The following is a 125826-nucleotide window of genomic DNA, read 5'->3' as shown; positions in this document are numbered from 1 at the left end:
GACGGCCGCAGCTCCCGCCGGGATCACGGGCCCGAGTCGGGCGTTTTCCTCCGCCGGTCCGCACGACCGAGCCCTACCGAGACGAGATCGCGACCGAGCCTCGCCACCGTCACCTTTTCCGTTCCTCGGTTCCCCGTCGTCGGCGGCGGCTCTTGGTGCAAGGGCACCGACGGTATCATCCCCATCACCGAAGGATACCTGTTCACGCCTGTTCGACAAAGCTCCGATTTTGCTGCACGATTCCGAAGCAGATTCGCGGCCGCGACAAACCCAGAGAGTTCTCGAGTGTTCTTCTTTGGGGTGAAAAGGTTAGGGCTTCGATGTTTTTGTTGTTCTGGTATGCGTTCGATAGTGCGGATTGGCTGATTGTGTTATATGTGGATTATGATAGTCTTAGAGAATTGGAATGTGTTGAACGGAGTACCCTGCGTTGCTGTTGTTCTGTACTTGCTCAGTAAAAAAAGAAGAAGAAGAAACCGAAAACTAATCCGAACCGAACCGAACCGAACCAAACCGAACCAAATCGGTTTTTCGGTTCGGTTCCAATTCGGTTCAAGCAAGTTTCGGTTCGGTTCAGAGATGCTTCCTTAATGGTTCGGTTCGGTTCGGTTTTTCAAGAAAACCGAACCGAACCGAACCGTTTACAGCCCTACTTCAAAGGAGAAGTTATCAAGTGATTATCATATATCACTAAATCCGAAATAGAATACTTATATGTAAACGCTACGTACTTTATCGGTATAGCCTATAGTTTCCTTTATGCCTCTCCAACAAGGAGCTTAACAGTGATCACATGACTCAGTATAACCCACACGAGTCGACCACAGACTCGCGTCTTGGAGATTGACAAAATAAAAAATAGTGTCTTTCACCTCATACAATTAAAAAATTCCCGGCCAAAATCACAGCCAGGATCGCATATCAACTCACACTCACCTACTGGGATTATCAGCAAACCTGGTGGTAAGCGTAGTTCTATCGCCAAAACCAAAATCATTGCCACACATTGCTATTTTATTTTAAGTTAATTAGTAAATCAACTCTTTTGGCTACTGGGCATAATCAATGGTGAAATAATTTTTGTCCCATTCAATAATTGAAGTATAAATGATGAGAAAATTGCAACAACAATACGATTGAAACAAAAATTGCAATAACAATATGATTGGAATATAAACGAGTGAAAGATTACAAAATAGTGAAAGGTATTGAAAGATTGCAAATGGTTGTGAGAAACTTATAGTGCAGAAGGATATAACATTTGTGATCTCTAAAACACAATTATAAGTTCTGCCGATACAAGTGAGAGTCTGCACTACTTTATAACGCACGGGATTTCTACGGTATAACTGTTGACATAATTATCCTTTCAGTTATAGTGATGCTACAGCGTAGTACATGCGTTGCTACAGTGATGTTCCATTCTTTTCCGCTGATCGATGTGACCGCGTTTGGTGGAGGCTACCTTCCACCGACGTATGCATGTTTCGTTTGTCATCATTTGAGAGATTTACGGGAGACAGGAATACCATAAAGATTGTTTTCGTTGGTATTCCGGTTATGGTGTGATTGGCTGAAACACTCGTACGTGGAGCCTTTAAGGTCTGCTAGGAGTTGCTTCATTGTCGTGATATATTCATCCTGTGATTTCACAGTGGCAAGAGTAAACCTACTGCACTTTTTTTTCAATTTAATTATAAACATTTTAATTATACCAATTGAGTCATAAACCTTTACATATTTTATCAATTAAGTCCATCTGGCCAATTTTGATCGGAAATCGATAATGTGGACGTTGGCCGGCCATACCTCGGCCGTCCTATATGGCATGATCGGTGCATGCCAATTAATAATTAAAATATTATAAAAAAATTATCCACGTCAGCATTGGATGTGGCATGTAGGCCCGTCAGCGTCCACGTTCCAAAATTGATCGGATGGACTTAATTGACAAAACATGAAAAGGTTTAGGACTTAATTTGTACAATTAAAAAGTTTTGGACTGAATTGGCAAAAGTCCAATAGGTTTAGAACTTTTGGGACAATTTTCCCCCGTAACTACAGTGGCTTATAGCGGTTTTAAAGAAGTTGCTTATTCGCCCAACTTTGAGGCGGTACAACTTCAAAATATGTATTATCAAATATAAAAAGCGGCACAGTTACGACACAACACATTCTGCACAACCACAGTTCGGCTACAATCATCCCAAATGATCTCTAAAGCATGTTAAGAGTCATATAAATTGTCATGGTACTCATCAGGACATTCACTAGATCTTGATAGAGGGAGAGAGTTTCAATTTATTCCATAACGTAAATAGCGACAAATAAAAAGAATGCATACATTTATCATTTATTAATAAGCATAGGCCATATTGGCCGCTATGCCATATTGCAATAACATTGCCTGCTTATTGCATTCACTCACACTCACCTATCTAAGCATCATGCGTATCTAGCTAGCTGCCAGCTGTTCTATAATTGCAATCTTATTTTTTTTTCAAATCGTAACATGCAATAACCAGTTTCACCTGTCGATAAATCGATGAAACCTTCCTCTTTAAGCATAGCTACATAAACCATACGGGAAAAGTGCCAAAAAAGTCCTAAAACTTTTGCATTAGTGCCAATTTAGTCCTAAACCTTTTTTGGTGCCAATTCAGTCCTAAACCTTTTGCATTGGTGCCAATTTAGTCCTAAACCTTTTTGGTGCCAATTAAGTCCTAAACCTTTTAAATTGGTGCCAATTCAGTCCTAAACCTTTTATTTTTGTGCCAATTTAGTCCTTCCGGTCAACTTTGACCGGAATTTGCTACGTGGGCGCTGCCGGCGCGGCGGCAGTCACGCGCCGACGTGCGGCTAGACGTGGACAAATTAAATAATATTTTAATAATTTTTGAATTTTTATTTTTTCCTTTTTTTTTTTTTTTCCACTTTTTTTTTGGTTTCTTCTTCATCTGGCGGTCGCCGTCCGGCCTCAGCTCGAGGCCGGTGGCCGGCGAGCTCGACCTCGCCGGCCCTCGGGAGGAGCGGCCTCGCCCGGCGAGGCCGAGCCTCGCCTTGGTCGGCGAGGCTCGAGCCCTCGCCGGAGGCCGCGGCGAGGCGAGCCTCGCCATGGTCGGGCGAGGCCCGACCTCGCCGGATCTCGCGAGGTCGAGCCTCGCCAGCCGCCGCGAGGCTCGACCTCGCCAGATCCGGCGAGGTCGGGCCTCGCCCGACCATGGCGAGGCTCGCCCTCGCCGCGGCCTCCCCGGCGGGCTCGAGCCTCGCCATGGTCGGGCGAGGTCGGTCCTCGCCGGCCGGGGCGAGGCCCGAGCCTCGCCAGATCCGGCGAGGTCGAGCCTCGCCCGACCATGGCGAGGCTCGGCCTCGCCGGCGAGGCCGCCTCCCCGGTGGCGGCGAGGTCGAGCTCGCCGCCACCGCCTCCGGCCGGTCGGGACCGACCACTTCTGAGTTGGCCGGCCACGGACGCGACCGGCCAATGAAGAAGAAACCAAAAAAAAAAGTGGAAAAAAAAAAAAAAAAAAAAAGGAAAAAAAATAAAAATTCAAAAAATATTAAAATATTATTTAATTTGTCCACGTCAACACGTCAGCGCTGGTGATCGCCGCCGGCCGCAGCGCCACGCCAGAAATTCCGGTCAAAGTTGACCAAGACTAAATTAGCACAAAAATAAAAGGTTTAGGACTGAATTGGCACCAATTTAAAAGGTTTAGGACTTAATTGGCACTAAAAAGGTTTAGGACTAAATTGGCACAAATGCAAAAGGTTTAGGACTAAATTGACACCAAAAAAAGATTTAGGACTAAATTGGCACTTATGCAAAAGGTTTAGGACTTTTTTGGCACTTTTCCCTAAACCATACACACATGAACTCCCTCTCGAGCACTTGTTATTGCATCGCCCACAATGCTTCTCATCAACCGATGGATTCACGCAGCTCCCCCGGCAGCACGTTTCGCCATATCTGCACCTCTTCCCGCAAGCCCCGCAATTGAGTCGGTCCGTCGCCACGTCGACGCACTGCTTACCGCAGCAATCCGGGCCGGGACTGCCCGCCGCACGGCAAACCCTAGGGTACTTGTCGCACGTCATGGCCGCACGGACGCTCTCAGCAAGGAGATGGTTTCGCGAACGGAGAGGAAACGGAGCCTCAATGCCGGATCTGTCCTCGTGGCTCGAGGAGATGATGCTTGAACTTGTGACACTTGGTATCTCAGAACTTACAAGCGTAAAGCAAAGTAGAACTAACACGATACAAAATGAGTATGACAGCTTCATCGTTTTTGCGGATGAAGAGGATTTTAGGGTGCCTAGAGGAGGTTGGTACACATGCAAACATAGATGAGAATGAAGTGCCTATTTATAGAAAATTAGAGGAGGGAGGCATATGCCATTTATCGATAATGAAGATGTCTGCATCAATCATTTTATGCAAATTTCTAGTGAATGGAAGTTGGGATTCCAACCAGTGCCAAGAATTTCAAATGAGGAGAACAATGGGAAGTTGGAGAAAGGAGAAGAACCAAAGAGAATTGCGCACGTGTTCATGTGTTCTGATTGACTTATGCAAGCGATGCAACACCTCGATGAAATTTCCACTTAATTTCTTTCATTCATTTGTTTGGCTTTTTTTCTTTTCCATAATTAAGGGACATGGACGCGGAGACCCGGCTAAGTCCAGGCAAGCCCCATAAACCAGTTAAATCCAGGCAAATCATAAAAATTATGAATTTTCTTTTTCGTGAAATACAGGCACTCATAAATATCATTGGTCTAATTTAAGTTTTTTTGGTTATCATTTAAGATGGTTTGTTTCCGATAAGCTTGTTTGTTTTCTCTGAGAAAAGAAAACTAAGCTCGTTTTGGTGGCTAAGTTGTAAAGGACGATAGCTATACAAACGAGACTAATCATGCAGCCTGCAATTATTTACTTTCAACGTATAGTGTATTAGCATAAGAAGGGGGAAATTGTCCAATCAGCCCTAAACTTATTGTATGAATACCAATTCAATCATATACTCTTTAAATAAACCTTTGCGCTAAATTATAATATAATCCTTTCGGCTAATTTTCTCCATAGCGGTCTAGTCATTGCCGGCCGGACTGAATTGGCAAAATTGAAAAGTTTATGACTGAATTGGCAGCCATATAATATGTTTATGATTGCTTGGGTGATTTTTTCATATTTAAGGCAGAGACAATCTACCATATTCTGGGAGGCATCTTGTTAACACAATATGTATCGGTTTAACGTTGCATGATGATCCGTATGATATGTTTTACAGTAACTTATAAGTGATGATAAACCTAATAATACGTCATCCAAGGACTAACTCTATTCTTTTTCAATGTTGTATTTCTCCTTCAACTTCTTGAGATGAGCCGTCCTAGAAATTATGAACTCTTGACCTAAGAGTAAGGAGTGAAAAAGAGAGATTATGGGTGAGGTTAATAAATAATGATACCCTCTTTATAGCTTGCACCAAAACCCTAATTTTGGGCCCACAATTGTGAGGGTCCCGCACACATCAACCGAGAAATTTCTCAATTAGTTATAAATCTATTTTACAAATGCCAATTCGGTCTTCGACTTTTCAATTTAGTCTTAAATTTTTGTGCGAAATTCCAACATAACCTATCCGGTCAATTTTCACCGGAAATCATTGATGTGGCGATCCAGTCATCGTCGACCGTCCTATGTGGCATACCGCCACGCCAGCTATTGCTGATGAAAATTAGCCGGAATGACCACAATATAATTTCACGTAAAGGGTTATGGCTAAATTGATAAAATTGAAAAGTTTAAAACTGAATCGGCATCTGTACAAAAGTTTTAGAATCGATTAGACAATTTCCCCCACATCAAGCCAAGATGCATACTTGGAGCAACAAGTTTATCATCATTGGCACTTAATCTGTGTGAGGTTTATGTTTGCCAGTGCTAATCATGATGATTACGATGGTGGGATGATCAAATTAGCTGAGAATTGAAATAACATGAATCAAGAGTCTCAACGTGACCAAACTGACAAGCCCCCAAATCGCACGTTGTCAATTTGACGAAGCAAGACCGGTCTTCTTCTTCAAATCTAGGGTTCAAAATCAGTTAAACTTGCACCGTCTTTCTGAGTTCATGAATTTCCTTGGATGTGAAGTACACGTCTCAATTAGCCCATTTTGACTATATATTTGGGTTTTGGTCAAAATCCATGTCAATACACATGAATTGAAAACCGGGTCGATCGGGTATAAACATAGCGGCACACCTAAAAATTCCCTTTTTATTCTTTCTCTATGATTAATATTAAAGAGACGAAGGAAACATTGTTCATCCTTGTTTTCGTCGCTTGCTATGTTTTCAAATCGCATGTACTTATGTGAATCTATATGTGCTCTTTGTGTCCACGGTATCTTTATTAGGTCGACCCTTGTCAACTCAATTTTACATAGTAATCTCAAAAAATAACACACAATATTAAAAGTCTATGTGCATATACTGTCCCAAAGAAAATCTTTAGTAACTACGTTTTATATACCGAACTACCAAGGCTGCGTTTGGTACATGAAAATGGAAATTAATAATATTTTCGCAAACAAAATAGCATCACAGGTTACCTTATCGGATATTATTATTTTCTCGCTCCATTATATTTTATGTTATCATAAGTATTTTTTATTTTCTCGCCAAGTTAAAGATATTGATAGTGATCCTAAATTATTAAAGTTCTCCACATTATTTGAAATTGTTACAAATTGTAATCTTCCCATTGTTTTGAGAAGTTTGAGTCGTTTGACATTTTAAAAAGAAAAAGTTCGAAACGCATCAAATGAAAAGAAAATCATTCAAACTGGCAGTTTTGACGTAAAAACCAAGAACCGAGCAAGTTAAAAAGCGGTTCCCAAGTTTCAGGACCGAAAACCGAACTGCTTCCGGTTCTAAATCTGTTCGACCTTGAATTCGTCAGTTTTGACATAAAACCCGAAAATTGAGCCAAGAACCGGGCCAGGTTCTTCCCCGAACATGCTTTCAACAGATGGGGACGAGGCCGGTTGGGTCCACATCCCAGATCGAACCGGCCCGATTGCTTATCCCTACATTGTGGACAAAGACCACCAATGAATAAAGACATATGAAACCGAATATACCTTACACAACTTCAAATCTCTATGGACTGCTAGAGCTACATAACTTTGCTTCTCTTCCTTTTTGTCTCCGGGAGGGGTTTATGGAGGCAAATTATCCGGCGTGCATCCCAAAAAATACTAGCAATTTGACTTTACAGGTTCTGTGGGTAGCTATGATTCGATAGTGCAACGCAATTCATCACTACTTTCCTTTATTTCTGGACAACGCATAAGCTTTTGTTCCCTTCCTATGCGTGTAGTTACAAAAGTTGGTTTTGACACATAAATATACATTAATCACCAAATGAGTACATACGTCATGGGGAAAATATTAACTTTAGAACATGTAAAATAGTGCGCATTTGTTCATACTTATGGAACCCCAAATTTGTTTTCTTACTATGATAACGATATGTAGATGTAAAATTTCTGGGTACCCTTCGGCCATTTTGCACGTTCGTGTGCAAGACCATATCTATATTTATATCTAAATATTTAAGTCAAAAATGGATTTTCTCTCCCTTTTTAATTTTTCATTTAGCTCTCACCTACATACTACCTTAATATTGTAATGCATTTCGCATTAAAGAGAAAAAAAGAGTAAAATTTACCATATATGACGTCGGAAATTTGGCAAGCCAAAAAAGAGAAATAAAAGAATATATCCCGCTCAAGTAAAAAGTTAAAGCAAGACATATGATCCATATATGTATGTATGATACAATGAGGGGGTTATTGTATAAACCAATAGTTATCTGAGATAGATATGCTATCCCAAAACATCCGTCCTTTCCTCAGCCTTTCAAAGGGACTCCTAATTTTCAGAAAACCATTAATTTATACCATAAGGTTGTCAAGACTCAGAAACTTTCCTATCCATAGGATCCACAGAGTGGCAAGTGCAAAGTATACTTGTGGAATCAACTCATCATATTGAATTGACAATTTTACTCTAAGCTTATAATGACATTAGATTTTGCGGAAAAAAGGGAAAGGGTTTAGAAGGCCATGGGAGAATTGTATATAGAAGATATTTTCATAACACCGATTTTATTTCAATTTCTTACAAAAGTTATCCTTATATAGGCTGAGCCAAGGGTAATACAATAGTAGTATAAGCACACCCCAGCATCTTAAAGATGCGTTTCTAGGACAATAATACATAAATGACCACACTTGAAAGACTATGCGCGCACCTCGAAAGATGCTTTTTAGATGGAAGCACAAAAATAAAGCACTTTAGCCAAAAGCAACGATCCTTATTTCAGTATATATATTACACGTAATTGCTCATATAAAATAGTAATATATAAAAAGAGTTTGTTTGTCATTGTAGGTCTGTTTGACAAATAGTTGAATCAAAACCAAACCTAGTTTATATATGACACTTTTTTTTCCATATCTTCATCAAACTAATTAATAGACCGATAATACTCAAAATCTAAGTTTAGTTTGACTCGATTTGTATTATCGCTTGTCCCTTTTGCCAAACACCCCTAGGTTATCTAGCATCTCATGCATCTTGGTTTACTTAAAGTAATCTACATCTATATACCGTGTGTGAAGTCTCTTACCCTTTTTTTTCTTTCATCAAAAGAAATTTTCATTCATTACCAAAATGACACATGAATAAGACAAGCCCGTAGAGATATACCTACCATTAGGAGTGTAGGGAAATATACTTGGTTTTGTTCAGAGAAATTCGCAGTTTTTGCCACTTTGAACCATGTGATGAATGTTGATATAAATATTTGTTACCTGACGTTATAAATCATGTAATATATTGGGAAGTATCATATCAACAGAGCATTACTGAATTTCATCCTTTTGGTCCGTCCAAAAATTAACTCCATCTTATCTTTTGCAACAAAATCAATCTTTCGATGTTATGATTTCTATCCTCTTAACATGAAGGATTTTATTACATTGGTCATACTCACGTAATAACAGGGAGATTCTTATAAGATCTTACACGACGCTCCTTTCTTATTAGCATCATCAAGTGAAACACATAAGACCAAGACGACTCAGAATATATGTAAATAGCGTTTGCGTGGGTGTAATCTGCATAAACTATACATCAAACCAACAACTGAACCAAATGAAAGCTCAGTTTCACTTTCCATTGCTGTTCATTCATACCCATCAAGCGTAATCGCACATCCCATAGATACAGTAGCCCCCTTTCTTGCACTTTATATTGCATCCGTTGCAGTTCCTCTTGTCGAACATCGGGTTCACGCAATACCCTTTGCAGCAGATCTCGTAGACCCGGCACTTGTGCCCGCACATCCCGCAGTTCAGCCGATCGGTCTTTATGTTGGTGCACGCCTTCCTGCAGCAGTCCGGCCCAGGGCTGCTCTTCACTCGGCACAGTTGCGGGTACTTGTCGCACGTCGCGGTCGCCAGCACTCGGCTCTGCTCAGGGAGGAACCGCCGCGACAGAGTGTCCAGTCCAAAGTCTTCATCGCTGCCATCGCTAGGATCTGTTGTTGCAGAAGTATTGACAACAGCAGCCACAGCGAAGAGGATGAAGAGGAAGTGTAGGAGCGGACTCATGCTTGAGGGCATGCGTGTTCCTTAGCTTCAAGCCAATGTGGAACTTCTTGCTGTGAGAATTAGGGTTCTTATACAGAAAACAGAGGGAGGGTTGACCCGGAGGGGATAAACGTGCGACGTAAGCCACGCGTGCATGCTTTTCTCTGTATGGTCTCGATGCATGAGACTGCTTGCGTTGCAATGAAAATCTTTCGAGAAGGTAAAATGGCAGTGATTTGATCAAGAGAATCTAGTTGCGATTCCGAATCTCTCCCCACCATGATTTCTGGGAGTATGGTGAACGTTAATTGCAGTCGCCTCCTCTTTGCTTAGTGTTTGAATTGCGTCGGAAGGTCGAAAAGAGAAACTTTGAACATTCGAAGGTAAGAATTTGTCATTAATGTTGTATCAACTTGTTGTCAAAGTTAAAACGATCGAGTCCAGCTATGCTCGCCCAGGCCAACTGTAAAGCACAAAAGTAAATAAGAGATTCCCCGTTACTCAAGATTCTCCATATTTATGAGATTTGAGTACATATGTTCTTTGATTGTGCATGTCCCTAGTTGATTATAATCGATGCTGTAATATCTAGTTACCTTAAATAATCATTTCATAAAGCTTATAAATATCTCACGTACTCAGACACAAGAACTATACATTCTCTCTTCTGCATATTCTTATCTTTCTGGGTGATACTGAGGAAACTTTTAGTGCACCGGGTGTGTGCTCACATTGTTCGTCCTGCCCGATGGATGTTCGTCTAGCCTCACGGTGACATCCGAAACATGTATGTGCCATGTCAGTCTGTTGTCGCGTAGCATGCAAATGTCAAATTCAAATGCATATCTGCAATGTCAGATTGCTGTCGTGTAGTCTGCACAAATACTCAATTGTGTATCTGCCACTATCATGTTAGCACTTTGTCACGTATGGTTTGCTGAACTTGTTCTCTACATGGGTTGATTAGACTATTGACATCTTCATTAAAGCACATCCACCCGGGCTTTTTGATCTGTTTTTATCTTTTCTCTAGAACTCCCCACTTCTTCCACTTCACTTGAGTTTGAGAGCAGATGTTTCTATTATATTTAGACGATTCTTCGTATCGCTTTTGATTTTTCATATCTCTCGTGATTGTACATATATCAGACTTGCTAGTGTACATCTATAATTGATTAAAATTAATATTGTAAAATATCTTGTTACCTTAATAATCATTTTCTAAAGTCTATAAAAAGTTCATGTACTATAAATACTATATAGATTTTACAAGATGGGTTTTTTAAGTTAACATATAGTAATCAGTCGGGGACATGTACAATTCTCAGAGATATGAAGAATCAAGGGAGATATGGAGAATCTCCTAAATATATGTCCAACAGGCACTCAAACTTAAGGTAACAATTGATGTTTGGAGAAAAGAAAAGAAAAAACAAGGCGCGAGTTAATCTGATCAAGTGATGATAGGGAAGCCAATCTAGGTTAACTGAGTCAGTCCACTAAACAGTGAATAGGTAGGCTCGCGTCGACTTTTTAATGTGGTATATACACTTTTGGATTTGATGTGCAGGCTACGCGACAATAGGCTGATGTGATTGAGTCTTGCACATACAAGTCACACGAACGTGGGCAAATAATTGAAAAGGCGATAATCGAAAAAATGAATGACACAACATGCATTTATATATTTTATAAGATGACTATCAATCTACGGTATCAAGTATTTCGTGCCAACTTAAAATCAAAGTGTGAGCATAGCAAAACGTACAAAAATTTCCAAATCTAAAAGTCAAAATCATTACACATAAAAAGAAAAAAAAAATAGCTGAGTAAAATACGCACGCCCCCACCGACCGTGGCGAGAAGAGTGCGAATCGGACGGAGGAGAACCGACCGGAGATGGCCACGTCCGCCTCGCCCTCCGCCGTCACGGAGTTGCTCCGGGCGGCGCTCCACCGGGTCGGCCAGGCGGCGGAGAGGTGCGGCCGCGGCTCGAGCCGCGTCCGGGTGGTGGCCGTGAGCAAGACGAAGCCCGTCGCCCTCATCCGCCAGCTCTACGACGCCGGCCACCGCTGCTTCGGCGAGAACTACGTCCAGGAGATCGTCGACAAGGCCCCTCAGGTTCCGGACTCAACCTGCTCGGAGCTTTGATTTGGCCGCGTTGCTGTAATGGTAGCTGTGAATCTGTCGAGTGCGTGGGAGGGGAAACTGAAGAATCTGAGATGGGTTTCTTCTACTGTGTTTTTGTTCTGGACAGAGCTTGCAGTGACAAGTTCAAAGCGAAGAACTTTAGTGGCTAAAGATGATCAAATTCATTGTTTTTTGGGGGATTTGCTTCTAATTAGCTTTGGCTACATGCGGATAGTATCGAGTTCTTGCGAAAAAAGTAGGCTCTTTTGTCCGATTATATTTGATTCGATTATTGAATTTGCAAGTGCAGCTTCCGGAGGACATCGAGTGGCATTTCATTGGGAATTTGCAGAGTAATAAAGTGAAGCCTCTTCTCGGTACGTCTCGATTGGATCCAATTCTGGTCGTTTCGCCGCCTTCTGAATTGAGAAGAGCATTATCGGGCACCTTTGTATCTGTGTTTAGTTCTTCCTGCCTCATTTTGCCCATTAACTCTTAGGCTTCTCAATATATAGTGCATTTTGTGCTCTTGAATCTGGATTCCTAGGCTGCATACTATGGGATAGGATATGAAGTCGCTCAGGTTTCCTATATCTTGTTTGGTGAGTGACAGGATGCAACAGTGGTTATAAACATATCAGGTCTGATGAAGTGGTTGTTATTCATAAGATAGACCAGATTGCAGATAAAAAGATTGTAATAAAACTATGTTTTAAACAAAGTGATCAGACTAAGAAAAAGAAAAAGAAAAGTGGGTCAATACACGATCCACTGTGACTGTTGCACAGTGATCGCCATCCTCACACAGCCCAAAAACCAAATTTACGCATGAGTTGATCTTACAGACCAAATTGTTGAGACGCCTTTTGGTTTGAGATTCCAAGGTTGTGGGTAGTGATCAGTGGAGGCAACAAGCTACATCCATGGTAGCAGTACTCCTCTTTCTCCTTGATCTCTAGCTTTAGCCCTAGTCTTATATTTTTCACTTTCTGCTTTTGTTTTTTTATTTTACTTTCATATCCTATTCCTTTCTGGCTTGTATAAAATTATGTTACATCCTAAGTGAATATTGGGCTATATCTGGGTTTGTTCAGACCTATCCCATCCCGACGACTGGCCCATATGCCATATTGGATAACTTATATCCTATCTGGGTTCACACTGTATCCCACCCATCAAATGCAGCCTAGGTTTCTAATCTGATTTTTTGTGTGGAAATTGTTCACAGAAAGGTTAGTGATTTCCGTCTGTCTTTCTGCCACCCCAATTCTGTTTTTTTCTGGCAACCTTCCACCTTGATGTTCAGAGGGGATACTTTAGCTAGGATTGAAGTCAACAGTCTATAGGTGCTACATTACAAAGCATTAGCAGTAATTGAATCTTATGAATTTTACTGATCCTCCGGAGAGACATTCAAGTTCAGCTCTGAGAGTAAGAAATGATAATGTAGACATGCTTGCCCTAGGATATTAGTAGGTTACATTAATTTTTTTTCTAAAATTTGGATGGATCAGGTTGTTTTATATAGTTGTAACAACTAAACTGCAATTATCTTTTGGTTATGAAAGGCAGTTCCTAATATGGCAATCCAATACTATATCGTGTAAGGATCCTTTTAACTGTAAATTGCTATTTGTGGGCTTCCTTCTATCATGTTAGAAGCTTCATAAATTTTTAAGGTCGCCAATCCTTAGTTCTCTTTTAATTGTTCAAAATGTCGTCCCGCTCCCTCTTCCATCTTGATTGTAATGTCTATGTAACATGTCTGATCTTTGCAGCTGGTGTTCCTAATCTTGCAGTTTTAGAGAGTGTAGATGATGAGAAGGTTCTTAAATTCACTCCTTGTTATTTCTTTGAGGAATCTGAAGTTTGTGAATCCGCATCTGTATCTAGAAGGCTCTAACATAATTTTCATTTGCCTACTACTCTGGAACTTTCAGATTGCCAATCGCCTTGATAGTGTTGTGGCAAGTGCTGGAAGAAATCCATTGAAAGTCTTTATCCAAGTGAATACCAGTGGAGAAGAATGTAAGCTATTCAATTTTCTGAATCATTATTGAATTGATAGTCCATATAATTCTTGTCCCTCATGCTAGGATGATATCTTCATGACTGCTTATGGATTAGGATAGAAAACATATCTTTGTTTTGGGCAATGGATATTTTAAATGTTATCTCTTAACTGTTTCATCATATGGAAAACTGCCGTTTCTGATGTTTTGTCAGCAATACTTCATGAGTATCTGCTTTGCCCTTTGTAATGATTATCTCACGAGAACTATTCAGCTATCGTTATCAATCCACTGATAGTCATTTCCTTTTGAGAGTCTGGACCATAGATCCAAGCTGCTTCATTTTTCATATGTATATATCTATGTCGAACTTCTCTGTTTTGGATATCTTGCATCGTATCTTCTGTTTTCTAATTCCTAGAGGCAAAACACTTTGAAATGCTTGAGCTCGGTGTAGAAATCATTTCCTGGACTGTATCCTGTCTTTTTAGCGTCTAAAGTTAAGAGTATAAGTGTGCAGAGAATGTATTCAGCTATTCTTTCTTCGACTAGGAAGTTTCTCGGCTACCCGATTTAAATGGGAATAAAATGAAGGATGAAGCATGCTATGAGAGAAAAATAGCATTTGAACATGTTTAGATATGTTGTGGCCAAAAAACATGTTAAGATATTGGGGATAATTACGTTTAGTATGCTATATTGGCTTAGTCTCACTTTACATCCCTAATTTCAAATTTAACACTTTACATCCTTGAACCTGTTCTAGATATCTTACTTTAAGTCGTCTAATTATTTTCGTCAACCAACTGTAAGAATAAGTTGCCAATTCTTTACAAGAGTGTCTTTATAATGTATGGAAACTACAGAATACCTTTAAGATATTTTCCTTATAAATAAGAGATAATTTAGCTAAATCAACTCACTAAGTCAATACTTTTCTCTCTATATTAGTTGCGCGTTCTCTTCACCCCAACTCTCTCTTTTGTTGATTCTCTCTCTCATCTAAATATCATCAACTCTCACTTAATTAGAACAGTTATTCCTGTGGATGTTTAAAATATTTTCTTACTTTCTTTTTTTTTTTGGTAAGGTTCTTACTTTCTTTTGTGTTGGCTTAAATTTCCGAATCTTTCTGAATGGATAGACTTGTTCTTTTATCTCAATGTTGTGCATATAGATCTTAATCATAGACAATTTTGCAGCAAAATCTGGCGTCGAGCCCTCAGGCTGTGTGGAGCTTGCAAAACATGTGAGCCAGAGCTGCTCAAACCTGGAGTTTTGTGGTCTAATGACAATTGGGAACCTGGATTATACATCAACGCCAGAGAACTTTAAGGTGATTACACATAATCTCTAAATTGGTTTCTGATGATTTGCTATATGAGAAGCTGGTTATTTACTGCCGCTTAATAGTAACATTTTTTGGTAATTCTAGACATTAGCAAACTGCAGAAGCGAAGTGTGCAAGGCACTTGAAATACCAGAAGAAAAATGTGAGCTGTCCATGGGAATGTCTGGTGATTTCGAACAAGCTGTAAGGAACCTTGCAATTCCGGATTTTCTTGCTACCACTATTTTGCATATTGGGTAGACAAAACATGTGCATCTAAGAGATTTGTCAACGCCAGTTGCACCTGTGTACATAAACTTCTTCTGAATTCTTATCTACTAATTCCTGTCTAGCAAGCGGTTATGCTAGGTTTTCCTTATTGTTTGCTAATTTATGCAGGTTGAAATGGGAAGCACAAATGTAAGGATTGGATCCATCATATTTGGTCCAAGGGAATATCCTAAGAAATCATCAAATTAGTGTCCTCCCAGCATCCTGAAGATTTTGATCACTTGTATGTGTTTAAAAGCCTCGAAAAGTCACTTCTTCAGCATGGATGATCAGAATTACAGATCCAATCGTGAGAAAAGAGTTCTTTTGGTGCAATTCATAATTCCCCGTCCAAAGCTTAGCAACCCTTCTTGATCTAGGAATGGAAGATGCTCTTGGAGCATCCTTATAAACATCAGCTTTTCCAGCATTGATCTCTGAAACCTGGAAGCAAATAGAAGTTCATTTTGCCAGATTAGATGTCTCTGTGTCCATAGTTCTTTTCAGCGTGTGAATTTGAAGAACGCTAATCATAAAGGAAGTGAAACTAGAATCTGTCTTGGTTTATGTGAAAGACAGATATCTGCTGACTCGACCCGATTTTGATCTATTATTGTCATCATCAGGACCTTGAGATGAATAATCATGCCAAGCCAGACCTCTTGATGAACTTGTTGTCGCAGTGCCCAAGGCAGCGTAACAGAGGTTTTCTTAAGAATTTTGTTCTCGTGCTCTGCATCGGTTTTTTCACTTGCTGAAACATTTCCTTCATTCGCTGCACCATATGTTTACCCGAAGTTTATTCTTTGAACTTAGTTTTTAGTTAAAACCCTTTGGTTGCTCCGATTTACGTCGTAGAACCGGTGCGGTATTTCACAGCTTCAGTTCTCAAAGTGTCAATGGAACCGGTGGTTCCTTTGTTCAATCACTTGTATATGTGGCAACTGTGGAAAACAGTCTTAAAAACACATGGGTTCTCCTTCTTCTTCTTGTTGCTGTAACCACCATTTGTGGCACATACAAAGCATTCATGGCCACCTAAATCGCCACCAATCAACTAATTCATAATCCATATCATTAAGTAGAGAGCTCCAGTTTTCCACCTCCAGATTTGGAGTTTTAATGAATAAATTTTCCACTGTTCACAGCAACTTCGGCGTCAAATATGTGCCGGTTCAATGTGTTTTAGTTACAAGCTTTGGTGCATCGCATTAGCTACAGAGCTTGCTCTCACAGGTATTAGATATGAGTATTTTTAACATGTTTATGTTGTTTCCGTATGGTGATGGTAATGGGAACGCTGAACCTAGGCGCATACCTCTGAAAGGCAAAACCGTATTTACAAATGGAGATCTCAGCGTGTACTTATTATTGATGATGCTTTGTGAATCAGTGATCGGCCGTCGATCATTTCACTTGGATGCAGTCACAAATCTGTTCTTAAAGGACGAGCGTGTGGTTATCTCTACTATCTATGCTCCGATGATGTATCTTGATTTATGATTTTTTGTTTGTTTTGGAGTTTTGTGGGCTTGGTTTGTGACGGTAACTTTTGAGATTTCCTATCACTTTATCGTTTTGGTAATGATTGCAAATTTGTTTTGACCAAAAATTAAAAGTAGAGAGCGACAGGACGTTTGCACAAACGTGGGGTATATCATCATCCATCTTGAAGGACTTCTTAATGTGCTGACCGACCCCATTGAAACAGCCATTTAAGTACGACCCAAACCCACATAGACCAATGCCGACCCATGTATATAAATATATAAATTTCGTGTGCCATCTTGAATTATTGGCATGCGAAACACTCGAAAAAAAAAATTAAAGTCAGGGACTCTGAATTGGCCAAAGGGGCAATTGAGCTTTGCTTAATCGGTCTTGCTTACATGATTTGGAAAGCATTCAACCTTTCTAAAGTAAATCTAGTACTCAAACATGTGTTAGCAACTGAAGCTGAAATGCATTGTTACCATTTATACCAAGCAATGGCATGGTGTGAGGTCCAATTTCCCTATCACGCAACTTGTTTTAGGTCCTCTCATCGCTTATGTGACTGATCGCGAGAAGGTCGTACGAATTAAACTCTCGATTTCTACTATCAGTTTTGGGCATGAGTTGAAGATTACTAGCTAAATGTAAATTTCTGCATAATCTCAATAGCTTTAGCTTGCGATATTAGTATCGCGTGCCAACGAATTCAAAAGCGACTTGAACCATGGCGTCTAGCTAGTGATTTGAAAAGTAAGTTGAAACAACGAAGTTATAGTGAGAATTTTCCGTATTAAAAGGAATAATAATTCTAGTCAAATGACTATATGAAATAGAGTAAATAGTCTATGTGGCCCGTGACGTGACTCATGGTGCATAGATGCTGAACCATGGCATACTCCACCACTTGGTAAAATCACAATTTTTTTTTTTGTAATCGAGGTGTCCGTGCCAGCTTGCGCGCACCTCGACTATTCTTCGGGGGAGACTAGCACAGCAACCCACCGCCATGGCTCCCCACTTAAATCACAAGTGCTCAGCTGGGGAATCGAACCTGGGACCAGTGCGCCTAACCACACAATCCCAAGTACGCCCTAATCAACTGAGCTACCCATGGGTGGGTTGGTAAAATCACAATTCGTATTAACTTTTTTGCAAAATTTTGTGAGATCACTGACAATTATTCTAAAAATTGTCGTTGCATGCGGACACGGTCAAGTAAATGAATGCTCTAATGCTCGCCCTTGTCGTAGGAAGAGATGAGGCCCAAGATTGTAGTGTGAAATTGAATAGGTGGGGAGGCAAAGAAGGGGGCGCATTGAGATTTTCGAACACGAAAGCGTAACTGCTAAGCCTCAGAACATGAATCCAACTTGAAGTAAATCAAAGTTTTAAGAGTGATAGAAGCATGTACTGGTGGAGATCACAGCGAGCTTTCTGCATCGGTGGCCAACAATGGTAACTCTGCTACTAGAGGTGAACGATAAGGCGGTCACGAAATTATAGTGCATGCCTAGTAATGGGAATAAACACCATGGGTGTGCATTAACTCCTACTTCAGACCCCACGTACTCTCAACCACAGAAACCATCCTCGACTGTTAATTTCACAAAGGAAGAGAGGAACATGTTAGCAGAAGATCGTGACGATGGCGATCAAGAAACGTCGTTCACATGGAGCATGCGTATTTTCGATCAACCCGTTGCTATCAGACTGTTAAGATCTAGGGAAGTTCACACAGAGCAGAACCATTTGCATCATGAATGAAGCTAGATTCGTTTTATAATGTGTTTTACACCCCCCTCTAGTTGGGGACACTGTGGACCAGATGATGAGATTTTCTTGTCCCAGTGCCAACTCTTCCCTCTCACTTGTGCCTCGTCAACCCCATTAATAATATGATCTCCCTCTCTTTTTAAATCCTCATCTTCATTTATTTCCTGCAACCGTAATTCACCGTCGTTCCCCTATATAATTCATAGGTTGGAGAGAGAGAGAGAGAGAGTGAGAGAGATGGGGAGGTCTCAGTGCATGGCAATAGCAGCATTATTGATGGTTGTGTGGGTTGGGGTGAGCGATGGTCAACTGGCTTATGATTACTACAGAACGACCTGTCCTAATGCTGAAGACATTGTCAGGAGGGAGATGCTGAGCTTTGCTTTCTTGGATGCAACTGCACCCGCTGCCTGTCTCAGGCTCATGTTCCATGACTGCCAAGTTCAGGTAATCATCACTTCATGTACATTAACCACTCCTCATTTTCTTGATTATGCATGTTGTCATGTTGTGTCTGTGTATGCTGAAAGAGAGAGAGAGAGAGAGAGAGAGATGTACATAAATGCATGTAGGCTAAGAGTGTATGTATCCCTTATGTACAACTTACATTGTCAGAATGTTAAAAGTTATTGTAGAACACTGTTGAATACATGGTTTACTAGTTGGCATTGTATTAAGAGTTCTTTTTTTTTTTTTTATCTGGGGTGATACTGAGAGCTTGTTATCCTTCGTTTAATCTGATAATATCTCGAGTTTGTCGCTTTCTTCCATAACTCCACGATAACGATGCTTCTCCTCTAATGAGGGATGCGACGCTTCGATACTTCTCGACCCGATCGGCTTGAAGTCGGAGATGAAATCGTCGAGGAACTTCGGCATCAGGAAACTCGAAGCGATCGAGCACGTCAAGGCGGCGTTGGAAGCTGAATGCCCGGGCCAGGTCTCTTGTGCAGACATAATCGCATTAGCTGCAAGGGAATCGGTGGCTCTGAGTGGAGGACCACACATTGCCATTCCTCTTGGAAGGAAAGACTCGAGAGCTAGCAATCACCAGCAAGCCGATGCCCATCTCCCTTCTCCAAGTATTTCTGTCGATGCATTCCTTCAGACCTTCATGGCCAAAGGGTTGAATCTCGAGGAATCGGTCGCGATCGTGGGTAAGCATCACATGTCATCAATCTTGATAGCGATCGACTAGACACCTAAGTAGAACTTGTCCTAATGAGTGGCATTAATGCATCTATATGTGGATAGGCTAAGCTAATAGACACTTTAAAAGGAGATTCTTGCGATCTCGGCTAGCCCGGTGTCGGGGTACGGTTTTCGCGTTAGCTCATGTGATACCAGCATACCTGTTCCCAGGACCATTTCTACTTCATTCTACAAGTCTGCCTATTATCAGGCATATTTTCATGTGCTAGGATTTATACAATAGCATATGAGGAAGTCCCATAGAAGTAAAACTCGCATATTGGGTGTATGTAGATAGTAGTTTGCACATCGAAGATTGACCGACCCTTTTGTGTTTGTGACATGAATTCAAGCTGCTATTAACCATTTTATGAGAGCGAATCCTCTCACGACAACATGAAAAACGGAAGTTAAGAATCCTGCAGGACTTGCAGCGATCCGTACGAACAGCCGAAGCTTCTCAATCGAGCCCTGATGTGATCCGAAGTATTCCATGTTATTGTGAGCTCAATGTGAACCGCTCTTTGCAGGTGCTCATACGCTAGGCACCGGACACTGCCTGAACATCGTCGACAGATTGCACAACCTGAAACCCGACGATCAAATGAACCCGGTGTTCGAAGCTCAGCTCAGACTACAATGCCCGACCTCAGTTCCCCTGACAAATCTCACGACCGTATCCAACGACATAACCCCGACAATATTCGATAACCAGTACTACAGGGACCTACTGTTGGGCAAGGGCTTGTTTCTCATTGACTCAAGCATCTCGACAGATCCCCGCACTTCTGATATGGTCAGGCAATTCGCCATCGATCTAGACTACTTCTTTCGCGCATTTTCCTCGGCGTTCGTCAAGCTCTCTTCGACCAACGTTCTTGGCAAGATGAAGGGCGAAGTGCGGAAACATTGCAGTCGGGCGAACTAAGCGTGCACACAGAACCGAAGCATTTCCATTTCTTACCACAGTTAACGACTTATATTTATCACAAAATTATTGTATGTGTGAATACCGGAGGGTGATTCTTAGCATTACTGCTGGTCGCGTGTGATGTAATAAAGTCAAGAGGCTATAAATGAAGTCACATGCGATTGCTTCTTCACAACTACGGCCACCGAGTGCTTCGCTTGCAATGTACCCTACCCATTTAGTAGTCGGCTACCTCAGCCATAACTCGTGCTATGAAAATTTAGACATCCTAGTCTGCAACTGCCAAAATGACCTCGTCATGGTGTACTATGAACCTGTGTGGAAGCACAGATAGCTTATTTAAAAGGTATTAACGACACTATATCACTATATAGAAGGAAATTATCATAGAATGCATTCAGAGAATTCAGAATTTTGTTGGTCATACTTTTCAGAAAATTTCAATGACAGCCTAAATTGTACAAGTAGTAACCCTGAGAAAGAATAGTACATAATATAGACCCTTAGCAGAACCAACAGACATAAGGTTGAGAACTTGAATAATGAACTGTCGGGGGGAAAATATAAAAATAAGAAAGGTGTGTGTGTGTGTGAACTCAAATTCCGTGATTCTCGTGTCGTTTTCTCGATATCCACGAGTTATCGCCGCTGTCACAAAATTTTGGTGGTTAATAATGTAATGCTATCGTCCAACTATATTACCTCGCGGCTTATCTGCATAACTTTTAGCAGGATGCTCCACTTCCTCTCCAAATTGTCTTGAAGTAGTCAGTTGTTACTTGTTAGGGTATCCCAGAGCCTTTGAAAATAACTAGTGTAGCCGATCAAGGGGTTGAATCTAACAAGAAGGAAGCATCAAACCGACCGACCACCCCCTCACTCAAAAGGCGCATGGCTGCTCCTCGTGAAAACTTCCTCGCAAACAAAAAGCACGGAACAGATGACGAATTTGCACGGCACCACTCTGTCCGAAACTCGGTCTCATAATACACATGATTGATTTTCTGAAAAATCGATGATAAAAGCAATGGATTAGAGAATAAGATATAAATGAAAAAGAACAGGAAATTAGGTGGAAGAACGCAAATAAGTACCATACGCAGTTTTAATTGAAAGGACCAAAAGGGTTAAGAAGTTAAACCAAGAGATTTGTTGGTTCACGGGAGGTTTTCTTTATTCTTTAGAATTAGTTACCCAAATACCTATGTAGTAGCAATCAAATTAAGCGGAAGCTTATGAAGTTAACAAATTTATCACTTTGTTATTTGCTTCGCAAAAAACTACAATTTCTGCTGCAGGGAAGTCGACCAAAGAAATAAACAAAAAGTTTAAGCAGCAAAAGTTGGCAACTAAAGCACTAAGCCAGATTTGCTGTAGAACAAAGAGAAACATAATTTTCTCAGCCTGTCATCAACTTAATCTTAGAGAAAGCACCTTCATTTTCAGAGGATGAAAACTAAATGGGAAATGTGCTCAGGACCGACCTTTATTCCCTGGATTTGTCGCGGACTGGCGTTTGCATAATCAAATGTAACAGGATGCCAACCTTTAGTATCCATCTTTGTAGCCGACTGGTTCCATGAGGTATATGTTACCGTTCTTCGTTCAAGTTCAGTTTCAAGCTCATTCAACTAGCAGAACATACACGGTAAAAGACTTATGAGCCACGTGGTATCAGAGTCCAGTAAAAAGGTATTTGCAATGTGAGCTTTAAAAAAGTAAGCGTTGTCTATTAGCAACAATTGAAGTAGAGGTCGGCCAGGTATAAGATGCTTAAAATGACCCATGTAGCATTAATGGGATGTAAACACAAAAGAAGGCGAGTGAGTAATGATGAATATGTTTCTTACTGCAAGTAACGTCTGCACATAATGTTCATCTGGAATACAGTTGTGCTGCTTCTGAAGTTTCTGCAGTTGGCAATAGATCTCATATTAGAATAACTAGCAGATCAATCTGACCATTTTAAACAATCCATGAATGGCTTCGTAACCTACAGATGTCCCTTTTAGAAGCAATTGTGAACATCACGCATCAACTTCATGAGGTCTCATGAAACATTGAAATCACTTATTTAGCCATATTTAGATCCTTCAAACATTGAAAACTTTCGAACACTTCCAGCTATATGCTATTAGACAGCATGAACAGTATGAAGTATCCAATCGATAGCAACCACTTTTCCTGTGGGATTTGTGTGTGAGAATTGCCAGTTCCTTTAAGAACTCACACTGGTTTGTAGATTAATAATTTTAAACATTTCACGATTCCCTGTGATACGTAATTTGGCATTTAGAATATGATCCTAATGTTAAATTGAAACTGGCTATGCACAGAGAAAGCAATCCAGACAAATACTAGGGGGCGCAGCTTCAGAAAACTCAAGGCTTCAAACATATATCAAATGTATTCATAATTCCCAAACTTGGAATTCTTAAAAAAGTGGAACATGAGAAGAGTTAAGCCTACAGAACAAAAGTCCCAGTTTCGAAAGGGTAATAAAAAAAAAATGCACAGAAAAGTTAAGCCTCTAAACAATGAAAGCAGCAACATTTCTGTGTCTTAAAGAATACTGACAGTTATCAGGACAACACCCGCAGTTGGTTGATCATGCGAACCTTTAGCATTTAATCAGTGTGACAGCTGGGAAAAAATTATGTCATCCAATTGTCAACATGGCGAGGGTTGGGGGCAGGGAGGGATCTCAATAACAAACCAAGCAATCAAAAGATTGAAAATTTCACATTACATCATAACATGTCAGAAAGTACGGAAATTGATATTATCTGTATGAGGGGTCAAAAGACTCAAAAGTCACTCACAGTGTTCAGCTTTCCTTTACTGGCATCTACAGGTGGTCTTCGCTGGTGGGCAAGCAGTAGTAGACCGAGTAAGAAGCAGAAAACTTCATAAGAGCGCGCGTAAACAAATTACGTGTTACATCATCTACCTTGCAAAATTTCTTGAATGCTGGATAAACAACCTCATCATCTACAACCACTTCTGCATGCCTACGAACTAAGGCAATCCACTGCAATCATAGTAGCAATAAGAACATTAATACAACGAAGGCCACGGAAAATACTGATCTCCATCAGCACAAAATATCAGCTCAATGGACGCATCATCATCACAATCACAAAAAAACAAACACAAATGGAACATGGAAAATCAAGGTGCAATTTGCAGACCAAAGAGAGGGTGATCCAGGTGGCCCGGAAATACGAAACACAATGATCGCTCTGAATAACATGATAAATTTAGAGAAAACATCGACACAACAAAAGCTCCAGCATGTAGGTTTAAAAGAAAAAACATACATCAATGAAAGCTTTGGCGTGTAGATGGAAGCCCCATTTACTTATCTATGTTTCCATATTACAAATAACAAAAAATTTCAGAATAGATGTGAACAGAGGTAAGTCTAATTTATCTGGGGCATGCAATAGCTACAACAAATTCTCATTGAAACATCAGCTGATACATCTTTCGGGGACAGAAGACAAAAGAATAAGACAGAAACCTGTGACCCTTTTCGCCATCTCTCTTTTAGAATAACTGGAAACATTTTAAGGTTGTACCGGCCTTCCTTTGCATCAAGAAAGCTACAAATTGTAAGGAAATGCATCAATTGACGGATGCAATGTATCAATCAAAGCATGAAATCACCATACACAGAAACAATGCTAAGCACCTCAACTATCAAAGGCCTCCATCTACCTGTCCACAAAACTCCTCGAAGAAGCCATTAGATAGCTGTATATGTAGCTGAAGTTGTACAAAGGAACACAACTGCAGCACCAGCAAAAGAGAAACTTCATAATATGATCAAGTTTTGTGAAAAAATGGACAAAAGAATCCTATTTGACTTGATAACGACCTTGAAGAACCAGTTCAAGCCACTGTATAGATCAACACTAAGCACATGTCTTTCTATAAAAGAAAGAAAGACCAAAGGATATCTAGCAATGACAACCTTACGCCCACATTTTAGTACAAATAGATAACAAACTGAAAGCTAAAACTCTCTGATCATATTGGAACAGATCAAATTCAAAATTACATCAAAGGAGCAAACCATTAATAAGCAGCAGCTAGAATGGCTTGGATTGAAACTCATTAACGATATGTGGAAATTTGGAAATAGAAGGATGCTTTCTGGAAATTCAAGTTTAAAATTAGATGCTTATTAGAAACATAGAAGGACAGTTACTTATCCTCAGAAGAAAATGGCACAATGGGATTAGTTTGACCTCTTCATTGAATAGGCATTTATTTATTTAGTAACCGTGTTGCTTGTAGCAGAGACAGCATACCGCTAAATGCTGCTGCTTCAAGAAAATGATTGTTTGCTCACCCAAAAAGAGAAGGATCAAATTCGAAGTTACTTGTCCTTAATGCAGAAGAAACTCTAAGCTTACAATGCACATGAGATAAAAATAAATTTATGCAAATACAAAGGACATCAACCTATCGGAAAGGAGAACAAATCTTTGATTTGCTGGATCCTCGAGTGCTGCAGCAAACAACAATCTCTCTGCTTTGATCATGCTTGACTCTCCCCATTCCACCTGTTAAATTGCATGACATTCAAAAAAAGATTCAACTTATCATGGCGGACGAGTCACCAACAGTAACAAAGGAGGACAACAGCTTGTTGGGTTCAAGAATTGGCCTATTGTAGATCCACCTAGCGGCTAAAAACATCAAAATAAGGAAGGCCGGTGCTGCAGTTGTGTTCCTTTGTACAACTTCAGCTGTGTAAACATAGTTGACATCATTTACAAGCCCAGTAAACATAGTTTCATTGACGCGGCAGACACTCCCATTCGATTTTGTTCCATTCTTCTCGTCTCGGCAACAAGATGGACAGTTAAAAAATAAGGACTTTTTCATTGCGACGACGAAAATCCCATCAAACGAACTATAGATTCAACCTCAGCGAAGATAAACTGATCGAGAAACAACCGAAAATCACGCATTTCCCTCTGAATTCCATGAATCACACCTGAATGCTATCGCTCAACTGGCGACCGTAGAAGAAACGCGACCTCGTCGTCGATTCGTCGAACACGAACCCCGGCTCCGAGTGTACGTATATCGAGAAATTCGCCACGTCAGCACTCTGCGGCAGAAAAAACACACAACAACAGAAGAGAACTCGTCGGTTCCTAGGCCGCACAGATAAAGGGACCGAGAAATCCCGTCACAAGAGCACGAAAGAGATCATTCCGGAAACCTCGAAGAAGCTTCCCCAGAGGAAATCGAGCGGGATATCGCGGCGAGCGAGGTAGAGGAAGGCGAGCTTGGGATTGCCGACGAAGCCGCCGCCGCCGCCGCCGCCGCGGAGGGAGCGCGATCGCGAGCGGTACACATCGAGATGCTGAGACGACGAGGAGGAGGAGGAGGAAGGAAGCTTAGGCCGGTGGTGGAGCCGGAAGAGGCCGAGGAGGCAGAGGGAGATCGAGAGGAGGACGACGAGCTTCCAGCCGAGCCAGAGCACGCGCCGGGTCGGAGCTTGCGCGGACTTCTTCATCGCCGCCGCCGTCCTTCCTGCAAGCAGCGACGACGTGAATACCACCGCACGCGCACGCGCGCAGAAGAGAGAGAAAGAGAGAGTTAGAGAGAGAGAGAGAGAGAGAGATTACATTTGATTGCGGAGAGCCGGAGGAGGGAGGAGAGCATTTGAAGCTTCGAAGGGGAACCTCGCGGCGGAGCTGGAAGAAGCCTCGGTCGCGTCGCCGTCGCCTTCGTCGCCGTCGTCGTCTTGCGCGAGTTCGGAAAGCTACGTGCAGTCGCGTAGGGGGGGAGCGTTTTTCAAGAAGAAGAAGAAGAAGACGACGACGCGGGTCGGGACCACAAAAACGACGCCGCGGATTGAGGGAAAGAAAAACCTTCTACTTTTCAATAAATAAATAAAAATCTAGACCAAAAAAATAAAAATAAAAAAAGAAATTTATACATTCTCTGCGAAATATTAGTTATTTAATATAACATTAAACATTCTAGGGGGGGAGACATAAGCAACCTTAAACACGGTCTAATCTTTAATTAATTATTTCTTTCTCCTTCTTTTCTTCCTTCCCTCGTACGTGCGTGTGCAGTGTCGGACGGTTTCTTTGGTGGCGTATCCCATAATTCCTTTTCGGTTATCAGCAATCACGCAATTCCTAACGGAGCTATTACCGCCTAAAAATGATTCCAAATTGATATGACCCGTGCCACGTGTACCGTAAACTAATTTTTGTGTCATAACAACTACCGAACCAGCACGCTGGTACCACATTTTGACCAAACCGATGTACTCTCCCCACATTTAATTTTTGCATGAAATGAAAAATCCCAAATTGGTGCGTTTGCGCCACTTTTACCCCTAATAATTCCTGGACTGACCACGATTTAAGGTCAATGTGGTATAAATATATCGGTTTAGGTTTTTTTGTGACGATGTGGTATGGGTGTACCGATTTGAATTTTTTGGTGGAATTAGCTTTTCATAATAAGACAAGCATTGCAAGAGTTTTCAATTGTCAACTTTCTTTGTACCACAAGGACCGTGACTTTCATTTTGTGCGCTTTTTTTTAGTAATAATATATATAAGGGAAAATTGCACGAACGGTTTTTAAACTTTAGTTTAATGTGCAATGTGGTCCATAAACTTTTAGTTTATTCAATGTAGTACTTAAACTTTTAATTTGTTCAATATACTCCCAAATATTTTAGTGCATGTTCAATTTAGTCTCTAAAATTGAATTGATTGAATAATAATATTGAACATTTGCATATAATTTAGAGATTAAATTGAAGATGTACCAAAAATTCAAGAACTATAATGAATAAATTAAAAGTTCATGGACCATATTGCCTATTATTAGGGTAAAGTTTAGAAACCACATTGAACAGAATTAAAAATCAAAGATCACATTATATATTGAATCAAAGTTTAAGTATCATCTGTGACATTATTTCTGTATATAATCATGGAGGCTTTCGGAACGTACAAAATTGTCTACAAAAGTTGCCATTCCTTCTACACGTGTCACTCTCTCTCTCTCTCTTTGCTTATTCGGGGTGGTAAAATAATGACTAGACGGCACCGTCCAAGCATGACAAAGGGACATGCCAACAAGTAGGTGAGGCTCAAACATGGGGGTGTTCCTTAACAGAAAGTGGGAAAAGCATCAATGTCGAGAAGGTGTGACCTCAAAGTTTGAAAGTTGGTGTCTTTCTTGTGGAATTTGATTTGGGAATCAGAAAGGAAATGATGCAGGAGAGCGTCTGGTGAGTGGTCAACCCTACTGCTGTCTTTGATTTTTTTGCCTTTCTTGGAGATCAAATCACCTCCAGATCTTTGACCATCTCCATCTCCATCTCCATCTCCATCTCTCTCTGTCACCACCTAATTGCTGCTCAGGACAAGACCCTTTGGAAGGTCAAGAACTTTGAGTGAACCAGCGACCCCCATCTGTATTCCTATACACAGCATGCTTACCGCACAAAATCTGACGTTGCCAGATGATGATGCATTAAGATAGAAACAGCAGGTGATTAAGAGACAAAGCACAGATATGGAGTTAACTGCTGAAGGAGAGAATTCTGCTGGATAAGCTAAGCACTTCATACAAACTGTCAATTCAGTAGAATATACAGTAGATACATCCCAACCACCTGATGGCAGCATCTCACAGACTGAAGGATACAATACAGGAGATAACGGTCTTTGCTTCACCTAATCTGCAAACATCTTACTTCTCATCGCTGAGGAGTGCATTCCCACTTTCTGGATTTAAACATTGGAATCAAGACTGACGGCTACGTGTCTGCATTCCCAAGTTAAACACCTACCACAACACAATGCAATGCCTCTTTTTTTGTGATGAAGTAATAGCACGGGAACCACTCTGTGAGATAATATATGTTGACGGCGACTTAGCTGATCATAACTGGTCTATATCTTCTTCTTCATTGTTCGGTCTTACGAAAGAATCTGGAATATTAAGAGTTAGGTTTATCAGCACAACAGAAAGTTCAAGATAAAACTTGAGTCTTTTTAATGGAACGTGACTCTCTCCTGACACTGGAAAATGACCAACTTTAGGTGCAAAACACACCTTGTCATTTACATCTATTGGCGCGAGGTAACCGGGGACCAACTCCATAATGCGCAGTCAAAAGTGACTATTGAGCTCCGACCTTAACATTTTGGCGGTCCAAGATGACATTTAGGATCTTGCCAGGGACAAAGATCCTTTTCTTGATGGACTTTCCATCCAGATACTTGGAAAGTTTCTCGTCTTTCGAAGCTAATCTGAAAGCATCCTCCTCAGAGCACCCTTCTTCGACCTGGATAGTACCCCTCATCTTGCCGTTGATCTGAACTGGTAGCATTATAGTCGGCTCCTTCAAGTAATCGGGATTAGCCTGCCATTCAAAATCAGAACTAGGAAATGAGTAATTGAGCCCAAATATCCATGTGGGATCATGAAGAGAACACAAGAGAAGTCAGTCAGAGATATGCTCATCTATAATTACTTTACATCTTAATTCCGCCTAGTCTACTCAGGGCTCTCACTACCATATAAGAATTATGGAATTTACATGTTGTGAGATCTATTTAAGCGAAAAAAAAAGGGGGGAAAAATGAAGAGGACTCGTTAAATAAGTTGATAGGCTCGATATTAGCAGAATCTGACTTCTGAGTATTGTCATCTCGCACTTTGTAGACGGCAGAGCATAAAGCAATCACAAGCATGCGGGATAAGAAAGAGCCACAAAAAAAAAAAAACAATGCATACCTTTGGAAAAGTTTCATACGCCAATGAATTTGAGTGCCCTAGGCGGGACCAAAGCTCCTCCGCCATATGAGGAGCATATGGAGCAAGCAACAAAACAAATGCTTCTGCGACTGACCTTGGCAGTTTATCCCACTGAATGAAAGAGAAAAAAGAAAATAGAGCACTGATCTCACAAAGAATAAATGCTATACTAGACAAAGCTGAGAAAAAGGACTAAGTAAATAGAGCAACATTAATAAGATACTAAGGGCATTTCATTCAACAGAAGAAAAACAACCTTATAAGCAGCATTAATGAACTCCATCATTGCAGAAATTCCAGTGTTGAACCGTGTCCCTTCTATCTCCTCTGTCACCTGTAAATGGTAGAGAACTTAAACTGACAGCTCCATCATTCTTATGCTGTGTCATCATTTACATGTCCATGCCGTGGTCAAATTCCCACAGGTCCTCGTAAAGAAATTTAACCACTTCTAGTAATCTATTTGTCATTCCAAAACCATATTCACGTGTGAATTAGCAAGAACATGGCTAACAAACCAGAAACCAATACGGCATTCTAAAGAAACGACAGATGATGCAACAGAAGTAAGACCTTAGCAATACATTTATGAAGAGAACGAAGCTGTTCCAGACTCGGTTCTACATCGGTTGCCACCGTTCCCCCCTTAAATGTACCACTAGGTGATGGTGAACCGATAAGCAGCCTCCACGATCTCGCCAGAAACCGATGAACACCCTCAATCCCACTGGTGGTCCAAGTTTTTGAGTCTCTGGAAGCCAAAGGAAACAGTAGAAACTTGAGAACGGCTCATAATGATAGTAAGAGCCTAGATAATATGATCTAGGTGGGAAACAGAAAACTGATGGTATATGAATACCTAAACGGTCCCATGAACATCTCGTACAAGCGAAGAGAATCCGCACCATACTCAAAAACAACATCATCGGGATTGACAACATTTCCCCTGCTCTTACTCATTTTGTAAGCACGTGCTGTTAGACGAACATTAGGATTGTCCTTCAGTATGAAAAATTCCCCAGATTTTGTGACCTAAGCAAAGGAGGTGGTAATGCTTAATGCACAAGATAATGTTGTGATTTCTACCTGAAACGCCAAAGTTGATGCATGAAAGTAACTTACTTTTTCTTCAGTTACTACTTCTTGAGTATATTCACCCAATGAATCTGCAGCTTCTGCAGATACATAATTTCCATCAGCATCTCTGTATGCTGTATATTGAACCTGCCACACACGCCATTTAACGATTATGCAACTTGGCCCCTTCAACTACTCAGGCGCGGGATAGAATGCATTGATGGAAGAAAATATGGACAAACAATTATTACTTACCTCGCCAAGAATGATTCCCTGGTTTATAACACACTTGAAAGGCTCTTTCGTGGAAACAATACCAATATCGTATAGAACCTAAAACATATCCAGCAGATAAGTATGAGACTGAATTAAATAACATCAGCATGACACCACAGGCAGCCACACTCTGCCTAATAATAGTGCACATGTTCCACAGCCTAAAAGCCCTTCCATACCAACTTTAACCAGCACAACTACCCAAGAGAGCTTGGACCCATGTAGATCTAAGCTAATAAGACCCACTCAATTCCAGATATCTTTAGTTTTGATCTCTAAACTTTCATCTTATGCTCTCTGTATAAAGCCCAAGACTGCCCTAAGAACCACTTCCTATAAAAAAGAACAACTGACAATCATGATACAACGCTTTGGGTCAAGGTAATTTGGGATACTAAAAGGCGTAACCACATAAGCACATGTTTTTGGTATAATCCTGTCTCTTACCCATCGTTTCTTCCGTTTGTTAGTTAGTTAGCATGAGACAACCTAAGCCAGAGACAAAGGCAAGAGAAGTCCAAATCACAAACCTTGTGCCAGAACCTAGAATAAAGTAAATGGAGTACAGCATGTTCAGCACCACCGACATACACATCAACTGGGCTCCAGTACCTGAGACAAGCTAATAATATGAAATTTAACATGGTAAAGCAAACATAAGATGCATGATCACTGCATTAGACCAATCAAAGAATATTAAACTGGTGGAAGAATATGAAGTTTAGAGGTTGATCTTACTTTTCTTTCTCCTTAGAGACTAATTCTTTGGAATTTTTGGGATCCATAAATCTCAGATAATACCTGGTTGAAGACGGAAATGCACAAAGTCAAATCCCAAACCCTTTTTAAGACCATTTAATACCTGTACTTTACAAGTTCAAAAAGTTGCTGCAGACCACACCAAAATCATTACCAGCAAGAACCAGCCCACTGTGGCATGGTGCTTGTTTCTCTTCTACCAATTTTTCTGGATGATTGATCCAAGGTTCGAACCTAACAAGAAACTAAATTCAGCAGAACCCTAGCAGAAGAAGCTGGAAAAAAATGTTTCATAAGCGAAATAAGTGGACTAGGTGACAGAAAACATACCCACGCCTCTGCCTTCGACAATGGTGGTTTCCCCGTCCCCGTGGGTGTAAAGTCATCTAACTCAGGAAGCAAAAGAGGCAGGTCTGTTTCGCTGAGTGGGACACTCTCACCGGTTTCATCAAAGAAAATGATGGGTATAGGTTCCCCCCAGTACCGTTGTCTAGCAAAGAGCCAATCCCGCAACTTGTAGTTCACCTGTAAAGTTAAAATTTTAAGCAAATACAGGTACTCCAATCATTTCACTGTGAATTTGAACCACCCCTAGCCCAACCCTTTTAATCACATGGAAAATGTATTAAATAAAGAGAACATTGAACCTTCTTCTTCCCATTGCCAGTCTTCTCAGCCCATTCAGTGACTCTGGAAGCAGCTTCGCCGCTCAGCAAACCATTGATGTCAAGCCTAGACGTCGAGTCCGAGGAATTAATAATTATCCCTTCACCAGAGTAAGCCACCTTGGAATCAGGGCTGCTTTCCCCATCAGGAGTCACTACCCAATGAATGGGGATGTCATACTTTAGAGCAAACTCGTGATCCCGCGTGTCATGTGCTGGTACAGCCATTATCGCTCCTGTACCATAACTGCCAGGAGCAGAAAGTGTAGGTGATGCACATATTTTATGATGTGCTATCTGGAAAGAGAACCAACTTGAAAATACAAGAAAACATGTGGACGAGAAGTAACGGGGAATAAAAGTCATAGAGACCATTTGCTAAGAAAATGCTTCCAATGTTTTACTTTGGCAATGAGACTTACTCTAAATCTTTCAAAGAGGTGAAATTATACAATCAGCTAGCGATACATACCTCCCCAATACATAATCCGCAACCCATATAGGGATTGCTTCACCATTAGCTGGGTTGACGGCGAAGCGACCACTAAAGACACCAAATTTTTCCTTCTGGAGCTCAGTTCTCTCGAGGTCACTCTTTCTCGATGCTATGTCCTTGTATTCCTCCACCTATTGCAGCAGAATACAAAGTTAAAAGTCTGCTTACCATTAAAAAGAAACAAATACGAATTCAAAATAAGAAGACAATGAACATACATCACCACATTGGGCTTCAGAGACAAATGCCGACAACAAAGGATGCTCAGGTGCAACAACTAAGTACCTGAAAGAAAAAGGCATGGATGAATGCATGCAATAATCCAACCAAATTCGGTATGGAAGGGTTCCTGTGCAGCTAATATGAGGAAGAAGAAGTTTTACGTTACTCCAAAGATTGTGTCAGGCCTGGTAGTGAAAACAGTTAGCTCTAGATTTCTTTCCATTTTATCACCATCAACAACACGGAACTTTAATTCAGCACCTTCTGATCTCCCTATCCAATTTCTTTGCATTTCTTTGACGCTTTCAGGCCAATCGAGGTCATCTAGATCTTCAAGAAGACGGTCAGCATATTCAGTAATCTTGAGCATCCATTGCCGCATTGGCTGCTTGTAATAAACAATGACACTGTAAAATTATGAAACCATTCAAAATGATGAAATCAAGATTGTAACCAAGCTTAAAAAGGTCTTATTGTTTCCTATATCCCAGTATATCATTGTTTACCTTTCTTATAACTGGATGGCTGCCACGCTCACTCACACCATCTATCACCTCCTCATTAGCCAATACAGTACCAAGAGCAGGGCACCAATTTACTGGCACTTCAGCCTGAACAAGTAAACACTTGGACAATGAACATTTCAAACAAATACTGAATATTCAGACAGAAGCAAGTGGTTTTAAGTACCTGATATGCCAATCCTCTCTTGAAAAGCTGAAGAAAAATCCATTGGGTCCACTTGTAATATTCTGGTTCTACTGTGCAAATTTCACGATCCCAATCATAGGAGAAACCCAGTGATTTAAGCTGCAATTCCAATTACAGTGCAAGTGCCCGAATTTAAGACCATAGCTTGCCACATAACAGAAGCTTAGAAACTGCTTTAAACAGTGTCAATGATGAAACCATAAAGTAGTAGCCACAAAATTTTTTCCTGCATCAGAAGTAAACAGAGTATATATATGAAGAAGCATCTGTGAATGCTCTTACTTTCATTAATTGGATGCTCCATAAGAACCTCCTTAAAAGGTTTTACTTTGTTGAGTCCTTCTCGGATATTCTTTTGGATTGATTGAGGCTATTTTAGCTTTTCTGACTACCGCTAATAGTACCCTAGAAATATCCAAACCACTTTCTAAGCTATGAATCACAATCAAACAGCTAACACACCTCTCAGATGATCAAACCCCTCTTTGCAGTTTACTAGTACATGTGACCAAGAAGCCAAAACAAAGTGTCTCCAAGTGAGAAAAGAGGTCACAAAAAAATTTCAATGGCAAGTCTAGACCCCAGATTCTTTCCCACACAATTCAAAGCAAGACCAAGCTAATGCAGCTTTATGATAATGCCCTACACTAAACGAGGAAAGTAGGTCACCTGGGTGCGAAATCGGTTAATGTTCCTCAAAGTTGTCATTTTCGGATGGGTTCCGGTCTGCCAAACACATAAACAAAGTCCTGTTACAAACCATTACATAACCGCAGCAGAATTTTTCAAAAATGCACGTAATCACCAAGCCAAAATCGAAAAGAAAACCTCAATCGCATACTGCTCTGCAGGCAATCCAAACGCATCCCATCCCATTGGGTGCAAAACATTGAAGCCTTGCATTCTCTTGAATCTAGCAAGAATATCAGTGGCAGTGTATCCCAGGGGATGCCCAACGTGTAATCCCGCTCCACTGAATTGAAAACAATCAATTAGCAAAAAAAAAACATATCTCACTTCCAAGAACACAACATGAAAACCAAGCAAAAGGATGAATTCAGTCCGAATGGATAAACCTAAAATTATTGAACTGATCACAACCAACCCCAGTTGCTCAAGACACTCAATCGAATCATGCTTCCCAATTCCCATCCTTGGCCTAGTGAAGCTACCAACTTTGACATCACAATTACTCACTAACGATGACGACAAGAAACTAGAGAGAGAAACCTGGGATAAGGGAACATGTCGAGGACATAGAACTTGGGCTTAGACGTGTCAATCTCATCTGGGGTTCTGAAAGTTTTGTTCTTTTCCCAGTATTCTTGCCACTTCGGCTCAATCTCATGAAAAGGGTATGCTCTTTTCACCAAAGGCTCTTGCTCTTGCTTCTGCTGCTGCTCTTCAACCTCGGTCAATTCACCACTTACCCGACTCCTGATTCTTGCTCTACCATAAGCATTCCCTCTGCAGGTCGTACCGTCGAAGTGAATACCCAAGAATCTGTTCTTGACGGCGTGTCTGGGGACTAACTTTCTGGGAAAGATTGGTCTGTGGCCCTGAGCGAAGGAGGAGAAAGAAAGAGGCTGATAAGGAGACTGGCAAAGCAGCTGGCTGTGCAAATGCTGAGAGCTTGTAATCATCTTTCTTGAAGGAGTGTGTTGAGAGCGGAGGAGAGGAGATGAGAGAGAGAGAGGATGGGACGAAAGAATCAAGATAACGCAGGAAACCCAATCGTTAATGGCGGGTAAAAAGCCTCGGTGTTTTCTTTCATCTGTCGTCGTGGGTTTGCTTCCCACCGTCCCACGTTTCAAGGCCTTCGCTCCAGCTTCGGGCATCTGGGCTTTTGGGCTGTGGTTGTTTTGCGCTCGACCAGACGAGGGACAAATTGCTTCCATTGGAGAGATGGAAGTGACCTTTTGGTGTCTCCTCCGCTTAGACCGCGGTCAATGATTGGGCCGTGTATCGAACCTAAAAGTCCTCATTTAGGCTCACCCTTGATACGAGAAAATATCGTGTTTTTCTTGATTAGATGAACGGGTCTAGGCGTACCCGACCGGGTCTATATGGTTGGAGTCGGGTTCGAGAGAGAGAACACGCTTGCCTAGGCCCGCCCAAATGTGCTTCGGGCTTGATGGGCCCTAGTGGGCCCTACCTCAGTCAAGAATTGAGGCCTTCTAATCTTATCAAATATGTTTTTGGGATAATGACACAAATAATTCATGAACTTTGAGTAATGTGTAATGTAGTTCCTGAACTTTTGATTTTTTCAATGTAATCTCTGAACTTCTGGTACATATTCAACCTAGTATCTGGATTATATGAAAATGTTCAATGTTGTCCCTAAAATTAAATTAATGAAATGATAACATTGAACATTTTCATATAGTCTAGAGATTAGTTTAAACATGTACCAAAAGTTCAGGAACCACATTTAACAAATTAAAAGTTTATAGACTACATTGCACATTTAGCTAAAATTCAGGGATCACATTACATATTGGGGCCAAAGTTCTGGGACTATATGTGTTATTTTCCCTATATTTTTCTCTAATGCTGACTTACCATCATTTTTTTTTGTCTGTCTCCATCAAATCCTGCACATTGGTCTGTTTTCTTCTCGTTTTGGTTCTTTAACTTGTCCTTCCTTCTTTTCCCCCTCTTTTCCTGATCCTGTTTGTTTGTTTATAGAGAGAGTTCTACTTCCGGCTTACTCCATCTTATAAACTTGGCCCCTTTTTTTTTCACAATAGCTGAAGTCCACAACATTGGTGACTTGTGGAACAAAGTTCACAAAGAATAGGCAAAACCAAACGTTTTTAGCCGTTTTACATTGGTTTTATTGATTCTTTTTGGCCAAATATCAGTTTCATCGACTGATAGAGAACACGAAGAAATAATCTTATTTCAAGAGAAAATTTGCAGTACATGATTTTCCTGACGACTAACAATTAAAATGCGAGAAGCTTACAATAAAACTGCTGAGTGCCAAGATGAATAAAGTAGAGCAATCATATATTCTGCTACCTTTCTACTGCATAAACACCTATTGACAGATATATGGAAACATTATTGACCTTTAGTCTCTTCAGGCCAAGCCAATATCATCCTACTTAATATAGTCTGTGATCCTGATCTGAGCAATATAGCTTATGCTTCTCTAAGTTGCATCTCGAACTTCCGCTTTTTGAGCTACATTTGATCCGGAGACAAAGATAAAGGCAGGAAAAGGGACTTAGCCTATGCTGCTCGATACGATGCCCACAGAGGACAGTTCATTCCAACAGCACGCCAAGTTGGGGCTTGTGTTTATGAAGCATGTTTTTCTTTAAGATGCCTCTCTAGCTACTACCTTCCTGACATTAGACTGACGGAGGAATGGGCTTCACAGAAGGAACCAATGTCCCAGAAGAAAGTGTCGTCAGCGCCACCACTACCGACCTCATGGTCGGTCGAAGTTGAGGATTTTCTTGGGTGCATGCCTTAGCAAGGGTGGCCATCTGCAATGCAAACACTTGAGAAAGCTTTTTGAGTATGTGGACCATCATTCTATTGATATAGTTGAGTCCTCCAACTAAGCCTATGTCAAATTCCATAGAATACCTTTCTCCATTATCATCAGCTAAAGAACTGTTTAGGAATTAGCTAACAGCCCGTTTCCTAACAATTTAACCTTTTGGGAAAAACGCTTTGTCTAACGCTACCATAGTACCTTATAAACAGAGTCCAGTGGGTAATTGTCACCCAGCCTGGGGTCGACGAGTTTACAGAGGCTATCTTTTGGATTAGGCTGATTTAGAACATCCTCAAACTGCAAGACATTAGTTACATTCAGTGCAAGAAAAGCTGTTATGATGGTTAGGACGTTACTCCTGTTAGAATATAAGAGAGAAATGAGGGCGCGAGTTAAAGAGGACCAACCAAAGCAACAAGTCCTTTTGCTTCACTTGCAGATCCATTCATCTTTACAACAGCTTGTTTGGCAGATATGAGTTCATAGAGCACAACGCCAAAAGCATATACATCTACTTTGGGGGAGACATCACCATATTGAGCATACCTGCACAAAAGCATTGCCGGTGAAATCCACTCTAACCTCAGAATCACAGAAATTTCAGCCAGCAATAACGTTAGCAAATCTGGCGTCATCAATCTTTGGCCCTCTCAAATGATGAAATTTGCGAATGTTTCTAATAAACATGAATAACTTGAAAGTAAGTCTTACTCTGGCGGCATATATCCAAAGGTACCCACAAGATGAGTGTGTAAAGAAGCGCTTCCGTACTCGGTCAGTTTTGATAAACCGAAATCGGCAACCTGTAGACATGGTAATGCTTCAACGGTAGAGAGAATTTCATGTTACAAATACACTTGGAGTAGGGAAATTTTAAAACCTTCCCCCGAAAGTCTCTGTCTATCAGAATGTTCGCCGATTTGATGTCCCTATGTATGTAAACCGGGACAGTGTTCTCGTGGATATACTCAAGTCCTCTCGCAGAATCCAAGGCAATGTTCATTCTAGCCGACCACAGCAATGGCTTATTCTCTGTTGAAGAGAAGGAGGTTATAAGAAGAAAATAAAAAGTAGAAGATGTCCGATCCAAATGAATCTGGAGGATCATCTCACTTGAGCTTCGCAAATGTTGACATAAGCTCCCATTTTCGAGGAACTCGTAGACCAAGAACAAGGAACCTTCAATACAGTACCCTATTAAGCGTACCTGTAAAATATTTTGAGTGCATATATATAAGCATGTTACTTAGTAATGACTAAACATTCTGCTTCATAGAGCATCATCATTCGACGTCAAGCAGACCGGGAGCTTTCTGTATTTTCCTCATCACGGGCTAAGTAATTTTACTACTATTCACTGACTACGACGATTGAACTCTTGAAGTAACTATTCTTAATGTTCATATGGTGATGTCAAGTTCGTGTCGATTTTTATAGTTGAAAGTCCACCTCCCGGTAGCTAGAACAGGATATACACAGACGAGAGTGAAATCTCTCTACCAGATAATCACTGCATGAATTCCAAGGATTAATCCCATTTACTGACATTAGATCTGCTTCAACCGGTGCAGTAGTTGCTATCTTAATCATGGAACTACTCGAATACATTTAAGGAGAAAGTGAGTGAGCGCCCACGCTCCTCCCCCACCCCACCCCCCCACCCCTTACCATTTAGCAGACGAATTTCGAAGTACCGAGTTCATGAAATGATCAATTGAAGGAAAAGCTCATACCAAGTTCAAGTGATGAACACGGGTCAGAACCTTCAATTCCGCAAGGAATTCCTTTGATGCATGCATATCCATCTTCTTGATAGCAGTTTTCTGCATTTCAGCTTCACAAAATCAGCCTTTTCTCTTGTCAAAGAAACACAGGCAATCAGTCTCACATTCAAAATCCCCCTAGAAGAATTGAAAAATAAGTGATGGTAAAGTCTCATGGGTGATTCACGAAAACCATCACGTATAACTAGTCACAAAGGATTGTAACTTCATCAAATGAGACCAGAAGCGTAACTAAAATCAGAAAGAGAGGAAGGGAAATAACCCATCCAGCACTTTAGTAGAGTTAAGAAACACAAATTTCGCTTAACGTTCTATCTGTATTTACTCTCACGTCTAACATCAGTGCTATCATCACCAGCTTTCATTAAAGTGTTCAGTCTCACGACTCTCGCCACTCTCAACTTGCTGTTCCTTAATTTCTGGTTTCCTATTGTTGCTGAATATTTTATGTTTTTCAGAACGCTTTTCACATTTTGGGTCAGCTTTTTCCCTGCTACTTAATTTGTGAGAATGATTTGGGAGCGAGCAACAAACCTCGCCTCTCAGTTCGGCATAGTAGACAGATCCGAAGCCACCTCTCCCTATCACAGTAGCCCCACTAAAGCCATTTGTAGCCCGGGCTAGTTCCTCATATGAGAACTCTACAGATCGGTATACCGTGATACCTGGGAGCTTACGAGAAGCACCAGCAACAAGTTCCGATTCCAAAGGTTTTCCTTCTGAACCTAGATCCACATGTTATTGAGAATACATAGTCAAGGATCACACAAAACTCGGCGCTTACAGATAAGAAAGCCGTGACAAATATGATCTAATTAGTGACGTAGCATTTGCTGTTTCTAGTGAGATGATCAATTGGAACCAGAATTAAGACCTTGTCCGTGCTCGAAGTAACTCTCATCAGATGCTTTCAAAAGAGTCAATGCCTCCACCACCTTCTTCTTTCGGTAAAAACCGGTGCAGAAACAAAAATCGGCCAATGCAAACGCAGCTACCCCTGCAATTACTATGCCAGCGATGGCTTTGCTCGAGATTCCTGATCAAAATTAGACCCAGTGTTACTTGCAGGATGAACTAAGGCCTATCCTGACATTTGACCTCAAGCAATTAGAGATCAAGGCTACAATAAGGGAAGCAATGCTCATAAAAGATCCAACAACCTCGTCTGCAAAAGAGAGAACGGGAACTTCAGATTATCTATGAGAAACTAAGAAAACATCGTAATGAAGCTCTATATTCATTCTCTCAGACTGTGATACTGGGACTCACCTTAACTTCAATGGAGGGTAGTTCCCACTTGGATCTGCAAAATTCATGCGAAATAGTGTCAGGTACAACTTAATGAGAAACTGAGGATGAAAACCAAAACCTTAATAAAGAAGAGAGTGCACTCTCCTTATAGTCATACGATCATATCATACCACAACACTATAGGAGATCCTATAATCTCTAAGCCTTTTTCTCGCTTCGAGTTCAATCAGTATCAGCAATCGAACATTCTTCACTTCCCAACATCATTTTCGTTTTGGTGAATTATATACTCAGCATAGGCTACATTTCACAAATGTTAAAAGTCTTCCATTTATTTGTCATGTGACCCAGAACGCGACCGAAATGGAAAATGCAGAGACTTGTTTTCTAGGACTTATTGCTGAGAGACATGTTAATGGGTTCGGCTGAGCTTTTCCAATGTCAAACACAAATAAGTCCCAAGCTTTTCTCAGTCAGCTTATAATATGGATATTCATGGCCGTGCATTTCAGTCAACATATGTGGAAAAGGAGATATTGCAGACGAAATGGCATGTCACGATGAGAATTTTTGTCAGGAATTCATGAGACTTAAACCGCGTTGCTTTTCTGGGGCGCTTCGGATGCATGTAAACTCGGTTTTTACCCACACTATTCGATTGCGTGGACACCACATGAGACACACATGGCCTCACGGCTAGGACGAATTCGGCACATATGTACTCGGTCCACTCGACACTCTCCAATCTATTAGATGTTACCTGTTTTCCATCCATTGAACAATATCGCCTTTTACAGCAACTGTCAAGTCATTTCATGGGAAATGGTTATCATCTTGATTAAAATGAATTTTACCGTAGTCCATGAATAATACGAATATTTTCATAATTCAAAAGATCAAATAAAGGTACAACCTTTAGCCGGCACAAACACCAGCCCCGTCCCTCCACTAAAGTCTGAACCCGGGTTGTACAGCTCCAGCAACCGGGTGGGCAGGCCCGACTCCACCGCCAACCCCGCCAAGTTGTCCCCCGGCCGGAGCGGGTATGTCACAAACGCTCCGTAGCTCCTGGACACACGAGGTTCCCCGCACGTGCAGTTCACCGTCACGTTTATCACGGCACCGTCCGGTATATGGGAGGGGTCATACCCGTTGACCCGGAGCATCCACTCCACGGTCGTCAAATTGGAGTACTTGAACATGGCGACCCCATAGTACGTGTCGTCCGACTGGGTCACGTACGTGAAGGTGTGGCCGAGGAAGTCGCCGTTCAGGCAGTCGCAGGCGAAGGGCACGTTGACCCGCGTCCTGGCGGCGACGGCGTCCCCGCCGGAGACGCTGGGGTTGTAGCGCCAGACCTCGGCGACTGGCCTGTTGAAGAGGTTGCTGATGTAAGTGAGGTTCGACGCCTCCCACACGTAGTACGACGCGACGGCCAGCTCGCAGCCATGCCTGCACTTGGCCTCAGCTCCGAAACAGAGGATCAAAACGAGTTGGAAGGCTAGTATCACGAACCGGGTCGGTGTCGTTTTCGCCGACGATCGTGCTCCGATCATCTTAGCGGAGCGAGGGAAGCTTTGAGCTCGGGGAGCACTAGCATCTGAGTGGGGGTGAGTCCACCGAGTTGGGATGAGTTGACCCGTGAGGAATGAAGGTCTAGATACAGAGGAAAGAGAAGGTGGTCAAGGGTCAGCAGGTTCAGGTGATGTTTGTCGTCACCTTGGTCGATGATTCGCTCTGAAATCTGATGTTTCAACCGCACACACACTCTCCTCGGATTTGATAAAATATAATTCAAGGAATCATGGGACTTTCCAATGATTGATACCGTCCAAGACGATGCATCTATATTATTCTAATAATCTTCTTGGCCATGCATCATGTAAGAATGACCTGTTCTCGTATGATAGTTCAAACGTTATGGTGGCCCGGAAGATTTTTCAAGTTATGTCATGTAGGCCACTGCATTTTTTGAATTGTGATTAATTCTGTTTATCACATTTTTTTAATTGTGTTAAGGATCTAATAAAACAATCCTTCTATCAATAGGATGGGATTATGAAAAATGCATTACAGTTTTAGTCGACGGTCGAACCGTTGAATGTTCGAGAAAATCAGGATTTACCCATCGGGTGAGCGCCTGGTTTTTGTTTTTTCAGTTTAATGCCTCACGTGATTTGCGAAATGAACTATTCTGCTCATGTTCAACTCCACCAAGTGATGTTTTGCTTATTAAAGCATGACAAGAACGAATCTAAAATCTTTGTACCGATTGATGAAGAACAAATCTTGGGTTTGATACCTAACCATGAGGAATAAAAAACTGGAAGAACGATGTGCTCAAGATCGTAGAGAGTGAATGGGAATCAAGTTTCATCTTGTCAAGAGTCCTGCAGTCAATCGCCCAGAAACTAATGGATGAAGAAGACGAAGCTGAGCTGCGAATGGCATTACGTTTATGGCTGGTGTGGTATCAAAGGACAAATTGAAGGAATGTAGACCCACTCTCTTTGGTTAACTTCCAAGCTTTCCAAAACACCATGAGGAAAGGTTGGAGAATTGAAAATGTAGCATTCACCCAAATGGAAACCAGGTGTGTTTGCTTTTACCTTCGATTCTGAGGCTGCCAAAAAAAACAAGGGTGGTGGAGTTTGGGCCTTGGTCCTTTGCTAATCATCTGTTATAGCTGAAGTCATGAGAACCAAACACCCTTCCTTATGGCTATGAGTTTAACTCCTGCACTTTTTGGGTTCAAATCCATGGGCTCTCTCCTCAAATGGATTTCAGAGGAAGCGGTTCGCCGAGCTGCGTATAATATTGGCTTTGTTTCCGAAGTGAAGGTTGAAGCTAAGGGTTTTGCCTCCATTAAAATCGGAGAGGGCGAGAGTTACTCTAGATCTATCATCCCCATTAAAATGCGGAATCATAACTAGCAATGAAGGGAAGAAACCATGACTAGATTGTAAGTGCGAGAGACTTCCCCGTTAATGCTATTCCTGCGGAAATATGGGACACTATACCAAATACTTTTAAGAGGTGGCTTATAATGAGGATAGTTTTTCCTCAGAAAATGAATGCCTTTTTGGCCAGTTGCTCAAGTCAGAGGTTCGTGAATATAGTCCCTACTGGAAGTTGTTTCATGTAAGAAAGGATGAAGAAAATATTGAAAATGAATTCATCTCGAAAACTCCAGTGCATTCGGGACAAATTGTGCCTTATGACAGAGGTGAATCCAGCCCACAAAAGCAGCCAAACAACAGTCAGAAAGAAAAGGAAAATGGTATAGTTCTTGAGGAAATCTACTCAGTAATGCATGACAGGCAAATGACTCAGATCCTTCCACTCATATTTCAACCCCTGTCCAAATCAGGGTGCTTCACTCGACCCATGGCCCAGAAGAGTTTCAAAAGAAAGAATTCAGAGGGCAAAAAAATTCCAGACAGCAAGAAGGTTAGAAGATATAACCCTTATGAACCTCAGATTTCTAGTTAGTCATTACTTGATTAAATTTAATTGCTGAAAACTCGTGTTCCAAATGGTAGCAGTGGACTAAAGACGGGCTCTGGTGGCTGGCCCTAATAAGTCACGGGATTACAAATGAAGCTTATATGCTGGAATTGCACACCCCTGACAATCCAAGCCATTAAAGCCCTCATGGCTCAAGAGTGTGCTATTCTTAATGGATACTAAAAATCAAGAACAAGAACACTTTCAGAAAAGTTTTGCGGTGAACCCCAATAGGCATAGCAGGGGGCATGGCAGTCTTATGGAATGAGTAGGCTTTTATTGCTATTGAGTCAACACCAGCAGGTCCTCCTGGCACGTGAGGAACACCGCTCAAGCCCTTCCACGTGTGCACTCGAAGATATGTTCCGCAAAGGCCACTGCAGATATTTGCATTGGCAGCTTCATTACAAAATCACACGCCAAGATAACGAAAGGCTCCAAGCTTTTTTGAGCTCCAGACCAGCCATGGAGTCCTGCACGATCCTGCCGTTTTCTCGGAGCCTCTCCCTGCTTTCTCGGAGACCCGACAGACACGAAGCCCGTCCCGCTTCGTCGCTCTTCAAGCGTCGGAGCTCTCACCCCGCTCGCATCCGTTGCCACAAGATGTACGTCCCCGGTAAGTACCGTTTCGCATGCTCTCTCCATCTCTCTGCCTTTTCTCTCTCTCTCGATCAGTCGTTTGATCAGTATATTGATGAATTCGCATTGCAGGGTTTGGAGAAGCATCGCCGGAGAAGAAAGCGGCAAACCATCTGCACAAGTTCTTCACTTATATCGCCGTCAGGATCGTCAGCGCGCAGCTTGAGGTTCTTTTGCTTTCTATTTGCTTTACCACCTTGAGGCGTGAGAATTTTGACTGATGCCGGATGGTCTTATCAGTGAACCGTGCTTGTTCTAATTTTTCGATAGATTAACAATGGTGTCGGCTCAACTCGAGGGCTGTAACAACTACCAAGTGTGTGTGCATGGATAAGTGGTTGCTTGGATCTATCCAGGTTCATGTTTTTAAGGCAATTATGAACTTTCAAGAGCTTTAAAACTATCAGAACTGCTGAATTATGTGCAAGGGTGTGCACTTTGAACAAAAATCCGGCGTCTGTTGCTGTCTTGTGGCACAAAACATAGGCTGACACGAATGAACATAGCCACTACTACACAGCACTGTAGCAATTTTGTGAAGTGCCATGTATGTTTGGGCCAATTTTATCTGTTACTGTTGATTTCCCAGAGCAGACCTATAACCGCGAAGCGTACGAGGAGCTGGCAGAGTTTTTGAGCCGGCACTCTTTGAACGACGGGGACAAATTCTGCGCCGACTTGATGAGAGAATCCTCAAGGCACCAGAGCTTAGGTTAGTTTCTTCCTTATATCCCTCTGGATTAATCTGTTATGGAAATTTATCTTCTCGCCGACGTTATTTAACTCGAACTCTAAGGAAGCCGATGATTCTAACATCGAATGTAATGTAAGACTGTGTTTTGTCTTTCCTGCTAATGATATTGAACTTGACTTGAGCTTTGGTTCTGGTGAATCATGGTTTGTCTTCCAAACTGCGAAGCTTTGCGCATTTTAGAGGTAAGCCGATGCTCTCTTCTTTCCTTTCCTTCTTCCTATTTCATTGTTTACAACATCTATTTACTTAATCGACTTGCGCGATGTTCCAGGTTCGATCGGCATATTGCAAGCAAGATTTCGAGTGGGATAACCTGAGACGAGTAGCTTCTAAGGTAAAAGGCGATGTTCTTCTTATGTACAACTTTCCCATTTCGGAGGCCTGTTTGATTTCGATGATTCATGGGGGTGGTGATTGTTCAATTGGCAGGTGATGGATGAAGCTAACACAAGGCTCATGAGGGAGTACGTGTTGGAAACTAGTCATGCGGAAACAGAGAGAGGGAAGTGATCGGTTTTCTGGTCCGTTTCATGTGTGCTTTTAGGCCATACACGCAGTTCGGTTCGTTGCCATCGTACTATATTGTATAGCGATTTCAACTTTGCATAGAAGGAGATCAATAGATGAAGATTCATATGTGAGAACTTTCCTTTCTCCTACGATAAAGTCCGACAGAGCTTGTATCATGGAGGGATATCGATCCCGCCATCTCTCTGCATATGTGGTTGAAAGTGAGCTACTTCTGCTTCCAAGAAAGTAACCGGCGCAAGTTCTTTCGAGACGATTTGATGTATTAATTGAATTAGTGCCATAAGAGTTTCCGAAGCTTGGGAGATCAGTGTCTTCATCAAACCCATAATGGTACTTGTTAAGTACCTCAAACTTCTCTGAATCTAACAACGCATCTACTACCTAATAAAGCAATATGAATATTTTGGAAGAGCAGCCTTGGGATCGGCGGCTTCGCTCGCCTCCTCAGAGACTACCTATGCACCATCTTCAAGATAGAGTTGGGGCGGGGTCTACGATGTGAGAACTACAATGTACCATTTGAAAAGGAGTTTTCAAATGGTACATCGTAGAAACTCGAAGTTTCTGTCTCAATTTGAAAAGGAGATGCTTCTACTTTGAAGAACCATCCAAAGAAATGAAAGGGTGCAATCTGTCCAAAGTCGTAAAATATCGGACGACGAAAATGACATTGTTTTCTCAAATGTAACAAGGCTACTTGGAAGAAGATTCTTCCCTGGATATTCCCAGATCTTTTTTCAGTCTCTTTTATCATGACATTCCTCTTTTAGAACGATAAATTGCTTTCTCGAGAAATTCTTCGATGCTCCCAAAGAATGTCATATCGTCCACTCAAGTCAACTCAGTTGGATGAGATATTGTCTTTTCGTATGCAATTAATATGATGTATGGACTCCTCTCGTCCAATTGCTAGTTTCTCAAGGACAGGCAGGACATTCATGAGAAAATGAACATGCTTTAAAAGGTCATATCTTAAACCTCCATTAATGGTTTGAATACAATGAGAAATACCATAGAACACCTAAATTACGGTATTGCTTCCGGAGTTATATGTTGCTACCATCCCTGTGAGTTGATTGTGATGAGCAATGCTCTTGCATAACTAAGCTCGCTCATATTCTCCTTCGGATGCGCAAAAACAACTTACTTGGATTACTATGCAACCTTCCCAGCTGCATTATTCATACCTCCACCCCCTATAGACAAGCAGATCCACAAAATAAGCAGACGGGGAAGAGGAAAGCTTAGTGCCAACCTCGAGCTCTCAATGCTGATAAATGCATAGAATCATGATAGTCCAAGGAAAATGAATACTACCTTTACATATTCAAGGATGTCATCTGAGGAATGTATTTGCCCTGTACTGAAATATGACTGAGCATTTTCCTCAATGTTCTCCAGCCTGCAGTTGATAACTTCACATCATCTTCTTAAAATGAAGACCAAATAAAAAATACTGAACTCGACACATGACAACAAGTTGATATAAGCAAGTGTGACCCTTTTTTATGTGTTTCGCACTTTATACCGTTTCATCTAGATTGAGGAGTGCATCGAGTTGAGTGAAGCCGACATAGTGCCAGGCTCAAAGCTCAACTCAACTCAACTCATAATCTCAAAGCTCAACTTGAGCTTGATCGAGTACTTCTTGTCAAGCTTGAACTCGAGATAATCGAGCTCAACTCGGCTTGACTCAATTTTAAGTATATAAAACTCAACATTATTTTTCTGAGCTTGGTCAAACTTGACTTGGCTCAGAATACTAGCACTCACCCTTTTTATTTGTGCTTAAAATAATAATAAATGGTGAAAGGATAATTACATAGTAAAATTAATGGGCTACTCAATGAGGCTCGCGGCCCAATAAAGTCAAGTATCTTTAAGCTTGAACTCAGCTCGACAAGCTACTCAAGCTAGTTGAACTCGACGTGAGCTCGAAAAAAATGGAGCCAATCTTGAATAGGTGAAAAAGTCGAGCACGAGTAGCTCACAAGTAGCTTGACTTGCTTGCACCCCTTGGCATAGGCAAAATCTGGAGAGAAGCCTGGTTTTATTATTCAGGTGCCGAGACAATGTCTCAGCTACGCTTCCTCATCCTTGAACTGCTCATTTGACACAAAAACTTTCAGGGACATCGGTTTGAGACAATTACCTATACACATAGTTTACCATGATGCCAGCACTTTGTCGCTGTCCTTTCTCTGACCGATCTGCCATCCAATTTATTCTTTCAACCATCTGTTCCCCAATTGAGGAAAAAAATAGGAAAGAGCAAGTTAATAGAAAATTTTGAATGTTTATTTTTCTAGATCATTTAGAAATTTTAACTTTTAGAACGAAAGATTTAAGTTTGAACAGTTTACCGCTCCATTTTGCAAGTGAAAATTGGCCACAGAGTCTAATGCCTTGCCTCTCTTTTTCTCTTGCAAAAGGTACCTGCAGTCATTCAACCAACTTTCATATATTTTATATACATTGCCACTATCATCTGCACAGAAATTGAAATTGAATGGCAGGTAATAGCACTTCACCCAATACCAGAACTTGACTCACTGTTACATTTTGCAAATCAATATTGTTCAGCAATACTATGTGATACTTGTTTCCACCATAAAATTGATTTTACTAACACACCAGGCACATACTCGAGTTTGGAGAGAAAAAATTTTACCTGGCACAGAGCCGCATGAGTGGAGGCTTCAATACTGAAACCATTTCAGGTGAGTTGGCCCATGTGTAGTCATTTGTGGTCAGCAAATTAAACATCACTTCCATTCCATTTTTCATTGCTTTGTATTCCCTGCAACCCGACCCAAAGAGTTCACCTTGTGGCACACAACAATTTATATGAACATGGAGGAGAAACTGACCAAGAACAGCTATTTATTCTGAAAAGGACATTACCAATCACAATCTGTTGATTCAGGAAAAAGATCTCAGATAAGCAACTAAAATGCTCACAAAAAAGAAGACACTGAATAAGTTTTATCAGGGATGGACCGAGACTAGCAACAACTTTATCCAACAGAAAAAGAGATTTCCGTAGATCATATAAGGCCTCCAGAACATTCGTCCTTTAAATATAGCGCAGAGCTATGATTGACTAGTTAACTAAATATTTGCAATTAAGAGGCAGAAAGTAATTTAACCATGGAGGAACTCCAAGGTTTAAATCTTTCTATTATCTACTGTTGCATAACATGTCAAGTACTAAGTAGACGATGAGTCGAAATCTTAATCACAAGAAATGATACCACATCCTTGATCAATCCCTGCTCAACTGCACAGACAATTGGTCCATCTTCTAGTCTTAAATCTCAAGCTCTGGGTCAATTTACCATTGTATAAAATAGTACTTACGGGACATAAATCGTGAGATAAGCTCCTCCAAGCTGTTTTAAACATGAACAGTCTATACTTGGGACCAACCCATGTGTATGATCCATAATACAAAAAAAAAAAATTGATCGATCGAGCCCACACATCGTGCTTCGAAACAGTACTTAAGGTAACTAGGTGATGACAGACGCGTGGTGTTTCATCATACGCACAAAATGATCAGAGGAAGCTCAACAAGATTACTCTCAAAGTTTCATGAACCGGGAATTGAGCGCACCAAAAGCTTATGATATAATAGAAGAAAAGGCTTACTCAGACAATTTCAAGAGCGCCCTTTCCTCTTCTGGTTCAAGTATATTTTCGCAGAATGATGAGCCAGATTGATCAGATGATGTACGTGTGGCATCATCTGTTTCGGCCAGCTTTAATTGAGATGCCAACTTAGAGAGTAGCCATTGCATGTACCCTGGGATTGGGCTGAGAGTAGCAAATATCTACATGGGAAAAGTGACAAGCTTCACGAGGCAGTTGAAGAACATTTCAGGGGAAAAATCATAAAACTGAGCATCAGAGGGAGGCAAAAGCTTTCAAGAAATTTAAGTTCTAAAGAACATGGTTAAGAATCATGATCTTTCTTTTTTGCTATTTTGAGGTTCATTAATGGTGGCACTATTCAGAGAGAAATATAAAAAATGAAATATTAGGATTTGGAACTTATCTGATATGGACTGTCAGAAATTAGCATAAAACTGCTTTCCACAGGAATGTTTCTTTATTTGCCAGTCCATTGAAGATAAAAAAAATAACTGATGTTGGCTACTCTTGACTGTCTAAATTAGAAAGAAAAAAAATACTTTTGATTATGGAATGGAGATGGTTCCTGGGCTTGCATGAAAGTGCATCAAAACCCCTATGCCGTGAACTCTAATACTATCTCATATATTAATTAAAATGTGGCTCAAGCTCACTTAATGTCAGACTACTAACAAGTAACTCTACTCACGGCATTGTAACCCCTTTTTGAACTGTTGTGCCAATCATGAGTAAGAGATTCCTATCCAATGCCAGTGAAGGACCTTCATAAACTTCGTATCATAGTTTCTAACTATTACAGACTAAGGTGAATTGGTAAATGACTTCTCACACAAAAGATTGTAAAAGCCAGAAATTTATGAAGGCGAAACAAACCGAGCAATATCTTCATTTTGTCAGTAATGGGGCCAAAAAAGAACTTGATAGCAAGTCTAAAGTAGTCATGGAATTAATCGACTGAGCTTTCTTCTCTAAACCAATTAAACCCAAGTTAAAGAGTCTGAAAACTAGGTATCGCTTAACATATAACAAAACAGCAAACAAATAAGCAGCATAAAACATTGGTCACTCAACTTCTCAGTCCTACATATTGAAGAATAAGCAAACACTCTCTCATACAACACATGTATGCAAGTTCTAACTGATACTGGAAATACTCACAGAAATTTGAGGCATGTCTCGTTTCACCAGTGTGATGACTCGTTTAATAAGAAACTTTCCAAGGTTGATCCCTGTCAAACCAGGCTGCAACATTTCCATGTGTGCATACTATTAGGCATGTAAAAGCATCTTTTGAATTCGGCCATAAAAACAGTAGATACTAGTGTAGTCATTGAACCACCATAGGTGTATTTCATCATATGCATGACTCATGGCTGCTTGGACAATCCCCAGCACCAACAATTATACAACTGCTTGAGTTCAAAATTATCTATTTCCAAACTTTTCTCGTTTCGATAGCGCAAACTTGAAGCATGGTAGTTTACAGTTTAACTGAAAAGCCATAAACTCCCACTGGCAGATTCTAATTGCTAAATTCAGGCATCCAGATAGATCCAGATTACATGCTACAAAGGACAGTATTGAGGTAAACATGATCTAAAATTTGTAAGCAATCCAATAAATCCTGTTGATAAGTATAAATATTGACAATCACGTGCTTTATGATTTCTATATTTCATATAAGCGAAAACTAAGGAATGTATAAGCCAACCTGAGTTGACGATATAGAGTAAAACAATGCGCATGTTGCTTCATGCTCAAGTATGGGAGGATCATCCCACAAAACCTCCTGTCGTCCAATGAAAGAGTTAAATATAGAGATCTCTGACAATTAGAAAATTCACATCATGTACGACATGCCTGTATTGTCTGAGCCACAGTTTTCAAAAGTGCAACTTCAATGAATATGAGAGGTTCTCCTGCAAAAAGATTACATGCAGGAGCAATCACTCTAGTGTTCCTTACACCCGGAAACTCAAATTTCATGCATTTGTGGAAGTTATCTCATTTGGAGGTTGGAGATCATAAAAATGTAAGTACGTGATGCTAAAATGCTTGGGAATAGAACGGGGCTCAAGGAAGATGTGAATTGCAACCAACTTATTAAGAAACCAAGCCACCCAAAGAAATAAACATCATTTGATGGTCGAATTGACAACCTTTGACTCTTAGACACCCCGGCAAAACCAGCTGTGAAGGGAGCTGTATTGTAATTACATCAAAATGTAGTCCAGCAATGCACTTTCATATTCTGTACTGCCGATTGGGCATACTTAACAAGGAGATACCTTAAAAGGGCTAGCAAAGTAAATTCCAACTTATGAAATCATATGTACTGTTCAGTGCTAGCTATTATTTTGTAACGGCCAAGGAACATGAGAAAAAACACACAACTGGCAAATAAGTGCATAAAAAAGGATGAGCATTGATAGGAAGCATCGAAAGTTGAAGATCTAACCAGGTATTGCTGGATGTAAATATCCAAAACAACGACGTCCCACGCCCAACCTTCTCTTAAGATCTAGAAGATTGCTGATAGGATGCACAGCCTGTAGTGAAAAAAATAACTCAGAAAGGCCCTTAACCATCACACTCCAGAGGTAGGAAAAGAATAAGAGAACAAACCTCGTAGGCCACAATCTTTTCTAGCAAAGAAGCAGGATAATCCCATGTGATTTGATGAAGCTCTAAAGCAGCAGGACTAAGCCACGTGCCAAGTTTCTCCTTCAAATAGGAATCCAGTGCTCGCAGGGATGGTATATTTTCCTCTCTGTTTTTATGAAGATTATTCCAATCAAAATCAGATCCCCAATTAGGCCTGAAGCACTTGTCCTTTTTATATAAATGCATGTACTTCACAATTAATCACAAATTAGAAAATTTAAATAGTAAAAAGTGCTATTTTACTGCTCAATACAGTACGGACGTCCATAAACAATGTGAAAGAATCGACTTCACCAAAAGATTAGAAGCTGTCGTGGCCATATATAACCAAATCATTTATGTAATATGAACCATAACCTTACGCGAGAATCGACAGTATATCAGCTCGAAGGATAGACAAGAACTTCAACCCTCCAGGATGCGTGTTCAATCTCTCAAAAAGAACTTCATATGTTGGCTTAAGAGCATGTCTCAAGTTTCTCTCTATACGATAGAACGGAGAAAGCAAGCTTTCCTCCACAACATTACCCTCTTCAGCTGCATCAGCTAAAATGTCAAAGTTCCAAACAATCGCTAATTTCCCAACAAGAGCACATACAAGAATGATGATTACTGATAGACACATGCAAACCAAATTTCTAACCTTTTGGAAGCTCAAGTCCGAGATACTGCTTTATCAATTCCCGCACTTGTGCTCTATTGAGATCATACTCTTTGGCAAGCAAAAGCAACAACGCCTTACGGCTTTCTCCAGAAAGGCTAACATAACCCTACATTTTTCATTTTTGACACTGTGAGAACCCGAAAAGTATAACTGTATATTGCCTTGCAAATTTGATTAACAATCGGTCAAACCACTCATCCCACCTCCGTGAAATCATTGAGCACAGCATCCAAAACCTCTGTTTTGTTCATCGATATTGCCGAGTGCATCGACTCCTTCACAAGCTCAAACGCCCTGTCCGTAAAATTCACAACACTATCTCTTCAACCCAGGTTGAAGAACTCAACAACGACCTCGACAACCAAAAACTGAACCTCATCCCACCAAGTGGGGTCCAAAAAAGTAGACGCAAAACCATTTCTTTATTTTCTTTAACAAAGAGAATTATCAGAAAACCTTTTATTTTGGCATGAGAAGTTGGTCTGATCATTTCCTTTATCTGAAGCAGGTTCCATGTCACTTCCACCGGATTGATTTGCTTGACTATCAGGTGTCGCCCGGTTCAATTTCTCCTGTTGCGTAATCAATTCAAAAGAGAACAGCTTCATCATCTTCTCCAATCACTCCGAAACCAAAAAAGAAACAAAGGAAAAGAAAAAGATCAACTTTTCCCGACAAACTGAGAATTCCATGTCCAACAATCAAGAAATGCAGCATCGCCAGAGGTCGCTGCGACAATACTGAAATGGGAAATCCAGACACGTCCCAAGAAACATCAAAAGAACCTCAACATGAGAGAAAGACTGGGAAGTGATTACAGCGAGAGGGGAAAGAGAGATCTTGCTGCTGGAATCACTGGGCCTCATCCTGGCTCTCATCAAGATGGCCAACCCCTTCTTGTTCATGCTGTTGGGTGGTCTTGATTGCAACTGCTGCTACATGTGAAAAGGGTATTCTTGATGGGTATGCTTCAACAACGAGCGCAAAGGATTCGGACTTTCTTGGAACAGAGCATCTGTCTGTTCACACGTCGTCTCCTACAAATGCCATTGCGATCATCCGGTGATATGACTCTCTCTCTCTCTGTCTCTCTCTCTCTCTGCGTGGCAATGTTCTTCTTTCTTGGAAAGTTTGCATTTTTGCTCCCGAATTTTGAGAAATGTTGCACTTGACACCCTAAAATGTGAAGCGCAACTAGTCATTGCCGTTTATTAGTGGAATCGTACCACATTGAGTAATGACAATTGGTTTATTTTAACTATTCATGATTTTGTATTTCTGTAATTGCGACTACCGAATTTGTCGTGAATCACATGTTTTCCCTAAATTCATATGTTTAATTTGTAAAGTAGATCCATCTTTCTTTTTCTTTTCAAAAAGGATTGAACAAAAATAATACGGAAAAATGTCGGTTATCGCATCCGAGCACTGGCATGTAGTGATATACAATAGCATGAGACAAAGCTACATCTCAAATTCATGAAGAGCAAATCCAATCGCCTCACCAACTTCACCCTTTCTTGAGTATACTTAACCGGAAGTTAAGAGTAGTGGAAAGATCAACGTTAACAATATGAATTTTAATGATTTTGAATTCGCTTTTGAAATTCATTACCCATCAATGAGCCATGAGAAAACAAATTTTTTTCACTTGTCCTATAGTTGATTGATGGTAAAAATGCTTGCTCGCCTTTGCATTCTTAGCCACCAAATGGCGACCATGGCATGCGCCGTCGTGGTGCCATTACACTATCTACACATTGGTCAGCGTGATCTTTACTACGCATTCAATTGAGTGCTAAGTGACAGATTATTGAAACTCAAATGAACGTTTTTAAAAAATGACGACACTCGAATGAATGTCTTTTATAAACCATCAAGTTAAAGTGATAAAAAAAAAATTATGGCACTATTTATCGTGACATTTGTGCAAGACTCTAATAAGTTATATTGCTTCCCTACTTTTCGTTGCGAGTTCGTTGCCTTTGATGAGACTGTCTCAACTCTCCGTGCTCGCGTGTCTATTACCCTGCGTCACCAAGCAGACAATAAAGAACGCAGATTTTCAGACAACGAAAGAAAACCGATCAGACGTCCAGCTGAATCCAATTTCCAAAGAGACCCCCCACCTCCACTCAAGAAACCAAAAACGAAAGGAAAAATTCCTCGTTCGGCAATTTGCCATATTCTCAAATCACACACGCAGCATACTGATGATGTTGTTTTGAGACCAGATCCTTGTAACTCAAGACACCACCCCCATCTGTTGACCATCTTGTCCTAGATAAGAAGACCCAGTTCTCCGAAAAAGCCGAATCCTTCAAGTCTCGGCAAAGGACCCATTTGCTTCGATCATCCCAGATCCAAAAGTATGAGATGGAAAAGTCGAACGGGGTAATCAATGATAAACCCGGTGAAGAAAGCCAGCCCGGCTCGGCCGATTTCCGGGCCGGCTCGCTCCACCCCAGGTCCCCGAGGAGCGGCCCCGCCGAGCCGAGCGGGCCCCAGCCGAGCCGGTTCTCGAGCCCCGACCTCTCTTGCGGTAATGGGTCCTCGTTTTCTTGCGTAAAGATGGAAGCTTTGGAGTTCCTGTGGGGACGTGATAAGGAGCGCTCGAAAACTCAGCAGAGGGCGAAGAGGAAGATGGCGAGAAGGTGGTACCAGAGAAGGGGGGTTGTTTTCGTGATTGGGTTGATGGTTTGTTTTCTCTTGGTGAATTGGTTGATGTTCTTGAGCTTGCAAGATCACAAGGTTAGCATTCAAGGTGGAGTTGCAGGGAATTCGTCTTCTGCAGTTTCATTTCGTATCAAGGTATGCCTTCTGCTGCTGTTGTGATTCAATTCTTCGGAAGAATTTTGTTTGGTGGATTATATAAAATCATTCCATGGTTGTGAAGCTTTTCATTAGATGTGTCGCGCTAAAAGGGAAATGCTGGGAAGATTTGAATGGAACAGCTTTGACATCTTCCTAATGCCACGGATGGACGTGGACGAATCTTTTGTAGTGTTTAATGGATAAATTCTTCTTTAGACCTCGTAAGTGGGCTGGCATTAATTATTGAACCATTGAGGGAAGTAGTACCATGAACCTTGGTCGCTATATTAGTGTGATATTTGATTCTGTCAAGGTCCAGTGTTGTTGTCCAAGAATTTGCATTGCATTTGTGCTAACTGGCTCACAAGTGTGGTCTCTTGATACGTAAGGATAATTCACCAAAGTAAAAAGTTATTGTTGTTGGAGGGAAGCCAATACTCTGAAAGTGCCTGGGAGTTGACTCAATATTGAAAATCTTTTGTTTTGTTCAACGAAGAGGAAGCTTGCCTTAGTTTGGTAAAATATAACTTGTGCAGCTAAGATTTGCATCTAGATGGCAATATACAGAGATCAACGTTTTAGTCTATTGATCCTGTTCACTTTTATCAGAAGGGAGATGTGAAAAGTATCCGGAAACGAGTGAAACCTTGGAGGGGTGTGTATGGAAGGTTGTTGGCTTGGGCTGCCCATGCCTTGGCAGAGGTACAATTGCACTATCTTTATACTTTGTCAGTTTGGCCTTCGGAGAGGGGAGAGCTTAATCATCTGACGGTAGCTTTGTCACGTGTCCTCTTGGTTATGTCAAACAGGGTCATAACAAACCTGAGCCAAAAGACTTATGGCGGGAACCATTTGTTCCAGCTTCTGCATGGAAACCTTGTTCAGATCAACGTAACTGGAAACCGAGTGGTAAGCTGTGTGTGTGTGTGTGTGTGTGCAGATACATTGGTTGTGTGCACCGGAATGGAGAGGTTGTAAATGTGGATGATGGTGATGTCTTCTTCTTTGTGTACATGGAAACAATTAGCGTACCATCAAGAAAAATAAACTGTGAACAATGCTTGGGCCATCTACTAGAGGCATAATTACATATCTCTACTTCTACAGGTGGAAACAATGGATACATAATGGTCACTGCAAATGGTGGAATGAACCAGCAGAGAGTAGCTGTAAGTAATCCCTCTACTAAATTGTGACACTACTCTAATTCCAGTGATGGCCAAATTGTAGTAGCTTGTGTCTTTTGTTTACTAAATTCTCTAGTTGATTCTAAGCAGGTCTGTAATGCTGTTGTTATTGCAAGATTACTCAATGCAACTCTCGTTGTTCCACGATTTTTATACAGCAGTGTCTGGAAAGATGTTAGGTAACTTGCTACCATCTCTTTCATTCGTTGTCTGCAAGTTACTTTCCTTCAATCTACGCAGTCCTATGTGATCATTGTGGTTAATAACTAGCTGAAACTGATAGTTTGGTTAAGATATTGATTCGAAGCCTTTGCTATTTAGGTGACATTTCATTATCAGTTTCCGTCATCTTAGATTCTTCGATAGGAACTCATCACATTACCTGTTTCTTCTAGATGATGTTATTTCCCATCTTAGGAGATAACTTTGTTGAAGTGAAACTGTAGTGGAGGGTACACATTATACAGATCATCGTCTATTAGGGTGTCAAGATAGTATCCTTCTGGTGTTGATTTGTTGTTGATATCCATGGTGAATGTTGATCATCTATGCTGTTAAGTCTGAAAGTTTAGTAGGCTCAACATTTGCACAATATGCATTTCTTTGTCAGATATTTGCTTCTCAATCCTGTATCTTTCTCTTCGGAAAGTAACCCTTCAATTCCATTATAGTCAATTCAGCGATATCTATCAGGAGGAGCACTTTATTAACTACTTGACTCCTGATATTCGGATAGTGAAGGAGCTCCCTGAAGAGCTACGATCATTAGACTTGGAGGCAGTTGGCAGCCTTGTGAGTTTCTCGCTTTAAAACAATGCCAAGGGCTTTATAATTAGCATTGTGTGGCTTCATCTTTGGTGGTGCTAATTACGTGGGCATTTTTTCAGATTACAGATACTGATATCAGAAAGGAATCAAAACCAAGTTTTTATGTGAAGAATATTCTTCCTATTCTGATCCAGACTAGAGTTGTCCATTTCCTTGGATTTGGAAATCGTCTGGCATTTGACCCCATACCATTTCAATTGCAGGTAATAGTTTAAGCTTGGACATGGTTATCGTAGCATGACCCTAGGAGGGTTCTTTTTTAAAAGTTTTAGCATGCTGTGTGAAAGTCAATCTTTCTTTATTTTTTCTTGTTTCCTTCTTTATGCTTGCTCTTCCTAATTGAGGAAACTTCATCTAGAGACTTCGTTGCAGATGTAATTTTCACGCTCTCCAGTTTGTCCCAAAGATACAAGAAACCAGCGCTTTGCTTCTTCAGAGAGTACGACAGCGTCCACAACCTGGATTGCTAGATCACTATCTTGTCGGTCCTTATGCAGAGTCAATGCTGAAAGAAAAGGGAGGTCATTCTGGGAAAGCTTCTAAGTATCTTGCTCTGCACCTGAGGTTCGAAATCGACATGGTAGCTCATTCCCTGTGTGAATTTGGTGGTGGCGAAGAAGAGAGACAAGAATTGGAGGCATTCCGCGAAGTCCATTTCCCTGCATTGACTCTTCTAAAGAAGACCTCGAAGTATGAGTAATTTCGCATCCTGCAGTAAATTTTTATTTCCTTTAGTTTTTAGATGGCGCTTTCCTGGTTTTCTGTATGGGGAAAAAGTCTAGCATTTTCCTTTTGGTTAGAATGGCCATTCTCATTGACTGACTAAACTGTTTGTCGAGACAGGTTGCCTTCTCCTGCTGCTCTAAGGGAAGAAGGCTTGTGCCCTTTGACACCTGAAGAAGCGGTACTTATGCTAGCCGCTCTTGGTTTTAAAAGAAAAACATACGCATATGTCGCTGGAGCAAATATATATGGGGGGAGGTCCAGGTTGGTTGCTTTGAACAGCTTGTATCCTAATTTGGTCACCAAGGAGACTCTTCTTTCAGCAAGTGAACTGGAACCTTTCAAGAATTTTTCGTCTCAGGTATATAGTCTGCGTGAAGTAGTCACCTCTAGCTTGATTTCATTAGCTTTCTCTACATGTTCTTTCTCTTCTTTTCATTTTCATGGGACGGCTTGAGAAAAATGCACTGATTATGGACTAAGCTCTGTCGCATCTATTGTTTGTCCGATTGTTTGTTGCCTTTCCCTGTAATTATTCGAATTTCTGCAGTTAGCTGCTTTGGACTTCATAGTCTGCACCGCAGCGGATGCCTTTGCCATGACGGACTCAGGGAGTCAGCTATCATCCTTGGTCTCTGGTTACCGGATATATTACGGTGGAGGAAAGATGCCGACAATAAGGCCAAACAAGCGAAGACTCGCAGACATCTTTACGAAGAACAATACAATAGAATGGCGCGTGTTTGAACAAAGGGTGAGGAAAGCAGTGAGGCAAACTAAACATGTTCAAAAGAGGCCAGTGGCAAGGAGTATTTACCGGTTCCCGCGCTGCAAGGAGTGTATGTGCCTTATATGATAATATATTCAAGTAGGGTCTGTTGATTGTTAGCTGTTTATTGTTTTAACATTCTTTTTCACATGCTAATTTAATTGAATGTTGTAACAACCATAAGCAGTCATCAGATCAGCTGAGGATTGACAGCTGACGAGAAAGTTCCTTAGAGAGATCTTCAAACATTACATTTTTGGAGATGATAGCATTGTCATCATTCTTTCACCCCATAAAATCCAACTTCTTTTGCCCAATTCGTGCTATTATTTATGCAAACGAACCTCTTTTCTCTTTCTGGTTTTCGGCTTTATGCTTATTAAGGTATCAGCTCGTGTAACTTTAGAGATAGCCGTTCATCTCTTCATCTCTCCGAATATTTGATTGAAATCCAGGATCTGAGGCGAGCACACTTGTCTCTTGGCTCTTCTTTGTTAATAGACTTACTGATTCACGAAAAATCACGGTTTGTACCAAACATGAGGCGTTCACCCAAAGTATTCTAGTAAACTTAAGGTACTAAAATTGGTTGGAGACGGCACATTTTGAAGAAGAAAATATCCAATCCTGAAACATGATGGAAGGGTAGTATATAAATGGCTGAACGATCCACAGGATGCAAATGGAGATGGCTTTGCTCATTTAAGGTCAAGGATCATCAGATACATATTATTTGTACTTCAGCATGTACTTAAATGTGGAGAAGTTGAAGGTGAACCCAAAACGGTATAACTGAAATCCGGCAAGTTCACTTCATTGTGAGTCCGACTAGATGCAGAGGGTAGAGCTTTAATGACTATCGTCTGGTCAAGATCGGTCAGAACAGGATGGGATGGTTTATATTAGCAAAGTAGGAGATCTGCTATGCTTTCTATGGAATTCAAAGATTGGTGGTGAACACTAAACAATGATTTTACTACAGCAACAATGTCCTGAACAATCAACTTACTTTAATCGAGTCAGCGACTCACGTACACTTCGTTCATGAATGAAACGAGACTTGACTCTCACTCAGCACGTTCTCCAAAAGTTAAGGCGACAAGGAGCAACCCAATGCAGCTATAAGGAATTCCTGTGAACAGAGATCTCATGCTATAGCAAGCACAGTGAGATAGAAACCAGGAAGCAAAAGTACAAGATTTTATAATACACGGAAGGTTTGAGATTTATAGGAATGGACAGGAGTTGAGAACTAGAAGCCAATAGCCATGGATGCCCAAGACTCAGTTTTTGACACTTCTGTGATGGGTAAGTTCCTCGAGGATAGCTTGCATTATGGTGATGAAGTTGGTGAGAGAAGCCGAGATGACTGAGTTAAATGTCCATGATTGGGAAAGTAGGTGCACTTCAAGGTCGCCGAGTTGCTGTTGTGGTGGGATTCTATATTCCTGAACTGGTCGGAGAGATGACAATCATAAACATGTAACGTGGTTTTCTCCAGGAGTCTGCTTAAGCTATTGGCGACTAGCTGATCGTCTTGAGAAAACTGTCGTGATGATTCCATCTGAACAGAAAAGTTGACAGGTGTTGACACCTATAATTGATTAGTTTGTCGACAACCAAAATAAATAAAATAATAAACGTCAAAGGATGACGTAGCCCGTACGAAACGGTTCACAGCTAACAAACACTGAGAGATACCGGCGGGAAATTTGAAATTAAGAGAGGTTGAGAGCGAGTGCCGAAGTTGTCGACGAAAATTGTCATCGAGGAAGTCGACAAGGAAAAGGACATATGTCAAGCCAGGAAGAGCTCGACGACGGTTCCTGCCTCAGGAGGATAGATGTCAAGCCAGGAAGAGCTTGACAACGGTTCCTGCTTCAGGAGGACAAGTATCAAGCCAGGAGGAACTTGATGACGGTTATCATCCCGACAAAGACAGGTGTCAAGCTAGGAAGAGCTCAACGACGGTTCCTACTTCAGGAGGACAGGTGTCAAGCCAGGAAGAACTCGACGACCGTTATCATCCTGAAAAGGACGGGTGTCAAGACAATACGAGCTCGATGATGGTTACTGCCTCAAGAGGACAGGTGTCAAGACAATATGAGCTCGATGACGATTACTGCCTCGAGAAGGATAGGTGTCAAAATAATACGAGCTCAATGACGATTACCGCTTCAAGGAAGACAGGTGTCAGACGGGATGAATTTTACAACGATTATCCCTTCGGACAAAGGATAAAATCGATGGCAGTTGACGGACATGTGTCATTAGATGGACGGTGAAGATGAGATCAACGGTGGCCATCGAACGCAGTACGAAAGGCGGTTACCATGCTCACATTATAAATAGTACCCGACTGCCAGAAGAAAGACCCATGCGCATACAAACCAAAATGCTGGTTTTTTATTTTTACTTCCCAGTATCGACCGTAGCTATAGATGTTCACTTTCTAAGTCAGAAGCTTTGTAATATCACATCGATGAACTCCAGACACCGCCGGACGGACTCGTCTGAGTTGTTTATGAATATAAGTCAAACTTCGTCATTGTACGAAATTTGAGTTGTTAATCAATACAATCGAACTCTTTGTTCACGTTTGGATAACTCCTGTCCGGAATTAGACCCAGAACCCGGTCCCCTCTCAATAAAAAACCAAAGAACGACTTTCGGTCAGTTATATTTCGGCGCCGGAACATTTCCGGTGAAACACAGTGATAGAATTTCCAACAGACGATTTTGGAAACTTATCTCTAGGAAACTATCGGCTCTCTTTGGTTCAAGCTTGATTCCTGATGACCTAAGGTCTGTTAAAAGTGGCATGGATTGCTCTGGAGGAGAAGGGGGGAGTCCTACATTCGGTTGCAGTCAATCCCATCTGATGGGAGGAGACTCGGGTAGAACAAGTAATGTCCGTGCCCGACCTTCAGATTTTCGCATTTCTCGGTGATCTCTAAGGGTCCTGGGGTCCCTATCACCAATTGCGTGCTCGCCCAGAAGGCGCCGGATTTCAACCTCGAACCAACTCTATATCATCATTTCCCCAAAGCCAACATCAGACATTGGGACTGTACCCATGCAGCAATTCATGGTTCTTTTGAAGGAAGCTGCCATCACTAGGATGAGTGACTGAAAAGTTCGATTCATTTAATCTAGAAATTTGTGTAAGAACAGCCGTTTGTACACTTCAAATTCCTCTAAATGGTCTCCGCCCCTGTGATAAGGGCCTATGGACAAAACCTCAGGATGATTGGCCTTGTTATTGATCCCACAGAGAGCACAAGGAGTCTAAAGAACCAACGATCTGGGTTCAGATTCCTCGTTATCATTTGTTCTCCCATTCGTCAGATTTCATTCCTAACATAAGCTCGCCATTCGTTGATTATATCCTCTGAGTCACTAGAGTCTCTGATCTTGCATCAGCATCAAGACCAGCTCTCTCCATGCCGTTTTCTCCTTGTTCAACCGTGTGGGGTCAATGAGATGATTTTGCAACAGCAAACGCTTTCCCTTTGTCTGGTCCTGGTTCGTCGGGTGCTTACTCTCTCGCTTTGTTCACTGTAGATCAGTCCATCTCTCTCTGAGCTCGGCGTAAATGATCAAATGAACACTGGAAGTGGGATATGATACCAACACAGCATGGAGGAGCTAAAATGTGTGGTCATAATACCGCGATTGACTGCTTCCAAGGACTTGCCTAGATCACTAGGACTCTCTCTGACCAACCAGGTTGTCAGGTTTTACTGAGAAAGTCAACCTTAATGATCTATTGGAGTACCGTGTAGTGCCATTCTATATAACTTTGCCTTGATAAGTATACTTAAAGTTCTGGGTCTTCTAGGTTTCTGCCAGTCGGGCGTCCGTGCCCATTCAACAAGTCTTTTTTTCGAACTACTAGAAAAAAACGATTCCTCAATGGCAAATTGGAGACAGAATCAAGAAACGGTTCTGACGTCGACTGCCAACAGAGCCTCTTTTGATTTATTTCCTGCTTGGTTGATTGATGTTTTTACTGGAGCCTTCTAGTTTTGATCTCGCAAGTGAGATCTGATCTAACTTAATTATGTTAATGTAAGGAAGCGAGGAGCGATTACAGCGAGGAACTGAACCAACAGAATATGCAAATGACAACATACAATATATATGGCCATACTGGTAAGTTATTCTGAAATTCATCACAGCCTCAAAAGTGTATAGAGTCGATACAAGCAAGCCACAATAACGTAACTGACAACCAGCATGTTCACTTCCTTGGTACTCTCGTTAGAGGCAGGGTCTAGAACTTCTGGATGACAACTGAATTGATAAGGCCTGCCTGCTCTATTGTCTGGTCGAGTTCAGTCAGGAGCTTGGGAGGAAATCCCATCATCTGCAGTTGGTAAGTCCTGGAAACCCCAGATCTAGATGCATCAATGAAGGCACGGACGTCCCTGACCGTATGGCGGTGATTGAAACGTCCAATTATCCGGGTTCCATCTGCCAATCTAAGCTGGATCGAAGTTGATGGCATTGTCTCGTCCACAACGAGGCCCATCGATGGGGCAGGAGCACCGTTAAGAGAAGCAGAGGCAGTCTCAGGCGCTGCCATTGTAGGGGTAGAGCTATTTCCTAGCGTTCTTCCAACGCCCTGAAATGGAACGTGAAGCTTCTCTGGTTCCTGCAAGACGATGCATGTTAACTTGATAATTACAGAGTTTGAAAGGCCTAGATATAGTCTTGTAGTGGTGGTACCAAGGGGGTTGCTTAACGTGTACCAAAAGCAGATATACATGGACAAAAACACACGATTTCAAAGAAAAAGACTTGTTCGTGTACACTCCGGTATCAGCTAACTATATTCTTCTCTATTAATACGAGGAAGGGAGACACCGCAAGAAGAATGACGGTAAAGAAATTACTCACAGGGCACTTCTCGTCCCTTCTTATAAGATTCACATGAACAGAGGATCTTCTGTCGGCAGGCTCGAGCTCCTTTGGACACTCAGACTTCCTAATGCTCTGCATGGAGAGAAATAAGAGATGACCAAGGCAGCAGTTTAAATTAGCAACTAAAAAAAGAACTAGAAAAAGAAATGAAGTTCTAGCCAGGAGACAACTATCCGTAAGATTACCAACATAGTTGTAATCCAGATCCAGGAATAAAAATTCACAGGAATCATACCAAGGCCTTTTAATTTAAACCAAAAGTATATTAGATACTCATCGATTTAGAACAATGCTTAAGGCTGGAACTGTCAAAGAGTTGGATTGGATTCCAACACTAGCATCAACATCGAGAACGCAAATTTGCTCTATAGATTCTTTTACACCATTGCAGTCCATTATGTACCAAGTCTTCTGTAAAATCAAAGTACTCCATATGATTCCTTCACATCTCTTTCAATTGGAGGAAAGTAAAAGGTGCATACACACATGTCAATTAGTTTCATTGCTCACCTAAATATGTTAAATTGAAAATACATCATCGATATTCGAGCAATGAAATATCTCGAGAAAACAAATTTCGTTTTTGTTTTCAGTTCAAGTATAGTTATCAGGTCTTGTACCTCAAGGAAAGAAGCATTTTCAGGATCATCCAAGCTCCTTAGAGGGCCATCATTCACAGTGAACCCATTGCTCCAGAAAACAATATTGTGAATGACAGTCTCAGGTTGCTGAGGAGCTGACTGCACTGTTTCTCCTGAAAGTAGTCGTCCAGTGCCAGTAAAGCTCCTTGAACTTGAAGATGGAAGAAGGTTATCTATTGGACCTTCTACAGCACCCATTTGTCTAGCCTGATTAAAGATTGAATCCACATCATTGCCTTTTGTAGGATCTTGCACAAGCATCCCACTGCCAATTATACATCATATAGTGTCAGACTTCAGCCGTGACAGTCAATAACATTGTGTTCTGATACACACACAAGTGCCAAATATTTCTTCAGACAACGCACTTGATCAGTTATGAAAACTAGCTGCTCAGTCATCACACTGCAAACAAAATCTGATTTCTTTTTAAAAAATATTCATGTCCTTCCACAGGTGTAAGACCACCGCAGGATCATCAGTACATTACTATTGAATAAATAAATTCAAGATCAAAAGAGCAGTTGATCAACACATCAGCCCTTAAGTTTCCAGCTTGTTGCAGAGAAAAGTAGCCTGTACGTTCTCATGCATCCTCCATTTGTCCCTTAGCCAGCAGGAGCAAGCGCTGAAACTTTCAAGCAACTTCTCGTCAATGACAACCTATGATCCTGTCCTAAAATTTATATCACAAAGACACCTATTAAACACTGTGTAGAATCCCAACCTCATTTGGAGGCTTCACACTATATTTTCCTACAAGCCCAGCGCATTTGAGAATATAAAACCAGAATTAGCCCCCCAAATATAGGTGTGGACCAAAAATTAAAAACCCAGCACTTGTCACTTGGCATGAAAGTTCCCAATGAAACATGAAGTTCAGAATAATCACCCTTTTAATTTCAAAAACCAATGTAAAATAATTGTGAAATATATTAAATCTAATCATCCAACCTACATGAGACCTACCATTACAAATTTAAGTTAGTTCCACTAAGGTATCAAACAATTATCAGTCTTATGTTGCTGATGAGATGCCCGTTTTCTTTCATGGGACTGCTTAACAGACGACAGAACCACAGAACTTTAGCATGACGGTTTAGTTCCCAATGATTTAGCAAAATGACATAAAGAATCACCTCGCTACAGGTAGATCTCATCCGGTATCTATTTACATGTACACTCCCGATTGCCTTGATGCTACTCCCCTAAAAGTGCTCCACTCTACATACCTGGACCCTCTACGCATATAGCTTATTCAGATACTAATTCAAACTATCATTAGTCATTCTACTACGTTAACATCACTAAAACCTTTCAAATGGAGTTACTTCTATATATCTTCAAAATTCGACAGAATAACTACGATGAGTACATCCATGTATGCCGCATGCAAACCCCAAATGCCCAAATCACCTCAAGATCCAATATTTCTCCCTATGAACCAACCCATTGCCATCATTACCACGTCGTTATCGATTAGGGATCACAAGTCAATCTGTACAAGTCAATCTGTACATTCATTTTTTCTTTCTTTTTTCTCTTCACTAGCTTCTAATTCATTGCCTAGTGGACACAAACGAAGTTGGAACACCCAAAATTGACTCTTTTCTTAACAGAATAGCACGGGCAAAATGCATAACATACTTCATGGAATGTCTCAGAAACGGTGATGAATGCAAAAACTTTCAAAAACAACGAAATCCCAATCTTCATCCTCAGTCGGAGCAAGCAAAGACCATCAGCAAAACAACGATCACTTCCCCTCGGCCAAACACCTCGAGAAAGGAATCTAATCCAATCCAATCTAATCCAATCGGACAAACGGGGAGCGTCATCAAACAGAATCGAAACCGCGAGAGGAACGGGATTAGGGTTCCGTCGCGAGGGGGAGGGGAGGACCTCTTCTCGCCGCCGGTGTAGTACTCCTGGGGGCCGTCGGAGTCGCTGTCGGAGTCGGGCCCGGACCGGCGGTTCAGATCGGAGAGGGTGCGTATGCCGCCGGCCCGGCTGCCGGAGGGCTTGGCCGGTTTCTTGTCGCGCGACGCCATTTCCCTCCCTCCTCCTCCTCCCGGCGGTCGCTGTACGGTCCGATCGAATCAGCGAGTCGCAGAAGAGAGAGAGAGAGAGAGAGAGAGAGAAGAGAAAGGGAGAAAGAGACTGACGACTATTCTGATTCTTGTTAGCTTGCTGCTTCGGCATCTATTTTAATTATTTCATTCTTTTTTTTTTTGGTCGAAATTTTAATTATTTTATTCATATGGCCAAAAAATAATATCTACTACTACTACTATCATCATCATTATTATTATTATTATTATTATTATTATTATTATTATGTCATTGTTATTATATGTGATGTATTTAGAAGCTTGTGGGCTAATGTCAAAACAAATAATCCTCTCTAAAAAATCCACGTCGGCATGTTTCGAAGCTATGACGGTCTTTGCCACGTCAGCTTTTCGCAGGCTCTTGCGATCGTCCCTCTGTAGATTTTAAGATTCTAATGTCGATTAATATCGAGGCAATGGAGCGGGCATAAGCAATAAAAAGATTCGACTACCCAGCTATCTCTAAGTGCATATGTCGTTCATCCTATGTTAGATGGGTAGAAAGTTCATTACACCAACAATCAACGTGATAAGAATCTTTATATTCGAATACTTGTACATGTATTTGGGCATTGAAGAGTTGGGTCGAAGTATCGAGACTCTTCATTACACAGGGCTCGTTTTAACATATTAATCAATGATTAATTAGTGTAACCCATGTATCTAGAAAATTATCAAAAAGGTACTAAATTTATCGTACGAATTTCAATTCAGCTCCAAACATTTCAATTTGACCAATTTAGTCCTAAATCTTTTAACAATTTACCAACGTCGTCCTTCCGATCAATTTTTGTCAGAAATCGATGACGTGAAGACCAACTGTCCTACATGGCACAACAAGTACTGACGCGGATAATCTTTGCAATTTTTTAAAAGTTTTCTAAAATTTCTTGCATATCTTTTTATTTTTACTTTTTATTTTTATTTTCGACCAAAATTATCCGAATGATGGATTATCAAAAAAATTTAGTGCTAAATTGACCAAATTAAAAGATATAAAACTGAATTAGCCTTGTACAATAGGCTTGGAACTTTTTTGGATAATTATCTCCCGGATATCTCCAATTATTTTTTCGGTCGAAAGATATCTCCAATTTATCCGATTTGATTTCATTAATCTCGTACTTCCATATATATCCGAGCCATGATATTGGTACCCACTAAAGTAAAATCATTTTACAATTTGCACCCTACTTTAGTTTATACTCTTGCACTTCGATAGTCGATTTATAATAATCTACAAAGGTTTTAGGATTTTTGAGACGGTTTGCCCTTTTTAGGCCCAATTCCTTAAAAAACCCCCAATTTTAGCCTTTGTCCCAATTATATCCCAAACTTTTTTTTGTCTCATAAAAAACCCCAAACTTTACTTTTGTCCCAAATCTACCCCAGTTACTATTCGTCTAATTTTTAATATTATTTTTATTTTTCGAATTTTTTCTTTTCTTTTCTTTTTCCTTTCCTTTTCTTTTTTTTTATCATCTTCAACCTCGGCCTGGCCGCTGGTCCTCGGCGACCCGGCCGGCGAGCGAGGGCGGCCCTCGCCGGCCGCTAGCGAGGCTCGGCCCTCGCCGGTCGGCCTCGCCGTTGCCGGGCGAGGCCGAGCCCCGCCGGCGGCCGGCGAGGTCGGCCCTCGCCGTTGCCGGGCGAGGCCGAGCCCCGCCGGCGGCCGGCGCGGAGGCCGGCCGCTGCCTGGGCGAGGCCGAAGCCCGGCGCGGCCGGGCGAGGCCGCCTCGCCCGGGCGGGCGAGAGCCCCGCCGGCGGCCGGCGAGGTCGGCCGCTGTTGCCGGGCGAGGCCGAGCCCGCGGCGGCCGGCGAGGTCGGCCTCGCCGCTGCTGGGCGAGGCCGAGCCCCGCCGGCGGCCGGGCGCGAGGTCGGGCTCCCGCTCGCCGCACGGCTGGAAGACGAGGCCGACCTCGCCATCCGTCGGCCGGGGCCTCGGCGAGGTCGGCTCGCCAGTTGCCGGGCGAGGCCGAGCCTCGCTGCGGGCCGGGCGGCCGAGCCTCGCCAGATCTCGGGCGCGGCTAGGCCACGGGCGAGGCTCGACCTCGCCCAGGAATCGCCGAGGTTCGGCCTCGGCCGACCTCGCCAGTTCTTGGCAGGCCGACCCTGCGCCGCGGCGAGCCTCGCCATGCCGGCGGGCGAGCCTCGCCCGGTCGCGAGGCTCGGCCCGCCCGGCCGGCGAGGTCGGCCGAGGCCGAACCTGCTGCAACGACGAGGCCGACCATCGCCGCGGCCGAGCCGCCGCCGGCCGGGGCCGACCTCGCCGGCCCGCCTCGGCCGGTCGCCAGGTTGAAGGTGATAAAAAAAAAAGAAAAGGAAAGGAAAAGAAAAGAAAAAAATTCGAAAAATAAAAAATAATATTAAAAATTTGGATGAAAAAGTAAACGGGGTAGATTTGGGACAAAAGAAAGTTTGGGGTTTTTATGAGATAAAAAATTTGGGATATAATCTGAGACAAAGCTAAAGTTTTAGGATTTTTGAGACAGTTTTCTCTTTATCTATCTTAAATTTGTCGAGTCTCGGTCGCTGACGTGGCGCGCCAAAACGAAGTACGGACCAATTGGGAACGACGAAAGTGGAGAAACGCACCCTGGAAAAGGAGAAAGGCAAGAAGGAAAAAGCCTCGTCTTTTCAGTCCCGAAAGCAGCGTCGAACGGAGGACGCGCGGTACCTCCACTCCTCCTCCAATGGCGGATCCTTCCCCTAGGACCACACCGGACGGCGACCCCGGCGGCGGCGGCGGCGGCCTCAACCACGACGTCGATTTCGGGCTCTTCTCCGGCGCGCACACCCCGAGCGAGGGCGACCCCAGCGACTCGGCCAGGTCCGAGTCGGAGAGCTCCGAGGCGGCCGGCGACGGGGACGAGTCGCCCCGGCGGGCCGGCGCGGCGGCGAGCTTCCGGCTGTTCTCGGAGTCGATGCTGAGGATGGAGCTGGCCGAGGTGGAGATGGCGAAGGCCAGGGAGGCCCTGAGGCTGGAGGCGGAGCGGAGGCGGGCGGAGCTCGAGGGCGAGATGACCCGGATGCTGCTGCAGACGCAGATGCAGATCGCCACGGTCGTCGCAGGGAAAAGCCAGGGCGGCGGCGGCAGCAGCAGGAAGCGTAAGCGAGCCGAGGACGAGGACAGGCCATCGGCCTCCTCCGCCAGGTAACGCACTAGCTTTACCCGTTTGCTGCTCACTGCACGATTCCTCGATTTCGCAGAATCACTTCATCGATCTTCTGGGTGCGGTCGAAATGCAGGGAAGGAGCTCTCTTGCTCAGCTTGCTTCACTGCAATCTGTTCTTCTGAAGTTGGTAGAAGAAAAAAGGTCCGTCAACTTACTCCGGCGACCTCGATTTCTCTCCTAGGCATTGCGCGTGCGTTCTTGATTTGCTTCTTTCATTCTCGTGTATGATAATGTACAAGATTCACTTACAATGTGCGCAAAAAGGATGCAACTTCGAAGCTAGTTGCACGTACGTGTCGACTGTCTGCAAATCTACGCCTCAGTCGTTGATCTTATAAGAATTTTCCGAAGTGTGCATTCGCCGCCTCGGACCGGAATGACTGTAATTCCATTGTGGCCATGTGTAACTAGATGTGATGCATTTTACAGTAGAAAAGAGTCGGGATTAGAAAAGAGGTAGAAGGGACGCATCCCCACCGATCAGAGGCGATGACGCCTCTTTGATTTAACTTAAATCCAACTGAAATTTCTTCTTGCGAACTGTGGGATCTCCGGCCCTCTCTTCCGCGACGCTTAGCAACGCGTTCCGTCGGCTCGTGGCGCTCTCGACGTACTCTTGCAGAGGCGGGAGAATCCCATGCTCGTGCTTGTTCACCTGGCCGCGAATTATCTGCAAATTGTAACGAAATCAGAAACCCTGATGGAGTTCGTTTTGTTTCCCCCTCTATGGCCTAGGAAAAACTCGATGTCCGAAAGGGGCCACGCAGATTAATACCTTCGAAGCCCATAATCTCTCTGCTTGTTGACACACGTCTCTTATGTCCCTTCCAGACATCCTGGTTTAACAGAACATCCAGATAAGTTGAGCTTCACAGAAAAACATTTGAGAACGAATAAAAAGGGCAGAAAGTCATCTCCAGTACTACAGACCCGAATGCGAAAATTAAAAAACGATGAAAGAAGAAATGGAAGTTGCTATGGGATATTAACTTGAAGGGACTAACCCTTCAGTGACTTTGGCGAATTCAACCAATTCAGGTTCTGTCAAGTGCTTTGCATACTGAGCTGCTATTTCCTGGCGGTTCTGTTGATCGGGAAGGTCGAAGGTGATCATCGAATCAAATCGACTGGAAGAACACGAGTAGCGCGTGATTACAAAATGACTGAATCAACTCATAAGCAGTGCTTTGCAGACACATGCACCTGCTTTACCTGATTAATGCAGGATCCAGGTCTTGCTTCCTGTTTGTTGCGGCGATCACGACCACCTTCTTATCTTGTTCAAATCCATCAATCTGCAAGAAGGGAAAACAATTTACTGGGAGTCCCGCAATTGCTAGGAACACTAAAGGCAGCTGTTGAGAAAGCATGTGATAGAATAGCCCGGCAAAATGTATAAAGTGACAGAATAGAGAGATTGGACGTCCAAGGGTTACCAGTTTAAGGTAACCTGCAGAATTGACCACCTCATGGTCAAGTGGCCGGGGACCAAGATGTTCTAACATTAACGAAATTTAGCTAAACAAACATCTAATGAGAATGGTATTCTTGCAAATATAGGTTGATCTTGGCACTAACACAGATTTGTTTAGTCACATCTAGGTCATTGATCAAAAGTAAAATTTAGAAATGGAATTCACTTGAGTGATATTCTTTTCACTCTGGACAAAGATCAGATATCGCAGATGCAAGAGGTGGCCTTTCTTGAAAAGTGTAAATCTAGGGAAATACACTCTCGTACCTGTCGCAATAACACTGATAAGATCCTTCTTGTAGCTTCATGCATTTCACTATCACGAGCAACAGCAAAAGAATCGACCTTCAAGGTACAAAGTTATCGTAAGCAGGAGCTCGACATCTTCAACTGATACGACATAAACATGAAAACCAACTCAATTGTATAAGATGAAGAAATGGATGAAGCGTTGTGGTATGTTGGGCTCTATGATTTCTCTCTCTCTCTCTCTCTCCATGCTTGCTAGTTGTCTCTTTCTTATGAGGTATAGAAAAGTATGATGCAATATTACATGAACTCTCCCACAGAAATTTACTTCTGCAAGAAGAGCTTGCCTATCATCCAGACATACCTCATCTAGAAATATGATAGCACCATTTGGTAACTCATTGGCAAGTGAAAACACTTGTCCCAACAAGCGCTCGCTTTCACCGTAGTACTTTGACATGACAATCTCCAATGGTACATACAGTAATGGAACACCCTGCAAATACACGTAGTAAGCATTTATCGCTTTATTAATTCAATCAAAGCCAGTCCAAAGATCCTGCTGCTATCACTTGAAGGAAAACAAAATTCAATCCCCAACGTTCTATAGCCCCTACAAAGAGCAGCTAGAATTAGAGCAAAAGCAACTTCAGCAACATAACTTTAAGGAATCAGTATTAGACACAATAAAATAAAAAATCTCGCTTAACACTCCTCTTACGAGGTATACCACAACAAATGCACCCAACCATGCAGCACATAGTACTAACTAATTAGCATAGTCATCATAAGGAGAGAAAAATATCTTATCGCTTGAGGGCAGCATTAAATACAACAACCAATTAACTGAGAGCACGATGCAGAAAGCAAAAGCCATGTCACATAGACAAGATAGCAGCTATGAATGTCCTTATCAGCCGATGTAGTATCATACTGCTTGATTGGCGATAACACGAGCACATGATGTCTTTCCTGTACCTGGAATTGGACATGTACTATAATTAAGCTTTGCCAAACTAATTTGTCATATTAAGCAAGGACAGAGAAACCAGATACGCCAGTACACTTTTTAATGCAAGTAATTTGTTCCAATAGAAGCATCCTAAAATATTGGACAAAATAATTGATGCAATGTAAGGTGAATTTGCAACGACCCTCAAACTAAGGAACCTCCCTATATATAGGACTGTTACTAAGAATGTAGCAATAACTATTTAAATGAACAGAAAAAGCTTATTGCCACTCAAGCATAAAAAAGACACATACTTTATAAAGTGTTCGCTCTTCCTGCCAAATTTAGGAGAGCATAAAAAAGATACATGCTTTATAAATAGTTCACTCTTCCTGCCGAATTTAGGAGAGTTTCTATGTATTTTAATAACTCATGAAGCACTATTAGGAGAATTAACCCATTTGTTAGCCCAAGTGCTGACATTAAGAAGCATCATATGGTTCATTTAGGGGGGGATACAGTCTAAAAGGTGTCTTTAATATCAGCACTCGAGCTTATTTCCAATAAACTAAGGCAGCACCATTAAACGATCGGGAAACCACAGCAGCTTCTCTAGCTTTTCCATTCATAAGTGTCACTTAACCTCAACACTTGTCATATACAGAAGTCATCAATAGGAACTTGAGCACATTTAAAAAAATTTGCCAGGCTTCTACTATGGTCATGGTAGCAGACAGCAAAATACTATTGTGCCAATTGTGCACTCTAGCAAGATAACTACAAATTGCCAAACAAACCCATTTTTTATTAATTCAAAGTAAAGTATCATTAATGTGCACCACGAGTTGCCAGCCCACGCACAAAAAGAAGCTTATCGATTTAATAACTTTCCATGTAGTAGCAAAATCTACTCTTCAACTCAACCGAGAGTGTGCATTATACAATAATATCCAAAATCTTAGTAGAAGTTTATTCCTTGAAATGCTCTCTGCTCTTATCCTTTCAAGTGAAACCCTGGCCAAAAAATGTTCAAGAACAACTTCTCCAAGGCTCATACAGTAAAAACAAAATCAAGGATTCGGTCCCAGGAAAAAAAGAAGAAGAGATAAAGTCAGGCCTTAGATGGTGAGTCTCCAAAAAAGTACGACTAGAAAGTGGTTAGTCGTCTCTCAAATGTCAAATTATCTGATAATCAACTAGTTAAGTAATCCGACCAAAAAAAAGAACTAGTTCAGTAAAATTGTTGGCCATAAACACTAGTTCACTAAAATTCTTTTGACTAACTAAATCATGAATAGAAGACAAACCTGGCGGACCCTCGAAGAGCACTGCTCGAGGCCTGTTTGACTCGAACTTGCATCTCGTTCCACGAGCAATATCATCATACACCTCTGGACTATGTAAAGCCAGTAATATAGTGTCCTCTATCTCCCTTCACGACATGCATGTGAAAGATAGTGTACATGAGCAATACATGTGGCCGTGATGCTATCCAATCGAAAATGGAAATGATGCAATAAATTCTGATAATACAAAGATCAAAATAGAGTGCAGCCAGTATTCTTGCTGTGTAGTATAGAAGTCTTTTAGGTTACCAGATAATAAAACCCATGAATCAAGAAAATGCTGACAATCGACAAAAGCTGATACTACTTGACAGTAAAATGAATAAGCTGTCCTTGGCTTCACAAATCTGTATCCTCTACTATTACACTTGATCATTTTGCACATCCATTTTTACACAAGTAAAAGTAGGACTGTTCTAGAGAAGAGGTAAGTATAAGCAGCTAACTACATGGATTTTAATCCATCTTTTACATGTCACACATCCATTCTGTTGCTGTGGGCTAAAGCATAACAATTATCACACTAAATCACTGAAATTAATAAGGTGTCACATAAGCAAAGCATTATCCAATATGTACACAATAACCTAAACTGAAACTATATAAATGAGGAATTTAATTAATGTAATACTTCACATACCGTTTTTGCTTTTGATACCCAGCAATGTTGTCCCATGATAACTTCTTGTCTTCCACATCAACAGGAGCTTCATCAATCCCATAAATTCTCACTCCCATTGACTGAAGACTTGTAATCGTCTTTTCTGGGGTTGTTTTCCTTTCGGTACCTTCCCTTGGTCTACTTTCCGAAAACTTATCCCTCCCCAACTTTCTACCTGCCAATTGCAAGACAGAAACGAAAGCTTCCAGCTCTTTCAGATTCAAGCTTCCAGGCTTCATGAACTCAATTTCCTGCAACAGCTCATGAGATAGATATTTTACTAGTTTTTCAGCTCCGGTGCACAGTAATGAGACAACTACGAAATTACATCAATGAGAAATGACTACTCACCGCTTTATCTGAACTGATAAGAGAGCGAAATATGAGAATGCATAAATTATTCTCCTGTTTCTTTATATTTTCAGCACGATCCTCTTGTTCTGCTTCTCTTTGCCTTTCCGGAGGATTGATCATCAGCTGCCAAGCAACTGCACTGGAAACACATGCACATAACATTCTTAAGTAAACTCATTGCAGAACCATCAAACTCCCAAAAGAATACAAGAAATCGAAAGGAAACAATAAATGAACTGCAATCAGTGATGAGGATGAGAAAAGAAATTTGTCAACCCGTCAAAGGCAATCCGCTTACCTGTCCCAACCACGCAATTGCATAACTGAACCACCGCTGTGCTCCTCAGCCTTCACTCCAAGGTTGGAAACAAGGTTTGCAATTAGTTGGGATAGCTCACATGCAGGAGGGACCTGAAACTTCAAAGTTACCTGCAGTACACGATAAATTTTTCTTTAAGAACTTCAAACTATGCAACTACGTTAAGATGGAAACGGGTTCTATGTAAGCAATGGAGGTGAGGGCAGGACATCCCATAGAGCAACAAGAACATGTAGTCTGGTAATCATAAGTTGTGCCAAAGACACTAATTTTTTGTTTAATTAACGAACAATCTTGTATCTTAATATGTATTGGAATATACAACGACATTTTCAAATGACGATGCATGCTATAACCAGCTGAATCTCAAAACCATATTTTCAAATCATTTTCAATTAAAAAGTACATGGTTGAATATAACTTCAAAACAATTTCAAAGATGAGACAAAACCACGTATTCAAAGATAAGTTGAAATTATAGTCTTTAAGCTAGGAAATTCTAAATATGTGTTTTCTATTGTCAACATATGCTGAAAAAGTTCATATATCAGTCATAAATATGGATTGCTTATTGAGTCATTCTACACCTCACCCTACCTTCTCCAAATCATACAAGATTAAAAACATTGATCCAAAGTCAACCTTGAATCTTCTTCACAAGTATCAATTAGTTCTATAGCCAATGACAAAAATCCTGACACACTCCTTCAAGTCGGCCAGAATTTAATTCTTGAAACCACACTATAGAAGAGAACCATCACTGTTACGCCATGAATAAGAAAAAATTATTGTGAAGAAAATATCCTACTGAATTGACCTTTTGACCTTTAACACCAACGGAAAACCTGGGGTAGGAACCATAATGCATTCCTTTACTTCTGAGCGACTCTTCAACACGCTGTCGCTCTGTCCTGGCGATTTCCTCCAGCTTTGCACCACCTGAAGGTGACTCTGACAGCGATGGAGGACTCTCGACAGGCTGCACTATGCAAAATTAGGTTCTGTACAATACTAAATATAGACAATCATGTAACAAAACTTACACTATACTTTGACAATTACATCAGGAACCTGGAATTAACATGGCAACCAGGCCAACTCTGTATGTGTCGGCATAAGCAGGACAGACAGATCTCTCCTAGCTAACTTATTTGCAAATAAAAATTGCCCTTCCCATCAAAACATTTAAAGATCAAAGAATATAGTGCTTCAATTGAATTCGTAATCGCACCTTATCAGCATCTGCATATGCTACTTCCAGAGCTCCAGCTCCAAAGAGACCAGCTAAGACGGCTGGTAATAGAAATTGTGTTCCACGAACATTGGGAAGTAATTTGGTCTCCTGGATCTTATCCGTATTGAGATTAACAAGTCGCTCTAGCACCCCTGCATGCATCATTACTGGTGAATAGCAAGACAGACAGAGATATTCAATTCAATTCGCCGGTCGCAAAGACACAGAAAAAGGGAATTTATAGATCTTTCTATGTCATAAACCATGATATTTTACTGTTGGTTCCTGAATTACAAAGGTACGCTGTCTGCTGACTCGCATGCCAACAGACTAATTCATGCCCGACATGAATCCACTAAGGCAATGAGTATTCCTCACAACATAAGAAAATTAATTCAGATTCAAGCAAGTCCTCCAGGAGCAAGCACAGACACTACACTGAGAAAAGACCATCTTTTTTATAAGAATCTAAGTAACGTCATTCCGTGGCGCAAACACCAAACCGAAGCAACTCCAAGGCGATTTTGCGCTGCCGGCCAATAGAAAGTTAAGGACTCATAAAAATTTGAACTTTTAACATTCTGCTTAGAATGCGACCGATTCAAATTCTTCCTAAGCAAAAGTCGAGACATAAAAGCGCCGCTAACCACCAACACCACGCGTGAAATTCAGCAGTTCAGCAAGCTTCAGCAACGAAGCTAACGACAAGGACAACGAGACCAAGTCTCGAGCAGACTAAACGAAGCGCACTCAAGCCACCGGAAGAAAGAATTCGAAAAGAAGAGAGGAAACGGAGAAGCACTAATCGCAGCTCCCGCCGGAATTCAGCAGAAGCAAGCAACCTACTACAGTTCGCGTAAGCACGCTCGCCGGAGGCTACGGAGGAGTGAACCGAAGCGGATCGAATCCGCAATCGTCGCGAGGAAAACAACATGGGCGAGGAGGAGGGGAAGGGAGTGTGCCGTTTACGTGGAGCGAGCGGGGGAGGGAGGTCGCGCGATCGAGGCGGAGGAGGAGACGCTAGGGTTCTGGAGGAGAGCATGGAGCGGCACGATCGAGCTGAGCTCAGCAGCTTCCTGGGGACCGACATGGCTCCTCGCTCGCCGAGTCTCCGCCGGAGAAAGTTTCCGCCGGTGGGAAGGAGGGAGGGAGGGAGAGAGAGAGAGAGAGAGAGTTGTCTCAGAGTCGGTCCGGGAAGCACGTTTTTAAGTGGCAAAAAATGGAATTTAAACTTTCTGGGAAAATTATTCACGGTAGTAAGTCGGTAAGCATTCTGATGTCTAAAAATTTTTTAAAAAATAATTGCTTGTATCATTCAAAATAATTACTCGATGAAAAATCTATCATTATCGATAATAATTTAAGTCTAAATATTTTTATGAACGGTGAGAATTTTTTTTTTCATTCATTTTGAAACATGAACTTGCAAATGTTGCTTGTGTTATGATGTATCTGATTTTGGTGTGCATTGCTGCTGAAAAGCACTACCGTAAGCATATATTGCATATATTGAAGGATCGCCCGTTTGCTTTGATCATCTTGACCGGAAGTCATCCTGACTGGAAGCCAAACTCGCTTTGATCATCTCGACCGCCTCATTAAAATTAACGACTTGAATTGTGCGGAACAACATAGAATGGATAGATAGACATCTTCCCTCTATTAAAAATCCAGATTGCAATTGTTATGGTCTTTAGCTATCTCGTGTGCTTTTGATATGGCCCAACAAGTGCCATTGGCTCCAAGCATACCAATCTCTACTGCTTTTTTTTTTTTGGGGAGCAAAATGCAGTACCTTTTTCGAGTGCATTATGTTTCCCGGCTTTCTAGTTGTTAAAGCTGGCTGCTGTTGATTTGCTAGCGCACACTCTTCCTCCTGTAGTAACGTATGCTTTGGTTTCGCAATTTGGTGTAGTAATGTATGCTTTGGTTTCGTAATTTGGTAGTTGGTACGACTCTAATGTTATGGACAAAGTTTAAAGAAAAATTGGATAAAGTTTAATATCTAGATTTATAACTGTAATTCACCAAACAATGAGTATGATGTAGGAAAATCCATGAATTTTATATCATATCCTATTCAAATCCATGAATTTTATATCATATCCTATTCAATTCTATCATGATTAGAAATCCAAACAACCAGCCAAACACATCATGAATATCGACACAAAAAAAAAGATTTAACCTTGGTCGTTTTGCCTCAACAGAACAGAAGACCATGGTCTTTAACAGCCATTGCCTGTCCACAAGCTCATTTTGCGCAATTCATCAGTTCTAGGATTACACAATTGGCATTATGTCTGACCAAGGCACTATCTTGGATGGGATTGACTCATATTCACCAACACATTCTACATGTTACTTATTCACCTATTGATGATTACTAGCACATTCGAGAAATTACTACTACAAAATTACTGTGCACAATTAAAAAGATTGCAACGCTGTCCAATCCGAGTCCAAATTTTACTCTTGAACTACCGATACCAACCAATCATAAAGATGATCACGAAGAAAAGTCTAATTGGCAGTTCACGAGGCATTCCAATATCATCTGCCTTGCATTGCCAAATGATCGATTTATTAGCTCACATCATAAATTAGTTTCAGAGCTACAACATGAGCAACTAATCAGCTGTCACAAAGCAGAATAAGGACTTGAATCTGAAATGAACGCCTATAGATACCAAGTTGATGCGAAAGCCTTTGTGCCATCAGACTTGGACGATACTTCTAACCAACCTCTAAGTTCTACAAAAATCCAACGCAATGAGAAAAACAAACATAAAAAGATCACATGCTGAGCCAAGCAAAGTTTTGAGTCTCTCCAGGAACTCGTTACCACGAGATTGTTCACTTATCTAAGCTTGAGCTCCAAGTTCCAGCAATAGGGTGCGGTTGACTGCATCCGATGCTGGGCCAACAAATTGAATGGGACCTGCATTGAAGGCAAAAGGGGAATAAAACAAGGCACCAATAGAAGTAAGGGAATGCATGAGAATAAACAACAAAGAAATAGCAAACGCGAATCAAGCAGATCATTCATAGTGACCAGTGTTCTGAAAAACCACGCATTGTTAAGGGGGGAGAGAGAACCTACCAGGACTGATATATCTGTTCTTGATGGCCCACTCGTCCCGCATTGAGGCAAATTTCTTGAACGGTGCACCTACACCAATAGAACAACTATTGCTTAGAAGATCCAGGTTTGCACAAGCAAATTAGTGGGTATAATGCACGCAGCGATTTATACCTTCAAGCTCCACCATCGCCTTCTTGATCACAGGCTTGAACTTACCTTGGATAAGATAAAAATTTCGGACTCAGCTTGAGCTGTGCATTTAAGGGCATAGACAGATACAATCATGCACACGTGTAAAGACAGACAGGCATAACAGTCATATTTACAAGCCAGAAAAGGTAGACAGGTTAGAGCAACAAACATGAACTACTAAAAATAATGAACTGCTGGGATATTCGGATGGATAAATCAAAACTGAACCCCACTTAAAGAACCAGCTGAGCTATCAACAGAACAGGGATAAACCTAGTCCATGGTCATTCTCCCCGTTGCTTCAATGAAGCACGCAATTACTAAAAAGGATGATGTAGCTTCGGTAACAAGGGTACTGCAACCATACCGTCTCAGAAAGAAGAAAATAGGTATCATCCTGTTATCAAAGAATCTCAATAAACTAGTATACCATGTCTCCTCTCAACGTCCATCAATGCGGTTAATGCAGTTCCACCGACAGTCCACTCCGAAACTGGGGCAGCTAAATTTGCCACCTGAAGACATATTATGCTTGTGAGCTCCATCAGTTTCGCAGATGAGAAAGACCAGTCGACTGAAAATGATGACCATCATCAAGGATAAAGCAAACTTTGTTAGGGGAAAAAGACATACTGAAGATATCAACCCGGTTTTCCCGCTCTGGAGGAGAGCTCCTGCAGCACAACCCAAAGCGTAGCAATATGTAGAGTCAAAGTTGGTTGGCAGACCACATCTGCCTTCATACCTGAAAGGCAATTAGCATGCATTAAATAAAGAGTAAAGGAAATATGGTCAAGGTTGAAGGAAAATCCGTGTAGAATAACAACAGGTTTCACTTGTTAAACAACCACCAGAAAAGAGGAACAATCACTAGAAACCCTCCCTGAGTAGACCTTTCCAAAAAAAATCCACAAAAGAAATGTCACATTTTCACGGACTAAATGGTATTACCCGAAAAAGTGGGATTGTCCTTTGAAGTTCGCCTTGTATGTACCTTCCTGCTTCCTCTTCTCCAATTCAGTTTCAACCATTTGAATGAGCATCTTCTCTGTCTCAATTTTAGCAACCTAAACAAAGAAACAGATAAGAATGATGACAAAACCCAGAGACACTGAATATTAGGAGAAACAGTTCAAGATGATAACAATACCTGTACATTTCCATGTGGATCTCTTTCAAGCATCAATTGTTCTTGAATTGCTTCAGGTAAAAACTCAAAGAGCTCCAAAGACTGATTTTTGAGTTTCTTCTTCCAAAGCCCACCTTCGTCCACGACTTCATGGGCAAGAATTTCATTTAGTTCGGCAATAAGCTGCTGCACCTGCAAATAGTACAGTTCAATTAGTGTCTACCATAGATGTAACTCACCAGTCCACTTGAAAGTCCTAAGAACAGATTTTCAAAAGGTTGTAAATTACATCTAAAAGAAGTACAAATTTACCTCTGGAATGAAATCGATAAGACCTTCTGGTATGAGTATGACTCCATAGTTGTAACCAAATTCCGCACGTTTACAGATAACATCAACAATGTGGTCGGTGACATTTTTAAGAGTCAGCTTCTTGGCAGCGACCTGCATCAAGATGTAAATCATATGACTAAAGCTGGAACTTTTTACCATAAGTGGATCATTCATGACCAAATCAGTGAACAGATGAGAGTGTGTGTGTGTGTGTGTGTGTGTGTGTGTGTGTGTGTGTATAAATATCATAGAAAGAGAATTAAAGTGCAGGAGAACCTAAACTAATTCTTTTTCCTCTCCATCTAGGCTACGCCACTCAAATATCCAAGCAAAATGAAAGACAAGAAAATTACCTCTTCTCCAATAATGGTGATATTAGGATGAGTTTGCAAAGCACATTCTAGAGTGATGTGAGAAGCTGCACGTCCCATTAGCCGCACAACTGCATATGCAAGCATGGGATAAGGAACAAATAAGTTAAGCAGATGAGAAAGGATCATGGAATGCATCATGACTCTGACAAGCTAACACAGCTAATTCATTACTTAAATGAATGAAGACTGCGGACGCATTTCATTTGAGACCAGAACTTGAGGGAAGGAAACTGACAGGGAAAGCAAACGACAATAGATTATTGATTAGAGAGGACCACCATCAGCAATGAAATCAATCACACAAAAGATGGAGTATTGTAGTACTAGGCAAGCTGCATTGTTTAGACTGAGATAGGACTATAATTAGTAATAAACACAATCATACCTAGAGGAAAGTACTGCAGCACAAAGGTATTTCAGAAAATGTGAATTGCAATTTAGGAATGTTCATAAAAAAGAAGGACGTAGAAGATGCACAGTTGCCGTCAGAACAGCAGGCAATTGTTAGGTTGAACAATGAAGTCTGAGAAGGAAAGCTGATGTTTTAGAAGATAAGATCGGATATAACTAAAACAACACAGAAGTCAACAAGTGTTTGACATTACTGGTGGCAAGAGAGGTGCCCAAAAGTCTCTGGGGAGAGGTTGAAAAAAGTTGGTGGTGCTTTGCTTATAATTGCAAGGAAATCGGCAATATCCTAAAACATTGGAGTAACCATATGAATTTCATATCTCTTTTTGGATTGTTATAACTCTAGAAGAATTAGACATATAGGTAGAACAAAAGTAAGATCTGCTTGAAGTGATTGACCTGACCTGCTACTTATATATTGTTCACAATGTCTAACAAATTTCCAAATACGAAATATTGATGTTGTTTAAAAGAGGAGACTGAGCAAAGTAGAAATTTCAAGATTGATGACATAGTAATATAGTAACGTATATCATCACACTTGAATCAGGTACTTACAGTGGTAATATTTTCCGGTTGACCGAGCATCTACCATGACATTGCCAATCTGTTCAGAGTAGATCTGCATGAGAGACATAGACCACGTGAGAAGCCTCTCCGAGATGGAAGTACAATTATCTATTCTTGTCGGGTCTCTATCAAATCAGCGCATGATTAGCATCCCACATTGGCAAAATCAGCGTATAACATGATTCGAACACTTCAACTATAACACCAAAGTAAGAACAAGGAGTTCAGCATCCTACAATTAGCTAAAGTTTACCTTGCATGCAGTATCAAATCCAAAACTCACGGGAACCTCTTTGGATTTGAGATCACCGTCGATGGTTTTAGGGCATCCAATTACCCGAGTTTTCAGGTTTTTACTCCTGAATGTACCAATGCCATCAAAAGAATCAAAACATCAAGTGATAGAGTATAGGTGATAACCAATTCCATTAAGCGGTAACTACAGACAAAATCATAGGGAAAGTGTACCTGAAATTTTCAGCAAGGAGGCAAGCATTCGTATTTGAGTCATCTCCACCAATAACAACGAGGCCATCCAAGTCAAGTTTTTTAGCTGTTTCTTCAGCTTGTTTAAACTGAAAACAGGTCAGATGTCGTCAGCCTCATCTTCTTGCATAAATGATTATCCTATTCACCCAAGAGAGTGAAAAGGACGTGTCTCACCTGCTCTGGAGTTTCAATTTTGTCTCTCCCACTGCAGATCATGTCGAAGCCACCCTAATTGAAGCAAGAAGAAAAATAGTGCGAAGTGCTTAGCCAGCTTGCTCAAAACAACATTCCCTTGACAAACATGTCAACGTGCGCAGTTTCAAAATGCATGACTATGCAGTCAAAGTCTGTGATTATTTTGCAACCTACTTTTTTAGATATATGCACATAGCTTCACCATGCACAAAATAAACCAGCAGGCACCCGACTATATGTTCCAAAGGTGTCTTGAGATTACACAATTGAAATGAATAATTGGCATGTCATATCTCCCAATGGATGCCATTATTTCTTTCGTACAATCAAACAGCCTCACCTGGTTTCTGTAAGGGTATATATACTCAGGAGTGAGTTCCACATATTTGCACTTCATGATACCAGCAGGACCACCCCGGAACCCATACAATGTGCTGCCTTTTGCACGATCTTGCAAGTAATCTAGCACCAAATTTAAAATTTTAAAGAAAGTTATCATTAGAGGTCCATCTTTAGATCACTAGTGGTCCATCTTTAGAGACACAAACATCACTGAATCAATCACTTGAAAGAGGAATCACATAAGAGCATCATCAGATTATTATGATTCTCACCGAAGATTCCAGCAATCACATTGTGCCCTCCAGGAGCCTGGCCTCCCGACAAAACCACTCCTATCTTCAACTTCTGGTTTGATCCATCGGCGGCGGAATCGCCGGGCACCACCATTGCCGACGGTTGCCCAAAGAGGGACGGAAAGAGCTTCGCGATCTCCCCTGCGAACACCACCACGCACACTATCAAATCCACCGGCAACGGAATCTCATTTCCGAACAGCGCTCAACTAGCAAGCAGCAGGCGACCGAAACATATCGTCAGTCCTCAAAAATACTAAGCGCACGGTTTTCCTCGAAAAATCGCGCGCGCGCGCGCTCACAGTACAAACGAGAGCAACGCAATCCGACAACTCAGATCAACAACTCCTCGACAATCACGAAGGCGCTCTGCTCTACAGCCGAGCCATAGCCGAGGCCTCTACGCCGACACATCTCCGACACCACCCCGACGAAGAACGCTGAACCGATCCGATGATTTACAGCAAGAAAGAGAGAGAGAGAGAGAGGACCTGGATTCCCGGCGGCGGAGCTCGGGGGGCCGTCGACGACCTTAATCGAGCCCTTGAGCACGGACGGCAGGGGGAGGTCGTGATCGATGCGGCTCGTCTGGACCTCGCTGTACACGGAGGCCACGCGGCCGGTGACCGCCGGCGGGGCGGACTTGCCGGCGGCGGCGGCGGCGGCGAGGAGATCGCCGTTGAACACGAAGCTCGGCGACATCTGGTTTCGGTTTCGGTTGCACCTAACACTGAGAGACTGCGAGAGAGTGAGCGAGCGAGTGTGCGATCGCGAGAAACGCGAAATCTGGCGATATTATCTTAAGCGCCACCGAGGGGCAAAGTCGTCATTTCGCGCTTCGGCGCCCCCCGCCCGGGCGAGAGAAAGTTTGGTCGCGCCCATCGGATGGGAGGGCAGTTTGGGGATTTTCCGGGGGAAAATTGTTGGACGGTTTGGTGTTTGGTGCGCATGCGATTAGAAGATGATGATGTGGGGGGGCAATTCACGGGATTGCAAACACATAGATTTTTGCGTGTTGATCCAAATGAATAATTGATCAATCATTCAATCGTCGAGAGGCTCGATTCGGATTTCGACACTGAACAGGGCTCCACCATGTCGCCGTCACAGGATAGGTACCAATCGAGGCGCCGGGCGCCAATCATTGCCCGATGTGACGCCGGCGATAAACTCGATCCGGATGGGGAATTACTCGTCGCATCGCTCGAAAGAAATTGGGTTTGTTCAGTTCTCAGAGCTCGGTATCCGGACAGTTCGGTCCGTCCATGCATACCGTTTCGATCTAACGCGTCGATTTTACGGAACTAGCTCCCTTGTTATATGGATGGGCTAATTGTGATCTATCCATTCTTATTTTTATTGCCATGGTTCATGGGATCGGTTCGGATCATGATCTGTGTGGTTCAGTGCTTACCTAACCTTCCTACTCTTGGGTTGGTATGGATTTGAGGCTTTGGTAAGCGAGGCAGGGAATATCCCATGAGGATATTATGACATAAGATTTCTCTTTGAGAAGAGGGTTAGCTTGTGGGTTGATTGCCTAATTGGTCAGGATGATGCTTATTAATGAGATATTCTTTCTTTAATGGAAAAACTGCCTCTATGGTGATAACTGGGGATGGGAGAGATCTGGTGGGTATATTCCATGTCTAATTGAGGTGGATTTGGGTGGGCCAAATCTAAGGTGAGATGTTGCTTTTTCCCCTTTGTTGGGATGAGCCCAATGACAAGGATATGTAATTTGGTTCTTGGTGGCCTAGTGGAAATCACGAAAGATTATAGTATTTCTCGATTGAGCTTCATTTAATTGGAATTTCATGGTTCAGTTGAGGTATCATGCCACAGGTTTTGTGACATTGTTCTTGTGAATGTCCTTTTCTATTAGCCCATTAGTATCTTGAATGGGAGGACGAGAGGCTGGGGCATCTTCTCATTGAATTTGGGACAAGAGGATGCAAATCTCAAGAGCTACTACCGTTGGTAAAAAGGGTTGGGTTAAGAAAGAGATTGGTCTCTAACCTCGATAGCAACTATGCAACTGAAAAATCAAGTAAATTCGATCGATGCCGGCGGTCACTAAACTTTTAGTGAGCTTTACCATTACGTCATTAAACTTAGATTTCAATCATTTGATAAACTGAATTTGTCATTTTTTGAAACATTCTTTGACCGAACTTCCGCCAATTTGTTGAGGTGCTAACGGGACGGCCATGTTGTGATGTTTAGCATGGATATGCTTTGACCGAATTTCAACCATTATTCCGTACATGTCCGCTGCCACGTCGGCACTTCACCGGAAAAGTTGATCGAATTCCGGCTGAAGTGTGCCGTCGCTATTTCTTTCCCGGGTCTCCTTTCGAAGTAAATGTTTAGTGCATTAGGTGACTGAAATCAAAGTACAGTAACCTAAATGGAAATCCACCAAAATTCAGCAATGTCATCCTAAATCTTTTATGTAATCGATCACTCATTCAAGACACAATGAAAAGATCCACATATGATAAGCCTTTTCATGGTTGGCCCTTATAGATTGTATCCGGTAGGAATTGGCCCAAGACCTCCACTATCTTTGAAGGTCTTCGCTTGAAAGTTCTGTGTACACCATTGTTCCTTAGAGTCTAGCGCGAAATATATTTTACTTCTTAACATTGACCGTTTGCTCTTAAGAAAATTTCATATAAACGCCAGAAATGAGATCATTTAAAAAAAAATAAGAGTTTAAAGTGAATTTTGTTTCAAATAAGAGCCTGAAATAACCAAGTCAGTCTCAAATAACGATCTGAACTCGCCAGCCGACCAAATGTTTGCCGGTAGGCATTTCCCGGCGAGTAAAACAGGGGCAATACTATATGAAATTCGCAATTGGGTGAAAAATGAAGAGGATCCTCAAATTGAATTGGGATCGGGTCCTTCCATCAAATTTTCACGTTTCCTCCTTCTTCATCTCCCTCTGCTCCTCTAGCAAATCGCTCTCTCCCCGAGATGATCGAGCTTACTCATGAGGCAAAATTCCTAGATCAAATCGCAAATAAAACAGCAACAACACTAGGGGATGTTAACTAAGCACCATTTGATTCGAATGTGGCTTATTTCAACTTTCTAAACTCAACAAAATTCCCCTTGTAACTACTACTCAAACCCTAAGAGTAAGAGCTCCACTAATCCTATTGTTTTCAAATCAACCACAACTTCCACAAAAGCATGCCACCAACCCCTACCCTATAAAGGGAATTAGATACTTTGAGATTTGTCCACACCATCATCACAATCCCCATTAACAATCCACATCCCCTCCAATCCCCTCGAAAAGCTTTTCTTCTCCCAACCACAGCTTCAACTCCTTTTGAAGGACATGTACCACAAGATACCAACTCGAGACACAATGATTCCCAATGAGACCCACTTGCTAATTTTGCTCATAAATGGTTTGCTTCTGCAAGAACTCGCTCAGAAAGTTTTTCCTTCATGACTGAGAATGAGGTGCTCAAGGCCATCCATGAAGCAGAGGCTTAAGAGTAGAGGGTGTGAGTACCTGTGTTGCAGTTGCAAGCTCAGTGTTTCCTCATCGGGGGAGGCTGATGAGAGCGATGATTCGGACCGGATCGGTACAATCTCGAGCGTGGCACATGCCATGGTTCAAGAGCGACTCGACCAGATGATAAGCGAGAGGCAAGAGGCGAGGCGTGCAGAGCAAAGGAGGCGAAGAACGGGAAGGACTGAATTCATTTTAATAGTCGCCGTAGAGATGGAATCTTATGATCCTATGCAAGATTTCAGAGACTCCATGGTGAAGATGATAACATCAACTGGAATCGTAGACACGAAAGGTCTTCGGCGACTATTGGATTGGTACCTCTCTGTGAATTGTGAGGAGAGCAGGAGTATGATATTGGAGGCATTTCATGAGGTTTGCTTTAACTTGTTTATTAGGAAGTAAATGAAATTGATGGACTTGTGGATTGTCCAAAGTGTAGGCTCATGCCAACAAGCCTACATTTAAATCATATTTGCATGTTGAAATCTTTTGCTAAGAAAGAGAGGCATCCTGGTTCAAACACAAACTTAACCACATGGGCATGCATGCAATGAAATCCATAAGTAACATCGAGTGGAAACCAGGTGAGGTCCAACAATATTAACTACTTGGTGAATAATGTTTGAATCAAACAAGAAATAGCACAGCCGTTCGGATGATAGAGAAAATCAACTTGAAAAACAGCTATTCGAGTCTATCAAATATACGCCCGTGCGTCGTTTAATCAGCAGACCAGCACACTACAGATTGAAAGATTATCACCAAAAAATATTGCACAGCTGCAGAAAGAAACCTTTGCACCTGTCTAGATTAGGTAAAAAAAAAAGGAAGACCATTATCAAACTTACAAATACTCTTTTAGCTGGCTATTCCAGAACAAGCATTATTGGTGTATATATATGTATAAACAACAGAGATGCTGTTGCTTCATGGATTATTGATCAGATTCATCGATTCATGATCAGGAAACCTCATCATCCTGAAGATGAATATTGTGCATGGGTATCTACTGAGGTTTGCAGACTGATGATATAAGTTCCTGCGTAAATTGAGTAGTCAAGGCTAGCCAGATTTGAGGTCATTGATCCAAAGGAAAAAAACCATGGGTTTGTCCAAAATCAATACATAATCAATATTAAGTAACTGAGGAAGTCGAGAAGGTAAGGCTTTGAGACAAAGAATTAAATTATTTCTCTATCCTATTTAAAACTCCTTTAAACTTTTTATATATAACTCATCCACATACACCACAGTTTCAAACATAGATATTCACTCAAACAAAGTACGTTGATCGCTAAAAGGAGTCTTCACTTTTAGTCATTTACGGTGACAACAAGGAGCTACCTTCCTTGATAAGAACAAAGACGCTTCCACCATCTCCCCTTGAGATACGGAGTTCTTCATCGAGGTAGGTGGTCAGTAGCCATGACTCGGCATTGCTGTTCGAGAGAGAGAATTTGATGGGCGGTTGGCTGGAGATGGTCTTTGCAACAGAGGAAGCAGTGTCCTGAACAGAGTTAATTAAACCTTTGAAAGGAGTGAGGTCAATCTTTTGTCCCAGAAACTCGACATTCTCCGGTAAGACAATTGAGTCCGTGAGCTGCGGAGTTCCAATGATGCCTTCATCGAACTTGATCTGAAATAACAGAGGAGAATGCATGACTGCCGTCTCTGCATGAAGGTAGGTCAGAAACTTATTGACCAAGGAAGATCCAACTCTTGACAGCTAAAGATGTAGATTCTCCAGGAGTAGTTTGCGGGCTGTTTATACATTTAGCCATCTATCTCTTTAGGGAAAACTTTACTTTGTGTTATTGCACTTTCACACTTTTTCTAATCAAATCCCTCTGACATCGAATAGAACTAAATTCAACTAACATGGCCATCAGACATCACCAGTATGATGCGGACAAAATATTCGGATGCTCATGTGCACGCGTGTGGAGAAATATAGCCAATCTGAACAACATCAGAAGATGATGTGGATTTAGTCCATGTGACACTACGACGTCATTCGATGGCCACGTCAGCTGCATCTGGCCGGATTTGGGGCAAGAGGAACTTGATTTGAAAATTTGTGAAAGTAGAATAATTGGATTAGATAATTTGAAAGTACATGGCCTTGATCAGAAAAGGCATCAATATACAAGGCCGAAAAGTAGAATTTTTTCCATTTTTTATGCTTGTGTTTCACATATTTTGTCTTTTGTCATTTTGGTTGACATTTTTATTAGCGCAAGTAACATGAAGCACTTTCGGTCCGGTATTTAGTTTCACTTGAGTGAAAAGCAATTTTTGCAGTTCCCTAATTTCCTTTGGCAAATAACAATTGAAACCCCTCATATAAAACGACCCTAGAGTTTTATCAGAGAGAATAACATTTAGGATCCAAGAATGAACCTGCACGCGCTTGGGGCTTCGGACTTCAAATTTGGCATTGGTGCTAAAAGAAGTTGTTGCCAGTGGACCAGAAAATTGGACAGAGTTCTGGACAGTGAAATTCTCCGAATCAATGGTCTGAGATATCTCCTCCACCTTCACCAATGGCAGGGTACCCCTTGCCAACAATGGAAATAATTGCGCAAAAGAGGTGTACCTGAAACCATATAATTTAGTTGAAATCATCATATACCTATGTGCACTTTGAGAGACAGCACAATGTCTATATGCAGTGCAAAAATGAATGGGCACCCAAGGAAACAGCTAAAATGAGGTAAAACCTCAAAGAGGATAATTGGAGAGACAATAGTTGATCCTTTGAAACACTTTGGGAAACAGCAGAAGACAAATGGAACAAGTGCATGCAATGAACAAGCACATATGTACGAAGACACACAAATTTCATCTCTGCAAGTAAGCATTTAGGTCTTTAAACACGGAATTGGCAGCACACGATACCGATTAGTAGATCAACACTTTAGATTCCTCTGACAAACTTTCTTGGTGCCACTGCTATCACAGAACTAGAACTTGTTTTTAGTCTTGGTTCATCATTTAAATTGATGAAAGTATGTAAAGCAAGTAACTTGAGAAAAGTCTGCAACTTGGAACAGTTTCTCCGTATTTCAGCCTCGTCAGATGTCATTGCTATAAGGTACATTTTCTTAAAAAAATCTCAATCATGAAGAAAAGTTTTGAGCTACAGAAATTATGTCCACAATCTTAAGAGACATCTCATTTGGAAAACACGATAAAAGCACTATACTCGAGCTGAGACAATAGGATTCAACACCATGAGTTCAAAACAAAGCAGCAGACACAAGTATCGACTATAGCAGCTACATGAAGGTCAAAGGAAAAGGAAAAAACTAAGACATGAGCCAAAACTTTAAGGAAAAACGTTCGGCACTTGGATCTTGTTAAAGATATGAATGGTTCTACACAAAATGAACTGTTGAGAAAGGATCATTTAACCAACCACCTGTGGAGGAAAAGAGCTTATGTGTTATTGTTGTAGACTAGCTCCACGGCATAAGCACAATAGTCTTACCGTGCTAGAATTTGATGAGATTTTATTTACAGCTAAGCTAAGCAGTATAATTTCATCAGAACTTAAGCAACCGAACATAATTCCAAACATGATGGCCGAGTTTTGTCCTTTTGCTAGTCTCGCAGTACATGACTCCAATATGATGTGATCTGGTACCCATTCTCTGTTTCTTCCTTTGAGATAGTACAGACCATGTTAAAATAATGGTACTGGTAGATAGTGACTCAACACTTTTTAGTTTTGCCCACTGGGTTTAGTTGTCTTGCTACTTCCAGTAAATACTTGTCGAATTTATTATACTTTCTGGACATGGCATGTGAAACTAAAGCCGAGTTGAATAGCCAAACTTCTTCCAGATCATTTATTACAGATCACATGATCAACCTGATAGTTCTCACATGAGCAGCCAAACCATACTAACCATCAAAACTAAGGTTGGATGAGCTGCTTTCTAAAGTTTCCAGTTTCCATCTTTTCCTGAGAGTTTTCTGCAATCTTTTTGTTTGTTCTTGTGATTTTACTCCAAAGCTCCTAGAATTCACATTCAATATTTCCTCCTAAATTATTCTTCAGTATTTGATTGAGTAACAACGTACACTTGAACTCAGCTAATGCATTTACTGGTCAAGACAAAGACCTTTTTTTTTGTTTTGGTCGAATGTTAAGACAAAGACTAACCACGATCAAGAAAGTCACAAAAGAATTCCCACTCATCAACCAATCCAAATCAAACAAAACCCGAAAAAAACGAAACTTACGCAAGAATCCACTTCCCGTTGAGCATCGTCAGGGCCTCCGTCGGAGCCGGGGTCGGGTTCCGCGCCTCGAGCTGCGTGATCAGCTCCACGATCTCCGCCCTCGTCTCGCTCGTCGCCCTCAACCCGCGGTCCGTCCCGTAGAACGAATCCACCAGCGCCTTCTTCAGCCCGGCGATCTCCGCCACGTCCTTCGGCGGCTCCTCCTCCGCCACCGCCACGCCGGCCCCGCCCACCGGCTCCTCCTCATCCTTCTCGGGCACCCACTCGCCGTCGTCCGCGGCCCTGACCCGGAACACGGGCCGGAAGCGACCCGGCTCGCGGCGGGGCTGGATTCTTGAATTGCCGGCGATTGCGGGGCCGGCGACGGCGAGAACCGAGGGCCTGGGGGAGAATTGGCGGTGGGGCGGCTTCGATGACAGAGACGCGCATGGGAAATGGATGAGCTGCGAGAGGGTGGACATTTTGGGGCCAAGAACAAGATTCTTGACGGTTCTTGATTTTCCGGTGAGGAACAGGGGAGGTTCTTGCGGAACAGAGCAGCGACGGGGCGACGAACAGAGGAAGGTTTTCCGTGAACAGAGCAAGGCCCAGAACGAAGGATGCGCTTTCGTTCCAAACTACAGATCCGCGACAAGACGAAGCGAATGAACGACCGAAGAGACCGACGACGATCGGAGACTTGGGAGAGTTCTAGGTTTCGACGAAGCAAAGAACCGCGTGCTATAAAACTGCCAAGATGAGATTTTGGGAAGCTCTGGCGGAAAGACGATTTTACCCCTAGTTAAGAACTCTATTTTTTCAACTCTTTATTTTGGGAGTAATTATAAAAGTTAATCGCTCTTAATTTGGTAGCAATGGATATGCTAAATCGCTCTTAATTTGGTAGTCGGTACTGCTGAGGGTCAAAAGCAGTGTATCTTTGATTGGTAGGAGGAGAAGATAAAAGATGCTGTCTTTTTTAAGTAAGAAGTCTATCTTGAATTGCAACGCTCTGAATTCATGAAATATCTTATTAATTCATGAGATTGGTAGTAGTAAAAACGTCAATCGCTCTTGATTAGGCAGTCATACTCTTTGATTGGGTTGGGTTGGGGGGCAATAGGTGTTTTTTTTTTCTAAGTAAAGAAGCTTATCTTGAATTTTAAAGCATTATGAGCTCATGAAGTATCATATTAATTCATGCAGTTGGTATAATGGAAAGGTCAACCACTCTAATCACTCCTAAACATCAATCACTTTTTGAGATTATAGTAAAAGTTTGTGAGTTTTGTTTAGATTAAAAACTGATCGGACAAGAATTTAGATTGAATATAAAGTAAGAGGTTTTTTTAGTAGTGTTTTGTACCTCCAAAGATGTTGCCATAATGATCACATGCTTATGTCGGTTTTGTTTTGGACGTACTATTAAAATTTATGGGGAGGGCGTTTTGGTCATTGCAGTGATGAGGTGGGTCCCCCAAAATCTGTGGGACCTCTCCTTGTGAGGCCTCGTGTTTTGACACATGGACTGTTGTCGAGCTAGGAGAGAGGAAAATAAAATGAAGGAAAAAGAACGAGACCATCTTAATATGAGAGGTTGGGAAATGCCTTCGTAGTTTTGTATGAATCCAGCAACCATTGTTTTGGCATGACTATGAATTCCAGAACTTTTGAGGACTCTTATGACAAATCTGATTTCTCTAACCAAGTGTTTCCAAGCACATCCACCATTCGTTTCCATTCCATATACATTACCTTCGAGGTATACATCTGGTTCGATTCGGTTCGATTCAATTCGGGAATTGGACCGAACAGACCTAGACCAATCAGTTCTAGGCCAATTCTGAGAAGAATCGGTTTGGCGAAGTTAGAACTGGTTCTACCTGAAAATCTATTCAAACCGGTTTAACTGGAGTCTCTTCTGGAAAAAGAATATTTTACACCCACCGAGAATCGAACCATGGTTTTCTAACATTAGTTAATAACATAATCACTTAATCAACACATGTTTTTGTAGTGCAGTGAGGCAACTTTATATTTTTATTACAAGAATTTGATTTTTCATAAATAAATAAAAAAACATAGACAAATGGGCCGATTCTCAGATGGAAATAGTGAATCAAATCGGAACTGGCAGTTCCCAGTTCTAATCTTTTGGAACCCAGAGTCGCGGAGTCAATTTTCTAGGTTCTAGATCGAGAATTGATCGATCTTATATAATAAATAGATGATCCAAAAACAGGACCTCGTGATATAAAGATTTTGACAAATTGTATGGTAGCTCAAGAGCTTTGCCCTTTAGAGAAACAAGAAAATATTATCAGCTAGTGTTGGAGAAGGAGAAATCCAAGTTGGAAACTTCCTATGTGAACAAGCCATCGTTTTCATCAATGATAAAGGGATATACCAAAAAACTAAATTAAATGCTTGTTCACCATTTGTCGTATTCTAATTGAACCTGATGTAGCTAAGCTACCAGTATCAAACGGATGAAGATATACGACATTATAAAATTTTACATTTCATCATAGATATTAAACTTGTTATTTTTCTATATACTTTCTTGTTAATTATATACCTACTTCTAAACTTAATTGGGCTTGTTTGTTCAGCCCATAATTTGGAAACCATTTTCAGCTGATCGGGGTGCACCATTCCGATTAGAGGTGATCAGTTTTTGGGTAAGTAAATTCCAGCCTTGGAATCTGGACTAGAACTGACCTTGTTAAAATCGGTTCCCAGCGAAACCTATCATGTTTACCCTGAAAATCGACCCTAGAGCCTAGTGTGTTTTTCCGGTCCGATTCCAAGGTCTACTTAGGAATCACTTTCTTTTTTTTCCCTTCATTTTTTTTAAAAAATCGAGACAAATAGTAATTACAGCAAACTAGTCTAATCAATAAGTTAGCCCTAAGTAAAAAAATTGATATAAAACAAACAAACATATAAAGCAATAGAGAAGTTAAGTTCATTTATTAAAAATAAATCATCTTCTTTCAACTTCATAAAACAAGTTCCAACTTGAATAAGGACCTATTTTCCATGGCCAGTTCAGTTCGATCCTAAGTAGAACCAGGCCGGTTGCACTTCCCTAGTCCTCCTGATCATGAAATTTCTCGAGATGGTCGCGGCTTGAGTGAGTGGTTTTAGGGTCCGACCCGATCCACTCAAACCCGCCAATTTTCCTAAGTAATTTCTCTTTTTTTTTCCTTAAATTATGTTGTGAACGACCTTGGGTTTGAACACTAGAAGGTTGATCCGGAAGCCCAACAAGACAATTTGGGCGTGAAAATGTTTCATAAAGGCCTGTCCCGAGTTCACACGATAGGCCCATGAATAGGTGAGAGTTCTTTGCTTCTTCATTTGGCCGAGTCTACATGGAGATTTCTTTTGTTAAAGTAAAGTTTGTGTTCAATTGGGCCTAGTCCTTGGAGAGTAAAGGCATATTTAGTCGTTCATATCGCCTGGTCCTTGAGTTATTTGTCGCTCATCTTTGCCGTCAAGTATAATTTGGAATGGGGTGATCGGTTTCAAATCAGGTCGATTCTTAGACTAGAATTGGGAATCGACCATGTGAACTCCAGATTCAAAAGATTGAAATTGAAAAACGAACCGATCGATCTTCAAACTACTGGTTGTTGTTATCTATTGAAATGTCTCACATCGTATGACTATCGGGTTTCTATACTTTTTATATATGTGTGGACTCTCTCGCCTATTAGTTTAAACTTTTGGATTTGACATTTTAACATGGCATCATAGCCAGGTTGTACACCGTTTTATTTTGTGTGTGCACCCACTTCGTCCGTCAAAGGGTGTTGAAATTGGACATTCTACTATAGGGCATATATATATATATATATATATATATATATATATATATATATATATATATGTGTGTGTGTGTGTGTGTGTTATGTGGTCTCTCACCCAATATTACCGATAACATTATTTTTTCATGTTGAAGATCATGCTTCGAATCTTGAAGGGTGGAAAAGTATCCAAAATCGATTTAGAGCCAGTTCAATCAGGGAACCGCACTGATTGAATCGGTAGTTTCTACCTTGAAATCAAGAACCGAATTGATTCTACATGAAATCGGCCTTAAACTGGTCGGTCTAGACCAAAAACCGGGCTGAATCGGATCTAATGCTTATCCCTAATTTTTGAATGCTAAACCTTGAAATATCGTTCTGCGATCTGGTGCATACGCTTCGTATCCTTCAAAATCATCGAACCCAATTGAGCTCTACATATGAACTTGACTAATCTTATAGAATCAAACATGTCATGCCAAGCTCCACATATGAAATTGGCTATGGAACCTCTCTACCACATACAAATTCCTCTTCGTGTTCTTAAGTCAATCCCAAATTCACATCTTTGGACAAAAGAGAAAGAACTGGAAACGAAAAGGACCAGACACCAACCCTCAATAGTCAATCCCAATCATTGATTCCACGATGTCATCTCATCATGATCCCCTCCCTCAGCCTGCTGTTGGGGGGATTTCTTTGACCAAAAGGCCAAAGCGGCAAGCCGTTTTGAAATTGAAAAATCTTCATGATCAGATTGGGGTCACGTCAGCTTTGGCAGGTCCAGCTTTCTTCTCCTCCCCTTTTTATAAAGGAAAAGTGATCGAGTGATTACGTACTTAACTTCAATTCCGGCGCTTTCCCTTTGGCCAAATCCCAACCCGAATTGTCCCTATTCTAATCATATGTTGTTATCCATTAGGTGCATAATTGAGTTTTACATAGATGCAAACATTATTATGGCAAATTCAAACCCAAAAGAGAGTTGATAACTATAGCTTAGATGGATGATCGGGAAAGATTGATTTCGTTGAATTAGGGGATCGGATCGGCAGTGTACGTGTGATAAGTAATTGCTCCGATTTCTTTGAGTGTATGTGTGAAGATAGCACTAAAGCCGACATCTTTTGTGAGGATGGCTTGACTCCGCCAAAGATAGGGTGATCATCAAGCTCGGTTCAATTCGAGAATTGACTGTGATCATTAAGATTTGAACAATGGTCTCCACCATAAAGAAACTAGTTTTCTTATTGGAAAGATGCAATTTCTAAATTTTATGATAAACTTGTTAGTTTTTTTGCTAAATGAAAGAAAAGTGACCAGTTCACAAGTAGATTCAAGGACTGGGAATCGCTCGGTTAAGAAATTGACCGATTCAATTTCTAGTTCCGATTTTTCAAAATTGTGAATCACAATATTGGTTCTCAATTCTAGGTTGAGAATTGACTCGTTATGAAATTGCTCACCCATAGTCAAAGAGGATCCTGATAGATTCCAACTAGATACGCGATTAGATATTTTCATCAATTTTCATACAATTGGTATTAGTGATTTTGAGCACATATTCGACGACACTTAGATTGCAAGTCGATCAAACTTAAGGTTTTGACCGCAAACTTTAACCAGATGATGATGGGAGGTGGACGCACAGGAGGCAGGCAAGAACTCACTTGGGTACCATCGACTCAGCTCGACTTGATTATATCTAAATGATTATTCGAGTTAAAGCAATATTAAGACAGGATGTTATAACTGACTTTTTACCTTTGTGATTTCCTAATTTTACTTATCACATTCGCACTAGCATGATGCATATGTATTATTCGTAAGGGTAAAGAAACACTTCTTGGTTAAGCTGTTACATAAATAGAATCAACGGCTTTCGATTATGATGTGCCGAGGACATTAGCACCAAATAACACATCAAATTGAAGGAAAGAAGCATATATGATGATCTTTTAACACTTCTTTCAATACTTATAAAGACAATGTTTGAGATTTGTAGAGACGTCGCTAAATTAATTCATTTGGTTCGCTAAAGTATCGAGGCTTAGCTCAGAACCTAGACCAACATTTTTTTCCCTAATTAACACCACAACAGAAAAACATTATAGTGGCATAACTATCTGTCTCATGATACCCAAAGAGATTAACCCTACACTAATCCTTCTTTCAAGCTTTAATCAATCTCCTAGTACATATCCTTACCTCAACAGTTATACCGGCAGAATATATCCTCAATCTACACCATTTAAAATTTATATAATTCTAGACCTTCTCACAACGTACTGGTCCATCCGGCTTTTGCAGCGCCGATCATGTGCTCGTATTGTCTTAATAAAGCGAAAAATCTTCTTGATTTCACTGAGAGTTGTACGTAAGGTATACACTAATGACCCACTAATGACCTCAGAATGATGTTGCTTCGTGTATGAAAAACCCTCAAAAGCACGAAACAAGTTGAGTTGACATAGGAAAACCTAGCTAGCTGCACATGTGTGCATGACTATACATTCACAAATTTGATATTAGACAGAAGCAACTAGTTGACATAGCTGAGTTAATTACGGAGTTTTGCGAAGTTCAATGCAAGGGTTCAACTAGCATTATTGTGTACTAAGTCATAGATAAGCAAGCAAAGCGTCATTTCGAAGGCGTCCTTTAACTTTCTTTTTTTAATCTCTTTTCTTTTTAATAAATTGGCCTCCTCACCCCATTCATTCAAATATGAAATTTTTAAATATTATTGAATCTTTTTTAGTTTCTTCAATTGTGACGTCAATATACTTATGAAGCCATTAAAATAAGCAAACAATTCTTGATACATAGTGGACTTTTTAAGGGATGATTATACAAATGGTTCATGAATTTTACTTTAATGTACAATGTGGTCTCAGAATTTTTAATTTGTTTAATGTGGTTCCTGAATTTTAACCTAATGTGCAATATGATCCCTGAACTTTTAGTAAATGTTCAATCTAGTCGCTCAATTATGTAATTCCTGGATTCAACCTAGTCCCTGGATTATCTAGTCTATGGATAAAATTGAACATGTACCAAAATTTTATGGACCGCACTGAACAGATTAAAAGTTTAGGAATCACATTGCATATTATGTTGAAGTTCATGGATTATATTGAATAAATTAAAAGTTGAGGGATCATATCACCAATTTAGATGTAATTTATACCATTTTCCCTTATCGTAAGTTTTGTTAATTATTTTGAATATCGAAAATCAAACTCCGCGAGCCCACACCCTTTGAAATAAAAAGAAGGAGAGGAGCAAGAGAGGGAAAAGCAAAACGGACGATTCCCGATTCCACAGTCCCACATGCAAATGCCGCGGGGGGCCCGCGGGAGGGCGCCACGTGGCGCGACCCTCGATTCCGGAGCCGGCTTCCGTGGCCCTCTTTGACCTCGTTTTCCGCCGGCGGAAGCTCGCATCTTCCGACCCCCGGTGACAAAGTCATCGTCGTGGCCAGGAGCGCGAAACAAGAGGAAAACGCAAGGCGGAAACGTACAAAGAAGAGGCAAGCCAAGCGAATGCCACTGTACTCGGAAGAGGATAGATAACAAGAACGAGGTCAACAGTTTCTTGTTCGCGTTTGATGTCTGAAGCTGAGCTCCACAATGTCCCGAAGCTCATCTCTCTCCCGGCTCGCTCCGTGACAGAACAGCAGGAGATGAAACCGATATAAAAGATCTCTCTCTCTCTCTCTCTCTGTCTTCCCTTCGCTTCTATTTTGTCCTTTCCTCGCTCTCTTCCAGCTTTTTATTCTCTCCTCCTCCCACGAGACAAAGCTGTGTCTGCAGGACTATCCAGTGCCCATCCTCTCTCTCTCTCTCTCTCTCTGATGAGTTAAACCAGAGGTGGGCTGTGCTGTTGCCCTCAGTTCTGTTCTGTTCTGTTCCGTGTTGTGTCATTCCTTGAAGGGACTCACGAGACTTCCACCACCGTAAGCCCCTCTTAATTCCCCTCACAATCTTCCACTGATTTTTTTTTAGTTTTGCTGCGGTACGTTCATGTTTTCCTCGAGATATAATTTCTTTAAAGGAAGAGATTCGTTTCACTTTTGGCATTCTTGATGTCTTTGGGCTTCTGGGTGTGAGCCAAGATGAGCCAACTCGGGGTGATGTTGCAGGAACCGGGCGCCGGAGGGAGGCCGTCGACGACCATCCTCGGCCTGCTGAGGGGAGAGAAAATGGAGGGCTTCGACCGGAGGAGGAGGAGGAGGAGGAAGAGGAGCCTGAAGGAGCGGCTGGGGTTGAAAGGCATGGGCTGCTGCGGCGGTCCGATATGGGGCTTCCGGACCACCACCATCAGCGTCCGGGACGACGACGACGAGGGCGACACCGAGATCCACCACCAGCTGCCCCAGCAGCCACCCCATCAGAATTCAGACCCGACCAGCCTATCGGGTCCGCAACCGGCCTTCGACCCGATCGACCGGGCCCTCGATCCGGGTTGCGGCGTGGCGGAGGCGCAGCCGGCCGGGTCGGCCATGAACCTCGCGGCGGCGCTGGCGGCGGAGCGGCAGTACAGGGCGGCGTCGCACGAGCCGGAGGGGGGGGACGACACCGCGGGCGGGGCGGGGGCCCGGCCGGACCGGACCGGGGGGCCGACCGAGCCGGGGACGCCGCTGAGGGTGTCGCTGATGAGGCTGCTGGAGGAGACGGACGGCAGCGACGGCGGGGACGGGGCGGACGGCGGCGGCAGCGGCGGCGGGGTGGTGGGGAGCGACGCGGTGTGCTGCGTGTGCATGGGGCGGAAGAAGGGCGCGGCGTTTATCCCGTGCGGGCACACCTACTGTAGGGTGTGCTCCCGGGAGCTGTGGTTGAACCGAGGGAGCTGTCCCCTCTGCAACCGCCAGATCCTCGAGATCCTCGACATCTTCTGAATCCGACGGTCCCCCACGCGCGCCTCTGTGTTCGCGATGCGTCAATTTGTGGAGGAATTTTTTATTTAATTTTTTTTCCTTTTTTTATTTTTATTTTCGATTCTATTGATTTCAGCAAAAGTGAAAAAGAAAAAAAGAAGGAAAAAAAAAAAGACATGAATGCGTCGCGGGTGAATTTGGTGTTACAAAGCTCGGGTTGGGACCAATCCCCACCAGTTCATTTGTGGGGAGGAGATGTATCGTTAGCCGTGTAATCTGACCCATGTTTGAAAATATACAATTAAATTGGATTGAAGTGATTGAAAGTGTCGAGGAAATTTGTTCGATTTCCGGGTTCTCGATGGATGAAAGAAGCTTGTGTAAGATGATGTCGCGCTTGAGAAAATCACGAGATCTTGTCATCAGTTTGTAAGCAATGCATCGATATAAGATGTTAGCTCATGAGAGAGTAATCCCTTGCAAATTCTTTCGTCCGGTCATTGATGACCTCTTAGATTGTGTATCAATATGGATGCATATCAGGACACTGCTATTCAAGATTCTAGAGAGCTACGAGTAAAGAGAACACCTTTCGGGAGTATTGACACCCACTAAAAAAAAACATGGATTTTGCCACGGAAATTTGCGACGGGAATTTTTCGTCGCTAATTTACGACGAAATTTGCGACGGAATTTTTTTTCCGTCGCAAATTACCGACGAAAATTATTCGTCGCTAATTTGTGACGGAATTTGCCACGAAATAAAAATTCGTCGCAAATTTGCGACGGAAAAAAAATCCGTCGGAAATTTGCGACGGATCTATTTTCTGTCGCAAAATCCGTCTCAAATTTGCGACGGATTCCAAAAATTGTATTGCATTTTCCAAAAATTTGCGACAGAAACAAATTCTGTCGCAAATTTTTGAGACGAAAAAAGAATCCGTCGCAAAAATTTGCGACGGAAACAAAATCCGTCGCAAAAATTTGCGACGAAAAAGAAAATTTGCGACGGAAAAAGAATCCGTCGCAAATTTGCGAAGAAAAAAAAAATCCGTCGCAAATTTGCGATGGAAACAAAATATATTCGTCGCTAAAATTTGCGACGAAATATAAAATTCGTCGCAAATTTAATTAAAAAAAGAGCGCCCCAAAGGGGCCCAAAGGGGCGGCGGCTCCTCCCCCCGTCGAGGGCAAGGAGGTGGTGGTCGGCGGCGACGGATCGGAAGCAGAGGATCAACATCGACGACGTGCTCTCGGCCTCCGGTACGCGCGCGCGGTCTTCCACCAGATGCGCCGACCCAATTGCTTTTCTTGGAACTCCATCATTATGGCTCTTGCCGAGAGCGACGACGACACCACAAAGTTGGAAGCTCTGGCCCTGTTCCGCGAGATGGTCCGGGGTGGCCACGTGGAGCCCAACGGGTTCACGTTCCCTCCGGTGTTGAAGGCTTGTGCGAGGTTGGGGATGGTGAAGGAAGGGAGGCAGGTTCATGGGATGGTTGCTAAGTGTGGTCTGGATGGTGACGAGTTTGTTCTTAGTAACCTTGTCAGAATGTATGTGCTCTGCGGTGTCATGGAGGATGCTTACGTTTTGTTTGATGAGAGAATTGTTCGGAGTGGTGGAGTGGGGAAGAAGATGAATCTCAGGAGGCAAGAGGGGGACGTGGTTTTGTGGAATGTGATGGTCGATGGGTATGTTAGAATGGGGGATCTTAGAGCTGCTCGTGAGCTGTTCGATAAAATGCCTCAGAGAAGTGTTGTGTCATGGAATGGGTGACTTTGGGTGTGTTTTTGAGATTGGCCCTATTTTTAGGGCAGAAAACTCCTTCACACATAGGCATTTGTGTGAATTTACTGGCCTTGATGTTGAAATGGAGATTAAGAAGCACTATTGTGAGGTTGGATTGGATTCTTTTTCATTTAACTGAATTTTCAGTTTAGCTTAACGAACTAAACGTTTATGTGCAGGTAATGGACATTGTGGACAAGTTGTTCGTTACAATGTTCGACTCATTGAATGCGAGTTGCAAGAAAGAACTTGAAGCTATTGGAAGACAATACCCCTTTGAACCTTTAAAGGTTATACTATGATCTTTTTTTTTTTTTCTTTTTTGCAATCTGATTACATAAATAGTGCAACTCATGGGCAGTAACTTTTAATTGCAGTACTTGAGAAAGACCTTGTGGCTTACTCTTCAAGAAGATGTTCAAATGCTCAAGGTGAGGAAAAAATTTTCGGCAGCTAAATAGCTGCCCATAAAAAAAAGGGAACAAATAGAGTAGCAACATATCGGTTCATTGGCACTTCTATATCATGGCTGTAAAAGTAGGACAATGAGTTCTCTTGCTGATTTTTTGTTTGTTGCTTTTAAATGAAACTGTTGTTTGTGGTAGCACTCCTCTTACCTGATGATTTGTTCTGTTGGAAGAGGAACCGCAAGAAAGTGATATGTACAAGTATATGCCGTGCACGTGTACATTGGGGGCTGATTTGTTCTTGGCTTTTGTTGCTTTAGCTTGATTTTGTTGTTTGATCTGATTCAGGGCTGATTTTGTTGGTTGTTTTGATATTCGCGAAAATGGAGGATCTCGTGGCTTTGTTTGAGCCCATTGCATTGTCTCCATCGGAGTCTTCGATAATATTGCTACTCCTGGTTTTCTCATGTTTGCTTTAAGCTGGTTTGGTTTTGTTGTCTCTGTTTTTTCTCTCTTTTGACTGTTCTCCTTTCGGCTCTACTATAGCTCATAGCATCTGAATATATTTTACTCGTATTCTTGCAATGCAAAGGAAAAGAGGCAATAGATTCTAAGAAGCAAATGTGATTTGGTATGTTAACCTATATTGGCATATTGTATTGGGCTACATAGCTTAGCTGGGTCAAAGCTGATGTGATTGGTTCCATCTTTTTCCTCTCCTTGCTTTTAGTCGTGGGGCTTGGGTTTTTGAGGATGGGAATGAATGGGGCAATCAAGAGTCCAAAACCCCTCTTTTGTCTTCTGGTCTTGGGGGTTGCACCAGGTGTTATTTGCTTTTTTAGAAAATACCCTGTGGGAAAATTATGGCTTCATTCAAAATGATTGATTATTTGAATGCAGTGATACCTGCTTAGAATCATGCATTTGTGGAAAGTCATGTGTATTTGTCTTTGCACGTTGCGGGTGCTGGAAGCACTCCACTTCATTATGCTGCTTGTGGTGGAAGTGTGCAGTGTTGTCAGGTATTTTGTGGTAGCTAAAAGATAAATAGCATCCAATATCATTCTTTATTTTGTTCATGTCACTTACATAAATGTTTTTTTTTGTGGTGGAAGTGTGCAGTTGTGGACAGTGAACCAATTTGGAACACCTACGTTGCACCTTTGTTTCTTTACTTCTATTAGATTTATCACTGAAAGTGGACTTCAACATTTTTCCTCTATATTTCATTTACCTTCGTTGCTTTACTTAATTAAGATTGCTTGCTTCACAGTCATTATGTATCCTTTAGAAGCTGAATATATTAACATTTAATGTGGACACAATGTCACTAATTTTGTGTCTAATTCCAGACAATTTGTGTTTTGTAGAAGAATAGCTTTGAGCAATTCTGCATAAGTTATGCAAATGAGAGGTTGCAACAACATTTCAACCGGCATTTGTTAAAACTGGAGCAGGAAGTGAGCATCTCACATGGACCGTGTCTTTATTTTTGTTTAGTATTTTATATGATGGGGATTGTCGCTAAAAGCAGGATATTCTTTTTTGATTCCAATCTGTCGTCATTATTTATTGTGAAAGATTATTGTGCAAGATTATTTATTCTCTCATTATGTGTACTATAAAAAAAATGTTTATGTCAATTATTGTGGAAAATTTAGATGAATGTATTTCATTTTCATATTATTATAATATTTTGATGTTATTAATTGCTTAATCAATGTTAAATATAAATTCCAAAAATTAATTTTGCTTTTAATTAGGTTTAAAATCAAAAAATAAAATAAATTATTTTATCGTACGATCACAAATTACAAAAGTTCGTTGCAAAAATAAAATTTTGTCGCTAATTTTGTCCCTAAACGATAATCGTCGCAGAGTTCGTCGCTAAAGAATTAATAAAAAATCGTCGCTAAATTCGATCATAAATAATGTTGATGGCAAATGTAAAAAAATTTGGTGGCAAATTAGCGACGAATTTTGCCATGAATAAGTTCGCTGCAAATTACTGACCAAATTTTTTTTTTTGGCAAATTAGCGATGAATTTTGCGACGAATATAATTTGCGGCAAATTAGCGACGAATTTTGCGACGAATAATTAGCGACAAAATTTGTGACGAATTTTGAGACTAAATTTGTGACGAAATTTGCGTCGATATTTGCGACGAATTTTGCACTACATTTGCAACGGAATTTGCGACGAATTATTTGCAATGAATTTTGCGACGGATTTTGCGACGAATTTTGCGACGAAATTTGCGACGAATTTTACGACGAATTTTGCTACGAATTATTTGCGACGAAATATTTGCGACGAACTTTGCGACGGATAGTGTTCGTGGCTAATTTGCGACGAATTATTTGCGACGAATTTTTTTTCCGTCGCAAATTTGCGACGAAAATTAATATTTTCTGTCGCAAAAATTTGCGACGACCTAGTAGCGACGGAAAAATTCCGTCGCTAAATTCGTCGCAAAAATGATTTGCGACGTATTTTTGCGATTTTTTTATCGCAAAATCCGTCGCAAAAAGTATGTTTTTTTGTAGTGACCGATATCAAATCATTCGATTTCACATTTAATTGTTGCTAAGAAATCAAGCAAGCTCAAAAGTTGTCAGTTGGGATCTATTTGACACGTGCGGAATCGAAAGAAGTCCATCAATTCCTAGCCGCCCGAGGATAGCTATAGCGGCCCAATTCAGAGGTGTGAATTAGGATGGGGACAAGTCAGAGGTCAAATAATTTAATCCCGTTTGATGTACGATGGCCAAATTCCGGGGCTTGGACCACGTTTTAGCAAATCCTCTAATCTAATTCCGTGATCGACTAAGAATTTCGAGTTGAAAAGTTAACGAGATTTGTTTCATAATCTATAGTCAAGATGTCATATGGAATCCTAGGTATTAGATATGGTTTGGAGCATGCCTGTAAACTCTTTTGATGACGTCGGGCATCGTGAAAGCCGAGAAATACAAAGAATAAAAAACATGATATAACTAATTAAGGGTGAGCAATTGGGCCGGTATAACCTAAAAATCGAACCAAATCGGCTTTACGGTCGACAGATAAATATGTTGGAGATTGATCTTGAACTTGAGAAGGTTAGAAAGTCGTTCAATAATGTAACCACTATACCACAAATTATTGCACAGTATATTTTTCCAGAATAATAGTTATTTGACTTAAAGTTTGTTTGCCTAACAGGCATGCCGATTCCTCGATCGACCTTGGAGCCGCTTGATTTAGTTTCAGGTCGGTTCATCGGTTCGATTTCCGGTTTCATAATGCAAATCGACTTTTGCATGGTAGGTTCTAGGTTCTTAGTATAATATCTACCCACCCGAAAACCGATCGCTATTTAGGTAAAACACACGCCCGATGATCTTATTTGGAGTCGATCGTTGGATGAAAATAGATAGAATTAAGGGAGACAATTTGGATTGAAAATGTTTATGTTCGTACTCTTTTTGTTCACATCAAATCCGAGGTCTTGCTCAAGTTAAAATATCCTTGTCTTGAAGACTTTATAACTTGGTCACTTTGTCAGAAAACCATGTGGATACATTGGCATTTCACTTCTGCGCATATGATAAGGACATTTCCAACATTTGTACTTCGTTAATGGATAAAATCATGCATGATGAAGTCTAGAGTTATGTGGGCCGAGTGGGCCCGTGAAGGGTCTCATGAAATTTCTGTAAACCCAAATGGCCGGGTTGGGCCGGGCTTGGCCCATGACCAGCTTATGGTTCATCATATCCAAGGTCGATTGTGACCCGAAAACACCTATAATTTTATGTGTAAGAATATTTCGGGTGAACTCTCAAAATGTATCGGTTGCCCAAGCCTGCCCATCTTAATAATCTTATGAGTAAGTCGAGTCGGGCTAGCCTCGATGGGCCAAAAAAATCATGTTTAAGCCCATCCAAGCGATAAATAGGACGAGCTGAAGTTCTATTTGTAAGGCTTATTGATTCATGTAGACACATATATAGATCGTTCATGAATCGTGCTTGTTGTGAGGTTGAGGCAAGGTGAGGAATGGAAATGAAAGTGCGTGGCGGTATAGGATCTCCCATGACATCACTTTGATCACACTATCAAGACTTATTTATGAAATTTGATTTATTAAGTGATGCGAGACTTCATCGGTGGTTATTTGAGTGAATGAATCCTTGTGAGTACCTAATAAGAATAAGCCATCTCAAATTGTAAATAAATTCATTGAACGGGTCTTTTCCATCACCTCGATCGATAGATTCTGTGTTCGAATCACGGCATCTCCTAGTCATATGTTGGGAAAACCTTCATTGACTTTGTTGATTCAAGGACCATTTGGCAGCCGGTCTAAAAACGAGCATTAGTCCTCAACTTTACCATGCACTTTAGGAACACCTTCAATTTTAGCATGAAAATATGGTGTGCAAGGACGAGTTACTTAATTTCGTGGCACACGACAAAGTAATCACGATGCGGGCGGCAATTCAAACTCTCTTCGTCTCGTCTTTGTGTCAAAGAAATGACTCATTCGTGATCCACTCTTTGATTCATTGACTGCTCTAAAAGAGTCACGGGACATTGCTTCAATTTCATCACAACAACAAAAGCATCGAAAACATGTTTGAGTAAGCGCCAAGTGTGCCCACAATAGTGTTTCCAGTAAAGAAATTTGATACGTAAACACACACACTCGTACCCGGAAACGAAAAAGAAAACCCTTTTGGAAAGAAGAAAATAGTTGGGGATGGACCACATGCATAAACTCGAAATCTATATAGAATGTTGAATTTGGTGAATCTCACGGGTAAAGCATGTGTGTCTCGTCTGGTTGAATGGTCCAAATGTATTTGAGTGCATGCAATACTGTCTTGTCAAAAAGCTTTAGAAACGACAGTCAGCTCTCCTGCCAACGTAGGCTAGTAGTACTTTTCAGATGGTGCAATTGTTCTACTATTGTTTGCGACGTTGCGGCTTGATTGATGCAAGATGGGTATTCGATAAGACTACTCAAGGTAGTGCCTATTTTGAACAAGTCTCTGCTCATGTATCAAGTCATATGATATCTCTCCTCCTCGACCTGAATAGGAGCGTTACAACATGAATTTCGGATAGTGACATGCATTATATCCTTGTACATGAACGGTTGAGTCGGTCATCATTCTGTCCTGACTCATTCTGAGCAAGGCCCGCGATGACGATTGAGCGAGTAGTGGTTATTGGGTCGGCTGGACAAGGCTCTGACCCGCTACCTTGAGGGTAAAGGCTAACTCAATGCATGTGGATGAGACGGTTTGCGCGCAAGTTGAGTCGCAAGGTTCGAATACCTGTTATGAAAGCAAAAGCCAACTGGACTCTCCAAAAGTTTCACCGTGGATAAGCATGTAAGCTACGCAGTCAGAAACGGGAAACATTGGGAAACAATGGGGCGCACAAAAAGAGGGCAGAGCGAACACGATTCGGAGGAAGCATGGAACAGATGTTTCGGGCGTTACGTGCAAGGCATGTCTTTGAGATATACGTAAAAAGCTCTCTCTTTTAGGCCTTAGTGGGTCGTGTTGGATGTGCATCGATGTGTTCAACAAGGCCAACTTTAAGGACAAGGAACAAAGAAGAAAGGCTTCTACTGTTGTCTGGGTTCCCTAGTAACTATCGTTGCTGGACTCAGCATCCTGATTCAACAGTTGCTTCCATTGTCTCTCTGCTTTTAATCTGATGTTGATGCACTGGTGTTCCTGGAACGATAAGAGTGTTCGAGAGGCGGCTATGGTTCCCTCTCTCGCATCTATCTTTAAGTGCGTTCGTTATTCGATTGAGATCACCCGTATGCGATTCTGAAACATGTCGAGTGATTTTTTGGTTCGAAAAGCATATCTTAAGATTTGCATAAGAATATTGAAGGTCATATGCGAAACCGTCTACTATTGGAGCTCGAATTATTGGACTAAGAATACTATATATAAGATTAAGACCCTTTGAAACATCAAAGAGAAACTTTATAAATGCATTTAACATTCTCTCTCACATGCAAACTAGATTGGCACGTGCAAATAAATAGGGGGTGAAACCGGCACTGATTCCACTAAATGGGCAGTCTCATCTGGACCTATCGTCAGCATGATATTGTCTGCTTCAGTTGTGGTTCATCTGCACCATTGCTGATTTAATATGCACCAAGCTAAGTTGAGATTGTGTGGAACTTATCTAATTAGCATTACAACCCCCTTTTTACATTATATTTGACACTTAGCATGCCTACCCTGGCCCCGACACCATTGTAGTTAGGCATCCTATTCAAAAAGCTTAAACTTAGACTGTGGTGCTGAATAATTTAATCTTATCACTCCCCCTCACGTGAAGGTCGATTTGGCGACAAAGGTTTTAGGCAATGCCATAATATCATGGTAATGCAAAAAAAGAAAAAAAAAATCCTAAAATTGTCATATCGCATGATCAATTTCAAGCGATTGTACAAAGCAAAAGAACAAGAAAAAATTGTTACTACTTTTTGATGTAGCTAGCAAGTATCACCTAGAGGGGGGGTGAATAGATGATTTGAGTGAATTTGCAGAATTTAAAGCGGAAATGACTTTATAATCAGTAAAGTCTGAACAATAATCAGATTCTGAATATGCTAGTGTGCAATGCAAACAATATAATGAGAGATTAGTGATAGAGAGAACTGCACACAAGAAGTTATAGTGGTTCGGCTTAGATCAAGCTTATGCCCACTCTCCCACGCTGACAGCCTACTGGCTGGATTCTATTATGTGATCAAAGGGATTACAAAGTAATATTACTCGGTGAATGATAAAACTCTCTATCTCACACAATCACTTTTACAGACAATCCCTCAAAATCTCAATATTTAGCTCAGGAAAGACAAATACTAGAATCAGAATGTACTCAGACTTTGGACTTGTTGATTCTTGATTTCGTTCTATATCTTCTTCTCCTCATTGATCTTCTTTTATACTCCTCCACTTCCAAACTAGCCGTTGGACAATCTTCAGAGGATCATCTTCCAATCTTCACCTTGGACAGATTTGTATAAAATGGATTGAGTAGCTGTTGGTTGACAAAATCCGAATCCCACTGAATCTGATCGCCCATACAACCAGAATCTTGGTTTCCATAAGTAGGGTTTTATCCGTTGTGATATATACTTATCATAATGTTTGATTGTCAATCAATTGCCTTAGATTGAATCAATCAAAACTTTCCTTTGTGAAATCCATGCCAGATCACTAGCCGTTATGTTTCGTTCTGAATAAATTCTGAGTCTGAAGAATTTCTGGTTCTTGCTTTTCGTTCAGAAACAAAGTCAGTGTAGGTCTTCAGTAAAGAATGAGTCCTTCAAAATTAGAGTCTGAAGATCTTTGACACCTTAATATAAAGTCTGAGTGTCTATATCAGTAGGGTCTGAACTTCTCGTTCTGAAACTTGTAGAGTCTGAAGTTTTCGTTCTGAACCTTGTAAAGTTTGAGCGTGTAGAAAGTTAAGTTCTCTTGAAGTATTAAAGTTACCACTTCCAGAATACACTAACCTGAATCAAAATACTTCAGAGTACATATCAGATTTACAAGATTAACATGAATAGTTTTGTCAACTACAAAATCAGAGAGTTTCCTCAACACTTTTGACTATGACCTTCAAAAATCTATTTCTGGAATGGTTATGTGTTCTATCCTATTATTCCATTTTTTCAATTATCACAAAGTTATCGTTGTGCCGAACCAACAAATATTATCATTTTTTTTAACTCTGCTTGCGTGCGAAAGTGCACAAAGCATTCCATGTCGATTATCTTATCAACTTAGTGGAACGTTCAAGACATACTTCTACTTGAAACAACAGTTTAATAATCTCTTTACGTACGTTGATTATTCAATGCAATTGATTCCAATTTTTTGCGATTGAATAGATCGGATGCACGCGCGTAACGTGTATCACGACTTTACATGCATGTGTCATGGACACTACTAACCCGTGACACATGGATGGAGCCGGCACGAGAGCTACACGACAAGGACAACACGAGAAGAACAACCCTAAACTTGATTGGCACGCACCACTTACTTTGGTTCGACTTCAAGTTGGATGGACAACATGATAGGATTGAAGAGAACAGTGATTTAATTCCCTCCAACAATCTCGGCACGTTTGACCGTATATCGTGGAGATTATTATTGGTCAAAGCGATCGGATGATCTTTCAATTTGAGCCCCTCATATCCTCAAAGAAACAAAATCGACAACTTCGCGGACTGGCTGTTGAGCAGTTCCACGGTCTTAACATGGACCACGGCCATCATTTCAAAGGCAGGTGACCACAGATAACCAAACAACACGTGAAAGGCCAGAAGATGAAGAAACTCAAGAGCCGGGTCCGGCATGCCTCGATACACAGGACCATGAACTTGATCCGAACTTGGTGAAATGACACCACCAAGTTCAAGAGATTGGGACATGCGTGTCGTTTTTTATGTGCTAGCGACATTCGCATGCCTTGATGTATTACATCTCATTTAACTTAAGTCGTCTCCTTGCGTATTATTTCGACTGAGGGAAGTATCGGGACGATCATAATCTTGTTGATGTAACCTCAAGACGGTAGGAGGAGAAAAGAAGCACACATTTAATGGTCCATGAATTGCCCCTTCATTTAGCAAAAAGGACCACTAAGATGCATGATTTAATTGGGCGTCACTTTCCACGTCGATGTTTTTCTAATTCCTCTTTTGTTTGGTAATAGAGAAAGATGACAAATTATCCCGAAGAACCTTATTATACAGAATTTAATTTCTATGGGATACGACGAATTTCAAATGAGTGTTCGAATTAGTAAGATGGATAGGACAATTAACTTGTGTAAGGTTCATTAATATTTTGTAGTGGACATAATATCGCTTAGATATAGCTAAGCTAACCACTGTTTAGAAACATGCAAAAACATGCAAATTGAAGACTTCTACTAGAACGTGGCCAACCAAGAGAAAACTTCTAAATTAAAACAACCTACTGAAGTGCATCATGTTGTCCTCACTTCTTGTAGTTGAAGGATAGCACGTGTGGTCGAACAGGCAATCGAACTAAATCCTTTGACAATCATTAGAGATTGAAAATCACACCTCACATGCAAAAGAAAGCTAATAGGGACCGCTCTTGAAGTAGATATGGATATAGGATGGGATAATTGTTCAAAAAGTTCTAAACTTATTGTACGGCAGCCAATTTAGTCATAAACCTTTCAATTGTGTCAATCTAATCCTAAATCTTTTGACGATTTACCAATTTAGTCCTAAACATATCAAATGTGACAATCTAATCCTAAAATGTTTATGACTAAATTGGCACAATTGAAAGGTTTATGATTGAATTGACAGTCGTACAATAGGTTTATGACTTTTTGGACAATTTCCTAATATAGGAGCATCAAACTCTAGGGTTCAGGAATCATGAGGATCGATTAATTGATTATAATAGTTCACTATGTTCTTTCCTTTTGGCTCCTCGATCTTGGCTTAATTTGGCACAAAGAGGGCTGCCTGTCCACGACTTATGACAGACGTTTCTAGTTGTAGGAGAAAGACAAAAGCATGGCTACCATATCGATAGATGTTTGACTTTGCATATTTTAGTTTTTTTGTGAATGACTAGAAACGACGTCTCTTTTGTCAACGACTTCAAAGGAATATTAAATGAGTAAAAAAGTACGGATGTAATGTAATGAAACAGAGCCTCTTTGAGGTTCGCTATGAAACGAGTCTTGAGATATATTTTCTATAAATAACCCTGGACAAGCTTACTTTTACCCTTGATGTCTGAAATCGAGAGCAATCAAATACCAAGAATCTTGATAAGGACTTCGATTTGGGGACCTTTTAAGTTTTATGTATTAGTTTTTACCCCTCAATTAGGCCGAGCTGATTTGGCAATATGACTATCTAGAAACGTTATAAATTAAACTGTCAGGATATCCGTAATTCCTATATGACTAACTAATGATGGTTTTTTTTTTTTACAACAGAGAGGGTTGACTCATAATATTTTAACATTTCTCATAATTTTTTTAAAATTTCATCAATACATATAGAGTTTTAACCATCGAATGAATATAGATTTTTGGGCAGCAAAGACATTGATAATGGCTCAAAATTAAAATGTGAGGTGCGTGTATTTGATAACTGGTTATTTCTCCGTTGACAGTGAGTGTAGGTTATCACATTTTGTGAGTACTATGGGATGAACCCTAGTCCGAGGTTATTGTGCGAAAATGACCCCACTTGAGGGCTATTCTGGAATTTTCCCCCGATATGCACGATTCTGAAAAATAAATGAGTGATTGAAATGCATTATATAGATTGATAAACTACGATCTCAAATAGATCGATTTAAATAGTTAATAACCTCAAATGGCATTGAAATGTATTTTTTGTAACACCTTATATAATCTACTCTTTTTAATTTTTTTTTTATTTTCTCCTCTCCACAAAATCGCGCACCAACAAAACAACGAAAATCTTTTCGCTGATCCACAATGATTAAAACAATTGTCCTTCCCCATTTTTTTCACTGGCCATCACACCTTTCTTCCCACTATCTTGTTCTACCTTTTCTATGATTTTCTGCTTGGCATGCGTTGTTTTTTTTCTTTTTACTGTGTATGCTTTTCTGTAATGTTGTAGTTGGTCACCAGTCATCACCATGGCAAATCCCATGGAAGGAAAAATCAGAAATCAAAAGGACAAAATGATTGGATCAAACTGGTAGGACCTCCTTTGATGATGATGATGATAGCACTGGTATCCAGGATGTTCTGTTGCTCAATTATTGTTCACATTTTCACAGGGTGGGGATGAAGACAGAGATCTTTCATGGACACGTCTCATCAATAGATTCTTAACCATTTTCGTAAAGATGTTTTGGAAAATAAAATTATTGTTTTGCTAAGAGGTGTGGGAATTCACTTTCTCCAAACGATAATGCTCAAGAATTCGACTAAAACCTTCCAAATTGATGGGTTTCACGAATAAACACAATCATTAGATAAGATAGAAGACTTCTAACGGATATATTTATTTGAAAAAGTTTAACACGGGCCTATTTTATAACCTAAATAGGTGCTGAACTGAGATTAAGCTTGTTTGATAATCTTATATAGAATTAATTTAAATAATTTAATTGAGTCAAAAACCACTTAATTCGGTAAATAAGGAATGTGTTACTTAATTCATTTATCCAAATATATCGATAAAACTTACCAATAATGTCATTTTTCTATGTTTGGCAATACATTAATAACATTTAGCTACCGGTTTTCAATCATCATCAAACAACATTTTATTCCTATTTTCAATACTTAGGATTATCAACACTTAAAAAACAGGAGATCCAAAATAATCTAATCACAACTTTTCCTTAATTTTGAATAAATAAAAGAACCTATCCAATGCGCAAGTAATCACTTAACACCCCTCATCTTCAAACAACACTTAATAGTGCTCTCTTAATTAAACCACTCACTTTGCTTCTATTTTCCTATACACAAAAATCTTAAACAAAAATCAAAAGTGATTCAAGGGCGCATATACATTAAATCAAGATTTTGTCTATGTAAATAAGATTTTTACATTGATGATGTACTACTAAGAAAGAAAAGGTTTAGAGAGTGTAAACATCATCTTGTTCTCCTCTTAATTAATCATGAATTGCCACTTTGACTAACCGTTTTGAACGATACGAACGATCATTTTTTAGGAAACTGCTTTCCAAATTATTTATTTTCTACGAAACAAATGGAGCCTTGGTAATACTAACAATGTATCTCACCTCACAAGTGATTTGACACATCTGCCTAAGCGTAGAGCCCAAAAGTTGGCATTAATGGAAGGCAAATTGAGGGTTTAGATGTAATATCTCCATGGTTCATATATCATGTAGATATATGTAAAGTTACTATATATCCATCCAAATGCTCAAAGAGATAAATAGATGGGGATGACTAATTTTCTATTTCTCCGATGATGATAATGAGGAAAAACACAGGAAAAAGCGTACCTCAATTTTGATCCATTGACCAATTTACATGCCTCTATCTTTGCGGTTACCATTGACATACCTCTAAGCAAAACCCCACACTGAAAAGATCAAATCTCTCCTTCTTACAAACTCATCTTAGCATCTTGATTAGGATTTGGGTGAGTTTTATTTTTAGTTGGTTTTGGGTGCTGGGTGGCTGTGAGAATTTAGGATTTGGGGATGGGGCGACTTTTGGCATTCTCGTAAATATGGACACAAGGTTAATTGAGGTGAAGGTTCAAAGAGATGAAACTCAAGATTTGTCCCCCTGTTTGCAAAGGCTTCCAATTGAAACCAGACTCCTCCAAGTCAAGCAGGTGACAGTGAAAGCAGCTCCACAGATGTTATTTTTCACAGCATCCAAGCAAAGGGAATATAGACACACACACACACACACACAGATATATATGGCTCGTGCGTGGGTAATTGAAAATATTTGCAAATTTTGTTTTTGGTCATGCACATCAAGAAGAAAAAGGGATAAAGGGATGGGATCACATTCATGCTCCACGAGTTCAAATTCCTTCTTTTAACTTAGATTTGGACCTGTAACTCTTACTTTTTCATTTGATTCAGCCAATTACTCAAAGACCCATTTTCTTGATTCTTTTCCTTGTTGATCACACTTTCAGTGCCTATAAATATCTCCCCCATTTCACTCCACTGATTAAGCTACACAAAAACCTTCAGAGAGAGAGAGAGAGAGAGAGAGAGAGAGAGAGAGAGAGAGAGAGAGAGAGAGAGAGAGAGAGAGAGAGAGAGAGAGAGTGCAATGGAGTCATTCCCAGTGATTGATCTGGAGAAGCTGAATAGCGAGGAGAGAGGAACCACCATGGCCAAGATCAAAGATGCCTGTGAAAATTGGGGCTTCTTTGAGGTAATTAGGCTTTTATTACGAAACCCATTAAGCAAACCGTGTTTTTTGGGGCCTTGAATAACGAACATCTGTATGTGCTCTAATGCTGTGTAGTTGGTGAACCATGGGATATCACACCAACTGTTGGACAATGTGGAGAGGCTGAACAAGGAGCATTACAAGAAGTGCATGGAGCAAAAGTTCAAGCAGATGGTGGCAAGCAAAGGCGTCGAGGCCACTCAGTCCGAGATCAATGACATCGACTGGGAGAGCACCTTCCACCTCCGCCATCTCCCGGTCTCTAACATCTCCGAAGTCCCCGATCTCGAAGAAGATTACCGGTGATCGATCATTGAGCATTTCTTTTAATCATGCCTCGGTGTCATTTAACATTGCTCCCTCTGTTAAGACATAATCTATATAACAATATGAACTACAAAACAATTATGGACCATCTGAGTCCTTTCAACTTTTCCCACACATCTGAAACTTCGAGTAGTAATCTAACATGATGTCAAAGATTCAAGCTCTAATTTCGAATGGCACACTCTCACTCAGGTGATTCCAGTCCTCGTAGTTATGTATCAACCACGCTCCTTCTATACACTATACGGAATAAAACTTCATAATCGGTCCCGTCGGACAATTTTGAGACTAATGATATGTCCTATTTGTGATTATATTCAACAGGAAGGCAATGAAGCAGTTTGCACTAGAGTTGGAGAAGCTAGCTGAGCTGCTTATGGACTTGCTCTGTGAGAATCTAGGCTTGGAAAAAGGTTACTTGAAGAGGGTCTTTTATGGGTCTAATGGCCCGACCTTCGGCACCAAGGTGAGCAACTACCCTCCGTGCCCGAAGCCGGACCTCATCAAGGGGCTTCGGGCCCACACCGACGCCGGCGGCATCATCCTCCTCTTCCAGGACGACAAGGTCAGCGGCCTCCAGCTCCTCAAGGACGGCCAGTGGGTCGACGTCCCTCCCATGCGTCACTCCATTGTCATCAACTTGGGCGACCAACTCGAGGTATGTGTATTGTGATCTCAATCCCAAATCATTAATAGATGAGATGCTCTTAATTTGAGGTCACACATCAAATTAATTGTGTGGCAATGATAGGTCATTACGAACGGCAAGTACAAGAGCATTGAGCACCGGGTGATCGCGCAGACCGATGGGAACCGGATGTCCATCGCGTCGTTCTACAACCCTGGGAGCGATGCGATCATATACCCGGCGCCGGAGTTGGTGGAGAAAGAAGAGAAGGGCCAAGTGTACCCCAAGTTTGTGTTTGAGGACTACATGAAGCTCTATGCAGGGCTTAAGTTCCAGGCCAAGCAGCCGAGGTTTGAGGCCATGAAGACCATCGAGTCATCCATCAATTTGGGTCCAATAGCAACTGTTTGAGCATATTCCCTAGTGGAAGAGAAAACTCATCTCTTCACTTGAAGATCAGTATATATCTATATATTCCCTAGTGGAAGAGAAAACTCATCTCTTCACTTGAAGATCAGTATATGTATATGTGGGTGTCAGCTTTTTAGGGTCTTGTACTTAAGTTTGCCTGGTCATAACATAAACTTAATAAAGACGTGGCTTCCATTGTCATGGGATGTTACCAAACTCGATACTTGCGTTCTTCCATTATACTCGCATCGCTTTTGGCAAAATAGTTTTTCCACTTACGATCGATCAAATGTATGATCATCTCATAATGAACTTATTGTGACTATTTTGATCGTATATATATTGTTTACCTCACTTGGATGAGAGTCTGGAACAGTTCACCCTCTACGATTTGCCGAGTTGCTCGAGTCTATCATTACTCGATTATGAATCTGCTTCACATCGTTCATGCTTAACAAATAAAAAGCAAGACAACAAATCACGATTCTCCTATTTGCAGCTGGGTTGGATAGATTCAGCTAATCATGTCGAACCAAGACCCCACTGTGATGGCACACTTACTTTTTACCATGTCGGGCAATCTCACAAGTTACCGTTTTTCCATCACCTCAACCGGCAGATTCTATATAAATCACAGTATCTCTGATTCATATGTTAATAAAACCTTCTTCCGCTTTGTCGATTCGAGGATCATTTGGCAGCCGGTTTCGAAATGAACGTTAGTCCTCAACTTTATTGTGCACTATAGGTATACCTTCAATTTTGCATGAAATTATGGCGTGTAAGGATGAGTTACGTGGGACGACAAGTAATTACGATACGTGTGGCAATTCAAACTCTCTTTGTTTCGTCCTTGTGTCAAAGAATCGACTCAGTCGCGATTCACGCTTTCATTCAATGTCTACTCAAAAAGAGTAAAAACATTGCTTCAATTTTTTGGCAAGAGCAAAACCCCAGAAAACATGTTTGAGTGTGCGCCGAGTGTGCCAACAATAAATGGCATCAAGGAAACTAATTTGATTAGTCATGGCAGACACTATACCGGAAAAGGAAAAAGAAACTCATTTGCATTCCAGAAAAAAAAAAGAAAAAAGTAGTGGGTGGACCATATACATAAACTCGAGATCTATTTGGAATGTTGAACTCGATAAATCCTATGTGTAAATCATGTGGGTCTTGACAGGTTGAATGGTCCAGATGTATTTGAGTGCACGCAATAATATCTTGTCGAGAAGGTTTAGAAACAGCAATCAGGTCCCCTAGCTAGCTAGGTAGGTACTTTTCTGCTGGTGGAAATGCTCTGATATCGCTTGTGACGTTGCGACCTGATTGACGCAAGATGGGCATCCAGTAAGACTAGTAACGGTGGTGCCTATTTTGAGCAAGTCTCTGCTTATGTATCAAGTCATATGACATGTCTCCTCCATTATCTTTGTACGTACAAGATTGTTTAGAGAGAGAGAGAGAGAGAGAGAGAGAGAGAGAGAGAGAGAGAGAGAGAGAGAGAGAGAGAGAGAGAGAGAGAGAGAGAGAGAGAGAGAGAGAGAGAGAGTAGGTTATTCTCTTTGAGTAGAGTTGGATATGGTGCTTGCTCTTGAATGGTTGAGCTTGGTCATCATTCTGTAACTCCTGAGACCAGAGAATCTGGAATTAACAATGCCCAAGGGCTTGCTACAGAAGAGGCACAGCTTGTGCAAGAAGATGATGGAATGTCTCTCACTCGGATCCCATCCGAAGAATTCGGGTTCAATCCAAATGGAATGGTCAGAATGGTCAGAGCGGTAAAACGATCGCGACCTTTCGCTTTGTAATACGAAAGATCCGGAACTCGATTACTACTTGGGGAACAGCTACGTTATATGGTTCGACACTTTTTTTATGGTTGAGTGTCTTGCGGTTTGCATTTGGGTTAAACACGATTAATCCCATCGTATCGCCTACTAACCTCGATCTACTTATGGAATGGTTATTTGTTCTATCACACTAATTCAACTCTTTTGATGACGTCGGGCATCGTGAAAGCTGAGAAATACAAAGAATAAAAAACATGATATAACTAAGGGTAAGCAATTGGGCTGGTATAACCCAAAAATCGAACCAAATTGGCTTTACGGTCGACAGATAAATATGTTGGATATTGATCTTGAACTTGAGAAGGTTAGAAAGTCGTTCAATAATGTAACCACTATACCACAAATTATTGCACAGTATATTTTTCCAGAATAATAGTTATTTGACTTAAAGTTTGGTTGCTTAAAAGGCATGCCGATTCCTCGATCGACCTTGGAGCCGCTTGGTTTAGTTTCAGGTCGGTTCATCGGTTCGATTTTCGGTTTCATAATGCAAATCGACTTTTGCAGGGTAGGTTCTAGGTTCTTAGTATAATATCTACCCACCCGAAAACCGATCGCTATTCAGGTAAAACACACGCCCGATGATCTTATTTGGAGTCGATCGTTGGATGAAAATAAATAGAATTAAGGGAGACAATTAGGATTGAAAATGTTTATGTTCGTACTCTTTTTGTTCACATAAAAGCCGAGGTCTTGTTCAAGTTAAAATATCCTTGTCTTGAAGACTTTATAACTTGGTCACTTTGTCAGAAAACCATGTGGACACACTGGCATTTCACTTCTGCACATTCGATAAGGACATTTCCCACATTTGTACTTCGTTAATGGATAAAATCATGCATGATGAAGTCTAGAGTTATGTGGGCCGAGTGGGCCCGTGAAGGGTCTCATGAAATTTCTGTAGGCCCAAATGGCCGGGTTGGTCAGGGCCTGGCCCGTGACCAGCTTATGGTTCATCATATCCAAGGTCGATTCTGACCCGAAAACACCTATAATCTTATGTGTAAGAATATTTCGGGTGAACCCTCAAAAGGTATCGGTTGCCCAAGCCTGCCCATCTTAATAATCTTATGAGTAAGTCGAGTCGGGCTAGCCTCGATGGGCCAAAAAAATCATGTTTAAGCCCGTCCAAGCGATAAATAGGACAAGCCGAAGTTCTATTTGTAAGGCTTATTGATTCATGTAGACACATATATAGATCGTTCATGAACCGTGCTTGTTGTGAGGTTGAGGCAAGGTGAGGAATGGAAATGAAAGCACGTGGTGGTATAGGATCTCCCAAGACACCACTTTGATCACACTATCAAGACTCGTTTATGAAATTTGATTTATTAAGTGGTGCGAGACTCCATCGGTAGTTATTTGAGTGAATGAGTCCTTGTGAGTACCTAATAAGAATACGCCATCTCAAATTGTAAATAAATTAATTGAACGGGTCTTTTCCATCACCTCGATCGATAGATTCTGTGTTCGAATCACAACATCTCCAAGTCATATGTCGGGAAAACCTTCATTGACTTTGTTGATTCGAGGATCATTTGGCAGCCGGTCTAAAAATGAACATTAGCCCTCAACTTTACCATGCACTTTAGGAACACCTTCAATTTTAGCATGAAAATATGGTGTGTAAGGACGAGTTACTTAATTTCGTGGCACACAACAAGTGATCACTATGCGGGCGGCAATTCAAACTCTCTTCGTCTCGTCTTTGTGTCAAAGAAATGACTCAGTCGTGATCCACACTATGATTCATTGTCTGCTCAAAAAGAGTCACAGGACATTGCTTCAATTTCTTCACAACAACAAAAGCATCGAAAACATGTTTAAGTGAGCGCCAAGTGTGCCCACAATAGTGTATCCAGTTAACTAATTTGATATGTAAAACACACACTGGAAACCTGAAAATGAAAAAGAAAAAAGAAGAAAATAGTTGGGGTTGGACCACATACATAAACTCGTAATCTATATGGAACATTGAATTTGGTGAATCTCACATGTAAAACAAATGGGTCTCATCGGATTGAATGGTCCATATGTGTTTGAGTGCACGCAATATTGTCTCGTCAAAAAGGTTTAGAAACAACATTCAGCTCTCCTTGCTAGCTAGGCTTGTACTTTTCAGATGGCGCAAATGTTCTACTATGGTTTGCGACGTTGCGGCTTGATTGATGCAAGACGGGTATCCGATAAGACTACTCAAGGTGGTGCCTACTTTGAACAAGATTTTGCTCATGTATCAAGTCATAAGATATCTCTCCTCCTCGACCTGAATAGGAGTGTTACAACATGAATTTCGGATAGTGACATGCATTATATCCTTGTACATGAACGGTTGAGTCTGGTCATCACTTTGTCCTGACTCAATCTGAGCAAGGCCCGCGATGGCGAGTGCGCGAGTAGTGGTTATCGGTTCAGCCGGGCAAGGCTCTGACCCGCTACCCTGTGGATAAAGGCTAACCCAATGCACATGGACGAAAATGTTTTGCGTGCATTCGCAGGGAATCAGTTGAGTCGCAAGGTTCGAATACCCTGTTATGAAAGCAAAAGCGAAATGGACTCTCCAAAACTTTCATCGTCGATAAAGCATGTAAGCTACGCAGTCAGAAACGGGAAACAATGGGAAACAATGGGGCGCACAAAAAGAGGGCAGTGCGAACACGATTCGGAGGAAGTATGGAACAGATGTTTCGGGCGTTACGTGCAAGGCATGTCTTTGAGATATACGTAAAAAGCTCTCTCTTTTAGGCCTTAGTGGGTCGTGTTGGATGTGCATCGATGTGTTCAACAAGGCCATCTTTAAGGACAAGGAACAAAGAAGAAAGGCTTCTACTGTTGTCTGGGTTCCCTAGTAACTATCGTTGCTGGACTCAGCATCCTGATTCAACAGTTGCTTCCATTGTCTCTCTGCTTTTAATCTGATGTTGATGCACTGGTGTTCCTGGAACGATAAGAGTGTTCAAGAGGCGGCTATGGTTCCCTCTCTCGCACCTATCTTTAAGTGCGTTCGTTATTCAATTGAGATCACCTGTATGCGATTCTGAAACATGTCGAGCGATTATTCGGTTCGAAAAGCATATCTTAAGAATTGCATAAGAATATTGAAGGCCATATGCGAAACCGTCTACTATTGGAGCTTGAAATATTGGACTAAGAATACTATATATAAGATTAAGACCCTTTGAAACATCAAAGAGAAACTTTATAAATGCATTTAACATTCTCTCTCACATGCAAACAAGATTGGCACGTGCAAATAAATAGGGGGTGAACCCGGCTCTGATTCCACTACATAGGTAGTTTCATCTGGGCTTATCGTCAGCATGATATTGTCCGCTTCAGTTGTGGTTCATCCGCACCATCACTTCTTTAATATGCACCGAGCTAATTCGAGATTGTGTGGAACTTATCTAATTAACATTACAATCTCCTTTTTACATTATATTTGACACTTAGCATGCCCACCCTGGCTCGAACACCGTTGTAGTTAGGCATCCTATTCAAAAAGCTTAAACTTAGACTGTGGTGCTGAATAATTTAATCTTATCACTCCCCCTCACGTGAAGGTCGATTTGGCGACGAAGGTTTAGGCAATGCCATAATATCATGGTAATGCAAAAAAAAAAAAAATCCTAAAATTGTCTTATTGCGTGATCAATTTCAAGCGATTGTAAAAAGCAAAAGAACAAGAAAAAATTGTTACTACTTTTCACTATGACCTTCAAAAATCTATTTCTGGAATGGTTGTGTTCTATCATATTATTTCATTTTTTCAATTATCACAAAGTTATCGTTGTGCCGAACAGACAAATATTATCATTTTTTTTAACTCTGCTTGCGTGCGAAAGTGCATAAAGCATCCCATGTCAATTATCTTATCGACTTAGCGGAACGTTCGAGACATCCTTCTACTTGAAACAACGGTTTAATAATCTCTTTACGTATGTTGATTATTCAATGCAATTGATTCCAATTTCTTACGATTGAATAGATCGGATGCTCGTGCGTAACGTGTATCACGACTTTACATGCAAGTGTCACAGACACTACCGACCCGTGACACATGGATGGAGCCGGCATGAGGGCTACACGACAAGGACAACACGAGAAGAACAACCCTAAACTTGATTGGCACGTACCACTTACTTCGGTTCGACTTCAAGTTGGATGGACAACATGATAAGATTGAAGAGAACAGTGATTTAATTCCCTCCAACAATCTCGGCACGTTTGACCGTATATCGTGGCGATTAGTATTGGTCAGAGCGATCGGACGATCTTTCAATTTGAGCCTCTCATATCCTCAAAGAAACAAAATCGACAACTTCGTGTACTGGCTGTCGAGCAGTTCCACGGTCTTAACTTGGACCACGGCCATCATTTCAAAGGCAGGTGACCACAGATAACCAAACAACACGTGAAAGGCCAGAAGATGGAGAAACTCAAGAGCCGAGTCCGGCATGCCTCGATGCACAGGACCATGAACTTGATCCGAACTTGGTGAAATGACACCACCAAGTTCAAGAGATTGGGACATGCATGTCGTTTTTTACGTGCTAGCGACATTCGCATGCCTTGATGTGTTACATCTCATTTAACTTAAGTCATCTCCTTGCGTATTATTTCGACTAAGGGAAGTATCGGGATGATCATAATCTTGTTGATGTAACCTAAAGACGGTAGAAGGAGAAAAGAAGCACACATTTAATGGTCCATGAATAGCCCCTTCATTTAGCAAAAAGGACCACTAAGATGCATGATTTAATTGGGCGTCACTTTCCACGTCGATGTTTTTCTAATTCCTCTTTTGTTTGGTAATAGAGAAAGATGACAAATTATCCCGAAGAACCTTATTATAAAGAATTTAATTGCTATGGGATACGACGGATTTCAAATGAGTGTTCGAATTAGTAAGATGGATAGGACAATAATTAACTTGTGTAAGGTTCATTAATATTTTGTAGTGGACATAATATCGCTTAGATATAGCTAAGCTAACCACTGTTTAGAAACATGCAAAAGCATGCAAATTGAAGACTTCTACTAGAACGTGGAGAACCAAGAGAAAGCTAATAGGGACCGCTCTTGAAGTAGATATGGATATAGGATGGGGTAATTGTTCAAAAAGTTCTAAACTTATTGTATGGCGGCCAATTTAGTCATAAACCTTTTAATTGTGCCAATTTAGTCCTAAATCTTTTGACGATTTGCCAATTTAGTCCTAAACATTTCAAATGTGACAATTTAATCCTCAACATATTATTTGGATAATTGGCCGGAATGACTATATTGACAAATCCTCAAAAGGTTTAGGACTAAAAAGGCAAATCGTCAAAATGTTTAAGATTAAATGGGCATAATTAAAAGCTTTATGACTAAATTGGCACAATTAAAAGGTTTCAAATTGAATTGACAGTCGTATAATAGGTTTAGGACTTTTTGGACACTTTTCCGATGTAGGAGCATCAAACTCTAGGGTTCAAGAATCATGAGGATCGATTAATTGATTATAATAGTTCAATATGTTCTTTCCTTTTGGCTCCTCGACCTTGGCTTAATTTGGCACAAAGAGGGCTACCTGTCACGACTTACGAGAGACGTTTCTAGTTGTAGGAGAAGACAAAAGCATGGCTACCATATCAATAGATGTTTCACTTTGCATATTTTAGTTTTTTTGTGAATGACTAGAAACGACATCTCTTTTGTCAACGACTTCAAAGGAATATCAAATGAGTAAAAAAGTACGGATGTAATGTAATGAAATAGAGCCACTTTGAGGTTTACTATGAAACGAGTCTTGAGATATATTTTCTATAAATAATCCCAGACAAGCTTACTTTTACCCTTGATGTCTGAAATCGAGAGCAATCAAGTACCAAGAATCTTGATAAGGACTTCGATTTGGGGACCTTTTAAGTATTATGTATTAGTTTTTACCCCTCAATCAGGCCGAGCTGATTTGGCAATATGACTATCTAGAAACGTTATAAATTAAACTGTCTGGATATCCATAATTCCTATATGACTAACTAAAGATGGTTTTTTTTTATACAACAGAGAGGGTTGACTCATAATATTTTAACATTTCTCATAATTTTTTAAAAATTGCATCGACACATATAGAGTTTTAACCATCGAATGAATATAGATTTTCGAGCAGCAAAGACATTGATAATGGCTCAAAATTAAAACGTGAGGTGCATGTGTATTTGATAACTGATTATTTCTCCGTTGACAATGAGTGTAGGTTATCACATTTTGTGAGTATTGTGGGACGAACCCTAGTTCGAGGTTACTGTGCGAAAATGACCCCTTCTAGAATTTTCCCCCGATATACACGATTCTGAAAAATAAATGAGTGATTGAAATGCATTTTATAGATTGATAAACTACGATCTCAAATATATCGATTTAAATAGTTAATAACCTCAAATGACATTGAAATGTATTTCTTGTAACACCTTTTACAATCTACTCTTTTTACTTTTTTTTTAAATTTTCTCCACAAAATTGCGCACCAACAAAACAACGAAAATCTTTTCGCTGATCCACAATGATTAAAACAATTGTCCTTCCCCATTTATTTCACTGGCCATCAGACCTTTCTTCCCACTGTCTTGTTCTACCTTTTCTATGATTTTCTGCTTGGCATGCGTTGGTTTTTTTCTTTTTACTGTGTATGCTTTTCTGTAATGTTGTAGTTGGTCACCAGTCATCACCATGGCAAATCCCATGGACGGAAAAATTAGAAATCAAAAGGACAAAATGATTGGATCAAAACTGGTAGGACCTGCATTGATGATGATGATGATGATAGCACTTGTATCCAGGATGTTCTGTTGCTCAATTATTGTTCCCATTTTCACAGAGTGGGGATGAAGACAGAGATCTTTCATGGACACATCTCATCAATAGATTCTTAACCATTTTCGTAAAGATGATCGTTCATGCAAGAAAAATTTCGAAAAATAAAATTGTTGTTTTGCTAAGAGGCGTGGGAATTCACTTTCTCGAAACAATAATGCTCA

The 125826-nt window shown here is 41.1% G+C and overlaps 18 protein-coding genes and 1 pseudogene across 26 annotated transcripts; 10 read left to right on the top strand and 9 right to left on the bottom strand.

The window, feature by feature from the left end:
• Window positions 1–9273: 9273 nt before the first annotated feature.
• LOC115688059 (stigma-specific STIG1-like protein 2) lies at window positions 9274–9687 on the bottom strand. The gene has a single exon (XM_030613793.2). The coding sequence runs from the start codon at window positions 9685–9687 to the stop codon at window positions 9274–9276; it is 414 nt and encodes a 137-aa protein (XP_030469653.2).
• A 1817-nt stretch (window positions 9688–11504) lies between these two features.
• LOC115688109 (uncharacterized) lies at window positions 11505–15620 on the top strand. Its single transcript, XM_030613851.2, has 7 exons — window positions 11505–11787; window positions 12107–12173; window positions 13575–13621; window positions 13737–13824; window positions 15011–15144; window positions 15244–15342; window positions 15538–15620. Exons 1-7 carry the CDS (start codon window positions 11566–11568, stop codon window positions 15616–15618), a joined length of 738 nt encoding a protein of 245 aa, XP_030469711.1. The 5' UTR covers window positions 11505–11565; the 3' UTR covers window positions 15619–15620.
• A 3117-nt stretch (window positions 15621–18737) lies between these two features.
• Window positions 18738–20972, top strand: LOC115688095 (peroxidase 29-like). Its single transcript, XM_030613837.2, has 3 exons — window positions 18738–19122; window positions 19481–19832; window positions 20397–20972. The coding sequence occupies exons 1-3, from the start codon at window positions 18913–18915 to the stop codon at window positions 20792–20794; spliced, it is 960 nt and encodes a 319-aa protein (XP_030469697.2). The 5' UTR covers window positions 18738–18912; the 3' UTR covers window positions 20795–20972.
• Window positions 20973–21168: 196 nt separating this feature from the next.
• On the bottom strand, window positions 21169–26611 carry LOC115688094 (glycosyltransferase BC10-like). Its single transcript, XM_030613836.2, has 11 exons — window positions 26446–26611; window positions 26037–26350; window positions 25806–25922; window positions 25268–25368; window positions 24518–24589; window positions 24321–24402; window positions 23748–23828; window positions 23620–23661; window positions 22648–22707; window positions 22282–22428; window positions 21169–21801 (listed from the first exon to the last, which is right to left on the bottom strand). The coding sequence occupies exons 2-11, from the start codon at window positions 26331–26333 to the stop codon at window positions 21622–21624; spliced, it is 1179 nt and encodes a 392-aa protein (XP_030469696.1). The 5' UTR covers window positions 26334–26350; window positions 26446–26611; the 3' UTR covers window positions 21169–21621.
• A 1756-nt stretch (window positions 26612–28367) lies between these two features.
• LOC115688092 (leucine--tRNA ligase, chloroplastic/mitochondrial) lies at window positions 28368–35541 on the bottom strand. The gene is made up of 21 exons (XM_056316084.1): window positions 35051–35541; window positions 34649–34793; window positions 34490–34546; window positions 33800–33919; window positions 33616–33720; window positions 33271–33494; window positions 33106–33172; window positions 32864–33018; window positions 32374–32638; window positions 32057–32251; window positions 31881–31960; window positions 31706–31768; window positions 31498–31579; window positions 30947–31024; window positions 30737–30838; window positions 30474–30646; window positions 30188–30365; window positions 29871–29948; window positions 29594–29725; window positions 28910–29219; window positions 28368–28785 (listed from the first exon to the last, which is right to left on the bottom strand). The coding sequence occupies exons 1-20, from the start codon at window positions 35461–35463 to the stop codon at window positions 28977–28979; spliced, it is 2955 nt and encodes a 984-aa protein (XP_056172059.1). The 5' UTR covers window positions 35464–35541; the 3' UTR covers window positions 28368–28785; window positions 28910–28976.
• A 1259-nt stretch (window positions 35542–36800) lies between these two features.
• On the bottom strand, window positions 36801–42223 carry LOC115688034 (chitin elicitor receptor kinase 1-like; annotated as a pseudogene).
• Window positions 42224–44256: 2033 nt separating this feature from the next.
• LOC115688087 (chaperonin-like RBCX protein 1, chloroplastic) lies at window positions 44257–46094 on the top strand. The gene is made up of 6 exons (XM_030613824.2): window positions 44257–44492; window positions 44588–44682; window positions 45110–45227; window positions 45435–45451; window positions 45541–45603; window positions 45699–46094. The coding sequence occupies exons 1-6, from the start codon at window positions 44342–44344 to the stop codon at window positions 45777–45779; spliced, it is 525 nt and encodes a 174-aa protein (XP_030469684.2). The 5' UTR covers window positions 44257–44341; the 3' UTR covers window positions 45780–46094.
• Window positions 46095–46650: 556 nt separating this feature from the next.
• On the bottom strand, window positions 46651–53888 carry LOC115688086 (uncharacterized). 4 transcript variants are annotated; one of them, XM_056316089.1, is made up of 16 exons: window positions 53449–53589; window positions 53239–53354; window positions 52986–53076; window positions 52762–52888; window positions 52481–52664; window positions 52080–52224; window positions 51913–52003; window positions 51315–51373; window positions 51166–51243; window positions 50613–50696; window positions 49452–49633; window positions 48472–48600; window positions 48164–48236; window positions 47953–48038; window positions 47118–47202; window positions 46651–46996 (listed from the first exon to the last, which is right to left on the bottom strand). In XM_056316089.1, exons 1-16 carry the CDS (start codon window positions 53497–53499, stop codon window positions 46982–46984), a joined length of 1596 nt encoding a protein of 531 aa, XP_056172064.1. In that variant the 5' UTR covers window positions 53500–53589; the 3' UTR covers window positions 46651–46981. The 4 variants fall into 4 exon arrangements, with proteins under 4 accessions (XP_056172064.1, XP_056172065.1, XP_056172062.1 ...); XM_056316090.1 differs by having other exon boundaries at window positions 46736–46996; window positions 53587–53888; XM_056316087.1 differs by lacking the exon at window positions 53449–53589 and adding an exon at window positions 53601–53888 and having other exon boundaries at window positions 46736–46996.
• A 909-nt stretch (window positions 53889–54797) lies between these two features.
• Window positions 54798–59420, top strand: LOC115688100 (O-fucosyltransferase 15-like). Its single transcript, XM_030613841.2, has 10 exons — window positions 54798–55593; window positions 56206–56298; window positions 56406–56505; window positions 56704–56765; window positions 56874–56962; window positions 57455–57575; window positions 57671–57814; window positions 57970–58301; window positions 58455–58695; window positions 58885–59420. Exons 1-10 carry the CDS (start codon window positions 55159–55161, stop codon window positions 59188–59190), a joined length of 1923 nt encoding a protein of 640 aa, XP_030469701.2. The 5' UTR covers window positions 54798–55158; the 3' UTR covers window positions 59191–59420.
• Window positions 59421–63220: 3800 nt separating this feature from the next.
• Window positions 63221–66852, bottom strand: LOC115688083 (plant UBX domain-containing protein 4-like). Its single transcript, XM_030613815.2, has 4 exons — window positions 66573–66852; window positions 64650–64935; window positions 64006–64101; window positions 63221–63760 (listed from the first exon to the last, which is right to left on the bottom strand). The coding sequence occupies exons 1-4, from the start codon at window positions 66719–66721 to the stop codon at window positions 63380–63382; spliced, it is 912 nt and encodes a 303-aa protein (XP_030469675.2). The 5' UTR covers window positions 66722–66852; the 3' UTR covers window positions 63221–63379.
• Window positions 66853–69416: 2564 nt separating this feature from the next.
• Window positions 69417–70086, top strand: LOC115688084 (uncharacterized protein At4g22160). Its single transcript, XM_030613816.2, has 2 exons — window positions 69417–69932; window positions 70028–70086. Exons 1-2 carry the CDS (start codon window positions 69472–69474, stop codon window positions 70074–70076), a joined length of 510 nt encoding a protein of 169 aa, XP_030469676.1. The 5' UTR covers window positions 69417–69471; the 3' UTR covers window positions 70077–70086.
• Window positions 70087–70123: 37 nt separating this feature from the next.
• Window positions 70124–77735, bottom strand: LOC115688080 (uncharacterized). Of its 4 annotated transcripts, none has more exons than XM_056316085.1 (14): window positions 77513–77735; window positions 76541–76710; window positions 76127–76288; window positions 75289–75419; window positions 74988–75129; window positions 74616–74887; window positions 73937–74061; window positions 72612–72655; window positions 72042–72173; window positions 71696–71773; window positions 71167–71249; window positions 70959–71081; window positions 70730–70790; window positions 70124–70624 (listed from the first exon to the last, which is right to left on the bottom strand). In XM_056316085.1, exons 1-14 carry the CDS (start codon window positions 77631–77633, stop codon window positions 70460–70462), a joined length of 1809 nt encoding a protein of 602 aa, XP_056172060.1. In that variant the 5' UTR covers window positions 77634–77735; the 3' UTR covers window positions 70124–70459. The 4 variants fall into 4 exon arrangements, with proteins under 4 accessions (XP_056172060.1, XP_030469671.1, XP_030469672.2 ...); XM_030613811.2 differs by having other exon boundaries at window positions 76541–76695; window positions 77513–77734; XM_030613812.2 differs by lacking the exon at window positions 77513–77735 and adding an exon at window positions 77191–77467 and having other exon boundaries at window positions 76135–76288; window positions 76541–76695.
• Window positions 77736–79088: 1353 nt separating this feature from the next.
• Window positions 79089–84731, bottom strand: LOC115688081 (pyrophosphate--fructose 6-phosphate 1-phosphotransferase subunit beta). The gene is made up of 16 exons (XM_030613813.2): window positions 84448–84731; window positions 83936–84097; window positions 83662–83783; window positions 83301–83354; window positions 83106–83212; window positions 82891–82996; window positions 82626–82689; window positions 81636–81724; window positions 81262–81393; window positions 80971–81141; window positions 80772–80887; window positions 80454–80565; window positions 80251–80335; window positions 79800–79844; window positions 79647–79715; window positions 79089–79484 (listed from the first exon to the last, which is right to left on the bottom strand). The coding sequence occupies exons 1-16, from the start codon at window positions 84656–84658 to the stop codon at window positions 79408–79410; spliced, it is 1722 nt and encodes a 573-aa protein (XP_030469673.2). The 5' UTR covers window positions 84659–84731; the 3' UTR covers window positions 79089–79407.
• Window positions 84732–87224: 2493 nt separating this feature from the next.
• LOC115688057 (probable transcription repressor OFP9) lies at window positions 87225–87981 on the top strand. The gene has a single exon (XM_030613792.2). The coding sequence runs from the start codon at window positions 87432–87434 to the stop codon at window positions 87891–87893; it is 462 nt and encodes a 153-aa protein (XP_030469652.2). The 5' UTR covers window positions 87225–87431; the 3' UTR covers window positions 87894–87981.
• Window positions 87982–88691: 710 nt separating this feature from the next.
• LOC115688082 (plastid-lipid-associated protein, chloroplastic-like) lies at window positions 88692–92436 on the bottom strand. The gene is made up of 3 exons (XM_030613814.2): window positions 91740–92436; window positions 89892–90087; window positions 88692–89127 (listed from the first exon to the last, which is right to left on the bottom strand). Exons 1-3 carry the CDS (start codon window positions 92198–92200, stop codon window positions 88813–88815), a joined length of 972 nt encoding a protein of 323 aa, XP_030469674.1. The 5' UTR covers window positions 92201–92436; the 3' UTR covers window positions 88692–88812.
• A 6396-nt stretch (window positions 92437–98832) lies between these two features.
• Window positions 98833–100732, top strand: LOC115688035 (uncharacterized). Its single transcript, XM_030613758.2, has 2 exons — window positions 98833–99491; window positions 99678–100732. The coding sequence occupies exon 2, from the start codon at window positions 99738–99740 to the stop codon at window positions 100431–100433; it is 696 nt and encodes a 231-aa protein (XP_030469618.2). The 5' UTR covers window positions 98833–99491; window positions 99678–99737; the 3' UTR covers window positions 100434–100732.
• A 1007-nt stretch (window positions 100733–101739) lies between these two features.
• Window positions 101740–102189, top strand: LOC130139344 (pentatricopeptide repeat-containing protein At5g48910-like). Its single transcript, XM_056316144.1, has one exon. It carries the CDS (start codon window positions 101740–101742, stop codon window positions 102187–102189), a length of 450 nt encoding a protein of 149 aa, XP_056172119.1.
• A 1-nt stretch (window position 102190) lies between these two features.
• LOC115663188 (aspartate--tRNA ligase 2, cytoplasmic-like) lies at window positions 102191–104086 on the top strand. 3 transcript variants are annotated; one of them, XM_056316074.1, is made up of 5 exons: window positions 102191–102310; window positions 102381–102491; window positions 102579–102635; window positions 103575–103630; window positions 103979–104086. In XM_056316074.1, exons 1-5 carry the CDS (start codon window positions 102284–102286, stop codon window positions 104004–104006), a joined length of 279 nt encoding a protein of 92 aa, XP_056172049.1. In that variant the 5' UTR covers window positions 102191–102283; the 3' UTR covers window positions 104007–104086. The 3 variants fall into 3 exon arrangements, with proteins under 3 accessions (XP_056172049.1, XP_056172048.1, XP_056172050.1); XM_056316073.1 differs by lacking the exon at window positions 103979–104086 and adding an exon at window positions 103724–103954; XM_056316075.1 differs by lacking the exon at window positions 103979–104086 and adding an exon at window positions 103731–103827.
• An 11291-nt stretch (window positions 104087–115377) lies between these two features.
• On the top strand, window positions 115378–117011 carry LOC115665533 (1-aminocyclopropane-1-carboxylate oxidase-like). Its single transcript, XM_030587405.2, has 4 exons — window positions 115378–115564; window positions 115658–115884; window positions 116234–116567; window positions 116661–117011. Exons 1-4 carry the CDS (start codon window positions 115460–115462, stop codon window positions 116946–116948), a joined length of 954 nt encoding a protein of 317 aa, XP_030443265.2. The 5' UTR covers window positions 115378–115459; the 3' UTR covers window positions 116949–117011.
• Window positions 117012–125826: the final 8815 nt, after the last annotated feature.

Source organism: Syzygium oleosum, unplaced genomic scaffold (genome assembly GCF_021117445.2).
Source record: "Syzygium oleosum isolate NSW1041296 unplaced genomic scaffold, Sole_v2.1 Sole_v2.11, whole genome shotgun sequence".
Taxonomy (NCBI): Eukaryota; Viridiplantae; Streptophyta; class Magnoliopsida; order Myrtales; family Myrtaceae; genus Syzygium; species Syzygium oleosum.
Note: the sequence above shows the minus strand (reverse complement) of the source record. Positions and strands in the feature narration are given on the sequence as shown.

Excerpts from the sequence above, each read along its gene's own strand:
- LOC115688035 (XM_030613758.2), top strand. The coding sequence starts at position 99,738 with ATGGAGGGCTTCGACCGGAGGAGGAGGAGGAGGAGGAAGAGGAGCCTG.
- LOC115688109 (XM_030613851.2), top strand. The coding sequence starts at position 11,566 with ATGGCCACGTCCGCCTCGCCCTCCGCCGTCACGGAGTTGCTCCGGGCG. Across the intron at positions 11,788-12,106 it reads TCGTCGACAAGGCCCCTCAG|CTTCCGGAGGACATCGAGTG; the intron begins GTTCCGGACTCA and ends TTGCAAGTGCAG. Across the intron at positions 15,145-15,243 it reads CAACGCCAGAGAACTTTAAG|ACATTAGCAAACTGCAGAAG; the intron begins GTGATTACACAT and ends TGGTAATTCTAG.
- LOC115688086 (XM_056316087.1), bottom strand. The coding sequence starts at position 53,687 with ATGAACAAGAAGGGGTTGGCCATCTTGATGAGAGCCAGGATGAGGCCC. Across the intron at positions 52,004-52,079 it reads AAAAGATTGTGGCCTACGAG|GCTGTGCATCCTATCAGCAA; the intron begins GTTTGTTCTCTT and ends TTTTCACTACAG. Across the intron at positions 48,237-48,471 it reads CTCATGCGGCTCTGTGCCAG|GTACCTTTTGCAAGAGAAAA; the intron begins GTAAAATTTTTT and ends GAATGACTGCAG.
- LOC115688081 (XM_030613813.2), bottom strand. The coding sequence starts at position 84,658 with ATGTCGCCGAGCTTCGTGTTCAACGGCGATCTCCTCGCCGCCGCCGCC. Across the intron at positions 84,098-84,447 it reads CTCCGCCGCCGGGAATCCAG|GGGAGATCGCGAAGCTCTTT; the intron begins GTCCTCTCTCTC and ends TGGTGTTCGCAG. Across the intron at positions 81,725-82,625 it reads AACCGGAAAATATTACCACT|TTGTGCGGCTAATGGGACGT; the intron begins GTAAGTACCTGA and ends TTGCATATGCAG.
- LOC115663188 (XM_056316073.1), top strand. The coding sequence starts at position 102,284 with ATGGAGATTAAGAAGCACTATTGTGAG. Across the intron at positions 102,311-102,380 it reads TTAAGAAGCACTATTGTGAG|GTAATGGACATTGTGGACAA; the intron begins GTTGGATTGGAT and ends GTTTATGTGCAG. Across the intron at positions 103,631-103,723 it reads GAAGTGTGCAGTGTTGTCAG|TGTGCAGTTGTGGACAGTGA; the intron begins GTATTTTGTGGT and ends TTGTGGTGGAAG.
- LOC115688080 (XM_056316085.1), bottom strand. The coding sequence starts at position 77,633 with ATGTCGGTCCCCAGGAAGCTGCTGAGCTCAGCTCGATCGTGCCGCTCC. Across the intron at positions 74,888-74,987 it reads TTATCAGTTCAGATAAAGCG|GAAATTGAGTTCATGAAGCC; the intron begins GTGAGTAGTCAT and ends GAGCTGTTGCAG. Across the intron at positions 72,174-72,611 it reads GTGTTATCGCCAATCAAGCA|GGTGTTCCATTACTGTATGT; the intron begins GTATGATACTAC and ends GTGTATTTGCAG.
- LOC115688094 (XM_030613836.2), bottom strand. The coding sequence starts at position 26,333 with ATGAAGAAGTCCGCGCAAGCTCCGACCCGGCGCGTGCTCTGGCTCGGC. Across the intron at positions 25,923-26,036 it reads TCTGGGGAAGCTTCTTCGAG|AGTGCTGACGTGGCGAATTT; the intron begins GTTTCCGGAATG and ends TTTCTGCCGCAG. Across the intron at positions 21,802-22,281 it reads GACAAATCCAGGGAATAAAG|AAAATCAATCATGTGTATTA; the intron begins GTCGGTCCTGAG and ends TCGATTTTTCAG.
- LOC130139344 (XM_056316144.1), top strand. The coding sequence starts at position 101,740 with ATGGCTCTTGCCGAGAGCGACGACGACACCACAAAGTTGGAAGCTCTG.
- LOC115688100 (XM_030613841.2), top strand. The coding sequence starts at position 55,159 with ATGGAAAAGTCGAACGGGGTAATCAATGATAAACCCGGTGAAGAAAGC. Across the intron at positions 56,766-56,873 it reads TGAACCAGCAGAGAGTAGCT|GTCTGTAATGCTGTTGTTAT; the intron begins GTAAGTAATCCC and ends GATTCTAAGCAG. Across the intron at positions 57,576-57,670 it reads TGGAGGCAGTTGGCAGCCTT|ATTACAGATACTGATATCAG; the intron begins GTGAGTTTCTCG and ends GCATTTTTTCAG.
- LOC115688084 (XM_030613816.2), top strand. The coding sequence starts at position 69,472 with ATGGCGGATCCTTCCCCTAGGACCACACCGGACGGCGACCCCGGCGGC. Across the intron at positions 69,933-70,027 it reads CCATCGGCCTCCTCCGCCAG|GGAAGGAGCTCTCTTGCTCA; the intron begins GTAACGCACTAG and ends GTCGAAATGCAG.
- LOC115688083 (XM_030613815.2), bottom strand. The coding sequence starts at position 66,721 with ATGGCGTCGCGCGACAAGAAACCGGCCAAGCCCTCCGGCAGCCGGGCC. Across the intron at positions 64,936-66,572 it reads TACACCGGCGGCGAGAAGAG|TGGGATGCTTGTGCAAGATC; the intron begins GTCCTCCCCTCC and ends TATAATTGGCAG. Across the intron at positions 64,102-64,649 it reads AAAATGCTTCTTTCCTTGAG|AGCATTAGGAAGTCTGAGTG; the intron begins GTACAAGACCTG and ends CTCTCCATGCAG.
- LOC115688087 (XM_030613824.2), top strand. The coding sequence starts at position 44,342 with ATGGAGTCCTGCACGATCCTGCCGTTTTCTCGGAGCCTCTCCCTGCTT. Across the intron at positions 44,683-45,109 it reads TCGTCAGCGCGCAGCTTGAG|ACCTATAACCGCGAAGCGTA; the intron begins GTTCTTTTGCTT and ends TTCCCAGAGCAG. Across the intron at positions 45,604-45,698 it reads TGAGACGAGTAGCTTCTAAG|GTGATGGATGAAGCTAACAC; the intron begins GTAAAAGGCGAT and ends TTCAATTGGCAG.
- LOC115688059 (XM_030613793.2), bottom strand. The coding sequence starts at position 9,687 with ATGAGTCCGCTCCTACACTTCCTCTTCATCCTCTTCGCTGTGGCTGCT.
- LOC115688082 (XM_030613814.2), bottom strand. The coding sequence starts at position 92,200 with ATGTCCACCCTCTCGCAGCTCATCCATTTCCCATGCGCGTCTCTGTCA. Across the intron at positions 90,088-91,739 it reads AACGGGAAGTGGATTCTTGC|GTACACCTCTTTTGCGCAAT; the intron begins GTAAGTTTCGTT and ends ATATGGTTTCAG. Across the intron at positions 89,128-89,891 it reads GAAGCCCCAAGCGCGTGCAG|ATCAAGTTCGATGAAGGCAT; the intron begins GTTCATTCTTGG and ends CTGTTATTTCAG.
- LOC115688095 (XM_030613837.2), top strand. The coding sequence starts at position 18,913 with ATGGGGAGGTCTCAGTGCATGGCAATAGCAGCATTATTGATGGTTGTG. Across the intron at positions 19,123-19,480 it reads TCCATGACTGCCAAGTTCAG|GGATGCGACGCTTCGATACT; the intron begins GTAATCATCACT and ends TCCTCTAATGAG. Across the intron at positions 19,833-20,396 it reads GGAATCGGTCGCGATCGTGG|GTGCTCATACGCTAGGCACC; the intron begins GTAAGCATCACA and ends CGCTCTTTGCAG.
- LOC115688092 (XM_056316084.1), bottom strand. The coding sequence starts at position 35,463 with ATGATTACAAGCTCTCAGCATTTGCACAGCCAGCTGCTTTGCCAGTCT. Across the intron at positions 34,547-34,648 it reads CAGAGCAGTATGCGATTGAG|ACCGGAACCCATCCGAAAAT; the intron begins GTTTTCTTTTCG and ends TGTGTTTGGCAG. Across the intron at positions 29,220-29,593 it reads CGTATGAAACTTTTCCAAAG|GCTAATCCCGATTACTTGAA; the intron begins GTATGCATTGTT and ends TTTGAATGGCAG.
- LOC115665533 (XM_030587405.2), top strand. The coding sequence starts at position 115,460 with ATGGAGTCATTCCCAGTGATTGATCTGGAGAAGCTGAATAGCGAGGAG. Across the intron at positions 115,565-115,657 it reads AAAATTGGGGCTTCTTTGAG|TTGGTGAACCATGGGATATC; the intron begins GTAATTAGGCTT and ends AATGCTGTGTAG. Across the intron at positions 116,568-116,660 it reads ACTTGGGCGACCAACTCGAG|GTCATTACGAACGGCAAGTA; the intron begins GTATGTGTATTG and ends TGGCAATGATAG.
- LOC115688057 (XM_030613792.2), top strand. The coding sequence starts at position 87,432 with ATGAGGTGCTCAAGGCCATCCATGAAGCAGAGGCTTAAGAGTAGAGGG.